The sequence below is a fragment of the Heptranchias perlo genome, chromosome 30 (assembly GCF_035084215.1).
Source record: "Heptranchias perlo isolate sHepPer1 chromosome 30, sHepPer1.hap1, whole genome shotgun sequence".
Classification (NCBI taxonomy): domain Eukaryota; kingdom Metazoa; phylum Chordata; class Chondrichthyes; order Hexanchiformes; family Hexanchidae; genus Heptranchias; species Heptranchias perlo.
In genome coordinates this window covers 14,601,685-14,722,428 of record NC_090354.1, presented here as the reverse complement: position 1 = coordinate 14,722,428, position 120,744 = coordinate 14,601,685, and the positions used below count along the sequence as shown (strand labels likewise).

At 41.0% G+C, this 120,744-nt stretch overlaps 2 protein-coding genes across 7 annotated transcripts; one reads left to right on the top strand and one right to left on the bottom strand.

Moving 5' to 3' along the window:
- Positions 1-5,653: 5,653 nt before the first annotated feature.
- LOC137299942 (abl interactor 1-like) lies at positions 5,654-42,795 on the bottom strand. The gene is made up of 9 exons (XM_067968958.1): positions 42,650-42,795; positions 34,534-34,701; positions 23,507-23,683; positions 21,316-21,416; positions 19,585-19,689; positions 19,349-19,455; positions 17,077-17,217; positions 14,426-14,557; positions 5,654-13,501 (listed from the first exon to the last, which is right to left on the bottom strand). The coding sequence occupies exons 1-9, from the start codon at positions 42,764-42,766 to the stop codon at positions 13,338-13,340; spliced, it is 1,212 nt and encodes a 403-aa protein (XP_067825059.1). The 5' UTR covers positions 42,767-42,795; the 3' UTR covers positions 5,654-13,337.
- A 4,864-nt stretch (positions 42,796-47,659) lies between these two features.
- Positions 47,660-119,300, top strand: LOC137299941 (acyl-CoA-binding domain-containing protein 4-like). Of its 6 annotated transcripts, none has more exons than XM_067968952.1 (13): positions 47,660-47,739; positions 54,712-54,881; positions 66,278-66,398; positions 68,909-68,993; positions 71,533-71,653; positions 73,198-73,341; positions 76,152-76,349; positions 79,525-79,631; positions 81,910-82,192; positions 90,302-90,501; positions 97,037-97,087; positions 108,070-108,228; positions 118,709-119,300. In XM_067968952.1, the coding sequence occupies exons 2-12, from the start codon at positions 54,806-54,808 to the stop codon at positions 108,181-108,183; spliced, it is 1,500 nt and encodes a 499-aa protein (XP_067825053.1). In that variant the 5' UTR covers positions 47,660-47,739; positions 54,712-54,805; the 3' UTR covers positions 108,184-108,228; positions 118,709-119,300. The 6 variants fall into 6 exon arrangements, with proteins under 6 accessions (XP_067825053.1, XP_067825057.1, XP_067825054.1 ...); XM_067968956.1 differs by having other exon boundaries at positions 73,216-73,341; positions 90,305-90,501; positions 108,070-108,193; positions 118,709-119,299; XM_067968953.1 differs by having other exon boundaries at positions 90,305-90,501; positions 108,070-108,193; positions 118,709-119,299.
- The last annotated feature ends 1,444 nt before the right edge of the window (positions 119,301-120,744 follow it).

The window sequence follows — 120,744 nt, the reverse complement described above, 5'->3', positions numbered from 1 at the left end:
AGGCAGTGGCAGTAGCTGCAGCGGATGATATCAAAATCTGCACACCCAGATTCACAGTGTAGAGATTAATACTACACAATGGTGGAAATAAGTACTGGCCCTCCTCTGGCACATGATTATGATGTGGAGATGCCGGTGATGGACTGGGGTTGACAATTGTAAACAATTTTACAACACCAAGTTATAGTCCAGCAATTTTATTTTAAATTCACAAGCTTTCGGAGGCTTCCTCCTTCCTCAGGTAAATGTTCAGGATCTCCTCGAAGCCTACGCATTTATACATATAGAACAATACATGGTGTTTACAGAATGCCCCTGCAACTGCCCGTTGCCAAGGCAATCACCGTGTTCAGACAGAGAGGTGTCACCTGCAGAACCCCCGAATACACATTCAACAAAAAAACAAACAGGAAAAAAAACAGAGAGAGGCAGAAACATCCGGAAGGCAGAGAAAGCCAGCAAATGACCAATTATATTAAAAACAGATAACATTTGTTCGCTGGTGGGGTAACGTGTAGCGTGACATGAACCCAAGATCCCGGTTGAGGCCGTCCTCATGGGTGCGGAACTTGGCTATCAATTTCTGCTCGACGATTTTGCATTGTCGTGTGTCTCGAAGGCCGCCTTGGAGTACGCTTACCCGAAGGTCGGTGGATGAATGTCCATGACTGCTGAAGTGTTCCCCGACTGGGAAGGAACCCTCCTGTTTGGCGATTGTTGCGCGGCGTCCGTTCATCCGTTGTCGCAGCGTCTGCATGGTCTCGCCAATGTACCATGCTCTGGGGCATCCTTTCCTGCAACGTATGAGGTAGACAACGTTGGCCGAGTCACAGGAGTATGAACCATGCACCTGGTGGGTGGTGTCCTCTCGTGTGATGGTGGTATCTGTGTCGATGATCTGGCATGTCTTGCAGAGGTTACCGTGGCAGGGTTGTGTGGTGTCGTGGACGCTGTTCTCTTGAAAGCTAGGTAATTTGCTGCGAACGATGGTCTGTTTGAGGTTGGGTGGCTGTTTAAAGGCGAGTAGTGGAGGTGTGGGGATGGCCATAGCGAGGTGTTTGTCCTCATTGATGACATGTTGAAGGCTGCGGAGAACATGGCGTAGTTTCTCCGCTCCGGGGAAGTACTGGACGACAAAGGGCACTCTGTTGGTTGCGTCCCGTGTTAGTCTCCTGAGGAGGTCTATGCGATTTTTTGCTGTGGCCCGTCGGAACTGTCGATCGATGAGTCGAGCGTCATATCCCGTTCTTACTAGGGCGTCTTTCAGCGTCTGTAGGTGTCCATCGCGTTCCTCCTCGTCTGAGCAGACCCTGTGTATTCGCAGGGCCTGTCCATAGGGGATGGCCTCTTTGACGTGGTTAGGGTGGAAGCTGGAAAAGTGGAGCATCGTGAGGTTGTCCGTGGGCTTGCGGTAGAGTGAGGTGCTGAGGTGCCCGTCTTTGATGGAGATTCGTGTGTCCAAGAAAGAAACTGATTCTGAGGAGTAGTCCATGGTGAGCTTGATGGTGGGATGGAACTTGTTGATGTTATCGTGTAGTCTCTTTAGTGATTCCTTGCCGTGGGTCCATAGAAAGAAAATGTCGTCGATGTATCTGGTGTATAGTGTTGGTTGGAGGTCTTGTGCAGTGAAGAAGTCCTGCTCGAACTTGTGCATGAAAATGTTGGCGTATTGGGGTGCGAATTTGGTCCCCATGGCTGTTCCGTGTGTTTGGGTAAAGAACTGGTTATCGAAGGTGAAGACATTGTGATCCAGGATGAAGCGGATGAGTTGTAGGATGGCGTCCGGAGATTGGCTGTTGTTGGTGTTGAGTATTGATGCTGTCGCAGCGATGCCGTCATCGTGGGGTATACTGGTGTATAGTGCCGAGACGTTCATCGTGGTGAGAAGTGTTCCTGGTTCAACTGGTCCGTGGGTACTGAGTTTTTGTAGGAAGTCTGTAGTGTCGCGACAGAAGCTGGGGGTTCCCTGTACGATGGGTTTCAGGATGCCCTCGATGTATCCAGAGAGGTTCTCACACAGGGTTCCGTTGCCTGATACGATGGGACGTCCGGGTGTGTTGGCTTTGTGTATCTTTGGGAGGCAGTAGAAGTCTCCCACGCGGGGATTACGTGGGATGAGAGTGCGTAGGATGCTCTTTTCAGAATCAGTTTCTTTCTTGGACACACGAATCTCCATCAAAGACGGGCACCTCAGCACCTCACTCTACCGCAAGCCCACGGACAACCTCACGATGCTCCACTTTTCCAGCTTCCACCCTAACCACGTCAAAGAGGCCATCCCCTATGGACAGGCCCTGCGAATACACAGGGTCTGCTCAGACGAGGAGGAACGCGATGGACACCTACAGACGCTGAAAGACGCCCTAGTAAGAACGGGATATGACGCTCGACTCATCGATCGACAGTTCCGACGGGCCACAGCAAAAAATCGCATAGACCTCCTCAGGAGACTAACACGGGACGCAACCAACAGAGTGCCCTTTGTCGTCCAGTACTTCCCCGGAGCGGAGAAACTACGCCATGTTCTCCGCAGCCTTCAACATGTCATCAATGAGGACAAACACCTCGCTATGGCCATCCCCACACCTCCACTACTCGCCTTTAAACAGCCACCCAACCTCAAACAGACCATCGTTCGCAGCAAATTACCTAGCTTTCAAGAGAACAGCGTCCACGACATCACACAACCCTGCCACGGTAACCTCTGCAAGACATGCCAGATCATCGACACAGATACCACCATCACACGAGAGGACACCACCCACCAGGTGCATGGTTCATACTCCTGTGACTCGGCCAACGTTGTCTACCTCATACGTTGCAGGAAAGGATGCCCCAGAGCATGGTACATTGGCGAGACCATGCAGACGCTGCGACAACGGATGAACGGACGCCGCGCAACAATCGCCAAACAGGAGGGTTCCTTCCCAGTCGGGGAACACTTCAGCAGTCATGGACATTCATCCACCGACCTTCGGGTAAGCGTACTCCAAGGCGGCCTTCGAGACACACGACAACGCAAAATCGTCGAGCAGAAATTGATAGCCAAGTTCCGCACCCATGAGGACGGCCTCAACCGGGATCTTGGGTTCATGTCACGCTACACGTTACCCCACCAGCGAACAAATGTTATCTGTTTTTAATATAATGGGTCATTTGCTGGCTTTCTCTGCCTTCCGGATGTTTCTGCTTCTCTCTGTTTTTTTTCCTGTTTGTTTTTTTGTTGAATGTGTATTCGGGGGTTCTGCAGGTGACACCTCTCTGTCTGAACACGGTGATTGCCTTGGCAACGGGCAGTTGCAGGGGCATTCTGTAAACACCATGTATTGTTCTATATGTATAAATGCGTAGGCTTCGAGGAGCTCCTGAACATTTACCTGAGGAAGGAGGAAGCCTCCGAAAGCTTGTGAATTTAAAATAAAATTGCTGGACTATAACTTGGTGTTGTAAAATTGTTTACATGATTATGAAGCATCCTTGTCAGTTATCTATGAGATGAATGGCAAGGCATAAACCTCCTGACCCTAGCATTCGTTAGAAAAGAATAGAATCTTTGGAACATCGGAGAAATTATGAATGTTCGGATACATGTTCCCTTCCTTGGAAAACATCTGCTACTGCATTCTGGATGCCTGGGCTGTAGATTTCTGAAAGACTTATTTGATAAAATCATATCAATCCAAGGCCTGATGAGCCAGAAATGATTCTTTATCATCCTGGTGCCTTCTTTCCTGTTAATGCTGTTGTGCTTTATGTGATAATGGATCTGAATTCCAAGTGGTTTTAATTTTGTCCCTTCAATCTACTCAATTGCACCTTCAGTGTCTGTGTGGTGCTCTGTCTCTCTCTGTGGTAGTCTGTAGTATTCTTATTATCTGTCTGTGCAGTAGTCTCTTTCTCTTTCTCTCTTAGCTTGTGTGGGCATCTCTTGCTATCTCCCTTTGTGGTGGTGTGTTCTCTATTGCTGTATAGCTATGCTGTCCTGTCATAGAATTCCTAAAAATATTTGTGTATTGTCAAAATGGACACCCAGTCTATCAGACCAGATAAATGTTTGGTGTAAAATGTAGGTTCACTGGTTTAGAATGTAAGGCCAAAGTCTCAAAAGTGTATGTGATAATTTTTGTAGAGTTGTAAAAGCAATCGACGGCATAAAATTTACTACTCATTTCATTCATTTTTATCCAATAGATTAATATTAATTTCTTTGTTATACAGTTTTAATCTGAGTTTTATTTTTCAAAATGAGCATTGAGAAATTCCTAGAAAATTTGAATAAAGACTGAATAACTAAGAACTCTTTTTAACATATTTAATTGAAATAAATGTCAACAATTGTTTGTGTACTTGATTTAAAAGATTGACAGTAAATACTGAATCTCATCTTAATTTTGTGATGAGATAAAACAGTGCAGTAGATGCTTATTAGAGTTGTAGTTTCTCTAAGTTCCTGTTGGTGGAGTGCTGCAAAAAGATCATTTCTAATAGGCCAGCATCGCCACTGCCAGGAAGTTATTGGTACTGCAACTTTTTGGAGCCTTAGTAAAATTAAATTGTTAAATTTATATTGAAAGAGTAATTGAGGAGGCAACAAAAAATTCAGATGTACTTGCCATTTTTTTCTGAAAAAATATTCTTACCTAAATTAGATAGTTTGTTCTGTACACTCGTGGTTGCCCTGCGTATCAAAATGTTTCTGTTTCTGGAACACTATGGCACTCTAAAATGACACAGGAGGATGGTATGTTGAATACTGGCCCCAGTGATTGCTTTAATTTAACACAGTGCCAACCACTAACTGATAAATATTGTGATACACGCTCAGCAGACAATCTTTTTACACTTTTCACTACTGACCATTTCATCCTAACTCACTCAGGTCAACTGTCATAAAAAGTTGTTGGGTTGTCTCATTTTTAAAATGTATTTTTTCCTCTCCCATTTTCTTCCCCAGTGCTCCGAAGGTGCTGTCTCGTGTTAGAGTGCTGTTCCACTGATGCCTCGCCCAATTGGCGATTCTTTACGATTCTTTAGGTGCCGGTAAACCATGGGCCATCACAGCTGAGCCCGATCCTGTCCTCACCCAATATTCACACATGTCCACTTTCCAGCATGAGCATTGATCAAGTGCGGGAAATCTGGCTGATATTTTCCCTACCTAGCCAAGAGGTTCTGAGGAGAACTGGTGCTTTGGTGAACTGAGGTCAGCTAACAGCACAGACCAGTGATCAAACCTTTCCAGCTCTGTATGGCTTAGTTACACACAAGTCAAAACATTCAGCAACTGAGGCACCAGCGTGTTTTCATGCTACATCATTTAGGTTAACTTTCATAGGAGCCTTCTAATTCCTTAAGCATTTTTTGTAGTATATATCTTACTAAAATCATCTTCCTAAAATGAGTAAATACTACAGGAAAGCACGTCTAATATATAGAATAATAAATTCTGTTTCATCATTTTTGTTTGGAACTGAAGTAAATATTCAGTCAGGAAATTTCTGATTATGCTCCTGTGAAGCGTCTTGGGACGTTTTACTACATTAAAGATGCTATATAAATGCAAGTTGTTGAAATCATTAGAAGATAAAAGATTCATAATTGATTTTGAAACTGTTGGATAGAATGTTGTGTAATAAAAGGTAAACACTGCAAATTTTATTGACAGAATAACATAGAATTTATTTTATTTACAATCCTAAAAGCTGATTCATTTACACCATTGAAATAGTCCAAGTATCTGTTAGCTAAAAAAAAGGTGATAGACCACAGGAGCTGTGTCCTTTATTTGTTAGAACTCATGCCCCTTTCAGGGTCACTACTGTATTACTGCAGAAGAAATAAAATAGAACATTATTACAACATTTAAAGAACACCATGAAATACAAAATATTCCATCTACCTAATTCTACTTGCATGTACAGAAAATTGATTGTGCAGATATTATATAAAAAGTGCCTATTTTCAAAACCACAAAAATTCTTTCAGTACTCAGTGTGTTAACTGAATATACAAAGAAATAATCATTTTATACAGTAAAGCCTAGAAATTACTATTGGCAATTATCAGTGGGCAAACACTTAACGCGGTCGTATGACATTCCATTATCCACTATTTTATCCACTATTTTGGCCGACACATTTAAGTTAAAATAGTGAATCCCATACAGCAGTGTTAAATGTTCATTCACAAACAATGCCAACACTAATTTCTGGGCTTAAATCTTTTTTAGTCCTGCGCAAAGAACAAAATTCTGTTTACATCTTTCACGAGTAGCACTGTGAGAAAATCAAGAGCACATCTGTAAACTCAAACAGAACATGGAAAGAAAAATGCTTTACATTATAATATGGGAAACTCCACAATGTGCCTGGCTCCCATAAATAAACTATCCTACTGTCACCTGATTCGTAACAGCAGTGCTAAACTTTCTCTATTGATGTTATTTATACTTTAACAAGAGACAGCAGATCGAGCATCAAGTACAAAAGCTGCTGGGACAGTATGGGAAAAATAGCATAATGAGAAGCAATTGCCAGTTGAAAGAAGCAAAATACCTTTCCACTGAAGTTTATAAAGTGTTGGAGATACAACCAAAAAGTTCAAATGGACAATATTATCTCTGTAACATGCAGCCACAACAGTAAAAAGCAATTGACTTCACCAGAACCAGCCTCTTGGGCTCTTCAGAAACCCACTGTGCGAGGCTCAGCCATACTCAGCCATTCACACTGTATCCCACACTGACAATGTATTGTAACTGACAACAATTGCAATAGATTTTTTTTAAAATATAGCTATTTAGTTGTTAAAGGATGTATTTTTAAAAGTTTTAAATTTAGTAAAATATTCACAGTGGATTAAAAGATTAGGTGATAAATTTCGATTATTTTGCACTAGAGATTTTTATGTAATTTGGTGATTTGATTTTTTTTGCTGTTGTTATACGGTATCTTACTGTTCAGTACTCAGAAACAGGAGAGGCTTTGACCTCCTTACAATCAGGATTTCTTAAGCACTTATTTATTTCTGTGGTGAATGTTTGTCCTTATTACAATTAAGGAAGATTTTGTTCTATTTAACGGAAATCAAATGTAAGTAGCTTTCATTTTTCATTTCTACTGTTGAGGTGCAGTAAGCTTTATGTGTCACAAACTGTAGACTTGCTATCATAAGTCTACATCTGTCACCAACTGCTCTTTAAAATGAATGGACACTTTCATTTTGTTAGGTAAGTGTGTATATTATTGAGGATGTTACACTTTGATGGTGTTACAGTAGTTTGCTGGCCTTACAAGATCTAATGGATAATGCTTAAAGAACATAGAACAATAAATACAGGGAGAAAAGGCACAACTGAATCTGCCTTTTATTTCACAAGCTGGATAACTACTCAAACGCTGATGATGCCTCTCGCGGTTTTTACTTTTGTTACACGCGTGAGAGTTTTACATCAAAATAATCGGTCAGCCAACTTTAATTTGTTTTGTAAACAAAGCACGGATATCTGATCCACCATAACACATGCCTAGAAGAATGTTTAAAGACAGCCATACAAGAACAACATTCAAATATATTGAGTGTCAATGGCCCCGATATTAACGGGGAGACGGGATGGCACCGGGGGGGGGGAGGGGGAGCGATTGGGCGCGTGGGTAACCCACCCAATAAAATCTGTCTGTTTCTCACACGAGCGCGTGTCAATTGGAGACACCCAACGTGGCTTCCGGGTTTGCCATCCAAAAGCTGCACAGCGGGCAGACTGCACAACCGCATCATAGGCTGTCAGCTGGATGGGGTGAGGAGGAGGAGGGATGCCTTCTGCCTGGCGGACGGGAGCAAGTGGCCTGCCTCTGCCACCAAGAAGGCCTGGCTCAAGGTAGCAGAAGAGGTCACCAGCAGCAGTAACATCTCCCGCACCTGGATACAGTGCAGGAAGCGCTTCAATGACCTAACTAGGTCAGCCAAAGTGAGTACACTTACTGATTCTCCTACATTCCGTCTTCCACATCACCGCCCCCACCCCCAACTCTTTCTGCATTGCCAACACTACTCTATCACATCACTCCTCACGCCCACTTAAAGCTCACCTTCAACTTACCTGCACTTCCTCAGCACTTCCTCACATCCCCATTACTCACCCCACCACTACCATTCAAACCAATCCTCATACAATGCCACGGCCCTGTTTCATACTCGCCCTCTGACGCATCTCTTTCACGGTCAGCCGCACACAAACCAATGCCTTCATCGGTTGGCCACATCACCATCACTTACTCACGAGTCTGTACTTTCTCCCCTTATAGAAGAAGAGAGCCCAGAATGCACAGGAGAGGGCGAGGACTGGAGGGGGGCCACAACAGATCATCGTCCTTACAGACGCGGAGCAGGAGGCGCTGGAGCTGAGCCGCACCCTCGAGTGCCTGTCCGTCGGGGACACCGAGACTGGCACCCGACAAACGTCTGATGACAGACTTTAACATTCAGCACACACAATATGAATTGATGTTAACATGCCATGCCATCTTCAGCACCTCAGTATGCTCATCGCAACGTGACACGTCTGTGATGATGCTTAATATTGCCTTCTGTTCTTTTACAGGGCCTTCTGTGACCGCTATGACGGCAGAGGGCAATTCCTCAGAGGACCTGCCAGCCTCTGAGGGTGCACCGTCACATCTGAGCCAGCCATCCATCAGCGCAGATACACACACCTCGGTGGGTCCTAGTCCGCAGTTAGTTGGGGTCGCACATGGTGAGTTGCCACACACACGTGAGCACAAGGAGACACTGGTGGCAGGGGCAACTGTGGAGAGTCCACGTCGGTGGGAGCACTCTTCTCCAGGCTCTGCTCAGATGGACACAGATGTTGAACCCTGGGGGCCATCCTTTAAAAGGAGAATGATCGAGGGGCAGCAGCGCATTTGTGAGGTACTGGAACAGTTGCCACGTGCACTCTCCACAATAGTGCAGAGGATGAAGGAGTCCAACTCCTGCATGAGTGGAATGGTGGTCCGGGAGGGAATCTTTGAGATACTGTCACAGGGATGTGAGGGCATCTCTGAGGTAGTGTCACAGAGACGTGAGGGCATCTCTGAGATAGTGTCGCGGGTAAGTGCGGGAATGTCTCTGATGGAGGGAAAGCTAGCCTCCATGGAGCTTTAAGCACGGCTCACAAATGAGTCCATTCAGGCCCTGACAACGGCCGTTCGGACTCAAGGTGAACAACATTCTGCCGCCTTGAACAGACAGACAGATACACTAGCACTGGCCTTACAAGGCTTCACACATATCCTCCAAACCGTCGTCCAGCAGAGTGGTTGGGGTAGTGGACCTGGCCCAATGGAGGGATGATGGCGAAAGGGGACATGGAAGTGGGGACGCCACTCAAAGCGCTCCCACGTCTCACCTGTTGCCCCCCTCTCAACCAGTACCCGCAATGCTGCCTCCGCTCCAGGTGGATGAGACTGCCCCTGTACAGGTGCAGGTGGAGCTGTCTTTGGAGGGGCCCTCACGGGCACCAAAAGCCAGAGGGCATAGGCCCAAAGCATCTAATCGGTCAGGGCATGAACAAGAGCAACCTGCCACTACCTCTGCTGCAGCCACAGGGGATGCATCACGTAGAAGTAGTCGGAAGCGAAAAGTGAAGGTTTTGTGAGCACGTAGGGGATGTGCAAGGGTGCTTGATGGTTGGTCATGTTTTTTATTTATATTAGCTTTTTGTTAAACTCACATTAAATATTATTATCGTCACCACTACTGCCACATCTTGGCCATTCTTGAATGGCTTCTGCAATAGGGCCCTTTCATGAGGTTCACCATGAAGTTCGACACTTGATGCCACCCATTAGGTCACTCTACAGTGGGCGTATGTGGTAGTTGCAGGACTGTTTTGTGCAGGGAGCGGTGGGGGATGCAGGGCTGGTGTGGACGCTGCTCTATCCAGGTGGTGTGAGGGCTGGACTCTTCACACTGTCTGATGTTAGGAGAACCGTTCACATGTCACTGACTCCCTGGCCTCACGAGCAGCCAGATGAGTTGCTGTTCTGCCATGGGTTGCTCCTGCTCCTCCTCCTCCACCTCCACCTCCTCCTCCTCAATGTGGGTGGCAGATATAGATGGGACCTTCTCAAGCTCTAGCCCTCTCTGCTGTGCTGTGTTGTGCAGGGCACAACACACGACTATAATGCGTCCCACTCTGTCTGGTGTGTATTGAAGCGCTCCCCCAGACCGATCAAGGCACCTGAAGCGCATCTTGAGCAGCCCTTTAGCGTGCTTAATTGTAGACCTGGTAGCGATGTGGCTGTCGTTATATCGATGCTGTTGCTTGGTGATGGGGTTCCTCTGAGGTGTCATGAGCCACATGTGCAGGGGGTATCCCTCGTCCCCGAGGAGCCAGCCCTTATGGGTGTTCGGTGCATGGAATAGGGGCGGGATGTTGGATTCCCTCAGAATGAAGGAATCATGGCAGCTGCCAGGATACCACGGTGGTCACAAATGAGCTGAGTGTTGATGGAGTGATACCCCTTCCTGTTGATGAACAGTCCAGGCTTGTGTGGAGGTGCTCGCATTGCTATATAGGTGCAATCGATTACACCCTGCATCCGTGGGAAGCCAGCTACAGCATGGAATCCCACTGCCCTCTCCGCCTGGCTGAGGTCGTCCATGGGGAAGCTGACGTAGTGCGAGGCCCTGCGAAACAAGCCATCGGTGACCTGCCTTATGCATTTGTGTGCAGACGACTGAGAGACCCCGGCGATGTCCCCGGTGGCACCCTTGAATGATCCGGAGGCGAAGAAGTTGAGGGAAGTGGTGACTTTGACAGCAACGGGTAATGAGATGCTGCTCGGCCCAGCAGGGAGCAGCTCGGCATGGAGGAGGCTGCAGATGTCTGCGACTACCTGGTGACTGACTCTGAACCTCTGTATGCACTGCTCCTCAGAGGGGTCCTGGAAGCTGAGCCTCGGTCTGTAGACCTTATTGCGAGGATAGTGCCTCCTGAGACGTCGCTCTCTCTGTTGTTGCCCTCTGTGCTCCTGTGCAGGTGCCTGTGGTGCAGCACTGTGTTGTGGAGCTCCACGTGGCGGAGGTGGATGCCATTCCTGGCGAGGCTGGTGAAGTTGCTCGTCCTCGGATGTAGTGGTGAATGCAACCTTGGCGCCCCCCCCCATCCTGACGGTGTGAGTTTGAGGGGGTCCGCAAAGTAGTTAAATATATTTGAACAGCAGAGTTTTGGGTGGAAAGTGAGAATTTTGAGTGAAAACACAAAGGTCTTGCGGCCAAAACATTGTCTGAAGTGACAGTGCCCTGCTGCAATAAATGACATTTCCTCCCCACCTGTCAAACAAGCATTTTCATCTCCCACTGGCTGCTGGCTGAAACATGTCTGTTGTAACAGGGAGTATTTCCCCCAGCATGGGAAACACCCTGAGAATGCTTCAAAATTGCATTCCTGCCAAAATATCGGGTCAATCAAATAGTTCAAGTACTTCAACTACCGAACAAACTATGCAAATTATCATCCCGCCGGCTTTAATTGCCGGTGGGACTTCTGCATTCGGGAGGCACGCGTGCACATGGACACGTCACTGGGGAACCCGGGAGTCGGAGGGTTGGAGCCGGGCTCCGAACCCGCTGGCGATTTCAGCGATTTTCGGAGACCCCCGCCCCCAATACACCCGCTCTTTCACCCGAAAATCAAACCCAATCTATCAGTTTGTGACCTAATCTGAACCAATTGATCATGCCACAATCCAACAACACACTTCTAGTCATCTCCTACTCCACGTGCAAAAGCAACACATGATAATACGATCAGCAGATGGTGGAAGAAACTCACCCAACTGACGCAACAGTATGCTGATGAATCGCAGCACTGAAACCATTCTCGAATTTTATCATTTCTTTTGATAATAACAATGCGAGATCTGTACTGATTAACAAGATATATAAAAGGTAAGCTCAATGTAGACCAGTAAAGTTATTTTAGTATTGGTTTGATGACATTTTGAGTCCAAATTGGTTCTAGAGTAGGTTGCTTGATATATTTTGTGGCTGTTTTCCTGCAGTGTGATAACACTTGCGTAGACGCCTCCCAGTAAGCAGGTTGATGGTCCTTAACTGCAGTCTGTTGCTATTGAGAAGTTTCTTATGTATCCTGGCCCTACTGAAGAATTTCAGAAGGTTGTAGCTTCAAGTCCCACTCCTGAGACTTGAGTACATAATCTAGACTGACACTTTCAGAGGGAGTGCTGCACTGTCGGAGGTGCTGTCTTTCAGATGAGACATTAAACTGAAACCCCGTCTGCCCTCTCAGGTGGACGTAAAAGATCCCATGGCATTATTTCAAAGAAGAGCAGGGGAGTTCTCCCCGGTGTCCTGGACAATATTTCTCCTTCAACCAGCGTCACTAAAACACATTATCTGGTCATTATCTCATTGCTGTTTGTGGGACCTTGCCGTGAGCAAATTGGCTGCCGGGTTTTCTACTTTACAACAGTGACTACACTTCTAAAAGTACTTAATTGTAAAGCACTTTGGGACATTCTGAAGTCATGAAAGGTGCTATATAAATGGAAGTTCTTTCTTCTTTCTTCAACGTGTGCGGGATTTCAGATTTCCAAAAATTGAGCACTTCAGGAAAAAATTTTAATCTGGATTCATCGCTAATATCACCATGGTGTAGATTTCTAATAAGTTAATCTAGTTCAAGTCAAGAAGAAGAACCAAATTCTGCAGTGTGGTGACTGGTTCCATTATTCTACAGGCTTCCAATTACTATTCTTAAAAGTACCAAAGTTTATTTCTCTAATGTGTTATATTTTTACGTGTGACAGAGCACTTTTTTTTTTACATTTGCAGATCTGAATTCAGAGACATATAATTAACAGGGGAAACAGTCCAGGTTTGCCTTTCACAAGTCCTGTGGAACTCTGTCAGTGGAAGAATAAGGAGCGCTCGGCCCAATATGCTAGTTATTCTGTGGTTGCTGCTGGGGTAGGGTTTGAAATTGCTCTATGCCAGTCATAGGTGATATTGCTCATGTTTAGAATACTAGAGGGATGAGCATGGGAAAGCAGACGGCCAAGCTTCAATGGACCAAATGGCTTTTTCCTGTCCTCAGTAGTTCTTATGATATCAGTTTTATTTTCAGTCAGCTGCAAGATTTAAGAAACGCCAATAGTGCCCACAGAATAAAAAGAACATCAATGCCCCTTTGACTGGTATATATTGCTAAAGCCAAACTGTTTTTAACTGAACAGTTGCACTTTTTACATGACTAATTTACCCGTTGCTTGTGGTTCCATGAACATGTAAGGCTCTTTCTGTATCCTGCTGTCTTAATCCGTGGGCTGAACATAGGTTCCAGGGAAGTAGCCAGTTGCCCCGTTGATGACTCCTTCATACCATCCATCCTCATTCTTGGTGATAACGTAGATGACTTCTCCTTGTTGAAAAGTCAACTCGTCGTCATTGCTTTTATTGTAAGCGTACAGCGCAACAACTGAGAAGGGAAAAAAACACACAGATCCAAATGTTGGTTGGCACAAAGCACAGATACTGCAATACTGAGCAAAGTAATGTGAAGCAGAAGTGTCTTAATAGGAACATCTTCATAGGAACCACGAAGGCAAGTGTGACTATACCTTTCTCACTTCTTGCCTGAAACTGGCTTGCCTTACCTTTCTAAAGGGCTGCTCTCCACCAGAGGTAGGTATGTTATTGGGACATGCTGCATGTCAGCCAGGCATGCAAAACAGTTGGGATATAAGTTTTAAGACCAAATTTAAACTTAGAAAGCAGATTCAGACAAAGAAAGAAATAAGATATGGCATAGCAGATGGGAAAAATACAAGACAAAATGGAAGACATTTTCTGGAAAGAAGCTTGCCTGGTAAATGTCAATGACTACCAATGAAGAATAGAAGGTCAAAGGGAACAGGGAAGTGAAAAGAGGAAGAAAAAATAAATAGAAAAGAAAACAAAAAGCTGAGAGAAAAAGAGTTACAGGTTTGAAGATGAGAGATAGACCAGTGAAGCAGTTTATGACATTACTGGACGTGTTCCAAAATGTATCCTATGGACCTGCTCACAGTAGTAAAACTCCCTTTATCTGATTGTGCCTCTCAAGCCAATACCTTTTAAAATATTTTTACCTGATCCTCATTAGCAGTAACATGAGCTGAAAGTGTTAAACAACTAAAATTGAAGTCGATGGAAATTAAAATGGGAAGAGATGTAAAACGGGCTGCCGACTCGCTATCACCCGTTTTACATTATCGCACAAAGTCAAAATCTACCCCACAAGTCAACAACCAAATCATTTTATTTTTCAACTTCATACAGTTGATACAACTCATGTAAAATAATGTCAACATTTTTAAAAAATGAATTCCATAAAAATTAAAAATAAAATCCCCACCAGTACCTTTTTCAATGTAGTTATCTGGTATCCATGGAGGCTCGTCTAAGTAGTCTATAGGAGGTGGTGGGGGAGGGGACAATTCATCAAGATCAAGCATAAAGTCAGGAGGAGGAGGTGGGGGTGGACAATCAGTGACTGAAAAAGCAGAACAATTGTAAAATCAGAACTGTGGAATAACTGATGGAAAGCAAGAACATCACAGAAGTTCAGTATTACAGCAATCAAACCAAATCATAGAGAAAACATATTACTATGCAAGCTAGTCTATATTTCCATAGGTTCTAAGCTTCAGTTTTAGAACTGTATCCCTACATTCCTGCTTTTAGACACATCAGAGGTAATTTTAACTTGAGGTGATATAGAATTAGCCACCCATATGCACCCAGCGCTTCCACTGGCGAGGTAATTCAATATCGCCCATTTTACACTATTACCCAAAGTAAAAATGGGCGTGAATTTAGCCTAGAGTTGAATAATTCTTCTTTCTCTACTGGCTGAAAGAACCCAGTGTGAATTGAGTTTGAGCAGTCTCAACCCAGTAACTAATGGGTCCAGGAATGGTGACCTTTCAACTAGTTTATTCATACACCAGTAATTAAATGTAAAAGTCTAGCACTGTTAAAGAAATATATAAAAAATATATGACTTTTATGACATTAATAAAATTATTTTTACAATTAAAAAATGAGAATCAAATCAGGCCCAGTATATCCATAAGTACAAGCATGCAAGTGTAGAAGATAGAAACTTACTGCTCTCCTGAAAGCGAGCAACAAAGCCAGTCAGGGGCATCTGTGGAATAAACTGCAACAAAGGGGAAAGGATAGGTGCTGGGGAGCAGACTAAGGAAGCGGTAGAGTTACATAAAAGCCTTTGTAAGTCATTAGGGCAAATTAATCAGATTAAATTGCAGAAAACGGAATTCTAAAATTCACAGAGATGAAAGAATCTTACTTGAGACCGGAGAGGATAGCGACACACCATTTACAAGCGATTGCAGTAAAGTAGGAGAGTTTGTAGAATGCCTGCATCTGAGGCTTGCAGAAGATGCTGCACTATGACCGTACCGAGGGTTCTGCCACATAAAATGGTATTGACAGCCTGAAGCAGAGCTAGCTGCATTATAGATCAAGAAGAACAGAGAATAAATCCATCAGCGTGCCTTATCTGTATACAGAGTAACAATGTTTTCGGCTGGCTTCATAGCACTCTAATATGGTCCTATTCAGTACATGGTTCTCTTTTAACAATCTAACAGATTGTTCATTTACTGGTTTTGTCCCATCAATCTCAATGTCCATTTTTTCAATCAGGTTTTGTATGGGTGGCACAGAATGCCTCAGAGTTGGTACTCTAATGTGTTGTGTCATAAAGTTGCAGGGCAGCAGTCATAGCCCCCACTGCTCTACTTAGTGAGCTCCACTGACACTTTGGTTACTCTATTGGCTACATATAGTGACGCCACTATTCCTCGCCAGAATGGGGATGATTGAGTAATTCCCTTGTTAATCACGCCTGGAGACCACACTGCTGTAAGTGATTGGGATTGATTTTACACACATAATTTGTATTATGTATCTATTCTCTACTCACTGTATTTTGCTGGAGAAGTAATCAATTTGAATTATGTAACTATCCCCCACTTTGCTAGAGAAATCATCCTGCTTTTATCAGGAGACGTTGCTGTAGTTTCGGGCATGAGTTCTGTTTGCTATAGTCCGTAGAGACTCTTTTTAAATAGACTCTGTAGACTGTTTGCTGCAGTGTGCTGTTTAAATAGACTCTGTTGCTGAGTAAATAGACTTTGCTGTTAAATAGGCTGTTTGCTGTGAGTCCTGCTGTAAGTTCCATCCCGCCTCTAACTCATTGGCTGACACAGTGATGTCAATAGATACTATGTACTCTATTATGGGATGCAGCAAGTTGTGGCAGCTACTTCTCCATGGAGAGGGAGGGAAACCAGGACGCCAATCACCATAGTCCCTTTCATATACTACCACCAGCTGGTCACAGAGGTTTAGGAGCTGGTTTCTTGCCTTTTGTCTTTCCTCTCCTTCAGATACTGGTGGTGGCATGAAGAAATCAGAGAAAAGTTCAAACTTACTTACCCTTAAAAAGAATGGCTTTCCGTAAACCACTTTCTGAAGCAACGTGAGAGATCATTTTTGTAAATCAAGGTATAAAATGTTACTCAACTTATTTAATCTACAGACACCATGGGGTGTAAAACTACTGTTGCAGATCAGCACCCATTAGAGAAATCGTATGATTCCATACGAAATGAATGGAAATGAAAATCAGGTGGTTTCTATAATGGCTGGCCGATCCGTAATGCCAGTTTGACATCCAGGCGGCAAGCTGAAAATCTACCCCTATATATAATTGACACAGACGCCACTGTGGAATTCAGTAACATGTTTGATTTTTTCTTTTCAATGCAAATCATTGTGTTTCAAAAAAATCTTGCTGAATTTTCAAAATTATAATTGAATTGCCAAAAATTTCCAACCACGTTTTACTAGAAGGGTAAAAACTTAGAGCTGAATGGAAATTGTTACAAACACAAATTTTTTAACACAACTGTCGCATTAACTTAAATGACTATTTTTGTTTTTAATCCAGTGAGTATAAAAATAAACTAGCTGGTGTCTCACCTGATGAAAGAGGATCAGACATTAACGGAGGAGGAGGAGGGAGACAGACCTCATTGGAAACCTGTGGAGGAGGAGGAGGAGGAGGAGGAAGAGACAGTACCATTGGAGGCGGAGGTGGTGAGTCTGGGAGGTCATTTCCATCTTTAAAGTACACACAATAAATACAGTTAATTTTACTGTGTAACGACTGGATCAATTAATTCTCATGTTAGTTAAAAACAGAAACATTTTCCATTGAGACTTAATTTACTTAAATCACATTCTACTATATCTAGCCTCAAATCTTAAACACAAGAATCCTGAAATTATGCCAAGAGATACCCAGCATTCAAATACAAAACATGTTAGTCTGAAAATACTCTCTGCACTATTTTAGTAGAGACATTAGGGGTCATTTTAACTTTTGGCGATAGTGTAAGTGGGCGATATCAGATTGGCTGCCTGTGATATACCTCTCCCAGTTTTCCTTTCCGTTGCCCATTTTACACTATCATCAAAAGTTAAAATTACCCCCATTACCTCTTTTATTTTTAAACAGATTAACACCTAAATTAGCAGACACAGAAGTTTCAGTCACGCACATAAAGCATGATAAGTATGACAAGTATGATAAATTTCAGGGCACAAGGCTTCTAATTGTATAACCCACATGGGGGCTTTGCTCGATTGTGTTTTGTTTTTCCAGTTAATTTTCCACATAAAAAACATGCTAAATTAAAATAAAGATGATAATTCCAGGAGACATTCCAATAGATAATCATCACACAGGATGAGTTTCACCAACTCACAGGCATGTTAAGCAAAGCACTTTGAAAGAGCAAAATTATTCTCTGAAAAATAACCTTATTCACATCAGCCCAGTTTGAAGCTTTTTGAAAAAATGCTGTTTGTCAAGCTTGTTCTTTTTTCAATGATCTCAACCCCACCTTTCCTGCATTCTCATCATATCCCTCAATCCTTTTTTTTCTCTAGAAACACATTCAGTTATCTTTTGGACTCATTTATGCCATTTGCTTCAATGGCCTTCCTTGCTAACTATTCCATATTACCTATTTGTTGGAATAGTTCTGCTTGAATTCCCTATATATTCCTAGCTTTTAAATGATGTCCCCTAGTTTTTGAATCCTTTTTTAATGTGAACCATTTGTCTGAATCAAGCCCTTCATAATTTTGAAACTTTCTATTAGGTTACCTCAAAGCCTCTGTTTCAACAAGGAACAAGTCCAATTTCCATCCCCATTTGAAATCTTTCAACCAGAAGGTTAAGGATAAGTCAGGGTATATTGAACTACTAGCATTATTCTGTTGAAAGAAACTTTTTGGAACTGAGATTCTTTGGAATTAGGGAATATAATTCAAATTTACCTAAATCTCTGATCGTAGCTAAATCTCCTCATCGTGGGGTTCATCCTGCTGACTTGTTCCTGGACTTTCTCCGAGGCTAGTATATCCCATTTGCAGCCTTTCTTCCACTCATTCACTTAATCTGTCCATATCCTTCTTCTATTTACGCACTTTACCGTTCACTAAATCAACTGGCTTACTATCATCGATAACTTGGATATTCCCCTGACCCACCTCAGGACCCACTTACCCGAGGACCACTTCCACACTAGCAGAGGCCCCATTTGTCTCCAGTCTTTGCCGGTAGGCTGTTTGGCCACACCGGCTCTATTACAATAAGGTCCAAGGCCCAATATCTCGGGAGCCTCGGACTTCACCATCTGGCGCAGGGTATTCACCCTTCCCCCCCCCCCCCCCCGCATGCCCAAAAATGGGCGCTCCCGAATTTCTGGGCCTTGGTTTCAACGCAATGGGGATGGAGGAAGAGCTTGTCAATTTGTCAATCAGCATATTAAAACTTAGGAGGAATGAGAGAGGAAAGTTAGGGAATCCTTGACTGTAGTCGTATTACATAAATAGCGAGAGAGGGACCCACACACAAGATAAGTTGCAATGGAGAGAGAGCGAGAGAGAGGATGGAGGTTAAAGATGTGGGATGAATTGTCTGTTAGATGGAAAGCCTTTACTTGCTTACCCAGGAGTGCAAGTGGGATACTTTCCAGTAGAGCAGTGTTTCCATTATTCTCAGTGGGAGAAAGAAGTTATAGAACATTGATTACTAACGCAGTTTTTAGAACTGAGTCAGATTGTGATTCGGAACCTAAATTCCAAATTGCAGAACAGGTAATATTATTATGGTCCAATGTATGCACCTCCATTGTTTTCATTGGGATACTGTTCAAATGTTCGCACACATACTAACACTGACCTGGTTCAAATGCCATTGGGGGTGGTGGTGGTGGAGGAGGCATCGGCACAGTCACAGGCATCACTATGTTACCAGCTCCACAGCTGTTCCTGTTTCTACCAGTATCACTGCTTCCAAACAGCAATAAAAAGAAAAAGCATAAACGAGAAGTAATTGGTGTTTAGTATAATGCATGAGTAGATCCAATTGTATCTTTAAAAATGTCCACATTTTATTATTTTCTTTGCTAAACTTACCTAAGCGTCTGAGGCCTATCTGCTGCTGGAGAGTTAGTCACAGAGCTGCTATATGCAACTGGCACAACAGGAGGCTGAACAGGTCCTGGTGCCTTAAAGCTCCTTCTAAAAATTGCAAAAACAGAAAAAGTCTTTAATATTGAGCATGAGTCATAATAGAGGTTATGAATGAAGTGGTGCAGTGGGCCAGAGTCTGACCTTTCACCTCAAGAATCAAAGTTTAGATCCGCACTACACTGAGGACATGAAAAATTTTCCGTGTGCTGATAAGATAGATGATTTTTGTTTCCTATTCCCAGTCATTCTGTGACCTCACTCTGATGAAGAATGGGCTTCTTAGGTTTGGGACTGAGACACATTTTTGAAGCACATTAGAGAGAGTTTTACTCTGTATCTAATAGTGCTATACATGACCAAAGAGTTCTTGATGCTGTCTGAAGTGAGAAAATTCCTAGTCCTCAACATATTGTCACTAACCTTGGTGATCGCACAACGTAAAATGTTAAGGATAAATATTGAGATTTGCTAGTTAATAATAGTAATGCTACCATTGGTCAAAAGAGGGGTTTTAAAAAAAAATGTTTTCATCGAATGATGAAATAATACAGCACAGAAGGAGGCTATTCAGCCCATCGTGCCTGTGCCGGCTCTTTAAAAGTCCTATTCAATTCGTCCCAACCAACCTCCCACCCCGCTCTTTCCCCAAATCTCTGCAATTTTTTCCTTTTCAAGTATATGTTCAATTCCCTTTTGAAAGGTGCTATTAAATCTGCTTCCACCACCCTTTCAGGCAGTACATTCCAGATCATAACAACTCTTTGCATTAAAAAAATTCTCCTCTGCTTCTTTTGCCAATTATCTTAAATCTGTGTCCTCTGGTTACCGACCACCCACCAGTGGAAACAGTTTCTCCTCATTTACTTTATCAAAACCCCTCTTCATTTTGAAAATCTCTATCACATTGTCCCTTATTATATATCCCCTTAATACACTCTGCTCTAAGGAGAATAATCCCAGTTTCTCTACTCTCTCCACATAACAGAAGTCCCTCATCCCTGATATCATTCTGATAAATCTCCTCTACACCTTCTCCAAGGTTGTTAGTGCAGCATTTTTGTCATTTTTATTTTGCATTTCCTCAAAATTATTATTTGTCATTATCTGAAACCATTTGCGCTGACTTTTCCTCCAATATACTGCTCGAAATCAGGCAGTATAGCAGCAGCAGAGGAGGGAATATGGGGCAGAAGATCTACTGCCAGATCCTCACCCATGAAACCCGGCGCCTGAAATTTGCCTTCCCCTCCCAACAGAGAATTTAGCCACCTGGCCATTCAATGCCCTGCCACATTTAAATGATGGTTGGGGTAGAGCTAATGAAACCAGCTGATTTCCCTGCCTTCTGACTGCAGTACCACCGACCTCGGGGAACGCTAGAGGAGAGTGGTGGTACGTCCTGGGACAACAGCAGGAAGTCTGCTCATGGCCCTGGTGGAGGAAAAAAGGCCTCTCTCTCTTTTCTGCCTCCATACCTGCTTCAGTGGTCACTGCAGCTCATTGTATGCATATGCAGACCCCCCTCGTGATCTACTGCTGCCCAATTAATAACAGGATTTCATGAAGTGGAGCTAAACATTGAGAAAGCAGGTCCCTCTCTTTCCCACAGTTTAACTCTCCCAAATTTTCTTCTCCAACTACTGGCAAGTATAATTGTCTATAACTTACACTTACCCTAAAGTTCCTTGTGATGGGCCAGTTGGACTTGTTGGTACAGTTGTGTGCCCATGCCTTCGTGATAGAGTTCCAAGTCTTGTAGGTTGATTATTAATTTCCTAAAAAGCAAAAATGAAAATACAATATGTAGCTCAGAGTATGGCTTATCCTGCTCACCAAACCTTTTCAAACATCTTTAATATATTAAAAACCTTATAACTATGTGCACATTATTATAAATTCATATGACCAAAGTTAGAATGGATACTGCCTAAGTAAACTTGTCACGTGATATTTCCCACCAGTGTTGGTACCATTGTACCTCAGTTTTGTGTCTCCCAGCTCCTCAGTCTGTATTGCAGAGAAACTTCTATATCCAACCAATTCTACTTCCCAAATTGATGTAAGTTTTGCTCTTCAACAATAAATAATATAAAAGCAAATTATTATTTAAAATAAGGACAGAATGTATAACTTTGAAACGGGATCTGAATTGCATCTGTGATCCTTGGTCAATCATACCCAGCCCTCCAAACTCACTTCACCCAAAGTCTACACTTGATCTTTACTACCTGTGAGTGAGTGAATGATACGGGAGATTGATTCATTTCACTTATTTATCTCGATCGTATATTAGAAGTTTGATCCTCTAAATTCCACATGAATTCTTTTCATTTATATAAAAACATCATTTTGGTTAAAGATGGGTGTATGGAGGTAACAATATCCTACAGGGCTCGCATAAAACTTACTTTATTAGTTTAATGAACATTTTGTTTTGTCTGATTTAAGGCCGATTTCGCCCAGCTAAAGAACTGATGTGTGCTTTCACTACTAAATCAGTGAAAATTTGAGGTCAAAGACTTTCAAATGAGAAGGTGCCACAGATTCTGATACTTGGAGGTGATGTTGTTTTTTACAAGCAAAAATGATTAAATAATGTTCAATCCTGTCCTTCCTTAACTTGTATGGTTCATTTCTGAATTGTAGTTCGAAAATAATATGGCCCAGGATATCTGTAAGCATGGAATCAATTGCATTTAGATTTCTATGACACACTATCTGGAGAAATGAGAAGGATTGTTGAAATTTGAATTCAGTAGATGATTTGTTCAAAAGAACCAGTTAAGAAGGGTCGGAATTTCCTCAGAGCTTCTCTGCTCCACTGTTGTAAGTTTGCCGTAAGTGTGGCGGAAACCCCTTTTACGCACGTGAACAAAGTTTCTGCTGCACTCCCGACGACGTTACGGCAATGGAGCGGGAGCAACTCGGAGGAAATTCCAGGCCTACATATCATGTATAATACTCATGCTTATGATTATCACTCAGATTCAATCAGAAACTGGCATTTTCACTGTCGCTGAGAGTTTTAATACAACATTTCAGCATTCGGGCTGTACATCTGCTGTCTCTGGAAGATCGAGAAAATTGCAGAATTTGATGAGCACTGTAACAAATCACCTTCCCTAATTATCAATGCTCACAAAACTCAAAATATCCATGCAAATTATAGTTGGTTTGAGGAAGGAGATGTTCTTGACAGACTATTAGTTTGTTGGGGACTTGCAGTTCTTGTATTTTCTGTTATTTATCTTAAAATTTACAGAAGAACTCAGTTTTTGGGCTAACATATCATGCATATCTTTGATTGATGTGATAGCCATAACTATCCAGACCTCACTAAATACAGGCTGTGTATAAGCACCAATGGTAGTAAAGGGAACATTTCCGCTGTTTACTACTTGCTGCAAAATCATAATCATACTCTTCATACACATGTTTATGATGTTGCCATAAACAGCAAAACAAAAAATGAGCTAAGATGTTAAAAACTGTTTAATTTGCTCTATAAATGCTACACATGGTTCTGCCTCATTGACTCTCTACTCTTAATTGAAAGTTGTTTAATTCAAGTAATCTGATCTTTCCATTTTCAAGCACTCAATTCCCTCTTTGTACTATTGTTTATACTGCTTGATTCAAATGATTGAATAATACACATTTTTTAGTGCAAAAAATGACTTTGAATTATTGGGAGTAGACTGTGCTCTAAATAAATACCCATCCTCTTTTTGTTCAGGGATTTAATATATGTCATGTGAATATCTAATATAAATTTTAATGGAGTGCAATAACCCATATAAAAAGAGTTTCAGGCAGATGTTTATTTTTAATGGATATTTATGCTATCCTGAATTACTTTTCTTACCTTTACTCCGTGACCAGTATCATCCAAGATTGTATAAACAATGGGTTTCCTGGTGTACTTTTCCCGCTGCCCAGGGTTTGCTGGAGGTGTAATTTTCTGAATCCTTGGTGTGGTTTTACCAACAGTAAATGCTCCAATCTCTCGCCGAGCCACTTTCTCCTTGTGCATGTCCACTTTCTAAGGAAAATAAAATAGAAAAAAAATTGAGCTAACTAAATGATATAACTAAATATAACTTAATGCTTTATCAGTGCTGGTGAGTGAGAACCATTCTATACGAGTGTTAAAGAGTTACAACTCTATAATTACACAGACAGAAGGTTCTACATCCAGTTTCTGGTCAATGCTGATCTAGCTGATTTCCGATGGAACAAGAGTTGGAGCAACGGAGGGGAAAATTCCTGCTCCTAATTACTATCCAGTGAAGCCCTAATGGAAAGTGTACATGTATGGAAGTCAGATGAAAGCCAATATGACCTTCTGTTATGCCCTTTATGGTCAAAGAGACTGTCCTCAAAGCTTAATGTGAAATGTGATCATGTGGGAAAGGTGCTGGAGATCGCTAGCACCTATGGAACCTTATCCCAACAAGAGTCAGCACCTGCAGGAGCAGAGAAGAGAAGACTGCAAAACAAAATGAACTTGAATGGCAACAAGATACAATGGTTCACCGCATGAAAGCTTACTATCCCTGGGAGATATTTTGTTTATCCTATAGGTAGAAAGCTACAGGCCTTAATAACATAATAGGCATCCTATTATGCACCATAGGCATCAAAATATGAATTAGGTTAACATTGTTTATTTTATTTTTCTCCCCAGTTTGCTCCCATCACCTCTTTTCCTGAAGGCATTAACTCTTTGCTGGCATATGTTCCTTTGGGTGATGGTCGTCTTTTAGAATCCCATCCAAGTGGCCATTACTCATGTAGTTTTTCCTCTGTAACCCAGGGCACTGAGGCCAATTCAAGTTCCTCTACTACCACCATGACAGAGATAACCTAACTCAGTAGAAGTCAGGATCAAACTTGGGACCTTCCTGGTTGGTACAGCTCAGGTACTCACTGGATAAACTCTCTGAAGCATTGAGGATTGGAGGGGGAGGGGAGCTGATACATTTTAACTGTTGAAATTCTAGTCAATTTTATCATTTAGAGATCCTCACTATTAAAATAGATACCTATCCCAATCTTCATATCATACAAGCATGCTAATATATGTCATATCTTTAATATAGAGTGTAAAAATTATTATTATTGATTTTAGAACAAGTGGACTTCTATCCCAAAATACAGTTATGGATTCCACATTTTTGGATCATAAAAGTATGCACTTATCTAAGTAATGGTTTTGTGTGGTGGTAAGCATTGCTTTTTAATATAAGCAGTAAAATACATTTGCCTATAACATTTTCAATATAAATTGCAGCATTTTATTCATTGTGCTGCTTATAAAGCATTTTACTAGGAATCGCCTATAAGGTAGCTATGGCATGAACTGACAATGACCTGCAGGTTTGTTTTAAAGAGATTTTCATAGTATCCGATGTTTGTCACAGGGGTAGATCTTGACTTTGTGTCGGTGTAAAATGGGTGAAGTCAATGGAAATAAAATTCGGGAGAGATGTAAAATGGGCTGCCAACTCGCTATCACCTGTTTTACATATTGCACAAGGTCAAAATCTTCCCCACAGTGTTTACAATTTTGCTGAACACTGCTGATATTGTGTGGGCATTATCATGTCATTTGTGATCATTGCAATAATTCCATTCGAAAAATCTTTGGAAAAAACAGTGGAAATGATGACTGCGTAAATGAATTTATTTAATTGTTCCTTTAAAAGATTGTAAAACGGCATATGGAACATTTCCACTTGACCATTAAGATCACAGTGAAACTCTTTCATGGGAATAAACCTGATACGATTCACATTAAATTCTCTCAGAACAACGCACACCTAGATTTAGGACTAGCCTGATGTTCTTTTAATGACGGTTTTGTATGAGCAGATGAGTTGAGCTCACACAAGTCGATTTATTTTTACTGTTAGAAATGACAAAGAATTGCAAAGAATGTACAGCACAGAAACAGTCCACTTGGCCCAACATGTCCATGCCGGTGTTTATGCTCCATGAGAGCCTCCTCCCACCCTTCTTCACCTAACCCTATCAAAATATCCTTCTATTCCTTTCTCCCTCATGTGTTTATCTAACTTCCCCTTAAATGTATCTACACTAGTCGTCTTAACTACTCCTTGTGGTAGCGAGTTCCACATTCTTACCACTCTCTAGGTGAAGAAGTTTCTCCTGAATTCCCAGTTGGATTTGTTAGTGACTATCTTATATTTATGGCACCTAGTTTTGGAAACATCTTCTCTACGTCTACCCTATAAACCCTTTCATAATCTTAAAGACCTCTATCAGGGCAGCCCTCAGTCTTCTCTTTTCTAGAGAAGAGAGCCCTAGCCTATTCAATCTTTCCTCTCATTTCTGGTATCATCCGAGTAAATCTTTGCACCTTCTCCAGTGCCTCTATATCCTTTTTATAGTGTGGAGACCAGAACTGTTCACAATACTCCAAGTGCGACCTAATTAAGGTCCTGTACAAGTTTAGCATAACTTCTCTGCTTTTCAGTTCTATCCCTCTAGAAATGAACCTCAGTGCTAGGTTTGCTATTTTTATGGTCTTATTAATCTGCGTTGCTACTTTTAGTGATTTGTGTATCTATATCCCTAAATCCCTCTGCTCCTCTACCCTGTTTAGACTCTTATTTTCCAAGGAGTATATGGCCTCCTTATTATTCCTACTAAAATGTACCATCTCACACTTATCTATATTGAAATTCATTTGCCAATTACATGCCCATTCTGCAAGTTTATTAATATCTTCCTGTATTTTGTCGCATTCTTCCTCAGTATTATCTATACCACCCAATTTGGTGCCGTCCACAAATTTTGAAATTGTACTTCCGATTTCTGAGTCCAAATCGTTAATTGTGCTAGCTCGGCAAGTATTTCACTTGTTCAGCTCTTTATGACCGTAATCATTGCATAAAACATGAATGTCCCTGTCAGTAGTAAATAATAGTACAAACTACAAGATTGTAATATAAATAAGCAACTGTATTAGCAGAAACATTGTAATATTTTGTTTTTTCAGCCAATCACTGTTGAATTTTTTTTAATACTTTTGTTTCATTAAAGGCAACTGATGACATTTCTGGAAGAAATGAGTTGAAGCCGATCCTGAGCCTGAACATATAAGGAAGCCAAACTGACATACACGGTTGCCATGGTGCAATTGCTGAAGCATGCTGGGTAAATGACTATGTCAACACTAACATTATTTTGGGCCCTTTATACCCCTGACCGTCTATACTCCTCTAAGCCACCATCCTGGATACCATTGATACCGCAACCTCCCACTCCAATCAATATATTACAAAAACCTAAAGTGGCAGATAATTAAATATTTAAAAAGGAGATATTGATGGTGAATCTTTCATTTCAGAATATCCCCCTTGTATCTACTGTATTAATTGCTCCAGTTTATTTAACTTTATTGCAATACGTTAGTGTCACAGTCCTGTACACCACATAGCATATATCACATTATATGTAAAAGGAAATGGTTGATCTCATTGAGGTGAGGTTTCTCACGCTGTCTTGTGAAAAAGAAATTAAAAAAGCAGATATGATAAGAGTTCACATCCCATTCTCAGTCACAGAAGAGCAATTGCCATTTTAGTATACAGCGTTTACCTTACAGCAATGCCCCCAACTTGAACAGTACCAATGTAAGGTAATTGCATTATGCTTCTAGAGATGGCAAGACCCACCTAACAAAATGGCTTTCACCAGAGGCAGCAACACTGTACCCTATTACCCTAAACAACTATCATTTATTCTGGCCATGAGCTTAACCTTGTTTCTCTCCTTTTTGGCCTGCATGGACCTTCTTGGCCATGAGAAACAGGAAATAAAGCCAAGAATTGCAACCTTATAACGCCTGCACACATTTTCTTTGTTGCTGCCGATGCTGTGAATTCCCCTTTTAATGTAACTGGAGCAGATTTCAAAGCGCTGAGTGCCCAGCATATTGCAGAACCACTTCTACTTGTAGCAGTTCCTGTAATATAAACATGACATCGCTGGTTAAAAAAAACTGCAAATGCTAAGAAACCTGAAATAAAATGAGAAAATGCTCAGCGTCTGAAAGGGGAAAGGCAAATAAAGCTTTGAGTTTATAGAAGGGTCTCCACCCAAAGCATTAACCCTTTCTCATCCAGTCGCTGACGGGCTTGCTCTGTATTTCCAGCATTTTCTGTTTCTATAAAATACAACATTAATGTTACTTACACATTGCTTCAAAAGTGCACTAGGGACAGATATTTGCAAGTGTTTTATTTATTACCATACAAAAAAACTTCAGGCAGAGATTAACAGTTACTTATAAGCTTTTCTCTTGCATATAAATGTAATTTTTCCCTAGACTGAAATGTGTAAGAAGAACAAACAAAATAAACAGTGGAAATCAGGGTGTTTTGCATTTCTCAAGCTGGCACACAAGTGGATTTTTACTCTGCATTCACAGCAGCCAAAGCCAATGTGACAATAACAGCTTTTCACTGAAGACATCGAGCTGGGAAAGAGATTAAATCCTTTATCCTAACTAAACTATGTGTACTTGGAAGGAACCACGAGGGTGGTGTGCCCAAGCTGTTACACTCCAGCAGTGATTCTTGTGCCATGAACTTTATTTACATCAATCCCCTTTGTGATGCCCATGAATGAGTTCTGAATCTTTTGCTTAATTACAGCAGGGCACTTTGTTAACTGTTTGAGGGCTACTGCTGGATTCTTGCACCACATTGTTTTTTGTCTTTCAAAGCATGGCACAAAACCGACTGGCACACATGCCCACTGAAAATGAGTTCAGTTAATCATACTTCTCTCCACAGCACTATTTTTTTGGTCTAAAGTACATTTTCACGCTGCAGATGGACTACCAGCTAAATTAAAATGTTATCATACTAACTTTTCGTGAATTGGGATTTCTTTAATATAAGAAACACTAAAAAGAGGGTTTTTTTAATGATTTCCCATTATTGATATAGTTGCCATAGCAAGGATAGTCAACAGCAACATCTTGCATTTATATAGTAAAAACATCCCAAGGAGCTTCACATAGGTGGAAACAAATGACAAATAAGGAGATGGATGAGAGAGTTAGGAGAGACAAATGAAAGCATAATCAAATAGATAGGTTTGAAGAGGTTTATAAAGGTGGGGAGAAAGATAGCAAGGCTGAGGAGTTTGGGAAGGGAGTTCCAGAGAATAGTGCCAAGACAGTTGAAGACTTTGCAATCGATGGTGGAACAGAGGGAGGAGAAGATGCACAAGAGACCACAGTCAGAGCATGAAATGCTGGCAGAGGTTGCAGAGATAAGGTGGGGTTAGGCACTGGGTGGATTTATAGATGAGGATGAGAATTTTGAATTGGATGTATTGGGCCAGGGGCCAAGGAAGGTCAGCAATGACAGGGCTAATGGGTGACTGGGACTTATTACAGGACAGGATCTGGGCAGTGGAGTTTGGGACAGGTTGAAGTTTATGGAGGGTGGAGCTTAGGAGAACAATAAGGAGGACATTCGAGAAGTTGGGGCTAATTTTGACTTTGGGCAATAGTGGAAAGGGGCGATATTGGATCAGCCGCCCAATACACATTGCTCCCTCAGGAGAGGTGTATAACAGGCAGCTGATCCGATATCGCCCATTTTATACTATCGCCCAAAGTCAAAATTACCCCCACTGAGTTTAGAGGCAATGAAATCATGAGTAAGGGATCTGGCAGCAATGAGAGTGAAATAGAAGCAGAAAGAGGAAGGAGCAGAGGCAGGTGATGTGAAAATAGAAGTAGTCCTAATGATGAATATGATATGGGATTTGAAGCTGTGCTGTGGGTCAAACAAGACACGAAGATTACACACCATCTAATTCAGCGTAAGCAAGCAGCCAAGGAAGGGGATAGAGTCAGTGGCAAGGTTACAGGGATTTAAATGGATTAGCACTGAATAAGATGGATTCAGATCTCCCCGATATTCAATTGAAGGAAATTCTGGCTTCCTTGCCCTAATGTTGGGCAGGGAGTCTGACAACGCAGAAGTGGCCATGGAGTCAAGGAATGTAGTGGAGAGGTAGAGCTAGGTGTTCTCAGCATTTAGGAAAAGGAGGCCAAAGATGTAGTTTGGAATAGACTAGAAGTGACTGTGCAGGGGCAGGTGGAGAAGCCATTGCTGGAAATATGCTAGTTATATTGGGACAGCTGGGAATGGAATCATGTGAGGGCAGTTCCACAGAGGTAGATAATTGAGGAGTGGTGGCGAAGGAGGATGGTAAGATCTACCCTGTCAAAAATGCGAATAGATCAAATGGATAAGGACAAATAACATATCATGGTCAAAGTCACAGAGTACATGATTGGTGTCTGCGACCAGGGCAATCTTGATGCTATGGGAAGACTGGAACCTGGACTAAATAGATTTAAACAGAGAGAGGCAAGCACAGAGCTGGGAGGTGATGACACATTCTAGGATCTTACAGTGGAAGAGAAGGTGAGAAATGGGGAATTGAGAGTGAGCTTTGTAAGGAGGAGGTGATAACTGCAGCTTTGAAGGGGAAGGAATTAACAATGTCAGTAAGCATTGGGGCAAGAAAAGGGTGGGGATTGACAGAGCAAGTCATATACGGGCCAACAATTCTTCTATAGTTTATTCTTTACATTCTGCAAATGAGAAAATTATCCAAAGTTTCTGAAATTTCTCTCATTGCACCAAAATAATGTTCACAGATGGTGAATGATAGAAAACGTGTGCACATTTTAAAAGTGTATATAATCCAAACTTTGGTGTCTGCAGCAATGAACTCCACCATTATTTTTCATAGTGATGATTTTATGAACTCTTTAAAAGGTTCCCCCTGTCAATTATACATCTTCAAAAACTGTACAGGACAAGCAGCACTTAAATAGCCAAAACCCCAAAATGAGTATGTGGATGCATGGCATTGAACAATTGTTGTGTGAGCATGGAAACCCGTGTAAAAATTGTTTGAGAAAACCAAGGAGAAAGCATGATATCAAAGTGTTAAACCTCGAACACAATGCAATAATTTCAGTTCTAATCATGGCCAAGGGTTCAGACATTCAGAACAGTACTTGGATTCTATCCCAGTTCAAGAGGCCTGGGTTACATTTAAAAACTCCATTGACAGCTTCTGTAAATGTTTCCTTTTTCTGTTTGCTGTTTCTAGTTTTCCAACAACATAACCTTCACTTTTATTTGGCTTTTCATTCAGTTTTTTTTTGTATTCTTAAAAATCTCTGGAACAACATATACGAAGTAAGAATTTTTCACCAACTGTTAAAGCAATACACTAGAGAATGTCGAATTAGCCAGTTACAAAAGAAAAGTGCGTCAAATATAATATAGTGGAGCAGTAGCCTTGCAATTTGGGCAAAATGAGTATTGCAGCTTTTGTCACCAAGAACATGACTCTCTGGGGTGGATGGGGGATGTTAACCTTACCCACCCAGCAGAAACTGGGCAGGCGGGCAGTTAAAATGCCTCGAGTTACTTACCTGCTGGAAAGCCGTCCAGATCCTGCTATTTCTGATTTTAACAATACTTCTGGACAGGCAGCTAAACTGCCCGCCCAAAGTGGACGGGGGTCCTAATTCACGTGTGCTAATCGGGGTCTGATGATGTCATCGGGCCCCAATAGCGATTTTAACTTCGGCCCGACATGGGAAACCACGGCCAAGTGAAGGCCAGTGTGAAGAGGCTCATGAAGTGGAAGAGGCCCTCCAGGTAAGTTTTTTACTTTCCTTTTTGTGGCCAGTATGAGCACAGAACACCCCCATATTTACCCGAGTGCTGGTAGACGGCCAAAGGCCACCCGATTTTCCGGAGACCACTAGCTGCTTCAGCCCACTTCCTGCCTGTTCGGGCAGGTAGTGGACTGGCAGCATGTTAATGAAGCCCCAGTGATTAAAATCGCTGTAGCCTCATACCGCCACGGGTGGGCAGGACTGAATCCAGCAATTTCCCACCGGTAACCCACCAGTAGTTAAAATCTCCCTCATCTGACTCTCAAAGGAGCCACATCATCATATTTCTGGTGAAACCCTATCCCTACAAACATCCCATCCCTCCGATTTGTGTGTCCTGTTGATGCTTATGCTCCCTCCCTACCCGTGTCAGTACAAAAGGTTCAATGCTAAATATAATTTGATTCATATACACATCCAATGACACAATGTGGAACTCTAAATTGGTTGTAGCAGTCCATGGCTCTGTGATTTCACACACTGGAGCCGAGCAATTAAGGTTGGTGATATTAACAGACAAATACTTTTAATGTGTTTGCATGGTATTCCTCGATCTACTATTTTAAAATCAATGGGTTGCCTCTCATTAAAATAAAGGATAAATAAATGTCATATGAAATGTGTTACGGATTTGTCTGTTAATATTGCATAAAATAATTTCTTGCTTTAGAGTTCTTTAATATTACATTATTAACACTCAAATACCTTATTTTTGTACAGATTTCTAGTTTATCCACATTTCAGTCACAACTACTGATTTCTAAACATATAAAATGAACAGTCACTTAAATATTTTTTATTTATTTTTTCTCTCATGAATGAAGGGTTCAGTTTGGTGGTTCATTATCAGTCACCTCTCTAATCATCTGCTCACATTCAAAATTAGAGTTCAAACATCATTATCGAACATTAAAAACAATACAGCAGGGTAACAGCTCATGGACAGTAATACCCTAAAACCTGGACAGGTAGCTTGAAATAACTGACAGCACAAGCATGAAGTCGCTTCACAGAGGAGCTGAACTCTCAAAGAAGTAAATATATGTGGCTTTGGTTGCTTTGATTGTTCTATGATATAGACAGGATATCCTGGCAATACACAATATATTTTCTAGTAAAACCCCTTAATACAAATGTGATGGAAAGCTGCACGATTAACCTCGCCAAGCACAATGGTGGCGGTTGGTGGCAATATAAAGGAAATTAGCATTAAAACTCAAAACAGAAAACTCAAAGAACAAAAACAAACAGAAGATAACATATAGAAGATATTTAACATAATATCAGAGGTAGCAACTCACTCCCAGCCACCTATTGTTCTTCAGGTTTATTTTGCATATGTATGATTTTTATTGGCTTATTTATACTCCACGGATCCTTTTCATGTTGCACAGTGATATTTGTCATGACCTTCAGGCATTCTATCTAAAGTTTAACAAAGTTGTCACTGAAATGAAAGAAAAATAGTGACTCTTGAGTCCAATGTACATTTGGCATTGCAACAAATATGAATGAAGCTGCATCAAAAACTGCAGTTTCAGGGAAAAAATCCATGCACTTTCAGTTTTCATTTCGGTGCCAAAAAAAGGACATATTTTTGGGTAGTGGTTAAAGAGAGTTATTTCCCTAGTTTCCAGAAACGCCCATCTGGTAGAAACTGAAACGTACATGTCTTTTTGGGTCATAATAATACAAACTCACGCTGACCCCATAAATTCAGGTTTCACTCACCTTTTTTTCTTTCCAAAACCTTTTTACAGCCTGAGATGATCTTTATATATCACTCAGTACTAATTAGCATATATAAATTGTGATATCTTACCTGTTCCTTCTCCCCACCCGTTTTGATTACTCCTATAAAGGGGCTGGCCTATCTTCCTTTCTCAGTTCTGATGAAGGGTCTCTACCTGAAACGATAATCTTTCTTTCCCCTTTTCAGATACTGATGGTTCTGCTGTGTATTTCCAGCATTTTGTGATTGTATTGCAGATTTCAATTTTTTATTTCTTTTTATCTCTGTTCAGCCCTGTTTCCTGAAGCTGCAGATTTGAAACCCTTTGAGGCCTCACCATCACCAAATGTAATCCATTTGTGGAGGATTCACAGAACAGGAGTTAACACTATACACTGTCAAAATAGGCTTCAAAATCACCCTACATTAGCCACTGTAGAAAACATCAACTGTTATCCCTCCGTAGCCTCAGAATCACGTTGCAAGCTCTTTGAGACCCTGTGGGAAACTCACTTCACTAACATCTCTTCATTGCCATGAAGTACCAGTTGTTTTATTCACTTGAGCTTGAAAAGTAAACAAGACATTCCTCTCTCTTTTGTTGGCTAACAGAGCTTGCTAAAGGTTATTGATACTTAAAATAGGACATGGGATTCTCTACAAGTGACCCTCGGTTCCAGCAAATATCACAATATTTTCGTGGCTAAGAATTAACCCAATAACGTTACTGTGACAATTATCTGAGTTGTTTGGATTCCTTAAATGGCATTAATTCAGTGTATGAAGTTCCCACTGATTTAGAAATGCTTTTACGTTTCGTTTAATCTGTTGAAAGTCTATTCAGGTGCATTGTACAAATCTGTATGTCATAGGCTAAGAATAAATGCTGCTAAAAATAGACCATTGAATACATTTTTCTCATTAAAAACCAATTGGTTAAAATTAGCTTGCCTTACCAAAATCAGTCAATGTTTATTAAAGACTTAGTAAGTTAAAAACAAAAAAACGTATTGCTTTATTGACAGCTTACTGCGATCTCTTTATGAACTGTTGATTAGACTGCAGAAGAACCTCAAAAACTAAGCAGAACATGTTGGCCCCATTCTCTGCTCAGTGCTGCCAAACTTCACAGCGTGGTCATGGGACAGGTGATAGGCCCCTCATTAGCACATGCAAGAGGCAGCGACCAGGGATGCCTAAATATCGCCCGACCCAATATGGACATATTTCCAGTGCCATTTGGGCATGTTTGGGCACTCACGATAAAACAGACGTAATGGGTTCCAGTTTTGCACCCCCCCACCACCCGACTCCCCTCATTACTAGAAGTCTCTGAAATTTGAAATCTTGGGAAATGAAAAAAAAATAACTGAAAAGGAATGGCGATTGAACGAAGATTTATCATCACCTGAGATATATAGTTGATAGAAGACTCCATTTTGGAGAGCTCAGAAGCCTGTTGATCCAGCAGTTTGAGTACTTTCTGAGCCAAAGTGTTGATTTGATAAGCCACACTCGCGAGAGATTGGGTGGTATAGGCCTTGGTCTCCTGAAGAGCTTTTGTCTTGTCTTGAGCCTGTAATAGAAATACATTCTTTTAGGGGATCACCCATAAAGTTGAGTTAGGGACAGCTTTTAAGATTGGAATGGAGTGTTCTCTCCAGACAATGAGAAGTGTTCATGTAGTGTCATATTTTGTAGTCAAATAGTTTTGTAAAAATCCATTTCTACGGGAATCATGGAAAACAAGTATCACTTGTTTATTTGTAAGAATATTTAGAATTAGCATTAATGTTCTTTTCGGAGGAACCTTGTTGCGGTGCACACTAATGGTTTTGTATTGGAGCTAGTAGGGCAGAACATTATGAAAATACAATTTCATTTTCGCACTTAATTACTTCGTATGTGTAGAGGGAGAAGAATATTACTTTTTCACAAGTGGTGAAGCTGTAATAACTCCAATTTGCGGCTCACCATAATGTATTCTATTTATAATGTTTTATAATTATAGGGGTAATTTTCCTATAATTTGTACACTGGGAATGCTTATTCCCTGGGCACAAAGCATAAGAAATAGGAGTAGAGAGCCATGATGAAATGTCTCAGCTCTTTTATGTTGCCCTAGGATTTCAGGAGCTACCTCCAAGGAGAGTAGAGTAATTTAAATGAGGCAGTGCAAGGGATTTCTGTCCCTCCAACCTCATTTTATTCTTTGTTTTTTGATGGGCACCCATTTTGATGGCTTCCCAGAAGAAGTGGACCAACAGTCAGCCCTTCTTCAATTGAAAAGGGACTTTACTTTGGATCATGTCTGGTTCTTGCAAGAACCAGACATGATCCAAAGTAAAGTCCCTTTTCTTCTTACAGGGACACCTGGCCTGCAGCAGTGATGGACTTTCCCTCCCTGCTTCTGGGTGGGCCTGCACTAGGGGAGTACCTGGATCATGCAAATGACCTGAACCCACAAATCCAGACGGCTTAAACTATTGGTTTATTTAGTATTCACAAAAATTGAAAGTTTAGCACTAAATTAATTCTAATCTTCACACATGGTTCAACTGATAAGAACCACTTAATTTGCCAAAGTAAGAAGTTGTTGTTAAAAGGGATTGGAACATATGAAAGATTAAGCTATATTGAAAATATAGTCCTTTCCTTTTCCAACAAACATTATCCTTAATGTTTCTCCAAACTCAATTGCACTATTATCTGACCGGCCTAGCTATCTTCCTCCAAATCATATGAACCACCTAAAAAAAGTTGCCGTTCTCACTCGACAGTTAAATCATCCCATCACTCCAGGACTATCCTGCAGGGAAAGATTTGTCCCAAACTCCTTTTCTTCATTGCTGGCCACCTCCTCTGAACTCCCCACTACCCCCACCATCTGATGCCAGTTGCAAGGAGCTCATGCATATCTTTGTTTTAGAAATTGGGGCTATCCACTCTTCTGTCTCGGCCTCCTCCAGCACCTCTGTCCTTTCCAACCACTCTCAGTTCACTCCCAACTCCAGTTCTGATTATACAACTCTCTATAGCTTCTTCCCTAACTCCACCTCTTCATTGACTAGACTCATCTCTTCCATGAGATCTCCTTTCTACACCTTTGACCCCCTCAACTATTCTTCTGGCTCTCTTCCCACCAAATGTTTACTAACAATGTCAGCTGCTTCCGAGCCTCAGTCATTCTTCCTCCAACTTTCAAAATTATTATAATCACCTCACTCTTTAAACACCCATTCTTAACCCCTCCATCCTCTCCAACTACAGTTTCACCTCCAACCTTCCTTTCCCCTCTAAATTTCCATTGCCACCTAACTCCATCACCTCTCCTTTTCAAATCCCTTCAATCCATTTTCAATCCTGCCCACAGCTCTAAGGCCAGTCTGGTCAAACTTACCAACAACATTAAGTATGACTTTGACTGTGGTGTGTTATTCCTCCTTGCCTCTCTGTAGCCTTCAAAAACATCCTCCTCTACAATCGCTCCTCCTTATTGTCCACCTTAAAGGCACTGCTGTCTCTTGGATCTAGTCCTATTTAACCCAACATAGCCAGCACGTCTCCTACAATTGTTTCTCCTTCTGTGTCCACACTGTGATCACTCATGTGCCCCAGGGTTCCATCTTAGGGCTTCTCCCAGGTAATATTTCCCTACATTAATATCCCTCATCTATATATGTTGTCCCTCAATGATATTTGGAGTAATTCCATGATCCCACATTCCCAGTGGGCAGCTCAGCTTGCAGTGAGCATGGGTTGAAATATACTATAGCTTTATGTCCTCCACAAACTCCGACATATTGGCCAGGGAATCCTTACACTGGATCCAGGTTTTATTGCATTGTTTCCAGTTTTCTAGCATCACTTCCACCAGAAACTGGAAGTATGTGCTCAAATACGACATATCGTATTTTAGGAAATGTAGCAGCATAGATGGAAAGTTGGTTGAAGGATAGGAAACAAAAGATAAGTGTTTGGATTGGAGAAGGGTTGCATATGGTGTACACTAGAGGGAATGCTGGGTGCACTTTTGTTCTCATTGATAGAAAATTTAGACATGCAAATGGAGGGGCACAATATTGAAATTTCCTGGTGAAACAAATTCAGGTGGTTTGGCAAATATCAAGGAGGACTGTAACAGACTTCAGGAGGACACAGACAAGTTAGAAAAATGGGCACAGGCAATAGATGCAATTTAATGTGGAAAAGTGTGAGATAATATATTTTGGGAGGAAAAACAAAGAATTGGAGAGTAAACTCAATAGAAAGACACTGAAGGGTCAACAGAGAGACCAAGGGGTTCAAATATATAATTATTTGAAAGTGCAAGTACTGATAGATAAAGTAATAAGAAAAGACCAGGAGCACTTCATGTTTTGTAAATAAGGACATAAAGTACAAGGGCCAAGAGATAATGATAAATTTATGCAAAATATTGGTTAGGCTAAAGTTTGAGTACTGTGTGGAGTTTTGAGTGCCCAAGTAGAGAAAGGACATTAAAGCCTAGGTGCAGCGTAGATTCACCATTATGAAATCAGGGATGGAAAACTATGGGGGGGAAAAAAAATTTGATAAGGCCAATTATTGGGCGCGGGTAGCACGATCCGCTATTAACCTGCGCTCAATGGCCCCTGCGTAGGCAGGACGAGAACTTTGTCCGGCCTCAGTATTTACCTTCAAGCAGTGTTGAAATCCAGGCCTTGCACGATGATTGAAGTCAATTCACACTTTCCACCAGCAGAGGGAGCCCCAAGCTCTTAAAGGGAGGATGTCTCTTAAAATCACTTACCTGCTATTCGCTAAAAATAACAGTCCACTATCTGCACGGAGTCTGAACGGAAATCAGACATCGTACACGTAAAACACAGATGCAGGTTCTGTCCCTATGTTTACAAGCTGTTGAGTTATGTTAAAACATTGAATAAAATTTGCGCACCACTAAATCCCACATCCTCCAATCTGCACGCCAGACCTCACCAAACTGCCGATCTGAGTCTGTCGATCCAGGCCTGCGAGAGAGTGTGCACTAAAGTTCCCTGATGATGCACAAGAGGCCTTGGTGCAAGAGGTGGACAGAAGGAGGGCCATCCTATATCCGCAGGAGGGCAAGAAGCCCTCCAGTTAAATGCCCAAAAGGCAGTGGGAGGCAGCGAGGGACGAAGTCAATGCCAGGCGCATATCACCACAAACATGGATACAGTGCAGGAAGAAGTTCAATGCTTTGACACAAGTGGTCAAGGTGAGTGAGGTCAACTACCAAGTGGCGTCTCCTACCAACTGCACCACTAGCCACATCCACTGCTCCACACACTACACCCCCATCACCCACATACCAACAAACTCTTTCAATCAATACTCAACTCTGCCAATCAGATGCTTCCTCTCATCCTTACACATTACCACTGTTGCAAGCCGCACACCCACAACTCACAGGCCACACACACTGGCATATTCAACCATGACAGGCACATCACCCAGACACACGTCCCGCTTTCTTGCAGGAGAAGGTGGCGCACAACGGGAGGCAGCAAGTGGCAGTGGCATTTAGCCCCTCGAGTCTGTTCCACCATTCAATGAGATCATGGTTGATCTGTGATCCAACTCCATGTATCCGCCTTAGCCCCATATCCCTTAATACCCTTGGATCACAGAAATCTATCAATCTCAGATTTAGAATTCACAATTGAGCTAGCATCAGCTGCCGTTTGCAGAAAAGAGGTGCAAACTTCTCCCATCCTTTGCGTGTAGAAGCGTTTCCTAACTTCACTCCTGCACGTCCTGGCTCTAAATGTTAGGCTATGTCCCTGCGTCCTAGTATTCAAGTATAGGAGACCTCCAAAAACAGCTACAAATGCATCAGCCGCCAGAAGCAATAATCCTGCCACTAATCTGCAAATCCTGCATGGTCCCTTTAAATAGCACTGGTGGGGGGGGTCCTCCAGGCACTCTAAGACATGTTCAAATGGTCATAGTTAAGACTGTGCATTGAGTTGAGCGTTAAGTCCCAAAATGGTGTCTATCACTTTAAATTAGCGTTGCATGCTGATTGTATCCATTTTCTCGTTACTTTACATGCTGCCGGCATTCAGTATTTGCACATGCGCTAATACCGATATCAAGATAGCGTCCAGCTCACATCACGCTGGAAACATGCGTGCGCAGCCAAGGCGCCATCTTGGCACTTCGGGAGGCCATGTAACGCCGAAACAACAGACGCTGCACAGCCCAATTTCTAGCCCTATAACAATAAGGAGAGACTAGAGATACAGGGGCTATTTCCATTGGAGCAGAGAGGGCTAAGAGGAGATTTAATAGACTTTTAAAAAATGATGAAAAATTTTGATAGGGTGAATAGAAAATTACTATTTTGTCTGGTTGGGGAGTCAGTTAAGAAAAAAAGACTTGCATTTATAGTGACTTCAGGACCTCCCAAAGCACTTTACAATCAATGAAGTACTTTTGAAGTGCAGTCACTGTTGTAATGTAGGAAACACAGCAGATAATTTGTGCACAGCAAGGTCCCACGAACAGCAATGTGATGACCAGATAATCTCTTTTTTAGTGATGTTGGTTGAGGGATAAATGTTGGCCAGGACACCAGGGATAACTCCCCTGCTCTTCTACTAAATAATGCCATGGGATCTTTTACATCCACCTGAGAGGGCAGACGGGGCCTCGGTTTAACACCTCATCCAAAAGTTTTGGACAGAATACCAAATTCGGTGAATGGGTAACTCAACTGGCACTACTCCCCATTAAAAACAAACTTAATGCACTGTAGAAAAAATCCTTTAGTGGAACTTATCAAAATGCTTTTGCTTTCAAACATTAATTTAAATTTCACCAAATATCTTTTATACTTTAAATTAAGCAATGTTCTTCTAATTGTCCATAGATTAACATGTGGTATAATGTTGGAAGTACAGTGGTACACAATATAATAAAATCTCTGCAATGATAAAATGTCACAACATCAAGAATTCCCTGAATCAGCATTACTAATAGTTTGATCAAATGGAGAAAGAAGCAAGTTTAAGTTCAATTATGTCAAAGAGCCTAATTTGAAATTGCTGCATGCTTTACACTGATTTAAAGAGTTATTAATTGACACTGTAACCCATAGATTGGGCTGCATTCTGCACTTTTAAAAAGTGTAATTATAGGGTTTAATCAGTTCTGAAATAGAGATTAAGCACTTTGTGCCTGGAGACATTGGTTCCCATCGATCATTGAGGCACCATTCTGTTGGTTCTTATACACCAAACAATTGGTTCTCTGATTTTCAGTCTGAAATAGGAAACATTGGTTTTGAAACGATGTTGTGTAAAGCTCAGCACACAGACACTTATTGCTTTTATGTGCAATTCCTTTAACAGAGTAGTTAATTTGTGTGTTTGAAATGCCTATCTTCACACAGGCTAATTTCAAGGCCTTTATGAAATAGCCAACAGTTGAATCTAGATCGCTCCTGTTTACTTGGTCCTCATCAACAGGAAATCCGCCATGATGCTGAATTTTATGCAACGTTTTCAAGGTGGACAATAGCAACAGGATAAATATCAGCAGAACCCATGTAGCATGTTAAGTCATAGTGAATTTTTGACAGTGTATAATACCTGATGCCAGTACATAGGTCTAAAAATGAGGACATTACTTATTAATGACACCATTGTTTTCTTATACTGGGTTTGAGTTGCAGAGAGTTTACATTGTGCTCCTACCAAACTCATAACAGCAGGAAACCCTAGATGGTGTGAGAATGGAGTATTTGATTTGTAAAGATTTGATCTGCCAGCGTACAGTCTATCCCAGACTCACTCTGCTCCAAATTTGGCACAATTGTATAATTAACAAATGTCAATCAGAACAATCCAAAGAAATAAGCCACAATCCTCCATCCTCGAAGTCTATTCACAATGTTAATCATTGCAATAAAAAGGTAAGCACACTTGTCAATATGAAATTAGTCATTTCATAGCAATTTCATGGAAATAGCCCCATTGGAAGATTTATATTGATTGTGATACATCAAGGTGGCCAGCACACTATTTTCATAACTTTGCGAGTGGAAACTAATAATAAACCATTGAGAGTACGCTTCACCCAAAAAGAAAAATCCTTATTTATTAGCTGAACAACTTTTCCATATCAGAAATGTAATGCATCAGAAATGTAAGGGGAAATTGTTCTAGATGGATAAAATATGTGCTTTAATGTCATTTGTTCTAAAATAGCACCCCTTGTGACTTGAAAAAGCCAAAAAAAAAGTCAGCTTTTTTATTCTAATTAACATCAAGCAGAAATGTTAATATCTGCATTTCCAACACTCAGCTTAAAGTGAAATTTCCAAATGCTGATAAAGCAATGAGAACAGAAACCTCTGACTTCCACTATCATTCTAGTTTACGAGCAGCCAGTAAGCATTCATCTCTGGGCACTAGTCTTAAACCTTAAAAATGTTTTGTCATGGACAACATTTCAGAATTAACAGTTACAAGTGAGTAAACAAAGTCACAGCAATACTGTAGAACTTGGAAGAACTTTGTTTCCCAGCTCAACTTTGCATTGTGTTACAAATTAGTGCAAAGTTCTCTGGCAGCTTCAGTTTCCTGAAATCATTGTTAGTATTGAGGAAGTTGAATTACTTCTGTTTTTGGCCATGATGTAAATAATTCATGCTCCACTGATTTTTTTAAAAAGTCTATGGAAGAAAATATCATTAAAATATGAACATTAAAAAACCAGTAACCATACCAAACTGTGATGTCTTTTTGAAATAATTTGTACATCGTGCAATCTAACCATAACATTCAATATCATTACTTCAAGATTTATGGCAATAATTATTGTGTCTTTCTTTAGTACATGAAAATTTACTTTGTCCTAATCTAGTGTATAAACTTTTGAAAATCCATGCATTTTTTTCCAATTGTTATAATCCAAAAAGCATTGAGCTAATTTCCATGTGTATCCATTAGCCACAAGTATTGAAATGCAAAGCACACAACTGCATGAAAACCAGAAGCATGTTGCACTGCCAGCCTTTCAATACAGTGCACTGCAGAGCTAAGGAAGGTATATTAGTGCACGAAAGTCTTTGCTTATCTGCATTGTTCAAAATTCTCAAAACAGAGCTTGACAAATATATTTCCGATTTTGTAAGTGAATAAATAATTTCTGATACCTTTTAATAAATATGTTAACTGTCTACTTTCAATTCAGATTCTAACTTTCAAGTATTTGTTTGGAATTTAAATTTTCAGTTTATCTGGTTAGGGTACTTGAGTCTAGACTCTCTCGCAGGTTGAACTAGTAACAGTATAAAATGTTACGACTAGTATATTAATTAGTATTATTCTTCAGAGAATTATATGACCATTGGGCTACAGCAAAGTTAATACAGAAGTACAAGTTATTGAATATGAAAGACAAGATATACAGTCCAAGTGTATAGAGAATGCATTGCAGCTATGGTTAGGATTGTCATAGTTACAAATACATAACTAACTTAATTCACATACCTGTACATAGTTATTCTCACAGTATTCTGCTACTTGTTGGAGGTTTGTGTAGTTTTCCACCAGAGCTTGTCTAGCTACAGGGATGTCTTGTTGAAGTAAGCTCTGCATTTCTGCCATTTTGCATAGAGACTGTTTTCATTTCCTTCTTTCTGTGAACACTAAGGTTTTTAAGTTGAGGTTTCCTCTGCCTCTGCCTATTTATTGTGACCTTTCAATCAGAAGCATTCTGGGCATTTTTGCACAGAACAAAAAAGTGCAGTGTTTTATACAAAAGCATTATTTACTTAAAAAGGTTTTCTTCTAGAGAGATTCTGTTTGATCTACACATTAAGTGTCAAAACACATAACAAATGGAAAGATTCTACATTTAAGAGGTGAATTATCCTTTTTAAAACATAACAGAATCCTTTTAGGTTTATTTTTTGTAAATTCAATTTCCTTTAAAAGTAGATGGTCAAATTTGTTATTTCTAAACAATAACATGTCTTATGAGATTATTTACCCTTTTTAATGGCAACAGAACAAAGTATACAGATCACTGCCAATCTTTGTATTGGTGGGGCCCACCAATTTAGTTAAGTATGGAAAATCACATTCAACACGTGCCCTGAGTTTCATACCACTATGAATATGTTATAATTATGTTTCTGGGAATCATTGCTATTGGAAAACAGTATACTGTAAAGTTTCAATGTAAACTACATCAAAGCTTTTGCATTTGCCAATTATGTGTGTGCTTTAAGTGGTCTCCAGGACAAGACATGGAAACGTTAAGTTGTTGAAGGAGACATGAGATGCTTGAGCAGCACTGAGTCTTGAGGAAGAGGAAATACTCATCTCAGTCAGCAAGATTTAGAGTTCCTCATAGCTGAAGTAATGAGTAACAAAGAGAAATTATTCAACAAGGCACTATCTTTGGATCTAACTCACATGGCCTAGCTATTGGACCGTGTAGCTTCAACACTTATGCCATTACTGCGTTAAAAAGGATTGAGGAAACTCGTGGCTAGTACATTATCTCGCATATGCGCCATTAATGCACTAAACGTGAGTTTCCGCAATCTTTTTGGCAGCTTTGATGATTCACCTGTCCAAGCCCCACGAGTGCTGTGCCTGGGAGTTTCCTGCTTTTACACCACAACTGCACTGTGGGAAAGTTAGACCCATAAAAAACAGGCGCAGCTGCTCCTTCAGTCATTGATTCAGACAGAAATGAGGAGTTTTAGAGCTTTGAAGAGTCCCCAAACTTTGCTTGCTGAATTCTGGCTTCACAGCTGTTTTACCAACTAATTTTTTTTCTCAATTTTGCTCACTGAGACTTTGCACTTGCTCTGTTTCGAAGAGTGCAATTGTCTAAGGCTGCCATAGCGTCTGTGTGATCTTCCTCACGTAGATTTTCAGCCTCATTCCACTACCAGAACATCTCTGTCTTTTGCCTCGTCCTTTATCCCTAGTGGAGATGTGGGTAGGCCAATCTTTTACCACTAATACCACTGTCTGGGACCCGTGAAGATGTTTGAAGATCATTAGCAGTATTTGCTGTTTGTGAATTTGAATATTTGTGAATCCTACAAGAAAATATAAAACTGAGAGGAGTGACTTAATTAATGTTCAAGTGCCATTTTTTACTCTTGTGTACTACATTGACAGGAATGTAGAATCTAGTATCTGTGTGGGAAAGTTTTCTATCATGAAACTTTGAATGTTTGTCATTTCTAACCCCAGTTTGTTTTGTCTTTTACAGAAAAAAATTAACAACCCTGAACTTCCACATCACCAAACTAATTTGAAAATATCAAAACCAGGCAATTTGTACATTTTGGAAAATTTGAATAAAATCAGTTGGTCAGGGCTTGCACTTTTAGTGTAATTGTTTGTTTAGAACATGTACAGCTCCATGCAATTGGGAGCTTTCTCAATTCAAATGCTGAATATTTTATGCAATTTAAATATTCTGAATTTCATTTGTCTTAATACAAACCTGAACCTGAATGAACGCAACTTTGTGAATTGATCTGCCATGTTCGGACAGTGATTAACCAAGCTGGTCCAACTCAGCCTGACATTTGTATGTGAACTTCAGAAAAGTCAAACTGCAGAACTTTCAACATCAGAAATGAGGAGGCTCTAGATTTCCTGGGGCTACCAGTTCTCAAAGAGAAATTACATCATGTGATTAAAGTACAAACCAAATCAGTCACTCTCTGCTCGATGTAGAATTCATTTGGTTTGAAGTGGAATAAGTCCACCTGAAGTTATCCTGTTGTATGCTGAAAGGATTAGTAATCATCGGATTAAGGAGTGTTCAGGAAGGCTCATTTCCGGGAACACTCCACAACAGCCTCTCTGGAAATATTGATGCAGAACTACCATGTTGTTGGTACGATGAGCTTTTCATACACTATATCTGGGCAGGGTGAACTTTTTGAATGAGATTTTCATATTTTAATTTCAGTTGTTAAAAATGAATTTGAAAATAATTTTTGCACTCGCATCCCAACCCCAACAATGAAATGACATCTTAGAAATGTTGGTGGTTTTTGTTGCATTCTCCTCTGAATGTAGACACACCAAACTATTTTGCAAGATCTTTCACACAGAAACACTACTCCACTACAACGGCCAGTCTTACACTCAAATTCGTGATGTAGGTGTTGTTTTGACTGTTTCTAACCTCATTAATTCCTGTCTGGCTTTGCAACCTCTAACCACTATATTGATATTTCCTGCTACATGTAGTTATAACCTAGACTTTTGGCTGACATATGTATTGTAGTCAATTTTATTGTAGATCTCTTCTTTTTACGACAAGGGAGGTTTTGACATGCTGGGTACTTTGCACTTTCTGCTCCAGTGCTGCATAATTCTCTAACCCTTTGCATACAAGAGCTTTTTCAGCTTTCAAAATATCCTTCCTCCTTTCCATATCTGCAAGATGATAAATGTTAGAAAGTGGTCAAAGAAATATCTGGAGTTGATGAATATTAATAATTTTTTTTAAAACCTTTTATCAAGGCAAAATTGAAAGGGCAGTGGCAGCATGGATACAAAATCGGCTAAGAGACAGAAAGCAGAGAATGGTGGTGAACAGTTGTTTTTCAGACTGGAGGGAAGAATACAGCAGTGTCCCCCAGGTGTTGGTATTAGGACCACTGCTCTTTTTGATATATATTAACTGGACTTGGGTATACAGGGCATAATTTCAAAGTGTGCAGATGGCAAGAAACTCAGAAATGTAGTAAACATTGAGGAGGATAGTAACAGACTTCAGAAGGACATAGACAGACTGGTGAAATGGGCAGACACATGACAGATGTAATTTAACGTAGAGAAGTGTGAAGTGATGCATTTTGGTAGGAAGAATGTGGAGAGGCAATATCAACTAAATGGTACAATTTTAAAAGGGGTGCAGGAACAGAATGACCTGGGGGTGTATGGACATAAATCTTTGAGGGTGACAGGGCAAGTTGAGAAGGCAGTTAAAAAAACATGTGGGATTCTTGGCTTTATAAACAGAGGCACAGACTACAAAAGCAAGAAACTTATGCTAAAACTTTATAAAACACTGGTTAGGCCCCAGCTCGAGTATTGTGTCCAATTCTGGTCACCACACTTTAGGAAGGATGTCACAGCCTTAGAGAGGATGCAGAGGTGATTTACTGGAATGGTACCTGGGATGCAGGACTTCAGTTAAGTGGAGAGACTAGAGAAGCTGGGGTTGTTCTCCTTAGAGCAAAGAAAGTTAAGGGGAGATTTGATAGAGGTGTTTAAAATCATGAAAGATTTTGATAGAGTAAATAAGAAGAAACTGTTTCCAGTGGCAGAGGGTCGGTAACCAGAGGACACAGATTTAAGGTAATTGGCAAAAGAACCAGAGGCTAGATGAGGAAATTTTTTTTTTACACATCAAGTTGTTGTGATCTGGAATGCACTGCCTGAAAGGGTGGTGGAAGCAGTTTCAATAATAACTTTCAAAAGGGAATTGGATAAATACTTGAAGGGGAAAAAATTGCAGGGCTATGGGGAAAGAGCAAGGGAGTGGGACTAATTGGTCAGCTCTTTCAAATAGCCGTCACAGGCATGATGGACTGAATGGCCTCCTTCTGTGCTGTATCATTCTACGATTCGATGATTATAAGCCTCAAACGTACAAAAGCCTACAAATTTTAAAGTTCCCAAGACATTTTGCTGCCTATAAGAATGTACCATAAATGGTTATTTTGGTGAATTTTGTGTTTATCAGGTTGTTAAGACTGGAATATGGAACTCCTTTCCATTTCAAGTACCCAATGCGAGCATGAAGCACAGCCAAGTCAAGTATGGTACAATTAGACACAAAGTAAAGTTCCGTCTACTCTGCTACAATAATAGCCTCGGTCCCAGCACCAGAGGTGCACCCTTTGCTGCATCAGTCTGACCTTTACATTTCTGACAACAATCATGTCTGAATGAGCTTGCCATCTAGTGCTAAATTAAGGGCAGATTAGTGCTGCTGGGTTCAGAATGCCCATATTTGCTTCACAATGTGAGAATGTGAAACTCGCTGCCACGTGGAGTGGTTGAGGCGAATAGCATAGGTGCATTTAAGGTGAAGCTAGATAAGTACATGAGGGAGAAAGTAATAGAAGGATATGTCGATAGGGTGAGATGAATTAAATAGAGTGGGAGGAGGCTCCTGTAGAGCATAAACACTAGGCCGAATGGCCTGTTTCTGTGCTGTAAATTCTATGTAATTCTGTGTAATAGGATCATTGCAGTAGCAGACAGAGGAGACTTTCGTACTAGCAGTCGCTATTCACAGTATTGGACCAAACTTCAATTTATAATTCTCCAAAACTTCAATCAACATGGTAAATTCACTTAATTCTTTCTTCAGACATGGTACAGTATTTAATACTGTGTCTTTGTTAATATTTGACCTGACTCAACACTAAAGAGACCGTGCATTGTATGAGACAATTTCCCTTTAAAAGTTGACTGGTGTGAGATGAAGCTCCACCTCCCTGCCTGTACTTCCTGTATACTCATGTAACTGAGGCTGATGATGGTGGTTTGCAGGCCTTTTCCTCTGAGCTGTTCATACTTTTAGGGTATTTGTTTAAATTATGATTGTTATTGTTATAAATGCTAGTTAGATTAAATATCCAGTACATTTTTCTGCTGTTGCTTAAATCCTTTAGCTGTAACCCTTTATTTGAGGAGCTTAGAATGGCAATGCAGTCTTGGTTTTCAGTACAGACCTAATTTTGAATGTGGTAATTGTCCATTAAACAGAATTGCACAAATGCCTTGTTTCCCACTCCCGTGAAGGTGTAGGATTGTGGAGTTAAATGCTCAGTTGATTTTGAGGTGTTGAGGAAATGTTAAAAGTGTTACAATCACAGATTGCAAACCCAACTAAATATGTGACAGTATGTTTATTTCTAACAGGACTATACGTTAAAATAGGTTTCATTTTTAAATCAGACTGAATGACTGTGGCATATAGAGTGACACTTGGCAGCTCTGGTTGATTTCCAAAGCTCAGAAGGCTTTTGAGGTGTTCAAAGGGCTTTTTTAAATTTGACATTCTGAAGTTTGTTGACAATGTCACGTGTTTCTGTTCTGCACTCTGACCAAAGGGCTACTGTGCCGACCTGCATTGTAGGTGCTGCCAACTGTGGGCAGTATCTGGAGACTGAGCAGTGTCACTGTCTCACTGCAATGACAATGGGAAAACAACATCACCTCATTCAGGTCACTGGGCCCAAATGATGTGATTCCTTACTGTTCCATGCAGGATGAATGCCCTTTTTAATTTTTGCGTTAATTTTCGGTGGCAATTCCCCCTCTCCCTCTCCTTCCCCCCCCCACCCTCTCCTTCCCCCCCCCCCACCCTCTCCTTCCCCCCCCCCCCCTCTCCTTCCCCCCCCCCACCCTCTCCTTCCCCCCCCCTCGCTCCCCCATGATGTCCCCTCTCTCTCTTGCCCCCTCACCCCCCCTTATCTTTCCCCCCATCTCTTCTCCCCCACTATAACTTTAAAAATGAAACTCCATGTTATAATTATTATACAATAAGTAGGATAGCAATATTTCTGCAATCTGTTGTTAAAATACTCTGGTAATATTAGGAGTCATGTACTGTGGTCCTGTATCTTCAAGGTCCCAAATCTTACAATTGATAACACTGTGCATCCCAAACTTACATCAGTCAGACTTGCAGACCACACTGCAGTGGTAAGCATTGAGTAAGTTTTCATGTGTATGTCCAGTAATATCCTTGATTCCATGGCTGTCATCATACTGTCTGATTGCCAGTCGAAGAGCATGGTGACAGTCATGGAATGAAGTTATGGATGAGCCAGAACTTCCGGCAACTCAATATTGCTAACAGCAAAGCTAACCTCTGTCAGAAAATCCCCGCCCTAGCCCCTGATCCCAACCCCTTTCCTGAATGCCTGCACAAGCCGAAACGGAAGATTTGCAACATTGGTGTCCTGTTTGACCCAAGAATCTGCCTACTTCCACCTCTGAAACACTGCCCGTCTCTATTTCTACCTCACTCCAGATGCCACAAAAGCCCTCATCTGTGCCTTTGTCACCTCCAGACTCAACTGTTCTGGTGCTTTCCTTGACAGCCACAAAAGCTTCACCCTAATCAACTCCAATTCGTCCACTGTTTGCATTCTATCCCATACAAAATCCCACTAATTCCCCCCTCCCACCCCCACCGATTCTTCTGGCTACTACTGACTTCTATGTCCCCTAGTGCATTGAGTTTGAAATTCCTACTCTCATCTTCAAATCCTCCCAATCTCTGCAGTCTCCTTCAGCCCTACATCCCTGCCCATCTTCCAAGTGTGACCTGCTACATGTCCCCCCTCTCTCCACTCTACCATTGGTGGCAGAGCCTTCAACCATCTTGGCCCCATAATCTGATACTCTCTCCCTAAAACCTCTCCACCTTGCGACATCTCTGCCCACCTTCAAAAGCATTCTTCAATCTACCTCTTGAACAGTGCCTCTGGTAATCTCCCCTGTCTTTTATCCCAGCTCAGGTCTGACCCACAGCAGTGAGCTGCCTTGGGACGTTTTGCTGTGTTAAAGGTGCAAGTTGTTGATAAGAAAAATGGTTTAAAAAGATTTGTCACTTTTTAGAATTGATAACCAATCAGTTGAATTTATTAAAACCAATTGTGCAGTTCGGATGCTTTTTATAAGGAATTTGAATGTCATCCACGTGGGTTAGGGTGTCTTCAAATCGCTCAATGGGATTTCCCCTGTGTAATCTCAACCATGCAGTCAGGGTCAGGGATCCGTTACCCTTAAGCATTGGCCTGTTTGCCATTTCATTTATTTTTTAGCCCAGTGTTTTGAGCCATTCCCTGGCTGGCAGGAATGGCTTCGGTTTCAGGCATCACCAGTTATTTCTTTTGAATTTACCTCTAGGAGGAGTGAGAGAGTGGATAGAGGTGATTTGCATTCTGATTTTTGTTTGTCCATCCCTCCCTTTTAGGAATTGTTTGTCCTCTGTTGGCATCTCCCAGCAGGTAGAGTGAGGGTGAGGAACCCCCAGGAGTGAGGCCATATCTGATTTCTCATCAAGAGAGCGTACAATATTTGGCTTTTGGTTTGGTATCAATAGTTTCCCCAGTTCTTAGCGTTAATCTGTTCCAGGCTAGTTTAAATCTTTAGGAGCCCATCTCGTGCACTGAGTGCCAGGAGTGACATTGTGCTGGGGATGTAAGCTGTTGTGCAATTCATGGGACCCAACAGTTGATCAATATTTACACTGAGAGTTGGAGACACTGAGCTTTGAGAGATGTGCGCCCACATTCTCTTTTTCATTGTTTTTCTGTGACTTTGTGCTCATCAAGGCAGACAGTGTCAGTGCTGGGATGGGGTTGAAACATATCAGCGTGTAGCATTCCCAGTGATATATAGCACGGGATATCTGCCTTAGTGCCAACCTCAGCAATTCTTATACTCTCTACTGTACTTGTTCAAATCTTTCCATTCCCCACAATTTGGGGGCCTGAATGTGGTTGGCGGTTTCCTGCTGTGGACTCACCCACTGAGAACTGGTTGCGATCACCCAAACTCATTTAAAACAGGATCCTTGCAGCTGCTAGGAGGAGGCCATCATCATGAATCCTGGCTGGATTCAAATCCAGGTCCCAAAGGTGGGAGGCAATATGCTAACTTGTTAAACCACCCAGATCCCCTCACTAATGCTTTACAATGGTTTAATACATTATAGCCTGGGAATTAATGTTGGTGATACAGTCCCCACCACTTAAAATGTCCACATTTAAAACGGGCAGTTGCTTATATTGGCCAAAAAGGCCCTAACCATTATCTATTTGCATTAACATCAATTTCAAAGTTGCCGGTTATAGTGTCTTAGGTGCTCCATTTATTTCGGGCAGAAACAGTTGTGCTTACTCACTGGTTAACACCTCATTAAGGGTTCTCTTTCATTAAGTCCACCTCTGTATCCAGCCCTTTCTTCTCGTTTGGCGTACTTTGGAGTGTTGCACATGTTATACTCTGATCTTCGTGCCCGATTGACATTTCCACATGTTTTAAACTGCCAGTCATTGGCACTGAAAAGGGCCATGGCTTTTTTTCTGCGAGAGCCTTTCCAATTTCTGTTCCTCCAACTTTCATTAGCGACAGTGGCTGGACATGTGAAGATAAAAAATGTGGAAATGTCAACTTTGGAAGAAGGACAAACTGTAACAGATGTGGAAAGAACAACCGAAGCAAAGCTAATATCTGTTACAGGTTGTCCCTCTTGCACACTTGACATTTCCACATTTTTTAATCCGGACATACCCAGTCACCGTCGCAGACGCAAAAGCTTTACGCCGACACCTTTTCCGCTTCCATTGGAAGAGGCTGGAAATCGGGGAGCTGTGGGCTGCTCGTTGCAGGGAGAGAGAGCGAGAAAATAAATTTTCTTCAGGAGTTATACCGGCCATTGCGTATAACGGGCAAATCGCGTTCGCATGAACATGCCCGCTATAAGCAGCGGGGACTATCGGCAATGAATGCTTCACTACGCATTCCTTTCTCTGCTACTTTGGCAGAGGTGTTAACCTGTTTAAAATAAATGGTTTAATACCTGCTTTAAAATAGCGGACAAAGGAGTTTTGTACAAATACTTTAAACATCTGTCTGCTGAATCACTGACAGGAATTTCTAGGCTTATACATAGTTACACATTTGTGTGTGGCAACGATCTGAATTCCTTAAGAGCTGCATTAAACTTATGCTGTACAATACAGGGCTGTTCATTTAGCAAACTGAACCAGCAGTTTGTATTTAAAATGTGTTGAGCTCTGTGAATTCTGAGTTATAATTTGATCACTGACTGGTAAGACTACTAAAATGTCTAGTTAGGATTTGGGACAAAGAAACAAATCACACTGCAAATTCCCGCCCTTCCCCTCTCAAAAAATTGTTGGGGAATAAATAATTTTTCGTTGGGATCTCTTGCCACATATCTGTATAAATGTGATAATTCCAGCTTTGTGCCCTGCAGCCATCTCAGTTCAGGTACTTCTGATTGAAAACTTGGCCCAGTGAAAACCTCCTCCCCACATACAATCGGCCTCTTTAAATTGTCATTGTGTTGCACTTTTGCTAATTTTATACAGGGTGCAAATTTCCTTTCTGGAAAGTCTACTGCAGAGCTATTAGGCAACAGGTCCATGGGTGACCTAAGCTTATGTAATGGACTATGAAAATCTCTCTCTCTCTCTGGACATCCCTCAGGGTCAAGGATGACTTGGTGGAAGATGCCTGTGCATGGATTCCTTTAACGTGGGGTGGTCGTTGCACACCAACCACCACACGGTCCCAGCGGAGCAAAGTCTTGGCCCAACGGCAGGGAAATCCTAGACAATTGGAGACCAGGCTCTACTGTAGAACAGGGACAGTGCAGCATGGAGTGTCAGCCTAGATTTTTGTGCTCAAGTATCTGGAGCGGGACTTGAACCCACAACCTTCTGACTTAGAGGCGAGAATGCTACCCACTGAGCCACAGCTGACACTACACGATGAAAATACTAGTAAGGTGGCTGCGTGCATCTAAAGAATCTATAGACCACACTGCTCGTTTCCTGCCTGCCTCCCGTTAACCCATGGCCTTGGCGGCCACCATTTGCTGGATATGCAATGCTGATTGAGTGAGGATTCGGGGCAGGTCCTTCTTGCTCTTTAGCAAACAAAAAGACTAAAGAATTCTATGAGTAAACTGGTTTATCCCTCCTCCCATACAGTAAGTGAAAGGGCATTATTAAAATAGCTCTGCTTTTCGAATCTTTTGCTTCTATAGGGAGTTCCTGGTCTTTACTTGGTAACTGCCCACAGTGCCATGATTGAAATCAGGAGCGGAATGTGTGGGAAATCACAGATGGAGACGTGCATCCCATTACTCCATGGTGCGGCATTGTGAGAGTGCCTAGCACTTGGGATTGTGGCCCTTGTCAAGAATGTTAGTACATAATATTGTTGGTGGATCCTTGCTCATAAGTAACCTGTGCCCTTTGACTGAAAGAGAAAACATGTAGAAGACCTTAATGTATGTGCAGCCAAGCTCTCCTGTGACCGAAGCATGTCAGTCTGGGGCATGTTAGAGGAACAGTATGAAACTGCACAAGTAGCTTCCATAAAATAAATCCGACAGATGCAATTCAGGGGTATCCAACCTAGGGTTAGTTTATTGTAGAGCTATCATTCACAATTATCGGTGTTATGATTTGATGACTGCTGCTATGTTCCAGGTCCCTGAATTAAGGGTATTTGTTTTGTGATATAATGCTACCCCCTTTAATACTTCTTTTATTTGGCTTGTCCGAGAGACAAGCCTTACATCTGCATCACCAAAAAATTAATGGTATAACCAATCCTGTGCCATAACTGATGTGATAATGAAACTAGTCTCTCAGGCTGCCATGATTATGAAGCTTATCTCACTGGCTGTTTGTGTTGTCATACCCGTCCATTTTTCAATATTTTCTGTGATGCTTAATTCTCTGATAGATTAGATTTTTCAAACATGGCCTTTGCTGCTCATCCACTTACTGGGTCAGTAATCTCTGATGTGGGTACCTCATGCACTCCCCATTGAAGAGGTCATGGAGAGAAAGAAAGTGAAAATCAAAGGAGATAAGTTAGAAAAACAACAAATTAGTGGAGCAAGGAGAATGAATCATTGCTTATTTAAAATTCTCATCAACCTTTCATAATACAGTCATATATGCACCTCTAAATCTGGTTACTCAGATCCTCTTGTTGTAAAACACAGACATTCGAATGTGTTTGTTGTGACCTGAATGTACTGTGGTTTTGCACAGTGTGGTGCCTTCAGGTTACCGTGCAGGATAGTGAATGCATTTATACACGAAGTTGTGGCCTTGTTACAAAGATTAGATTCCAGTACTTAACCATTACAACAATTGATAAGATATGCAATTACCCAAATAACTGGGTGAGCTTGTCCTTAAGGACCAGAGAGGCAGAAAATGTGTCTTCCAATTTCAGCTTTTAACATCTCTCTGAACAGGCAGGAAGGATCTTGGTGTGACATCTTCTCTGATTGATGGCACTTCAGACAATTCAGCACAGCATTGGAGTGTCATCTTAGATTATGTTCTCAAATCCTGGTGCAGGGCTTGAATACACTAACTAACCTTTGAACTGACTGAATGGAGTGCTCCTAATTTGGTTAAATTGACTCTGCAGGTTTTATTTTTCCACTGATAATGGACATCATCACCAACTTCATCTGGGATGCTCTATCCAGTTGTTGCATGATAACTTTCTCAGTGAATGATTAACTACTATAATCACTGAACGTTTATCAAGTAATAATATGCAGTTAACTGAGAAATATATATCATAATTTATTATCAATATTTACTACTTTTCTGCAGTTAGTCCAAACTACCCATCAATAGTGAGCTTATCTATATATTATATTTGCTATATCCTTCTTTGGACATCACCATTCTGCAACACACAGCCACGAGAGATCCATTAGTAATTCTATATCTGTTCTGTGTTTATGCTGGCAGCTTCTTAGAACACCAGAGATCCTGAGGCCTGTGTGGTATTTTCCTGAAGCTGGACTGCTGAATAAGGCTTCCCACAGACACCTGCAAAACCACCATGGTAGAGGTTCAGTCCGACTGCCAGAGACAGTTTCAAGTAGCTGTATCTGTCATCCAGGCCCTGCCGAAAAATGGTGAGTGCATTTTTCTTTAAATATTGTAACGTTGGAATTGTTTTAATGGAAAGGATAAAAGATAGAGACCCTTTCATGTTTTCCTTCACATTTTTTTTCTTCCCCTCTCCTTTGCATCACAAACCATTCTTCACCTGAAAGGCCTGGCAGGCAATCTCCTCCCAAGCCTCTGAAAATGCTGATCTATAACTAGGCACTGTAGGGTGACGCATCTAGTTTCGAGGATAGTTACCCAGTAATTTTGAAGAATGAAGTTTGGACAAGCATCCATTTTTCGGCTACTGTATTTATGCTGTGCATATTTGCAAGTGGACCTTGTTCACATTTGCTAATGTGTGATGAGACCTGTTTTGCACATGTGTGCAGCCTTTTTTAGGAATGCCCCATCCCTGCCCTGTTTTGGAGCGGGCACAATGTGGCAGCCCTAAGCTTCTGGGAAGTGTGTGAAAGAACCTGGGGCAAATCACCCTCTAAGTTTTCCACCCTTCCTGCTCAAAAGCAATTAGCCTTTACCTGGTACTTCCCTCTGGTGGCTTGGTTGGGTTAAGGCACTCTACGTGGGAAATTCTAGGCACAAACGTTTGTCCTTTAACTCCATGGTACAGATGTCACCACCAGCATAAAATCTGCTTCCATTGTTGTAACCTTCTTTGTGCCAGTACAAAGGATGCTTTAGTATATTGTGGATTTGGTTATTTTCACCAGCGTTAGTGATGAGTATTATAGCTCGCTCTTCAATTGCAATTGTCTTTGTTGTAAATTTTAAAAGAAAATAACTTTCTGATTATTCTTTTTCTGATCTCCAGTGGCACTGCTCATGAGAAGCCTCCCTATGTGCCCCTCTCTCGCTGGCCCCAATTCTTACTTTCTCGCTGGCCACCAATGATGCATCTCTCGCTGTCCTGTATCTCATGTTTTGTCGTTGACTCCATATAGGCCCTCTCTCGATGGCCTCCGATGTTCCCCTCTCTCGCTATTTGTCATTGCCCCTCTTTTGATGTTGTTCTTTGGTGCCACCTCTGGCAATAGTCTGCAAATGCATCTAGAGTGAAAATAAGAACATAAGAAATAGGAGCAGGAGTAGGCCATACGGCCCCTCAAAACTGTTCCGCCATTCAATAAGATCATGGCTGATCTTCACCTCCCCTCCACTTTCCCGTCCTATCTCCATATCACTTGATTCCCTTAGTGCCCAAAAATCTGTCGATCTTAGTCTTGAATATACTCAACGACTGAGCATCCACAGCCCTCTGGAATAGAGAATTCCAAAGATTCACAACCCTCTGAGTAAAGAAATTTTTCCTCATCTCGGTCCTAAATGGCCGACCCATATCTTGTGATCATGACCCCTATTTCTAGACTCTCCAGTCGTGGGAAACAGCCTCTCAGCATCTATCCTGCCTCTAAGAATTTTATATGTTTCAATGAGATCACCTCTCATTCTTCTGAACTCCAGAGAATATAGGCCCATTCTACTCAATCTCTCCTCATAGGACAACACTCTCATCCCAGGAATCAATCTAGTGAACGTTCGATGTGTCCAGACTTAAAGTCATACAGTATCACAGAGTGTCACATAACACTGAAAAATGCTTTTAGGACAGCTTTATCTACAGGCATCACAGGCAAAAAGGTTGCGTAGGACTTTTTAATGGAATGCCAAATATAATAATTTATATAGATAAGCAGAGATTCAGATAGAATTGTGATATAAAGCAAAACTCAGTAAGGAAATTTGGAATGGTAAGTTTATTCTACTTTGTCAAAGATAAGCTATCAGGTCTGCCTCACGAATTGAACAAATTCAGTATTTCACAGATTCCAGACTAAAACATACAACTCTAGCTTAATATAAAAAAAAAGATACTGTTGAAAATAGATAGTGGGTTTTTCTGCATCCTGATACCTCTAAGGAGATCTAAGGAAAGTGAGTGGCCAACTGGCAGATATCACACACACCCCATAGACATAAAACTCCTAATAGAAGATAGTATCAGTCCCATTTCATAGGCTAACAGTGTCGTAGATGTGAAAATAGTGCACTGGAAGGCTTGAGGCCGAAGAGCAAACTGTAGAAGCATAAAATAAAGCTGAGAATTCTCTTGATATTTAATTTTGCAAAATAACAAGGCTTAGCAAAACACTGTTAATTTTTTTTCAATTTAGAATTAATGGCATTTGATGCGGTGGGGGTGGAGAATGATCTTCTCACACAGGACTCCTGAGGGCTGATTGAAGATTAATAACTGCCTGTTACTTTAGTTCTCTTGAGGAAATTGGGCTTTAATATATAACAAGAATGCTGAAAATAGACCATCTATTCATGTTTAGGAGTATGTTAAGATTTTCTTGGATCTAAGCCAAAACTCAATTTGCTGTCTGCCTGTGATAAGTAGAGCATTTAATTCATTAGGGGTTTAGGATGCTGACGATATCTTGAACGGAATAAATGTGTTTTTTGCTTTTGCAAACAAATGAAGGGAGGTGGTTGGGACCTCTGTACAATGTCTAGGCTTAAAATCTTGTTTTATTTTGTGTACATGTCAACACCCATAAGAATGGGCTGCGGAGTTTAGCATGTTGTTAATTAAGTCAGAGCCCAGTAATGCTGCCAAATAGATATGTGTGAAATTATTTAAATAAGTTTGCGCCATGCTTTCACACCTGCATGCCGGCAATTTTTGCCAGGAGGGAGTGGCCTTTGGTGTGGTGAAGTTTAATAATTTTTTTTTAAAAATAAATGTCGCTTTGTAATCCGGATGTTAGTGCATTTAAAATCACTTGTTTGAGCGCATAGCTTGTGAGTTGTGGGAGGCAGAAAAACTAACATTTAAAAATATTAAAATACTGAGATTATGAGATATCATTTTCCAATCGGCCATGCTCACATATGAATGCATATTGTGCTTGTACTATATTCAGCTGTAAACTATTTTCAGACATCAACCCATTTGAAATAAATGGGCTGAAGCTGCCTAAAAAATATCACATTAAGGAATGCAGTATGAGATGTTAAGCATTTCTACATGAATGTCATCAATTGGAAAATGTACTCCTATCTCTATAAAAGTAGGGACCATGTACCCATGCCCATATACCCCATGCCCTGTATAGTAAACCCTGCCCTTCTTGGCTGTCTTGTGTACATTGTACTATTGCAGTATTATCAGAGACTTCAGGGCTCTTCCCAGACTCCTCCCTCCCAGCCTCCAAACCCTGTGCTTTATTCTAACCTTCACCTCTCTCCACTTGACAACAGCTCTCCCCCATTTCCTGCTGATCTTGAATCTGTCCAGCCTCCTCCACATTTGCTTGTTGAATGTCCACTTTCTCCAACTGAGCAACCTCAGTTTCCACAGTTTGGGAGGGAGAGGAGCGGGGAGGAGAGAAACAAACAGCAAGTGTTCAGGAAGATCACAGGGAGCACTAAGTGCCAGTGGTGATACCATTGTAAACTCAGGAGTGGTTCCTTTCAAGCTGAGGGAGTTTCAACAATAAGTGACTGAAATAGACAGAAATCAAATAGACAGTCTGCAGCTTCTACTCCAATGTTGGAGCATTCCAAACTAGTGTACTTAATGCTGCTGGTCGTATTTTTAAATGTTCCAGCATTAAGAATCACAAAATATGTGAAGCATAGCTTTAAGATCTGCAGTAGGTTTTCCCTTTCTGAAATGCATCCGATATCAGCTGCCGAATTCTGAGGTCACTTCACAAGGTCATGTTTCCAATAAACTTCAAAGGGAAATGGCACGTTCTAGTTTAAAATAATAAATAAAAATAAGCTTTAAAAGAAATAGATATTCCTTAACATCCCTAATCCATGTTTATAATGCAAATTATTTCACCACATTCAATTTCAATTTGCAACCACTTGAACAGTGACATGTCATTGGCTCCACTGTGTGCCCATCAAACTTCCTGTGTGCTGATTGGTCAGAACCCTCGGTGGGCCCACGTTCCTGTCTGATAATTCCACATTATTTTTTGAAAAGTTAATTTATTTTTTATTAGCAGAATACTCCAGGAATGAACATTAAAGTCAAGTGGAACAAAAACTGAATGAGATGCACTGTGCTCAGATTTTCTAATTAAAAAGCAAACGTCTACCAATGCTGGAAATGTGAAACAAAATGTTGGAAATACACAACAGGTCACCTTTCAGAATCTGTAAAGAGAAAGGACAGGTTAATATTTCGGGCAGAAGCCTGCTTCAGAACTGAAAAAAACCAGTCATGAACAAGATGGGAAAGGGATAACAATGAAGGTGAACAGGATGAAAGTGACAGAGAGGAAAAACACAAGCATTTTTGTTTCAGATTCATTTTGTCTCAGTGAAGTCAATCTTTTTTCTAAGTTTTGAAAATTCGGGCAACTAGATTTTACTGATTTTCTATTGGGTTACTGAATGTATCCATCTTAAATTTGAAAGTTGACATCTCTGGGGAGCTGCAGACAGAAGAAAAAAATAACAGTGGCAGTGCCTCAGATGACACCATTCCTTAACAGCGTGATGCTCTTGTGAGTGGGACCGGGAGCTTCATTTTTAAGCTGACAAATACACACAAAACGCAGTTGTACATCAACACGCAGGAGATACTGCATCCATTGTGCACCTTAACATCTTCACACTCCCGTAACTGGAAATGTAGAGGCTGCAAGTCTGACTCTGTCCACATGGTGTCACCAAAATTTGATTTAATGAAAGTAGGAAGGCACAGCTGATTTTGTAGCTTCAGCCTGGGTTGCAATGGACAGAAAATGGGGAGGGCTGTTATTCGGGTGGGTACACAAATTCTTGGTATTCAACGCTGTATACTGGACAGCTTATGACGAGCTCATTGGGAGTAATGAAGATTAAAATTTCCCCCATCTCACTGCAAGCACTAGAGTTTCTGCTGGAAGGAAACTCACGGTGTGACTCTGTGACCGTAGTGGCACAAAATCTTCGACCTTTTAAAGTCTTTATTTACATTGAAACTTTTCTATTTTCTTCCCATTCACATTATCGACATTTTTGCTGACACGATCAGTCGGTCCAGTGAATTGCCGCTATTTGATAATAAACAAAAAAATCAGGCTAAGCTTAACACTTCCTGAGTGCAGTGTAATTTAAGGTCCAAGTACCACAGTTTTGCTTAAAAGTTCCTGGAGGCAGTGAAAATGGGGAAAGAAACACTTGCTTTTACATGGCTCCTTACCACATTGAAATTATTTTGCAAAATGAATTACTTTTACAGTACAATTACTGATATTCTGTAGGCACAGAATATTGTTGTTATGTGAACTGCTGTACATTGAATGTGTCAGATTCTAAATGACACTGAGTGATAGCAAATCATTTGTCCGAACAATAGTGTCATCAATGATAAAATCATTTAAAACCATAATGTTAACATTTGAGTTTTAAAAGATTTACACCTGGCAGAAACATTTTTTATATTAAAAACTTTATTTTGCGAGATCAGATTGGAAATTCAAACAGGAAATCAAGAAAATATTTAACAAATAACATTCAAGGTATATATATATATATTTTTGATAATTCGTTGAAGAGAAAAATTGTGTACTAGTTTACATGTTGGTGCAGTTGTAATAACAATTACAGAAGGGTACATTGATGACGTACATTTACCCAACACTACCAAAATCAGATTAACTGGTCATTTATCTGATTGTTATTTATGGGGCCCTACTGTGTACAAATTAGCTGCAGCATTTGCCTACAAAACAACAATAAACCTATACTTCGAAAAGTATTTAATTGGCTTTGAAGCGCTTTGGGACATCCTGAGGACATGCTATATAAATTCAAGTTCTTTATTTCATTGTTGTGCGTACAGTACTTGTACAGTAGTTTTACACGCTTTAGAGTGCAGGCATCCATGGGCAGGTACTTATGGCTACACAGGGGCTAGCCTATCTTTTCTGTGGGCGTTGTTGGATTGCGTCACAGTTTTTATGTTTTTGGGAGAGGGAGGCAGCCTTCTCCCTGTGCGTGAGGGTGTGTTGTGGGGTTGGTAAGAGGCGACTTGTGGGCCTCCAGGGAAGGGAACTCAGACTGCCTGGCACTTGTTATTTCCAGCAGTAAATTTGTGCTAGTCTGTGTATCTCAGGCAATCCTCACATCTTTGGAGACAGGCCCAGCAGATGAGGAAGTGGGTCTCCGGGGATATCACTGTTGGTTATGGCCGTTGTGGTACCTCAAACCATTGTACATGGTGTTTGATATAAGGAAAGGACCAGAAAATGTAAAGGGGCAGGCCACATCCTCTCTAGCATTCACCCAACAGGGAGTCTTATCCTGGATGTGATGTGGAGATGCCGGTGATGGACTGGGGTGGACAAATGTAAAGAGTCGCACAACACCAGGTTATAGTCCAACAGCTTTATTTGAAATCACAAGCTTTCAGAGCATTGCTCCTTCGTCAGGTGAAGTCAGTGTTGTCCAGCAGAGTGGTAGGAGTAGTGTGGGCCTGGCCCAGGGGAGGGATGATGTAGAAAAGGGACATGGATGTGGGGACACCACTCAAACCGCTCCCACGTCTCACCCGTTACCCCCTCTCAACCAGTATCCGCAACGCTGCCTCCTCTCCAGGTGGCCGAGTCTGCCTCTGCACAGATGCAGTGGAGCAGTCTTTGGAGGGGCCCTCATGGGCTCAAAACCCAGAGGGCATAGGCCCAAAGCATCTCATCGGTCAGGGCATGAAGAAGAGCAACCTGCCACTACCTCTGCTGCAGCCACAGGGGATGCACCACGTAGAAGCAGTCGGAAGAGAAAGGTGAAGGTTTTGTAAGCACGAAGGGGATGCACAAGTATGTTTGACGGTTGGTCATGTTTTTTATTTATATTTGCTTTTTGTTAAACTCATATTAAATATTATTATTGTCACCACCACTGCCATGGCTTGGCTGGCTTCTGTAATAAGGCCCTTTCATGAAGTTCACCATGAATGCTGACACTTGATGCCACCCATTGGGTCACTCTACAATGGATGTATGTGTCGTTGCAGGACTGTTTTGTGCAGGGAGGGGTAGGTGGGGGGGGGGGGGGTGCGGGGCTGGTGTGGGCACTGCTCTATGCGCTGCTCTATCCAGGTGATGTGAGGACTGGACTCTTCACACTTTCTGACGTTAGGAGAACTGTTCACATATCAGTGACTCTCTGGCCTCATGAGAAGCCAGTTGAGCCGCTGCTCTGCCTATGGGCTGCTCGTATTCCTCCTCCTCCTTAATGTGGGTGGCAGATGTGGATGGGGCACCCCTCTCTGTTGTGCCATGTGTGTATTGAAGCGCTCCCCCAGAACGATCAAGACACCCGCAGTGCATCTTGAGCAGCCCTAGGCGTGCTCAATTGTAGACCTGGTAGCGATGTGGCTGTCGTTATATCGACACTGTTGCTCGGTGATGGGGTTCCTCAGAGGTGTCATGAGCCACGTGTGCAGGGGGTATCCCTTGTCTCCGAGGAGCCAGCTCTTAAGGGTGTTCGGTGCGTGGAAGAGGGGCAGGATGTTGGATTCCCGGAGGATGAAGGAATCGTGGCAGCTGCCAGAGTACCTGGTGCACACGTGAAGGAATCTTTTGCGGTGGTCACAAATGAGCTGAGTGTTGATGGAGTGATACCCCTTCCTGTTGATGGACAGTCCTGGCTCATGTGGAGGTGCTCGTATTGCTATATGGGTGCAGTCGATTACACCCTGCACCTGTGGGAAGCCAGCCACAGTGTGGAATCCCACCGCCCTCTCCGTCTGGCTGAGGTCGTCCATGGGGAAGTTGACATACTGCAAGGCCCTGCGAATCAAGCCGTCGGTGACCTGCCTGATGCACTTGTGTGCAGACGACTGAGAGACCCCGGCGATGTCCTCAGTGGCACCCTGGAATGATCCGGAGGCAAAGAAGTTGAGGGCATTGGTGACTTTGACAGTGACTGGTGGTGAGATGCTGCTCGGCCCAGCTGGGAGCAGCTCGGCATGAAGGAGGCTGCAGATGTCTGCGACTACCTGGGACTGGCTCTGAGCCACCGTATGCAGAGCTCCTCAGAGAGGTCCAGGAAGCTGAGCCATGGTCTGTTGACCCTGTGGCGAGGGTAGTGCCTCCTGCGACGTCACTCTCTCTGTTGTTGCCCTCTGTGCTCCTGTGCAGGTGCCTGTGGCGCAGCACTGTGTTATGGAGCTCCACGTGGCTGAGGTGGACGCCATTCCTGGCGAGGCTGTTGATGTTGCTCGTCCTCGGAAGTAGTGGTGAATGCAGCCATAGCGCCCTCCCTCCTGACGGTGTCTGCAAAGTAGTTAAATATGTTTGAACAGCAGAGTTTTGGGTGAAAAGTAAGAATTTTGAGTGAAAACACAAAGAACTTGCAGCCAATACTTTGCCTGAAGTGACAGTGCCCTGCTGCAATAAATGACGTTTTCTCCCCGCCTGTCAAATAAGCATTTGCATCTCCCACTGGCTGCTGGCTGAAACATGTCTGTTGCAAAAGGGAGTATTTCCCCCAGCATGGGAAACACGCTGAGGATGCTTCAAAATCACACCCCTGCCAAAATGTCGAGACAATTAAGTACTTCAAGTACTTCAACTAGCTGACAAACTATGCAAAGTATCACCCTGCCGGCTTTTAATTGCCGATGGGACTTCCGCATTCGGGAGGCGTGCGCGCACCCGGACCCGTCACTGGGGAACCCGGAAGTCGGCGGGTTGGAGCCGGGCTCCGAACCCGCTCGGGATTTCAGCGATTTTCGGAGCCGCCCCCCGCCCCCAATGCACCCGCTCCTTCACCCGAAAATCGAGCCCAATGTGGTTCAGGAAAGTTAGGGAAGGAAGAAAAGGAGGGGGGTTGGCAGTATTCATTAAGGAGAATATTGCAGTGCTGGAGAGAGAGGATGTCCTTCAGGGGTCAAGGACAGAATCTATTTGGTTAGAGTTAAGAAACAATTGAGGTGCCGTTCAACTACTGGGTGTATTCTATAGGCCACCAATTAGTGGGAAGGATGTAGAGGAGCAAATTTGCAGGGAAATTACAGAGAGGTGCAAGAACTATAGAGTAGTGATAATGGAGAACTTCAACTATCCTGATAGCAACTGGGATAGTAATAGTGTAAAGGGCAAAGGGGGAGGGAATTTCTGAAGTTTGTTCAGGAGAACTTTCTTGATCAGGATAAACCCGGCAACTACAGGCCAGTCAGTTTAACCTCGGTGGTGGGAAGCTTTTAGAAACGATAATCCGGGACAAAATTAAGAGTCACTTGGACAAGTGTGGATTAATAAAGGAAAGCCAACATGGATTTGTTAAAGGCAAATCGTGTTTAACTAACTTGATTGAGTTTTTTGATGAGTTAACAGAGAGGGTTGATATTGTGTATATGGACTTTCAAAAGGTGTTTGATAAAGTGGCACATAATAGGCTTGTCAGCAAAATTGAAACGCATGGAATAAAAGGGGCAGTGGCAGCATGGATACATAATTGGCTGTGACAGGAAACCCAAGAGTAGTGGTGAAGGGTTGTTTTTCCGACTGGAGGGAGGTGTACAGTGGTGTTCCCCAGGGGTCGGTACAAGGACCACTGCTTTTTTTGATATATATTAATGACTTGGACTTGGGTGTAGAGGGCACAATTTCAAAATTTGCAGATGACACAAAACTTGGAGGTATAGTAAACAGTGAGGAGGATAGTAATAGACTTCAAGAGGACATATACGAGCTGGTGACATGGATGGGCACATGGCAGACAAAATTTAATGCAGAGAAGTGTGAAGTGATACATTTTGGCAGGAAGAACGAGGAGAGACCATATAAACTAAGTGGTACAGTTCTAAAGGAGGTGCAGGAACAGAGAGACCTGGAGGTATATGTGCACAAGTCTTTGAAGGTGGCAGGACAGGTTAAGATAGTGGTTAAAAAAGCATATGAGATCCTGGGCTTTGTAAATAGAGGCAAAGAGTACAAAAGCAAGGAAGTTTTGTTGAACCTTTATAAAACACTGGTTTGGCCACAACTGGAGTATTGTGTCCAATTCTGGGCACTGCACTTTAGGAAGGATGTGAAGGCCTTGGAGATGGTGCAGAAAAGACTTACTAAAATGGTTCCAGGGATGAGGGACTTCAGTTACATGGATAGACTGGAGAAGCTGGGGTGGTTGTTCTTAGAGCAGAGCAGATTGAGAGGAGATTTGATAGAAGTGTTCAAAATCATAAAGGGTTTAGATAAAGTAAATAAAGAGAAACTGTTCCCATTGGCGGAAGGGTTGTAAATGCAGAGGACACAGATTTAAGGTGATTAGCAAAAGAACCAAAGGCCACATGAGGAAAAACTTTTTTATGCAGAGAGTAGTTATATATTATATGCGCTGCCTGAAAGAGTGGTGGAAGCAGATTCAATCTTGGCTTTCAAAAATTGGATAAGTACTTGAAGGAAAAAATTTGCTGGGCCAAGGGGAAAGAGCAGGGGAATGGGACTAACTGGATTGCTCTTACAAAGAGCTGGCACAGGCTGAATCCATTCTGTGATTCAATGGAAGTTAAATACCTTGATAACAAACTAAAATAAGAATGTCAGTTTCATTCTTCTGCAGTTGAAAGCTGAACAAGGAGAGTTCAGGTCCGTGTTCACAGGTAAAGTTACACACTAATTCCCATTCAGAGATGGACAGTTCAAAAGACTGATAATCAATGATGAGCCTTAGTAGAACATTACCATGAACAGGAAGGTGGAGTTGGCGGTGAGGTGGTGTTACTGAGTCCTGCAGCTCCGTGTCCCCACCTTCTTAAGTCATTTAGTTTCTAATTTTTGTATTGTAACCTCTTTGTGTTTTGCTTTTGTGTGTAACAGCTTCTCATTTTTGCACAATTGTGTAATCAAGCATCCCAGCCATTCACCCACTGATTACCATGACAACAGAAAATAAGAGTGCGCAGATTGCTATGCTACTCACTTGAATGTGTGCCACTTTTTTTTTCTCTGTCCTGGTCTTTCCCAGTATACCTAAAATTTGCATCGCTATGGTTACAAATCTGGTTCATTCTCGCCCACATTGTCGAGTATTGTGAATTGAGAGTTTGCCTGGAACTTAAGTGGCCAAGTATTTGACTTCCAGCTGGAAGATACTCAACTCGAGTTCTGTATTTCCTGTAACAGGAATTCTCTTGCCTTAGTTAGCTGAACTGCTGAATGGAACACTTCACAGCCGCAGTAAGTATATCCGAATCCACATGACAAGTCTCGAATTATACCTCTTATTCAGCAAACATGGATCAGAGATGTCGGCAATTATGGAAACTTTGGGCCTGAATTGTCTACCTTTCTGGCTGAAAGGTACCAACAAGTGGCCCAGTGAGTCACATAATGGAGGATAAAAATAAAGTTCAAAATGCACTGTTTTTAGTTTGTCTTTCTCTCACCAGGTTCTTACCGTCCGTCCCATGAGAAGATGCTGAAGTTTTACAGTTACTACAAGCAGGCAACTGTGGGCCCTTGTAGTATTAGCAGGCCTGGCTTCTGGGATCCCATAGGACGTATAAAATGGTAACCTTTAAGTTTTATTTTGTTTGAAACGAGGGTGAAGGGACTAAGGTGATTTATGTAACCAGAGATGTCAACTTGCCGTATTTAATATAAAGATTCTGAGCTCTTCAGTAAAATTCAGCTGTCTGCATTTTCTTGCACTTTCTCTGAGCTTTGGAAACTCAAAGGAACTGAAAAAAATGAGACGGGTGGATTTTACTGATAAATTGGAAGTCTTCATATTACATATGGAGAATTGGCATATCTGTGTAACATTAACATTGCTAACTTTTTTAAATAAATGACAAAAAAGTTCATAAATATGCTAAATAATATTCACTGATACCATGAAGAGACCTGACCTACAGGATATCCTTAGGCCACTTTAATTAACTGTGTTTTTGGGTTGGCTGGATGTCTAATGTGCCTGGAAACCCATCAACATATTTAAGACTCTCTGGCACAAGCCACTGAGAAATCTCCACCTGTAGAATTTTCCTAATACAAAGTGCACACACATAGTGACACATTGCACTTACCTAAATCCAGACAGTTTAGGTGCTGGTTGGCAGGGCCAAGGCTTAGATAACTGGTTACATTTCATTATTCATGCACAGTTCTATAATCATGGATTCCATCCTCATCACTTTTTACATACTTGTAACGTTGTAAAAGTGCACCAAACAAGAAAAGGCCATTCAACCCATCAGGTCTGTTCCTTCGAAGGACGACTTGTAATCTGTGCTGATAGGGACTCTACCCAATCCATTTAATCTCCTGAGGAAAAGGCCAAAAAATGTTCCTCCTGTGCCAGGCCCCGAAATCAAATCAAGCGAAACTCTAGAATACTTGTCTATATTATTCATGATTGACCGGTCGCTTTCCTCAATATGACAACCTAATTGTCTCAGCACCCGAGGTACCATTTATCACCTGGCAGTGTAGACTGTTCTTAAGTAAATGAATCTTCACACTATAGTGGTTTAACCTCCAGCACAAAAGAGTAAATTATGACAGTTGAGTTCTCACATACCAGCACTGTACAGTTAAGAAAAATACGGTGACCTAACCCACTAGTAGTAGGCCAATCAGTTGTATGACCTGGGTTGTCTTGTATTGAGAACTGAGGGTAGTCTTCCACCTAGTCAGGAGAAGTTTGTGTCTGTACTGAGATGGACTGCACTCTCAAGACATTTCACTCACCTGGTGAAAAAAAGGGGAGGGTTGAAAGTGGAATTATTTTTGTTATTTTCTTCTTCTGTATCTCATGAAACATGAAAAAGATACAGCTATAAATCTTTTTGGGACACGCTGTTATCAGCTCGTACTTGCAGTGTAAAAATGTTTCCAGTTGAAGAGTGAAGGGAAAAAATCTAACTAACGGGGCATTTGGCGAGATGTCCCGTTCCAGCAAATTCTGGGCCAATGTGTTTTAGCTGTTTGATTTTAAAGAAGTCTGCTGAAGTTCCCAGAGGTCCCAAACTTGCTGCAACCAAATACCTGCCGCACCCCACTCTGTCGTCCATCACCACCTTTGCCTGTTGCTGGGTTGGTCCCAGGAGGTAGGGCTGCTTGCACCACCTCCTGCTCATCTCCCTTGTGATTGGGGAGCTTGATGACTCTTGTTTACAGACAAATGGTCATAAATGTGGATTGAAACATCCGACTTCAAATAATCCATTCTGTAAACCCCATTCTGTTTTCAAGTAAATTTCAAAAATGATATTGTTCCCTGTATTTAGGCTTCAGGATACTGGCCACTAAATATGTGCTTATACACCAGATTTTACAATAATTGTTTCTGCAATCATCAATCTGGATCCACAGTCAAACGCATGTAATTAGAGTAGCTCATATCACTGAAAATTATTTTTAATTTTTTTTTTCATGAATTATGTTGCAAATAAATGTCCTGGGAGTAGTAGCTCCAACAACAAATTCTAAAATGGTCTATACTCTGTAATCCTCCGTGTTGTGATTTGAGTTGAAAAAATGATGAACACTAACTTTGATGAGCAGGAATCCTGTAGAGAATTGTAAAGTACGTCTACAGAGCACAGTGATATCATCCTACCAGAATGCACTGCAGGAAAAGAAGTAAAAATATCCTTAATAATTGTAAACAACAGCAGTATATTTCTCCACAATACTGTAGCTCATGGTGTAGGATTTCTGATGTTTTTTGAAACCAAAACTGTCCTCTAGTTGAATTCAGTAACATTTTGCAGCATGTTAAATATGGCGATACACAGCACAAAGAGGATTGAAAATAAAAATTTAAAGTAGGTTAGAGATCCCCTTTTGAAAGCTATATTACACAAAATGGAACTGGGCTATGTTGCAATGAGAATGGCAATTTTATACTGAGCCGCTTTAGCTACAGTTGAATGTGTGTTTGGAACAGATGATATCATCGCCAGCTATTTATTCACTCCACTCGTTGGGGATCACTGTTAATATGATTTGATATGCACTGGGTAGAATAAGCACTAGCTGCAAATGAACAGATGTGTGCTTGTTGCCTCCTACAGGGATGCATGGAAAACTCTGGGGAATATGTCAAAAAAAGAAGCCATGACGACTTATGTTGAAGAGATAAAGAAAGCAGCACAGGAGGTAGATTCTTGTGAATTCATATCCACAACCCCTGAGTGCGATAAAGCATGATTGTTTGATTTAAAAGAAAAGAAAAAAAGACTTGCATTTATATAGCACCTTTCACAGTCTCAGGATGTCCCAAAGCGCTTCACAGCCAACTGAAGTACTTTTGAACTGTAGTCACTGATATAATGTAGGGAAACGCGGCAGCCAATTTGCGCACAGCAAGGTCCCGCAAACAGCAATGAGATAATGACCTCATAGTCTGTTTTATCGGCCCTCCATTATATTCCACTTCCAACAAAGAATATTAATTCATATTTTATTTGTAACTCCACTTTACTGGCCTATTCACGTAGCCTTTGATGAAGGAATTTAAATACTGAACATTGTTTAAACTGGCTTAGAGGTACAGCAGATTGGTACCCTGAAGTGCTGTGGAAGGATGTGAGTTTGCATTCACAGTTTTGCCACATGATCTTATCTGTGCCAGTGGGGAGGTGCCAAGCAGTGCCCAGATTCTTCAGAGAGAAGGAGCTTTGGAGGAAGTCACCCAGGGTTCTGGACTGCCCCCTGTTGGCTGACTGAAGTGTAATTATAAATCCTGTCAATTGAGGATGAGAGAGATTGAAATAGCAGAGAAGACAAAAAGAATCTTAAAAACAGAACAGATTTTAGTTGTAAGAAATTTTTAATCCCCTCACGTTTTAAGGGCTCAAACATTTTACATTCAGAATTCTTGTTTAAGTTGAAGGCACTTAAATGCCTGTGAAGCTAGATAATGACATAAATTGCATAAAAGAGGGAAATTTTCAGTGTCATTAAACTGTAATGTGAAGCTGAAGCTCATGCAGACAAGGGTGAATAACAAAGAGATGAGTTAATATGTGAAAATGATGAACTTGTTTCATGTGTAACTCTTTTGTGGAAAGGCCCGGGGCTAAACGTGGCAGCTGAACACTCCATCTTGGTGGGGATAAGGAACGTTTGTCATTATCTGACCCACTCTGAAGAAGCGCACTTCATGTAGCCCCACAGTAAGCAGTATTGACAGGGCCATACAGCATTATAATCATCTGCATCATCTTACGTGAAATCAGTTATGCTCGGAGAGAGATTTTGTGACCTAGAAGTAATGCTAATGACATGACACTATGATAGATGGAGACACTTTAACTATAAACACAGTGTTTGTTGAGGAGGAAAGGAGACTGAAGCAGCAGACCAGGAGTTGGAGCACTGACCTGGAGCAGCCAGCCCACAGCCTTCCACCACCAGCTGTTGTGCACCAGAAGCTGCCCACCTATCACCAGTTAACCAGCAGCAGAAAGGAGGTCTTGGGTCATCTGGATGATGTAGAACAGGAGCAGCAGCAGAGTGGAAGAGACGCAAAACTAGGGAGAGACATAAGAATCGGGAGTGGGCGAGCTGACGGGATGAGAAGTGAGAATCGGGAGCAGGAGAGAAGTGAGAATCAGGAGAGGGAGAGATGTGAGAGATACAGCTGGCTTTTACAGTAAACTTGTTAGTGAATGTGAGTTTTGCAGGCACATGGGGTGGGTGGAGGCTGATGAAGGCAGTATACACCCATAATAAAACTCGGTTTGCTTCTAGTAGTCAAGTCAGAGCTCTGGACTTGGTGTCTAGTGTACCAACATTTTCAGAGTCTGTAATCCTTGTAGAACCCTTCTAGAAACTTGCAATTGTCCCTCTGTTGGACAACCATTTGGGGAATTTTAAAAGAAACAGTGTGATGCAGATATATTTAACTTTACAGTTAAAAATTAGAAACTGGCAAATATCATCTCACAGATATAATGCTTGGAGTTGCATTGAGTTACATCAAGTCTACAGCACAGAAACAAGCCTTTCGACCCAACTGGTCTATACTGGCATTTATGCTCCTAATGAGCCTCCTCCCTCCCTACTTCATCTGACCTTATCAACATACCCTGGAGTTCATTTCTCCCTCGTGTGCTTATCCAGCTTCCCTTTAAATGCATCTATGTTATTTGCCTCAACTACTCCTTGCGGTAGCGAGTTCCACATTCTTATCACTGTTTGGGTAAAGAAGTTTCTCCTGAATGCCCTATTCGATTTAATTGTGACTATCTTATATTTATGACCTCTAGTTTTGGATTCCCCCATTTGTGGAAACATTTTCTCTACATCTACCCTATCAAACTCTTTCATCATCTTAAAGACCTCTATCGGATCACCTCTCAGCCTTCTCTTTCCTTTAATTCACAGCGGGGTACAGGTGGTAAGAGTCTCTAACATTTTGTGGACAAAATGTCCTCCATAGTATCCAAAATCTACACTGGTTCATACTACAAATTAGATTTTGTAACTGTCTAATGCTGCGTAATACAAAGCAGAGTTTGAAAGTAGTTTGGAAATATAGAAAACCTTCAGTATTTACATTTATTTCAGAAGAAACCAAAGAATGTCAGTCTTCCTCTTATGTTTGCGTAGCAGCTGAGGAACAATTGCTGAGTGATTGTTGGGTAATATTCTGCTGGTTTTCAAATATTAATGTTCTCCTCCATTTACCCAGGTTATCGATAAGATGTCAGGGACTGAAAACGCAGACCAGGACTTCAATCTGTTTGAGCCGCTCTATGAAGTTGTCGAGGATATGCCCAGACCTCCAGGCTTCTCTCTGAAGAAGGTATCAGGTATGAGGAAAGATAAGGGGAGGGGGATATTTTCCTCTGTTTGCTAAAGGTGAAAAAGTTGGGATGAGTATAAAGCAGGGAAATCAATTTGTATTCACAATTTGTTTGGCTAACTTTAGTGAATAAGGGAAATTCTACCCCAATGTACTTTCAGCAGAAGACTGAGAGAGACCCTTAAACCCTAGTTTCTGGTTCTCATAATTAAGCAGTTAGCCGTTCATAGTTAATTGACTGCTAAACAACCTGTTCACATTGGAAACATTGTACAAATTCACTATCACTTTACAGGGTTCCTGTTTCAGCCTTCAATGTTAAACTAAACTCATCGTTCCCGAAGAAAAACTCCCAATTAAAATGTTCTTTGCACAAGCACCCACCTCCGGAACTGTCAGTCCTTATCAGCCCTCTCTCAGCAGATGGCAGTTCCCTAACTGGCGAGCAGTGCACTGTACACGGTCAGGAAGGCTGTTTCTTTATCATGTAAATTAATTGTGAATAGTCTCTCACTGTGGAACAAAATAGCACCAAAAATACAATGTTTCCGTGCTCTTTAAAGTTGTGTTTATTTTTTGATGGTGGTCACGGCAAGTACACAGAAAGATGTTTAAAGCAACAAAAAATCTACATCAATTAGCAGATGGGAAGCCTGAATGCTGAAAGAAAATAATATTTAAATACCTAGTCCCAGGTTTGCTTCTATTTGTTTTTGTAGCTTAATTAAAGTGAGGGACGTCAATAATCGAGAAACAAACATGTAACATCACTTGGGCTACTCATTGTCAGCATTAAGCACTCCCAATTGCACAGTGTACCTGAAACTCCAGCCTCCACTCTCCATACCAGCCATTCTTGTAACCTGTCTAATATCTCTGTTACACTTAGGCCATTTGAGCAAATGAGACACACATGCTCTCTCACTCATACCAGTGCATTTGTATTGCCTGCACTTAGTTTCTTTTGAAGCCTGTATGCACAAACTTACAAACTCCATCATGCATACGCCAATGGCCAGTGGCACTTGTGAGTTTTGGAAGAAACGAAAGCACCCAGTGTTTATGGCCCATTTCATCTGGTTACATTCCGTTCCCGTGTAGCCACTGACACGAGTTGATTGACAAAAGGACTCACCTGGCGAGTAGGCAGGATGGTTTCATTGGATGTCATAAAAGTTGTAATCTCGTGGTGTACATTGCTGTCTGGGGTGCTCTTGGTTTCAGGTATTATATCAGCTGAGAGGTGTGGAATTCAGATTAATTACTAACCATGAAGGATGTTGTATTGTTTGAAATAGTATAGAATTCTTCCAGTATAGCGCACACTGCATAGTCAGCAGCTCACGATGGGCCAGGATCCAATAAGCACAACTGTGTACTGTAATTAAATGCAGAAAACAAACACTTTTGGATATTTTTCATTGTACATTCTTCTCATTGAATCACTCAATTGGTGAGTTTATGTTACAATAGATTTTTTTAATATATTGAATAATAATCTGCAGCCTCTTATTTTCCTCAAATTCCATTGACAACATTTTGTGACGAAAGAATGCCCTGGATTTTTAGGTGAAATTCATGATGGTCCCCTGACATCGACTCCATATATTATAAGGAATGGAACATTGAAAAACCATGATAGTGGCATGGCCTCAGAGGAACAGAGTGAAGAGGAGCAAGATGTAGCAGCAAACAGTAAGAACATCTTCTTAATCTTTTGCATTTCTATGAACTAGGCAACCTCACAGAATCAGCATGAAGCTATCGGGAAAGGACGCTGAGTGAGTGTTAAGGTGGACTGAATTATGGCTACAGTGTACACAACTAATTTAGCCAGACCCCTCCATCTCGCCATCCCCCTTCCTGCTTTCAAAATCCTCCCCCCAAAAAAATCTCATTGACCATGCTTTTAGCCCCACTCTCGAACTCCTTAACAAAAGCAAAATACCATGGATGCTGGAAATCTGAAATAAAAACAGAAAATGCTGGAAATACTTAGGTCAGGCAGCATCTGTGGGGAGAGAAACAGAGTTAACGTTTCAGGTCGATGACCTTTGTCAGGTATTTCCAGCATTTTCTGTTTTTATCCCAAACTCTTTTCCCAGTGCTGTTATTTTGACCTGTCGCTCTTTGCTCTGTAAAGAAATTTTGAGATGTCTTTCTGTGCAGGAGGAGCACGTTCAAAATGTGAACTATTGTAAATCCATTTTTTGGACATTTTTTGCTTTCTCCATCCTTTTCTAGTCTTTTATTCTCTTTTTCCTCTTTATCAGTGGGGCTAGCAGTTAAAGTTCAAATAGCTTTTGAAAAGCATTTTTCAGAAGATTTCAAATCAGCATCCGTTCCCCTGCCCTTCCCTACACAATCTCTCAGATTTGACAGCTAATTTTTGAATTGTTTGGCCCATATATCATGTTGTGTTAGAACTCCAGGTACCTAGAATACTACATTTTAAATATGTTGAGTCATATTTTTCTCTCTTTATTAATTTTAATGAAAAAGTAGCCATGAGTAAAAAGTGGTGTAATGTTGGTAGAAAATGCTAATCGATAATTAATTCCTGGATTCCAATTCCTCCAAAAATGGATTAGTGAACGTTAGTTTAAAAAAAACAGATTTTTTACTATTTTACTATGCTACTATTTTCCTTTATGTCCACATATGTCCTTTGCTGCTACTTTGAAGTAATATTCATACCTTACCATTGCACTCTTCTTTAGGGCGTACAACTTTTTCTGAATCTCCTGCAAGTCCATCAGGGTACCTGACATGGACACTACTCTTTCAGTGACAAATTGCTATGCTTATTATCTCCTTAACATATCTGGATTCTGCCTCCCACCAAAAATCTGATTGTGATGCTGCATTGCCACTACATACAGGACCTGGCCATGAACTTTTGCTAATTGTTGATCCATTCTCTACAAATATTTCATAATGCATAGCTGCATTGATGAACATTGACGTTTACTTGAGAAGTGTTAAAGGATCATTATCTCAGATACGTTGAGATTGGCTGCTATTTAACAAAATCATACATTTCAAATCCACACTGTTTCTGTGATTTCATGAGTGAGACTTAAATTATGATGAAGATCAGGTATTTCACCTATTTCCCATGAAATAGGAAAGTATGGCTGGTTATTCCTCTGTAAAGCAGTGTTATTGGTGGTCATGTCTTCAGCTGTCTAGGCCTCAAGTACTGGAATTCCCCCCAAACCTCTCCGTCTCTCCACCTCTCTCTCCTCCTTTAAGACGCTCCTTAAAACCTACCTTTTTGACCAAGCTTGAGGTCACCTGTCTTAACATCTCCTTATTAAATATGTGATTTTGGTGCTGACCTTAATATTTTTATGAACACAGTCCGTCTACTACCTTTTCCCAATTCTTTCCTTTTTTTCTCTCCCACCAAATCGCTCTCCCTCTACGTGTTTAGAATTCCTTATAAAGGACATACAACCCCCACAAGAATTGTCATTTAATGCCATACCACCCTAAAGAAAATTGTGTTCCTTGCTGTCTTATACCTAAAGACTAAATTTTTTGAGAGATATTGTTGGAAAGCCAAAAGTGTTTACTTGATTTGGAGTTTGAGATATCAGCATTTCAGTTGGTCAAACCATTGCCGGTGACGTGCGATTTAGATGGAAAATAAATCCGGTGCAGATTGCAAAATGATCGAAGTGAATAGACTGCCAGTTTTTGGAGGGTAAATGTGCCAGGCTGAAAGACATCGAAGAACATCCAATATTTCGAGAATATTGGATGAGCAACCAGCGATCCAAGTCCATGTTGAAACAACCAATGTTGACGGGACTGAAAAAGGGATCTTGCTCGGGGAATAGGAAGAGCTAGAAAGAAAGTTACAAAGCGAGATGTTAAGGGTTGCATTCGTGGGAATACTACTTTATGCCATGCATTAAACCAGCTGGAAGAAGATTAAAAGAGTGGTGTAGGGGGGAGGGTTTCAAGTTTGTGGGGCATTAGGACCAGCTTTGGAACAGAAGGTAGCTGTACAGAAGGGACAGATTCTACCTGAACCTAACTGGCACCAAGAATAGACAAAGTTGTGACCTATGAGTTTAAACCTGGGGATGGGATGGAGAGACTTACCTGAGAACATGGCGTGGGGGGGAGGAGTTATGATTAAATATAGTGAAGGGGTAAAGTAGTCTAAAATTATAAACCCAAGTAGTGAGGTATGGAAAGATATACCTAGGACAGATAGGAGACCAGTTAAGAAAGATCTGAAGGAAATTATAACAAAAACAGAAGGGAAAATGGTACTATAAATGGGTCACAGCTGTAGTATTAACATACAAAAGCACAAAGCATGAGAACTAGAGGAAGTAATTAGAATAGAGGGATGTGATGTTATAGCCTTAGAAAAGTGGATTTACCCAGGAACTAAACATTCCGAAGAAAGAATATATGATTTAATTGGATAGCGAATATTGAAAAACTTTAGTACAATAAAATTTTAAAATCTGAATTTATTTTTGTAGGAAAAACAGATCGATTTCATGAGAATGAGGTCACGCAAAATGGCAACAGTGATAAGGACCCATGTCAAACCAATGGCATTGTTCCAGAGGATGGAGATCTTGATCCAGAGGTTGAGATCTCTCAGCCGGATGCAACAGTGGAAATCATGAGGACAAATCAGCCTCTAGAGAATCCCTCATCGTTTCATGACATCACAGGTATATGATTTTAAGATAATGGGCAAATGTACCAGAGGAGAGATGAGGACAATTTTTTTACGCAGCGAGTTGTTATGATCTGGAATGCACTGCCTGAAAGCATGGTGGAAGCAGATTCGGTAGTAACTTTCAAAAGGGAATTGGATAAATACTTGAAAAGGAAAAAATTGTAGGGCAATGGGGAAAGAGCAGGAGAGTGGAACTAATTGGATAACTCTTTCAAAGAGCCAGCACAGGCATGATGGGCTGATTGGCCGCCTTCTGTGCTGTAAGAGTCTATGATTTTAAAATGTTAGTCCTGTCGTTTCAGCACATTTTATAACACGTCAATTCTATCTTCCCAGATCTCTAAATTAATTTTTCCCTCTTCGCTCCATTCATCCTATGTTCCCATTTAGTATCATTTCCATATACTTAGACCTTTTACTTTAAGTGGTACAAGACTTATCCCAATCAGTTATACATTTCATTAATAGCAGAGTCCCTGGAATATTCATAAATTAATTTACCCACTCAATACATAATAATGAAAATGTCTCTGATTCAAGTAACATGTTTCACTATAAAATGTCATAAAGATACATTGTGGAAGGAACAAATAGATTCTCTATTCTATTTTTTCACTACATTTATTCAAATTATTATATGCATCATGTATTTTGTGAGGAAAAAATAGCAAATGATTTTATATAACTTTAAATTCAGAGCTTTTGTGGGAAAGTGAAAATAAGTTAGTGCCTTCCACACTTTTCCATTCAGTACATTTAATTCATTAAAATATTATTAAAACAATTAATGAAAAACAGGATAGATTACAGTGAGCAAGAGCATCTCCAAACTGCATAATTATCAATCAGGCTCCAAGGACAGATGAATGATAGTGAAATCTGCTTCCAACATCAGGCCAATTCCCACTGTCCCTCTTTTTATGAAAAAAGGAGTCACGTGCTACAGCTCTGTGGATAGGCAAAGTCGCTGAACACTATATTTGTTGAAAAATCATCTAAAATACAGGGTCAATATACCTCATCAGCTGAATAAAGACCAGACGCAAGAAATGGAAACATCTTCTTCAAAAGTATAAATAATTGGTTCTCAAAAGTCGTATCAAGAGGTTTGTTTCAACTGCTCCAATCAGTGAGTGTTATGCCACAAGTAACAATGGCCCAGATTTTCCTGTCAAAATAACAGTCGGGCAAATGGCGCTCGCCATTATTTATGTGCAAATGGTACAGCAACTTCAGGCGAGAGGCAGATGCGCGGTTAAACTCAAATATCCAAAAGTTGTTGTCCGAGTGGCGCTGCCCCGCCGTTAGCTTTGTGAAAACGGCACCCTGCCGTCTGCCTCACCATTGAAATGCATTAAATGGTGTGAAGTTGCTGTATTTACATAGTAGATATGAACTAAACTCGCCAGAGAAAGTTAAGTCTTGTCCATTCCAGGCTAAGTACCCTTTTAATGGTGTGATGATAAGGGTCAATTACTGCCAAACAACCTCTCTGGCACTGAAAATTAACTGTTACAAGTTTTATTCCTTCAGGTTTTCAGATAATTTCAGCAGAGTTTCATTCCTTCAGGTTTTAATTGTTGTTGGTGATTTTAATAATGTTAAATTTTAATTTTTTTTTACTTTTCTTTTCTATCTTTTTTTTTTTCTTTCTCTCTTAATCCAAACTTTCTTTCCCTCTCAATTATTTCTCTTTCTGTACCTGATTTGACATTGAATTCATCCACTCTAACTTACACTTCCTCCTCCATCCTCGCACTGTTAATTTCACAATCCTTCAATCTCATTGGTTAAATTGATACACAGTTGCTTGCCCTGTTCACGCAGGTCCCAGATGCCCGGTTTCCCTCACTGCGATGTTATCAGCAACTTGCCACGTAAAAAAACGTTAAAATCTAAACGTGTAAGGGCAAGTCTAACTAACGGCAGACACCGTTAGATGCCCTGTCACAGCAAAATCTGGCCAAAATGTTACTTCTGTCTGCGTGAGTCATCGCCTGAATCTCTGTCTCTGAAATGGAGAAATTCAGATATAAAACTAACCACCACGTGATGAACTGAGATTGGCAAAGAAAGTATTAGACTACAAGAAATCTATAACTTGCCGAGTTGACAATTTAGCACAATTCCTTCAAGTCTTTCAGTGGTCTCACCAACTACTGAGCTCAAATTCATAAAATACCCAGGCTTGTTACAGCTGTCTGCATCCTGTTAGTGTGGCACTAAATATACCAAAACAGCCTTGTTTGTTGTATGGTAAAATATGCATTAAACTTACAAATCTTCGTTTCAATTCCAAAAAGTCCTAAAAATGGCACAGTGGATGGAGTTGGAATAGATTGTCATTATTGATATTGTTGATTGAACTTACTGATCTAGAAAGAAACGAGGTCCATTACTTGTGTTCATCTCCACTTTTGCTGCTATGGAACCTCATTATCCCAGGGAGAACAGTTTAAATGACTTTTTTTTGTTTACTTCAAGACCATTAATACAAGCTCAGCTGTGAAAGTCCTGAAATGGATGCCCGTGTATTTGTTTTAATTCTCTTACATTTTTACGAATAATTGTAAATCCTAACATGTACACAGTACCAGTAATACGTGAAACTTTTGAAAGACTTAGGTGTCATTTAAAGCAATTCTCCGTTCTGCAAGAAAACTGGATTTACCTGTGTTCTGGATGAGGCTCACAAATTCCCCACAGTGACAGTCCGTTTGGTCAGAAAATCTGACTTTGTGAGGTACCCTGCGTGAAGGTTCCATGTACAAAGGGTACATTCCTTTCTTGCAAAATGGCTGTCACCGTATTCGTGCCTTGTTTCCTCACGAATTGAGAGACACGGGAAATCCGTTGCAAGTACTGGAAAACTGTTTTTTTCACATTTAAAATCATAGCTTGTTCTTTGAAGCATTGGATTCAATCTTCCTTTGACTTATGTAGAACTCAGTACCAGTCCTAACTTGGTACTTAGTCTTTAAAATGTGTATTATTCAGAAACCCAGGTGAAGGGTCATGATCCATGAGTGCAGAAGATGAAATAAATCTAGTACAGGTTAGGTGACACCAAGCATGTCATTTAAAAACCTGTAGATCGTTGGGTAAGAGATTTATTTTTGCTTCTTGTCAATTTTGATTTTTGGCAAATTTCGACTTTTGATTTTCAGACAGTGGCAAGAATTACCCGGTGGAAGTAGCTGAACCTAATCATTTCACAAGTGACTCAGAAAGTGAGGTGTTCTGCGATTCTATGGAAGAACTAGACCATGAGAAGGTAAGCTGTATTGATGGTAGATAAATTTCATTAAAATGAGGAATAAAACACGTATTTTGTTCTTTATAATTAGTTACAATTGAAAATTATTTTCAAATAAAAAAGGAAAATTGGTGGTTGTGATATAGTTCATTGCAGTACTGATTTGCTGAACCTGGGATCATCCCTGTAATCCCATAATTTCCCACAGATGGGAATTATTTCCTTTGAGCTGTGTGTCGCATAATCAGTTTATAACGAGTGGGAAGATGGCAGAGGGAACGTGCTTGGAGTGGAGAGAGACCTTGTTGAAAGTGGGTGAGAACATCCATTGCATACAACGCAGAGAAGAAATATTCTCCTGTAGTATGTTTCCTATTTCAGCCAGGTTCCCTAAGGGAGGTAAGTTTGCTTCCTTGAAGAGAGAGGACATAAGAGAGTGTGTCAGTTCATGCTGATCTTGCATGTGTCTAAGCGATTTAGAGCAGCATTTGAAGGGGCCTAGGAAGAGCTGCTCATTACATTACATAAAGTTCCTATCTATTCAGTAGGGTATGAGTTAACAAGCTAACGAATTGTGAACTAGATAAGGTTGTGGACATCTACATTCAAAATGTTGTCCAGGAGAATAGTAACAATGGCTTTTCTGAAGAACTATCTGACAACTGCAGCAGCAGAAGATTGGATTTCTGTTTCAAAGGCCTGGATACAATCACTCTCCAAGTTGTCGTTTCAGTTCAATTTACCTTCTGAATGAATATCTCCACAGTAGCCACGAGAGGGAGCAATTTGCTGTGGCAGCGCACTGAATCTTAAGAACTTCAGACATTCATCCCAACGAGCCCATTTCTTCCCTTTGCTATACACAGGCTGCCCTATAATGGGGACTGTTCATCCCACTCAGCTTCCTAAGAGAGGCAACCAACCACAAATAAATCTCCAGCATAAAGCTCTGAATTTTCTTTCCAAATCGCCAGAAGTAATTGATCAAACCTCCAGTATATTAAACCAACTTTACGACCTCATTTACACATATAAGCCGAGACTCGTGTTTGCATATTGAACTCACAGGCATTTTATATATGATTGAAAGATAAAGGGAGCCTGCTTGGAGCGGGGGGAAGAGAGATCTGTTGTGGGGGAACGACTGTTGCATGGAAGAAAAATAAACTATAGGGCTGATTTTAACATTCGGCATAGGGGAAAATGGGCAATACGGGCCGACCGCCCATTATACCCTTCCATTGATTTTTCTTCCACCTGATTTTCCCTTCCATTGAATCCGAAGTTTCAACCCCTATGATACTAATGACCAGCTCTTTTTTGTTTAAGATAGAAAAGCAGGGAGTGGGGGCCTGGGACAGAATATAAAAAGAACGAGGTAACAATGAGCCTACATTAAAACTTAATAAGATCTCAGTTAGAGCACTGTGCGCAGTATGGGCTCCGTACCATCGGAAGGATATTGAGACTTTAGAGAGAGGACAACACAGATTCACTAGGATGCTGCCTGGTCTGAAGAATTATAAATACAAAGAAAGACTCAAAGAAATGTGTCTTTTCTCATTAGAACAATGCAGATTATGGGACGGTATGATCGAAGTGTTAAAAATTATGAAAGGATTGGACAAGGTAGAGAGAAGCAAACTGTTTCCAGTAGTTGAGAGGTCAAGAACGAGGGGTCACAGATACAGGATTAAATTGTAGAGATTTAGAACAGAGGGCAGGAGAAACTTCTTCACACAGAGAGCTGTACGGTTGTGGAATTCACTTCCAGGGTTAGTGGTTGAGACAGAAACTATGTCAACATTGAAGATTAGATTGGATAGGTGGATGAAGGTAAAGGGGTTGATGGGATATGGAAATAGGGGGTGGATAAAAGTGATAAACGCTGACACGGGCTGGTTGGTGGTGTAACTTCTGTATATTTCTATGTGACATTGGGGAAGGCGAGTCATCGCAGGCCATTCTTGTCCTACCAATCAACTACTTTAGAATAGCCCAGTCCAGGAACAAATTATCCTCCTAGCCATAGGTGGGTCAAGGCCCAGGGGAAACATTTAGAGGGCTTATAAACATGAAAGAAAAAGGAGCGATCAAAAGGCTATTCAGACTACCAACCCCTCTGCTTCCAGTAGGCCAAGTACAATTTGCACAGTGATGGCATCTCTCCTGAGGAAGCTAAATAAGCACAGCTAAAACTTCAAAGAAGAGAGATTGCTGTGAAGTTCCTCCCTGATCCCAGAAGTTAATCACAAAAACTGGTCTGATGATAATCTTCCATGCTTTGTGTCTTCAGATTTCAGAAATTCAAAGCAGCAAAGGTATCTTGGAGAGTTCCCAAGATTCTTTCCATTTACAAGACGTTGAGTGCACACCATTATTCTGCAGTGTCGATGTTTCCACTTGTAAGCCAGATGGTTACCAGTTCACAACTGATGATTTACTTCAGAAGCAACTTGCGCAACCATGGGCAGCTGATGGTAGTGGAGGGACTACACTAGGTGGGGATAGTCGTAAGAAGAAAAAGACAACATTTGCAAGTCCGTTACCTGGATCTGATGGGTTAATCGAGGAAAAAGGTACGTGTGTGGCCACCACATACAGGGTTTGTACAATCAGCGGTATATAGAAGGGGTTAAAATGGGACTTGTTAACATTTGTGTAATAAAGGGATTTGTAATATGAACTAATGGGATTGTTATGAATTCGGGTCTGCCGCAGGTATCTACTCGGGTTCAGTGGGATCAGTCACTCCCTTCAGTGGTCCAGTTGACTGCTTTTTTACTGAAGTTGACTCCCACAGTCCTGTATCTGCTAGCATGGTAGCAAGACTTGGGAATGTAACGATGAAACTCCCTTGTGACCTGGACCAGATATCCATGTCTAAGCACACGTACTCCTTTAATCTATCCGAAAGCAGACTGAGTTAGCGTTAGGCGAGGCATCGTTTGATTCGATTACTAAACTGCTTCATTCCACTTGCAAAACACAGAGTATGATAAAAGTCATTTGGTACAATCAGTTCAACTTCTGTTCAAGTACCATCACAAAAATAAAGAACACACATATACCAGCCCACTTGGGGGTGGAGGGATTGGATTCTTACTGAACATATAAAGATGGATTTGTTCTGCTATCCCTCATGCCAACTGTGCAGAAGTTATAAGAAAGAAAGAGAGAACTTGCATTTATATAGTGCCTTTCATGACTTCAGGGCATCCCAAAGCACTTTACAGCCAAAGAAGTATTTTTGAAGTGTAGTCACATTGTAATGTAGGAAACGCGGCAGCCAATTTGCGCATAGCAAGGTCCCACAAACAGCAACATGATAATGACCAGATGATCTGGGGTTTTTTAGTGATGTTGGATGAGGGATAAATATTGGCCAGGACACTGGGAAGAGCTCCTCTTTTCTTCTTGTAAAACATCCCATGGCACTATTTCTGTCGCTGTTGTAATGTAGGAATGTAATCTATGAGTTATTTCTCCCTTGCAGCCTTTCTGCTGCTTTGGCTGACTTCTGATGTCTGTGTGGATTCTTAAAAACACCTCCCTTCAAAGACCTACAAAGACATTTGTCAACACCAAGTACTGGATGTCTCCTGAATAACCAGACATTGCCAGTGAATGGGCATTGCTTGGAAACTCTTCAAAACAATGGTCCAGCCCCAGTTAAAACACATCTCAACCCACTGTAGCAGAGCATGGGACTGTATCGAGCAACTAATCACTTTTAGGCAAGCTTCTGCTCAAAATGCACTTTAAGACAGCTCATGTCCTTTTTTATGGGGGATAAAATGGCCATAGAATCCTGAACCGTGACAAGGATGTTAAAAGCATTTGACTGCGGCTAGCCTGTGTAGCACAATGCAAAACTGCAACTTTCTCCAACCCAGTTATTGCTCTATTGACAATTATCTTCACTTCAGTGGTAGATTTTATTAATGTCTTGGTTGAAAGCATTTTTTTTAAGGTAGTTAAGCAATAGCATCCTATTGTTTAAGCTGTACACAGAAATAAACCAGCTTCTGTGCTGATTAATAGGTGAGAATTACTGGTGGCATAATTTAGATGCTATAAATATCCTGAACTGTTACCAATAGAGGGTATTTGTCAAATATGATGAAACTGGACTCTGTAAAAACCTATAGAAGAAGGAAAGAAAAACTTGCATTTATATAACTCCTTTCATGACCTCAGGACGTCCCAAAGCACTTTACAGTCAATGAAATATTTTTGAAATGTAGTCACTGTTGTAATGTAGGAAACACTGAAGCCAATGTGCACACAGCAAGCTCCCTCAAACAGCAATGTGATAATGACCAGATAATCTGTTTTAGTGATGTTGGTTGAGGGGTAAATATTTGCCAGGACACAGGGGAGAACTCCCCACTCTTTGAAATAGTGCCAACTGATCTTTTACGTCCACCTGAGAGGGCAGACGGAGTCTCGGTTTAACATCTCATCCGAATGACGGCACCTCTGACAGTGCAGCACTCCCTCAGTACTGTACTGGAGTGTCAGCCTGGATTTTGTGCTCAAGTCTCTGGAGTAAGCTGCTTTTACATTCCTTGCTTCCGAAGTGCAAGTCTCACACAGCTGACCGCAACCTGAAAGTAAACTTGCCGGGATTCGCGGCGGCTGGTGGCTGGAGAGACTGGGTGAAAATGGGCCTCCCAGTTGCAGGCCTTTGCAAATAACAAGAAGCTTCAGGCTGCAGTTAGCTGCATGTGGCCCATGTGTTGGGAACTGACACCCTAGCACAGGTCTTAGTGCACCTTAAAAGCAGCTTTAGCCACACCTAAGAGCAGTTGGAAGGGATGTAATGTTACATTGAAAGTAGGTTCCATATCATCACTTCAGTCTTCATTGACATTCTTTGGCATTTGGTGAAATCTGACTCGCTTGTTTTTAATTTGCACCTTATCTGTGAAACTTTATTCTGAGGAGAACAATCCATTGAACAGTATCACAATTACTTGAGTGTGCTGTGACTTGTGACATCCCAATAGCAGATGGGACAAATGTGCTATCCCCAATTTAGAGACACAGGACTCGTACCTTGTGTGCCTGTTTTATTGTTTTTGTTTCCTGCTTGTATTGTGATGGCAAAGGTCACAGAACGATCGAGTAATTGTGAAATGGTTCATTAAACAAGGCTTGGCCTATTCTTATTCAAACTTCCATTATGACAGCAGCAAACTCCTTGGTGGATGAAAGGTTCGTTCTCATCTGGTAAATTGTCCTGGGAGCAGAGCTCAACAATGTGTCTAGTGACAACAATGTTGTTTCTACGTCATTAATTGCGTGGTATTACAATATTTTTTTTATTGAACATAAAGGTTATGCATGCAAAATAAATTGAAAAGCATACACTCAGCAGTAACTGCTATAGCACGCATTTAACCCATGAGGGTTAAAAAGGTTTGCTTTGCAGCAGTTTATGAAGTAGTCTGAGCCTACAACAAAACACATTGAGACAATAACAGCTCCTTTAAATGTAATTTTAAACCAGAACAGATGAGCCTCCTGTGTGTTATTATACTATTACTACACTGAAATTAAAGATAAAGTTTACTGATGTGCCAAAGAAATACCTACAAACTTGCTGGTACCACTCAATCACGCCTTGTTACCCTGATTTGGAACTGTTGATCAGAGGGAGCCTGGCAGAAGACAATTTATGTAGAACACCCCTTCAGGCGACTTTATGGAATTCTGCTCCAGTGCCAGCAAAAAGGGAGTGCAGCTCAGAGTGCTGTTCCCATTCCTGAGGCCACAGGAGCAGACAGGACGGGAGGAGCCCTACACAAAATGGCTGCCTCTAATCAGGAGTAACTGAGATACAACTCAATGGATAACACTTCTCATTTAATTTTAAAAGCGAGTAAGAAATATAAGTGCAAATAGGACTGAGTTGCCTGAGCTTTGTGGACCAAATTGCCAGGGCTCAAGGCCATTGAAATAGGCCGTGGGTTGCAGTTTGGACACCCTAACTGTAGGCAGTTTGTCTCTGACCTTCATTGTTTATTTTGGTGAGGAAAGGCAGCTTCCATTTTAACTCCAGCTATTTCATAACGGTATGAGATAAAACACAGAAACCTCCCCATGGCACTTGTAAAATGGTTGAGTTCCCTCTCACAGTTCATATCATTGGATTTCCTCTAGTGTATCGACCATTAATATTCATTCTCCATGTGAATTTATGATAAATTGTAACATTTAAATTTGACTGTTTTTGAAATCAGAATTTTTTGGAAATTGCTTCAGATCTTGGTTTCTATTCAGCTAACACTTCACTGAGTTTCAGTGATGTAGAAGAGATATTGCAGCTGCTTCTGATTACTGTTACAGATGGGCACGATAGTTTAGCAATGAGCCCTTAGTAAAAAATCAAACTGCTTCATTTGTTAACCAATTCAGCATAATATTTTTAAAAACACAACATTTTAGTTTCATTGAACAACATTGTGAATTGAGAATATTTCTATGTCTATAAATTTCTCTAATTCTGCATTATAATTAAGAATTTTTTTCGAGAAGCCTAGGTGAAGGCCAATGCTGCAATTCTTTTCAGAAATATTCACTGAAAAGAGGTACCTTTGTGCAAAATAAAAAGGGCTTGGGTTAAATATACTACACTGTGCATTAGAAATGCATATTTGGCTTCAATGAAGGCACAGCAAGTTTACTCAGGGAGTAGCTGATCCTTAGCCCCACGTTCAGCCCTCAGTTTGTGAAGAGTTATCTGATCTCAATTAGGGAAGTGGTTAGGGACTCTACAGTTAAACTAAACATCGGGAGGGGAAAATCAACCAGGGCTCCTGCTCCTAATGACTAATGGTCTCTCCTGGAAAGTGTGCACGTATATATATCGTGCAAGAAAACAATCTTCTTGATTGAGATGTTTAAATAGCCTGCTGACACTTAAGGCCCCAAATTCCTGGGCCTTTGGGGAGAAAAGGATGCAATTGTGGAGCAGTGATGACGTGCCAGCTGAAATTTGGGTCGGGACGCTGTTCTGCCCCTTATTTTGTGCTCTTCGACTGGAAGTGGGGTATTGTCAGAAGAGGAGCACTGGTGGGATGGTGTCATCTACTTGAAATCCTGCTACTTCCGTAACTATAGGCCCACATGCTGCAGGCATGTGTAGCATGTCAGAATCAGATCCTGAAGGAAATGTCACCCACAAGTGTTTAAAATGCCAATTATCCAACAGCAAGTTTGAATTTACTGAAAAACTTGTTTCGGGGTATCTTCGGCTGGTATACGTAGACATCTCAATCTCGTGACAAGGTGCTCTTCCCTCCACTGAAGTGGGTGTCCCAGTAGCAGCAGAAATGGTTCAGGTGCCCACACCCATAATGCAACTACACCTGACACTGGGATTTGGGATGGAATTAGGGGCACTCCAGACTGGTGGCCCGAAGTTACACCCTGCCAAGGATCTGCCACCATTGCACCTTGGCAGGAACTTCTAGCCTTTATTGTCTATGCTTACAAATGAAGAATGGCTACTTGGATGAGGTACCAGAGGGCACCTGGTGCCCAAGGAACTGTTGCCCGTCATGAATCAGTGCCTTCAGAAGAGGAGAAGAAAAAATTGTAGTGAGAAAATTAATTTTTAAAATGCACTTTTTTTTAAACCAAGGCCTGAAAGTTTCACTCCTTAAGTTGAGGATATTAATGGTGAGAAATAGAAGTTTTTCATACAGTGTTGATGTCAAACTCTCCTAAGTCAAGTATAGCATGAGTGAGCTAATAGATAAAGCTTCCTTTATCTGATTTACAAATCGGAATATTTTCTTAATGGTGTGAGACCAGGAGCTGTGGAGGAGCAAAGGGATTTTGATGTCCATGTACATAAATCAGTAAAATCTAGCACACAGGTGCAAAAAGTAATCAAAAAGGCTAATGGAATGTTGGCCTTTATCTCAAGGGGGCTAGAATACAAAGGGGAGGAAGTCAGGCTTCAGTTGCAGTTCAAGAGCCTTGGTCAGACCCAATTGGGAGTACTGCGTTCAGTTTTGCACACTGCACCTCAGGAAGGATATATTGACCTTGGAGGGGGTGCAGCGTAGATTCACCAGAATGATACCAAGGCTTAAAGGGTTAAATTATGAGGACAGGTTGCATCAATTTGGGTTGTATTCTCTTGAGTTTAGACAGTTGAGAGGTGATTTAATCAAAGTATTTTAAATGATTAAGGGATTCTATAGGGTAGATACAGAGAAACTATTTCCTCTGGTGGAGAATTCAGAACAAGAGGGCATAATCTTAAAATTAGAGCTAGAACATTTAGTAGTAAAATCAGCAAACACATTTTCACATAAAGGGTAGTGGAACTTTGGAACTCGTTCCCCCAAAAGGCTGTTTCTGTTTTCCATACCGACCATTGTTAAGGCTTCTCCAAGTTAGAATGCTATTTTAGTAGTTTGGATCAGTCCTTAAAAGAAACTAGTTGGACACTCCTCGTACTTGTTCCACTTTGGAGTCTGTGGGCTTAATTGTGAAATGGTGGCGGGTTGGCAATGGGGGGGGGGGTGAAGATACGCGTGGCAAACCCGAACAAAAAAAACTTACCTTTTCTGACGCGATTGCGATGTAACTGATGGTGATTAAAGTAGTTTCCAGGTTTAGCGCCTGGCAGCCAGCCTGATTGACAAGCTGGCTGCCGACAGGAGCTGCAATGCCGAGGCAGGGGGGAGGGAGAGAAAGAAAGAGAGAGAGAGAGAGAGAGAGAGACGTCATCCGGCGCTGTAACAGAGAGTGGAGGGTGCTGAAGATCGGGGGGGGGGGGCGGGGGGGAGGGGAAGATCGGAGAGAGAGACATCGGAGGCTTAGAGGGACATTGGAGAGCGAGACATCGGGGGGAGAGAGGGAGACATCGGACATCGGAGCAGAGTGGAAAGGTAGGTTTATTTTGTTTTTTAACTTTGTGCAATGGTTTTTTATTTAATTTATTTTGTTTATTTTTGCCTGATCCGGTACACCTGGCTTCACCAGGCATGAATTGGAAGCCATGGGAAAGCCGCCCAAGTGAGTTTAAAATCGTTTTAACTATCTACTCTGTCAGAAATAAAGTACCTTAAGAACCTCAATGAGGTACATTTGGTTCTTTAACTATCATCCCGCCGGCTTTAATTGCATTCGGGAAGCGCGCACGCACACAGGCACATCTGTGGGATACCCGGAAGTTGGGGCCGACTTCCTCACCCGCTCGGGATTTCCCCGATTTTCGCAGCCCCCAACGCACCCACAATTTCCTTTGAAAATCGGGGTCTGTGATTCTCCGCACCTGTAACCCGACTCTGTTTTACAGGCTACCGATGAGACAGCCAATGCAATGCTTTGTCTGTCACTCCAGCTGATCTGTCAGAAGCAGAGACCAGCTGGTGAGAGCAACGCTAGGAAGATTGATTTTATATTTTTGTGGGCACAAGGAACCTATGTTCAAAATTATGATAAAGAAGTTTTAATTTCTTTAAAACTGTACTAAGTTTAAAAAAAGAGTTGAGATTTAATTCTTTGCAGAATAGTACTCTTCTAGGGATGGGAGCAGAAGCACCAGTTAATGGGGGATTTCCTGTTTGGTGTTCATAGCAAAATCATAAACAGGAGTGTGTGGATGAGCTGCTAGTCCATGTATCAAAGGGCAACAGTGAAGAGCTCAACTGAAGGAGATGAGAATATGGAATTGCAGAGGCATCGAATTACAGAGGGAGTTGTAAGTGAGAGATTGAGAGTACAAGTTGACCTAACAAACTCAGACCTCACTGTGGATGCGCTATTTTTTAAAAATTCAGGATGTGTACTTTCAGTTCAGTATTGCCCAACCCTGTGCAACTGAATAGACTGTTGGGCTACTTCAGAGGGTGTCAACAAGCAACCACATAATATGGAACTGAAGCCTTATATAAGCCAGACCGAGTAGGGGTGGCAGGTTCCCTTCCTTAAAGGACATTAGTGAACCAGTTGAGTTTTCATGACGGCTTTATGGTGCCAGCCCACAAATTACCAAATCTATTGCATTCACTTTCATAGTTTGCCATGGTGGAATTTGAACTCATGACCACTGGATTGTTAGTTCAATATCATAACCACTACACTGCCGCAGCCACCTTGCTACAGTTATAAGAATATAAGAAAGCGCAGAACATGAGAGAGTTTTTTGGTTGCCCCAAATCTGCTCCTTCTGCCAATCATTTGCAATCAGTTTTATGTTTCTACCCACATGTTTACTGACCCAAAGGAAATCTGCAAAATTTCCCTTTGACTGCCAAAGATAGTAAGGAAAGCTCCACTATATTTATCTACATTTACAGCTCTGTTATATAACCCTGGCAACAACTTTCCACTGATGACATTTCCATGATGGCAGCAGTAACACAGGAGCTATTGTTGGGACCAGGCAGTATCTGATCATCTGTATCCAGAACCCTTAATCGCATTGCTCACCAGATACTTGTGTGGCTCCTTTTTTTGAAGGAGTTTAGCTTTTTGGACCTTTTTGCTAGGACTTTGATCCACAGATCCACTACTGTTGGGTAGTGAAGAGAGATGGAAATTCTCTGATCTCATTTGAGACTTGTTAGCTTTATACTTGCGTCCTCTAGTCCTGCGTTTCATTCGTATTTTGTTTTGACGGCTGCCGTACAAACTGTGTTGAAAGGTGTTTTTTGTTACAGCAGGCCTGCAGCAGGTCGAAGGTGGAAGCTCACAGAGTCCAAGAAACAGCCCTGGCAGCAGTACAGGGGACAGAGAACACAGTGAAAAGAGTACAATCAATCTCAATGACAAGATTGCGATGGTTCTTCTTCACCTACAGGAGGACATGCAGAATGTGTTACAGCGACTCAGTAGGCTGGAGGCCCTGACAACATCTCAGGTATGCAAAGAATTTTGATGGGACTTCGTACGTAAGGACCTTTTAAAGTCAGTTTGTATTGCCACTTTAACAACCCAGTTTTTTTGGGACGATTTTCTGGGTTAAATTTTTTGTGTAAAAAAAAGTGGGGTGGGGGGGAAATGGACCCCCAAAACCCAGATAAATTCAGAGAAAATTAGTTTTTAAAACAGTTTTTGTTTTGAATATGGTTAAAAATTAAGAAAACAAGCAAAAGAATTTTTAAAAAGGTACAGTCAAGCTATATGATAATTCATAATTATTTACGCAGTTCATGCACACCATGTTAAAGGAGCTCACCATCAGACTCTCTTTAACCCCGAGTTTGTTCTTTTTAAATTAAAAGTAAAAATGAAGAACCTATGTTTATTGTTGTCACTTACCTGCCTCTATGATGGTGAGATAATAAAAATTGTTGGAGTTATGCCTGGGAGTTAAAACCTGCTACCGTACTGACAGTATGTGGAGATGCCGGTGATGGACTGGACCTGCTTCTGTACTGACAGTAGACAGTGGTACCTATAACTGATCAATAATGAGTGCCGGCCAGCGGTGAAGTAACCTGGCCACTCCAGAAAGTACCAACTTTAGGCTTTGGGCAGATGAGCAACTGGAGGAGGGGAGTGAGACCCTCAGTAGAGGAAATGCCATCAAAAGGCGGATGAGCTAATCCTTGAATTAGCTAACGATCTGCAAGTACATAACAATGAAAGAGCAATCCGAAACACAACACCAGGGCTCATGTCACCGACTTAAGAAGAAATATCATCATGCATGATAAATAAAGAGATATGGAGGACAGTCATAGGAGTTCCGACGATTGTCAGCCGATGATGATGATACGCAGGGGAACAGTTGCAATTTTGCTTTTAGTAAACAATGCCTTAATGTGTGACCTGAGTCAACCTTTGATTGATTGCCTCAGTCTTTAGGGGACTATCAGTGCAGTAGCTGTGTCAGTGCACTGCAGTCCTTACTCCACAGCTAACTAGGAATGTAAGACTGACATTTCCTCTAGCATAAATAATATATACCTCACAGCAGTATCTAAAGATGATCCAGGTCCTCTTAAAAAAAAATCCAAATTTCACAGGCTATGTTTCTGTTCCTCTCTCGGGTCCAGAGATGCAGGTGTCACATCAGTGACCTTAGCAGTGAGTATAGCACCCAATGTGGTGCTGACATCATAGATGTAATGCGTGCATCTCCAGACCCGATTTTTGGTAAGAAAACAGTGGGAAATGTTGGGGTTTCTTTCTCAAATTCAAGAGGGAATCAGTTTTCACTGATTCACAACCCAAAAATGAAATTGGACATTTATCAGTGAAAATTGGTAAAAACCGAGTTAAAGGTCTCTATTTATGTAATAGCAGTTTATCAGTAAAATATTAAATGAGATGTTTCTTTACTACAAACTTAGTGCAGCAGTTTGCCCCATTCTTGAGATGTGAGACTATCTAATGGAACTCGTTTTGACCCTCTTGCCTAAGTTTGCTTCACATTATATTATGGCCAAAGTCCACTAGCCTAAGCTACTTTTATATTCGCACTTGCCTTGAGCTGGAGCCAGGGGTCTGTGAGCAGTCTCTCAGTGTTTACACTACTAAATCCAGCTCAGTCCTGTTGCCAGGATAATGGAGCTAGATTTAGTAGTGTAAAGACTGAGAGCAGGCTCACAGATGCCATTATCCTAGAATCCAACCTATAAAAACAGCTCCAGTTTGTTGCAACACCAAAGCTGCTTTGAAATGACCCAAACTGTGTTTGTGATTGGCCTATAGCTGATTTTAGCCTCTAAATAAGGATGTTTTTGCTCAGATTCAGGTGAGAGCAGGCTTGAATGAAATTATACAAATATCTTTTGTTTCACACTAAAAGTTCACTGAAATTATTAACTATAATTTAGGTGAAAGACTTGAATTAGAAGCAATTGGCAGATATTTGTTTAACTAATCCTAGATAGCTTCATAAATATCCCTCAATGCCTCACCTCCACCATCCAGCTTTGCAGGATTACCTTCGCCTGGTTCCATTATAACTTGGTGTTGTAAAATTGTTTACAATAACTCTCCGTAGCCAGCGCATCTCCAGCAGTGTCTTCTCTTCACTCCCCTGCACCATTCACCTCTGGCGTTTCCCAAGGATCGGTCCTTAGCCCTGTTTTCTACCTCCTCTACATGATGTCCCTTGGCAACATCGTCTGGAAGCACAGGGACAGTATCCACATGTAAGCTGTTGACCCCCAGCTCTATCTCTCCACCGCTGTTCTTGATCTCTCGACTGTCTCTGTGTACTGTCCGACTGCTTGTCCGACAAAGTAGGATAAGTAAGACCTTCCCCACCGCAAACTCTGTTCCTTTACCACTGAGACCACATATCCTCTCCATCACAAAGACTGCTTACTTCCACTTCCATAACATTAGGCCCTTCACCACTGAAACCCTGAAACATGCCTTTGTCACCTCTAGACACGACAAAATTGTAGACATGCTTTTAGATGAATATGCTGATGATTTCACCAGCTTAGTGACAGAGTTTAGCACCTGTATTTGATGGCCAGTTTCCAATTCTTAAACCATTCCTATAGTTGTCTTTTATTTAGGTATCGATTATGTGTGGAAAATATGAATGAGTTATGGAACAAAGCTCTTCTTTTAAATTTCAGGGTTAATCCCACACAGCCAGATTCCAGTGGTTCATTTTACACCCTGTGTGTAATTAATGCACCAAACAAGAGCACACGGTGCTTCTTTTAAGTTCTGTTTATACACTTGAATTTTGGACGTGTGTTAGCATAAGCAATTTGCTTCTCTGCATTCTGGCCCTCTTAACTCTGGAAAAAAAAAAGAATCCACTGTTATTGCAGTAAAAACCGTTGCTGGGAGCCGAGCATTTTAGTGCCTGGTTTAGTAAATATCGCAGGCAATAAGGGGCAGAAGCAGCCACGGGCAGATAGCTGTATAACTGATAGCCTTCTACTGAATGTGAATTACATTTAAACATTCAAGAAGGAAAATCTGAGGGAGAGCCCACTCTGAACTTCTCTCATGCAATTGCTGATGGCTGACACAAGCCATCAGCAATTGCAGAGGCCTGGGAACAAGCCAGACGCCATTACTTTGTGACCTACAAGGCCAGAGAGAAACTGAGGACATAATTGAGGGAGTTTAGCCTTCAATCATTTTTTTAAGAAATGGATTCCAAATTGTAATATAAATAAATAAAAATATAAACATTCTTAAAAAAAAATACATTCATAAGGAAAGATGAATATTTGAAGCAGGTTTGAAAATTGACTATCAGACTACTACGTGCATTTGCCAAAATGTGGATTTATGATGTACTTGTAAAACATTTCACTTGTAATCAAGCATGTCTTAATAAGTCCACTATTTAGCCCAGCACACCAGTTATACAGCAGGACTTGACTTCTTTTTTGTGTGTGTGGTACATTTAAGAACATAAGAAATAGGAGCAGGAGTAGGCCGTACGGCCTGTCGAGACTCCTCCCCCAATCAATCAGATCAGACCATCATCTTCAACCTCAACTCCACTTTCTGCCCGATTTACCAAGTATTGTGTTAAAATAATCTTTTGGTAGCATTTCAAAAATCCCTGTACTTTCTCCTTTTGTCCAGCTGGTGGCTGGTATCAGATAAAACAACTGATTACACCTCCAGCTGAAAGCTGACTGTTCATTCTCGCAGACATTTTATTTCATTCATTTTCGGAGGGTGCAAATTCTCCTTTTACAAGTCTTGCTATGTCCTGCAACCAAGAATACAGTGGGTGCTGTGCTTCCAGGCCTCAGTCAATGCCACTCTGAGCTGCCAGCTGAAAAGCAAATGAGGGACACTGGCAAGGACATTTGCTGAGTGCTTTCCCATAGTAGCACAACTATGATCAGGGACTCTGTAACATGGGAGCCCTGTTGGCATAGATACAGTGCGATGGTTCTCCAACGTACCTCCCTGTTAGCAGGTTGTAATTTTTCCTACCTGTTGGTTGGTAGTTGTGACTGATTCACTAGATGTACCTATTGAAGAACCCTACTACTTTAGAATATGTTTGTTAACCATTGTGTCATCAAATCACAGATTTTGCTATTGTCCATATAGAGTCAGATTGGTGACATTTGTCTTTGCCTAAAACAGCAATACACTCTGGGAAGCATAAATGTTTTTATCCTTTTCTATTTAAACACCTCCCTGGCTCTTTGGACCTCACTCTATGTTAATTAACACAGTAAAGTGTCAGTGCATAAATATCAATCATCTCAACTATTACTGCTTTTATGCTGTGATCGCTGAAAATGACTGATGATTCTTTCAATTCAGAATTTATTTAATTCAGGTTGAAAGAGTGGAAGGGTACTGAGCTTTTCAATTCCGGATAGTTTTTTTAAAAAATTCTTTTTGGATGTTACTTTAGTCAAGTAATTTAATTTCAGTATTTAGTGGCAACAATTTATGTATGGGGAGGTTTAATAAATCAACATATTTATGAAATACTGACACACACGACTGCTTTTAACTCAGACTGAATTACTTTTATTGTGCAATAAAACATATGGGATAAGATTGGAAAAAAAATACAGCATTACTAATATTAAATTGAGTGTCATAGCAAGGACTTCAGTATTTACATGTTCCAGTCATTATTAATTATGTAAGTATTACATGTAGAATAAATTTTGAATTATTTCTCATGTAATCGGCCCTGTAAAAATTCATACATAGTTTTCCCACCTCAGCTTTTTTTCCCCTTACTCTTTTCCAGAAGGCAGCGACTTATGCTGGGCTATAGTTCCACATTAGCAAGCAACTTTCCAGTATCTCACTCAAATGGTTAACAGGCTATCCGACCAAGGAGGGTCATCATAGTCGAGCCAGATCATATTCTCACCTGACATCTACATATGACACTTCCAGCATAGGCCACTAGATGGGGATCTGGAGCAGAAACATAAGCTAATACCGAGATGCCTTTAAAATCATTCTTTAGCTGATTTCCACCAATAAATCTCCCTATTTTTCAGTGTACTGTTAAAAAAAAATTATTTTTCCGGATTTTTACCTTTCAAAAGTCTGAATTCTCCTGCCCTTTGTGGGTCCTGAGATTCGTACCCATTGCACTGGTGAAGTCATGATGTATGCAAGCAACGCGTGCAATGACGTCCTTAACACATTGCAGGTGCATCCCAGGACTGACTTCCAGCGCCAAATTCTGGAGGTGAAGTCAGCTTGGGTAAATTCACTTGTTGATAGTGCTGGTCACATTGCTTAAAGCCTGTTTAATAAGTTTCCCCCTTGCTGCTTATGCTGAGTAAAGCAGCTAAAAACAGATGCAACATACATCCTTGAGGTCACCATCAGCTGAAACGTGACCAGTGAGAAAGTTGATCAGCGCATGAGGGGTATGGAATAACAGGGGATCTCGCACCAAGTCCTGTTCTCCCATCACCCCTGTGCTCGCTGACCTACATTGGCTCCCGGTCCGGGAACGCCTGAATTTTAATCACTCCACCATTGGCGGCCATGCCTTCTGCTGCTTAGGCCCTAAGCTCTGGAATCCCCTCCCTAAACCTCTCCGCCTCTCTATCTCTCTCTCCTCCTTTAAGACTCCTCCTGAAACTTTTGGTCACCTGTCCTAATGCCGCCTTCTGTGACTTGGTGTCAAATTTTGTTTGATAACGCTCCTGTGAAGCGTCTTGGGACGTTTTACTAGGTTAAAGGCGCTATATAAATGCAAGTTGTTGTTGTTGTTGGAGGCACAAGTACCTTTAAAAAAAGGACTTATGGAACTGCTAAAGAAGTCCATAAAAGTGTGTCTGTGAACTGTGTAAATAATTGTGAGTTGTAATTTAACTTAACAGTGCCTTGTTAGTCACTTGCATATTTTCTTGAGGTTTAGTGATATTCAAAATTAAAATTGATTTTCCCTGATTTCTTCTGAATTTACCATTGTTTTTGCAATCTGTTTTTTCCCCTGATTTCACAGCATTTCTGACTAATTCCTCAATGAAGTGAAACAAATTCTTATAAAATAAACTGGACAGATGCAGTCCAGTTCTTCATTTTAAACCTATGCATCTAAAAAAATCAGTCAAAATTATTGAGCAACGGGTAGGAAAATTTAACATGTGCTTGCAATAAAATGTAGCCTTTCACTATCACAGAAAATCTGTTTTTCAGGAAAGTTTCAACAATGCACTATAAATTCTCATAAAATAGTAATGAGATGGGGCCAGAAACTCAGAAACTAACCATTGGAATAGATATGCAGCTGTTCATTGATAATCTCATTCTCACAAACACACTTATTTTCAGCATTATCCTCTCATGGGTATATTATTGAGTTCTACGTCAACAAGCCAAGTAACACAAATTTGTTGTAGCCTGAGTAGTCTGATTGCATTCTGTTGAATGCTCTATTCTCACTTAGGTGGTAATAGAAGCTCTATGAGGTATGAGATCAGCATGTAAGGTTAATATATATTTTTATTTTCTTATTACAGGTGGAGACAGCTGGCCTACAGCCTCCATGTTTGAAAACATCTGGTCATAAGGTAAAAAGTCTCTAACATTTATGAAAGCAGTTTTTATTTAACAATTTCTTACCTCATTGCATAGCTTTTTATCCTCTTAGGTGATGCAATGTCACTTATTTGGCATTACAGTTACACTGAGCGAAAGGCACTGCAGTAAACACTTTTAAGAATATTTTCTTCCTCATTAAGTGCTCTCCACATACTGCAGTAGTAAGGACAGGTTGCCAATTATAGTGGATGTAGTCCTCTGTCATGGTTCAGGCTTTTGCCTTACATTATTAACTGTGCTTACAACAGTCCAAGTCTCCTATGAACTGAAATTTGTGTCTTTGTCCGTGACATGGAACTAAATATTACTCCTTAGCTATGGCATTGTGCAGTAAATGTTGCACTGTCAGAACAATGCATTCAGGCTAAGCCACTAGTCTAATTTAGTTACAAGTAAGATAAGATGCAGAAACAGCAAGACATAGCAAGAAATGAAAATGCAATACTTAAAAGTAAGAAAAATAGGACTAGTCCACAAATAGTTAAAAATATCTTTTGCTGGAATACATTTCTTACACAGTAAAGTTTTTGAATGAGCCCACAATCTTTAATGGACTTGAATGGTATGATGCCATATGCGGTGACACAATGCCTATGCCAATCCATGAGTCCAAAAGCTAATACCGATGCTTCTCTTTCATGCTGTAGGGTCCACAGGCACAAAATCAGCACAGCAAGCCATTCATCCCATTGTGTCTGTGCTGGTTCTTTTTTTAGAGCAACCCAAAACTAATCCCATTGCTCTGTGCTCTCTCCCCCTGTCCCTGTATCTTCCTCTGCTTTAAGTGTTCATCTGCTCTTTTTTTTAAAAGATGCAGTGGTCTCTGCCTCAACTACTCCCTGTGCTAAAGCATTCCATGGTCTAACAACTCCAAGTAAAGACATTTCTCAACTTCTTTGCTTACTCTTACTGACAATTTTAAATTGATGACTCATTGTCGCTGACTCCATAACTAGTTAAAATAGCCTTTCCCTACTCACCCTATCTAAACCCTTCTTAACTTTACAAACCACAATTAATACACCTCTTAGTCTTGTCTGCTCCAGTGGAAATAGTCCCAGTATCTCAAGTCTCTCCTCATAACTATAGTTCCCATCCCTCACATTATCATGGTGAATCTACGCTGTACGCTCTCTATGGCTTTAATGTCCTTTCTATAGCGGGGGGGCCAAAACTACACACAGTACTCTACCTATGGCCTATCCTTTGGCTTATATATATTATTACCTCTTTACTCTTGTACTCTATGCTCCTATTTATATAACCCAAAATGTTAGTCACTTTTTTTGTGACTTTATCTACCTGCACACACACTTCCAGGAAATTATATGTTTGAATCCCTAGGCCTCTTTATTCCTCCACACCCTTCAGCATCTGTTCACTGAATATATACTCCCATTCCTTTTCTTCCTCACGAAATGTACTACCTCAGACTTATCCACATTATATTGGATCTACCACCTATGCCCATTCCACTAACTTGTCTATGAGCTCCTGAAGTTTTATACAGTCTTCCTTGCTGTTTGTGAAACCCCCACTTTGTGTCATCAGTAAATTTTGATAACATGTTCCTTATTCTCAAGTCCAATCATCTATATATATCAAAGGCAAAACTGAACCCAATACTAACACATGGGAAATGCCACTTCCAATCCAAGCAACATCTATTAACCCTAACTCTTTGTTTCCTGTTCATCAGATAACTTTCTATCCATGCTACTTAAACTATATGACTTGAATTTTTATAACAAGCCTCCAGTGAGACATCTTATCAAATGCCTTCTTTAAATCCATACATATTATATACTACATTCTCTTTATCTCTGTATTAGGTCACTTCTTCAAAAAAGGTCCGTTGAAATTGTAAAACATGACTTGCCTTTAACAATTTCATGTTGCCTGACCTTGATTAACGCATTTCTAAATTTCCCCAAAATTATCTTGAATTATGGTTCTAAGAGTTTGCCCATAACTGATTTTAGACTAACAGGTCTATAGTTACTTGGCTTATCCTTCTATCCCTTCTTGAGCAGAGGTATTACATTCATTACCCTCCATTCCCCAGGAAAAATTTGCATATTTGAGGATTGAAAAATTATGGCCAGGCCCTTTGCTGTCACCTCTCTGACTTCCTTCAACAGCACAGGGTGCAATGCTATAAGAGCCCAGTGACTTATCCACCTTGAATTCGGCGAATTGTTTTGTTACAATTCCTTTTCTGCACTTACCTCTAACAATTGTTCCACATCCTCTTCTAATGCACATACATTCTCACTTTCACCATCCCATATGTACATCCCTTCTTATCTAACTGACTTTGCCTTTTTCAGTCTAACATTGTTATCATTAAATCTTCATCATCCTTTTCTGTTTCTACATTGAACCTAACTATAATGTAGTTGCTATTTTCCAATTGTTCTTCTACTCTTACATCAGCTATTTGGCCCACTTTATTTTCCTGAACTAAATCAAGCAATGCCTCTTTCTGATCTAGGAAGCAGTCTTGGATGCATTCTAAAAAACTTTCCCCACTTTAACCAAGTGCATTACCTTTATCCCAGGTGAGTTAAAATCACCCAATATTGTTCGGAACAGGAACGAGTTAGCATGAGTTTTTGTTGATCTGTTATTTATTTGGGAGCATCAATTCCTGCATACATTTTCTCTGAATTCCAGAGTTCTTCAAAAAGTTAAAGAAGGCAGATGAAACAGAAATCTAGATAATGCCCTACTAGACTAGAAGTTCCTGGCTTTCGGGCCTTCTTGCATCAATCAGTGCAAACCAATCTCATTTGCCCACAAGAGGGATCTGTTGCACCAGCTGAAGAGTCAAGTATTTAATCTGGACCGAGCAGTTTTGATTCCTGAAAGAGAAGTAGCCAAAGGGTTGTTACCTTCTGCAGTGGAAACTTTAATGGCTTTCGAGAATTTTCCACAAATAAAGCTTACAACATTAAAGAATGTTGTCAGCCAATACAGATGCAGTTCCTTTTGACTTGAGTGTCTTCAACACTTACTGAACTTTGATTTGAGAAAGAAAGACTTGTATTTATATAGTGCCTTATCGTGCCTCTCAGATATGTCTCAAAACACTTCACATACACTGAATTACTTTTCAAATGCAGTGACTGTTGTAAGTCTGTCCTGTTAATATGCATGTTTACAGCAACTGCAGTTTCATATATCTCTCAAAAGATGTTTTCTTGGAGAACACGCCCCTCGGATCTTGTTTTATGAAGGCAGTCTAATAATCTAATCCTGTTCACTTTCAGCCTACTCCCCTATGAGATTTGAATTTGCTACTCATAAAATCATGTATCCTGCTTTTGAAAGCTAAAGTTATTACATGGAAAACAGAACTTCAGTCAAACTGATTTCAGCTGGAGGAGTTAGTGAACTCCGGGCACTAGGAGTCAACCAGTCAAATTTAACTCGGGCAACCTGATAGCTCACCCTAGGCTCCTATAATGGTTTTAAAATTTGATCTACAACACATTACCATTCCATTTTTTTCTTGCTTTATTGAATTTTCAATAATTTACATTCACATCCATATTTCATAAAGTAATTGTAGCTCAAATTGGTTTTAATCCACCTATTTGTAAATCTGAAGCAGATTTCACATTTTAGATGCTAAAAGAGTTTTGTCTTATTACACTGATAAAACCAGGCACTTCCTCGCCATGATGGGAGAATTTTTTTTTTAAACATCAGTAAAAAATAGAATATAAGATATACTTACTGTAACGGGCTCCCTGCTCTGTAGCGATGTTATGCTACAGACTGTCAATCAGCCCTGAATGTGATCTGTACATGATTCACAGGACACACCATTTCCCATCCCTAAATGTGGCTGGCCCCCAAGGTCGCAGACATAGGAAGTGGCTCCCTCTCCCCTTGCCATCATAGAATCATAGAAAGTTACGGCACTGAAGGAGGCGATTCGGCCCATCGTGTCCGCGCCGGCTGAAAAAGAGCTATCCAGCTTAATCCCACTTTCCAGCACTTGGTCCGTAACCCTGTAGATTACAACACTTCAAGTGCACATCCAAGTACTTTTTAAATGAGTTGAAGGTTTCTGCCTCTACCACCCTTTCAAGCAGTGAGTTCCAGACTCCCGCCACCCTCTGGGTGAAAAAGATTCTCCTCAGCTCCCGTCTAATCTTTCTGCCAATTACTTTAAATCAATGCCCCCTGGTTACTGACCCCTCTGCTAAGGGAAATAGGTCCTCCCTATCCACTCTATCTAGTCCCATCATAATTTTATACACCTCAATTAAATCCCCCCTCAGCCTCCTTTGTTGCAAAGAAAACCCCAGCCTTTCCAATCTTTTCTCATAGCTAAAATTCTCCAGCCCTGGCAACATCCTCGTAAATCTCCTCTGTACCCTCTCTGGTGCAATCACATCTTCCCTGTAATGTGGTGACCAGAACTGTATGCAGTACTCAAGCTGTGGCCTAACCAATGTTTTATACAGTTCTAGCATAACCTCCCTGCTCTTATATTCTATGCCTCAGCTAATTTGCCTTTTTAATCATCTCATCTACCTGCCCTGCTACCTTCAGGGATCTGTGGACATGCACTCCAAGGTCCCTTTGTTCCTCTACACCTCTCAGTATCCTCCCATTTGTTGTGTACACCCTTGCCTTGTTTGCCCTCCCCAATTGCATTACCTCACACTTCTCTGGATTGAATTCGATTTGCCACATTTCTGCCCACCTGACTAGTCCATTGATATATTCCTGCAGTCTACAGCTTTCCTCCTCACTATCAACCACGTGGCCAATTTTTGTATCATCTGCAAACTTCTTGATCAAGCCCCCTCACATTCAAGTCCAAATCATTAATATATACCACAGGGACCTAGTACTGAACCTTGCGGGACCCCACTGGAAATGGCCTTCCAGTTGCAAAAACGCCCGTTAACCATTACCCTTTGCTTCCTGCCACTGAGCCAATGTTGTATGCAACTAGCCACTTTCCCTCGGATCCCATGAGCTTTTACTTTTTTGACCAGCCTGCCATGTGGGACCTTGTCAAAAGCCTTGCTAAAATCCATGTACACTACATCAAATGCGTTACCCTCATCGACCCTCCTTGTTACCTGCTCAAAAAATTCAATCAAATTAGTCAGACACAACCTTCCTTTAACAAATCTATGCTGACTGTCCTTGATTAACCCGTGCCTTTCTAAATGAGGATTTATGCTGTCCCTCAGAATTGATTCCAATAATTTGCCCACCACCGAGGTTAGATTGACTGGCCTATAATTACTCAGTCTATCTCTTTCTCCCTTTTTAAACAACGGTACAACGTTAGCAGTCCTCCAATCCTCCAGCACCATGCCTGTAGCCAGGAAAATGATGGCCTCCGCTATTTCCTCCCTTGCTTCTCTTAGCAGCCTGAGATACATTTCATCTGGGCCTGGTGATTTATCTACTTTCAAAAATGCTAAACCCCTTAATGCTTCCTCTCTCACTATGTTTATCCCATTCAATATTTCACACTCCTCCTTCTTATCTACAATCTCTGCATCGTCCCCCTCATCTGCCCTCCTCAAATAACTCATTCTCGACCTATCTGCTTTTTTCAACCACAGCCCCATTTCCAAACTGCCGTTCCTTTCTAAGGCTCTCAAATCTGTTGTCACCTCCCAGCTCACTCAAAACTCCCTGATGAAATCCTTCTTCTTACAGCACTGAAACATCCCCAGCCAAAGTTATGAACAACATCTTTTGTGACTGTGCCCGTGGTGCACTATCCCTCCCCAATCTTTCTACAATATCTTTGGCGGCTTCTTCTGTAGCTACAGGCTGCCCATTGCCAATCTCATCCACAGGTATGGGATCAATTTTCACATTTATGTTGATGACACCCACTTCTACCTGTCCCTCACCTCTCTCGACTTCCTGATTACTTTTGTGCTGTCAGACTGCTTGTCTGTCATCAAGTTTTGGATGAGTTATAACTTCCTCCAGCTCACCATCTGGAAAGCTGAAGACATTATCTTCAATTCTTGCCACGAACACCACTGCCTTGCTATTGACTATATTCCCCTCTCTGGCCTGGACCAGTTAGTTTCGACCTTGATGTCCCGTTTGACCCTCAGCTGAACTTTAAAACCCACATCCTATCCATCACTAAGATTACTTACACAACAGATTACCTCCACAACATTGCCATGTTCACCTGTACTTCAAGCCCTTAGCCACTAAAACCCTTATGACTGCCTTCATCACCTCCAGACTCAATGGCCCTGATTTTCATCTCTCTACCTCCTCATTTTTCAACATGAATGCGGTGGTAGCAAGACAAAAATATCAGAAGTGAATTTACTGCCAACCTCCAACCTGAGGACGCCTGCCCGCTGCATTTTTCGAGCAGGTCTCAATTTAGCCGGCCAGCGCTCCCGTCCAAAACAGGCAGGAGTCTCATTAGTGCATACAAATTGGGGTCCTATGACGTAGTTAGATCCCCGATGCCATTTGGTTGTTACCAGCGTGGCACCCACTCAGGGCAGGAAGCAGCCAGAACCAGCATCAGTTAAAGGGATTGCTAGAAGCAGGTGATTTTATTAATTGATGATTTTGGAAGTCTTCAGCTTTCATCATCACCGAAATTGCTCTCCCTCTACCTTCTCCGAAGTCCTCAGCTCCTTTATTAGTGCCTTCTGTTGCCCATACCCCCACCTCCCCCCCGATAAATTTAAAATTATCTTCTTTGTCTGTAATCCCACAATGGCCTTGCCCCACCTTATCTCTGCAATCTCCTCTAGCAGTATATCTCTTCCTGAACATTTCATTCTTTCAACTCTGCCCTTTTATGCATTCTCCTTCACTTTGCCCCACCTTTGGTGGCAGAGCTTCTGTCACCTCAGTCCCATTCTCTGGAACTATCTCCCTAAACCTCTCTGCCTCTCCGCCTTTACAAATCTTTTAAAAACTCGCCTTTTTGACCAACTTACAGTCACCCTCTTAATTTCTCCATCCCTGGCTCAACGTTTGTTTTCCTCACATCCATTCATGAAGCATCTTGGGTTGTTTCTTTACACTTTAAAAGCACTTTATGAATCTAAATGGTTGTTGAATATGGCTCTGTACGCTATTCACAGGACACACAACTTCTCAATACTCTATATAGCTCTGCATAGCATACACCTGGCAAACAGATTCCCAACCCTGAATGTGACTCTATACACCAGACACACAGTATCCCAACCCTTTCATGTTGCTGTATACACCAGACACACAGATTCCCAACACTTATATGTTGCTGTATACACCAGACATATGGGGAAATTGCGGTTGTCTTGGGGCGGGGGTGGTGGGGGGGGCTCCAAAAATCGGGGAAATCCCGTTCGGGTTCGGAAGCCGGCTCCAACCCGATGACTTCTGAGTTCCCCACGGATGCACCTGTGTGCGCGCGGGCGTCCCGAATCCAGAAGTCCCGCTGGCAATTAAAGCTGGCGGGATGATAATTAAAGAGCCAAATATACCTCATTGAGGTACTTAAGGCACTTTACTTGTGACATATTAGGTAGTTGGAACGATTTTTAACTTACCTGGGCGGCTTTCCCATGGCTTCTGATTCACGCCTGGTGAAACCAGGCATGAAGGGCTGCATCAGGCAAAAAGAAACAAAATAAATTACATCAAAAACCATAGAAGGAAGTTAAAACACAAAACGAACCTACCTTTGCACCCTGCTCCGATGTCTCCCTCTCCGATCTCCCCCTCTTCACCGCCCCCCCCCCCGATGTCCCCCTCTTCACCCCCCCCCCCCCCAACCCGATCTTCCCCTCTCCCCTGATCTTCCCCTCCCCCCCCAAACCATGGGAATTGGCAACATTCTGATAATTGCCCAAGTGGCTACTCCAAGTGGCTTCTACAAATACATAAAGGGCAAAAGAGTAACTAGGGAGAGAGTAGGGCCTCTTAAGGATCAACAAGGTCATCTATGTGCGGAACCACAAGAGATGGGTGAGATCCTGAATGAATATTTCACATCGGTATTTACGGTTGAGAAAGGCATGGATGTTAGGGAACTTGGGGAAATAAATAGTGATGTCTTGAGGAGTGCACATATTACAGAGAGGGAGGTGCTGGAAGTCTTAACGCGCATCAAGGTAGATAAATCTCCGGGACCTGATGAAATGTATCCCAGGACGTTATGGGAGGTTAGGGAGGAAATTGCGGGTCCCCTAGCAGAGATATTTGAATCATCCACCGCTACAGGTGAGGTGCCTGAAGATTGGAGGGTAGCAAATGTTGTGCCTTTGTTTAAGAAGGGCGGCAGGGAAAAGCCTGGGAACTACAGACCGGTGAGCCTGACATCTGTAGTGGGTAAGTTGTTAGATGGTATTCTGAGGGACAGGATCTACAGGCATTTGGAGAGGCAGGGACTAATTAGGAACAGTCAGCATGGTTTTGTGAGAGGAAAATCATGTCTCACGAATTTGATTGAGTTTTTTGAAGGGGTAACCAAGAAGATAGATGAGGGCTGTGCAGTAGACGAGGTCTACATGGACTTCAGCAAAGCCTTTGACAAGGTACCGCATGGTAGGTTGTTACATAAGGTTAAATCTCATGGGATCCAAGGTGAGGTAGCCAATTGTATACAAAATTGGCTTGACGACAGAAGACAGAGGGTGGTTGTAGAGGGTTGTTTTTCAAACTGGATGCCTGTGTCCAGCGGTGTGCCTCAGGGATCGGTGCTGGGTCTGCTGTTATTTGTTATTTATATTAATGATTTGGATGAGAATTTAGGAGGCATGGTTAGTAAGTTTGCAGATGACACCAAGATTGGTGGCATTGTGGACAGTGAAGAAGGTTATCTAGGATTGCAACGGGATCTTGATAAATTGGGCCAGTGGGCCGATGAATGGCAGATGGAGTTTAATTTAGATAAATGTGAGGTGATGCATTTTGGTAGATCGAATCGGGCCAGGACCTACTCCGTTAATGGTAGGGCGTTGGGGAGAGTTATAGAACAAAGAGATCTAGGAGTACAGGTTCATAGCTCCTTGAAAGTGGAGTCACAGGTGGATAGGGTGGTGAAGAAGGCATTCGGCATGCTTGGTTTCATTGGTCAGAACATTGAATGCAGGAGTTGGGATGTCTTGTTGAAGTTGTACAGGGCATTGGTGAGGCCACACTTGGAATACTGTGTACAGTTCTGGTCACCCTATTATAGAAAGGATATTATTAAACTAGAAAGAGTGCAGAAAAGATTTACTAGGATGCTACCGGGACTTGATGGTTTGACTTATAGGGAGAGGTTGGATAGACTGAGACTTTTTTCCCTGGAGAGTAGGAGGTTAAGGGGTGATCTTATAGAAGTCTATAAAATAATGAGGGGCATAGATAAGGTAGATAGTCAAAATCTTTTCCCAAAGGTAGGGGAGTCTATAACGAGGGGGCATAGATTTAAGGTGAGAGGGGAGAGATACAAAAGGGTCCAGAGGGGCAATTTTTTCACTCAAAGGGTGGTGAGTGTCTGGAACGAGCTGCCAGAGGCAGTAGTAGAGGCGGGTATAATTTTGTCTTTTAAAAAGCATTTGGACAGTTACATGGGTAAGATGGGTATAGAGGGATATGGGCCAAGTGCAGGCAATTGGGACTAGCTTAGTGGTATAAACTGGGCGACATGGACATGTTGGGCCGAAGGGCCTGTTTCCATGTTGTAACTTCTATGATTCTATGATTCTATAAGTGTGAGCCTGGACAGTGATCATCAACTGGACATTCAATAATGGAGTGGCATCATCACAGTTGAACCCAATCCTGTTATTTCCTGATGCTCACGCGTGTGCCCTTTTCATCAGGTATTAGTGGACAGTGATCAGCAGCAAGAACTCTGGCTGATTATTCTCCCCAAAAGGCAGTAGTTTGTTGCCACCCTGGTTGAGATTAGCTAACTCAGCACTGACCTGGGTTTAATCTGGAAACTTTCCTGTACTGTACTGCTCAGTGCCACAGCACTTGGTGCATTTACCCACTGAGGTATCAGGAAGCCTATCGCAATGCCTTTTGTACCAATCTGACTGTTAAAACTGTGCTGCGCTCAGTTGTTAGATTACCAAAAAGAGCACAAGGGGCTGATACAGCAGTATGTCAGAAAGTACAGCAGAGAGAGAGAAATTACTTCAGCTTTTTCTTGCTGTTATTGATGACAGACGTATTTCTTACATGAGATCCTCGCATTACAGCACATTCAAAAAATTGCTGATATGTAACATGTCCATACTCTTCTTTACCTCACATAGCTTCTACGCATAGAACCACAGTGTGAAATAGTATGATTATGTAATTGAACGGCAAACAAAATTTCCAGCGTATATTGCAAATGATGAAGATGGGTAGTGTTTTACAAGACTGCATTCAGATCAAGGCATTCAAATGATGCCCAATAACTGTTCAAGCTTCACTGTCATAGATTAGCATTACAAACTCCATTTAGTTTGTATACCTTATTTCCATGGCAAATAGTTAATCCCAATCAAGCTCCCGATGGCAGTGTAAACTTTATGACTGGCTTAGTAGTTGGCATCTAAACTCCATACACAATGTCAAGTGACGACAAAGCAGTGGTCTAAATAGCTATATGGCAGAGCCTCAATTTTCTCTCTTATGTTGCATTATCTACTGTACTTTTTCCTAGTCATTTGATCACTGGGTTTGTTTCTATTTTATACTAAATTATCATGGTAAATTGATAGTCTACTCCACTTAATTGCAAGCTATCTAATCCAAGTTTCTAGTCAATTGGTGGTGTATGTTTGGGACTGTTTTCTTTTCCACTGCTTTCTATTGTATTTTATGCTGCTTACTTGCAAATTCGCTTGAATGCAATTTTATGATCATTGTAATCATTTCGAAAAATCAACCGGTGTGGAAATTGTCAGAGCTGGCCCGTTCTTTGAATGAGAATGAACTCTGTTATGTCTTTTAGAGAACTTCCAGGTGGCTGTTTGGCCCATCGGGACGGACGTTGCTGTTTCTAGTTGTGTGGCCTTTTGTTGCTCAGTGGATAGTTCATGTTTTTCTTCGCAAGAGGAGGAGCTGAAAAAACGACGGTAAGCGTTTGTGCCCTGAAGGTCTCCTTTTCCAGGTCAGCTTCTTTAAATTCATTTTATCCATGTAGGTCGCTTAATGCCGACATACTGTATTACATTATTGCATCACGTCTTTAGGAAGTTTCAATTCATACAAAATGCAGGACCCACCCAGAAATGCCTGAAATCTCCATTATTTGCCATGGGAATTCACAACCGTAGGAGGGAAAGCATAAAGACATAAGTGCTACACAATGGTTTTATTTAAATCCTGAGGTCTTTCCCAAAATAACCCTAACTTGCAGAAGAAAACTTGGCTGCCAGTCCTCTTTAATAATTGAGATACAGTACTGTAAAGTTGGAGGGTGATTGTTTACTTTATAGCTGTCAGTCTCCCTTGTGCGTGTTATGAGGACTTCAGGCTGTTGTTGCCAGACTCCAGCCTGTGGCCTTAGCCACACCCACATGGTTCTAAAATGGAAATAAATGCAATAAACTCTGAATTACCAAGCAATTATAGGGATTCAGAGACTGTTTGTTAAGTGAATATTACTTTGCTGTGGGAATGGATTCTCTCATATGTTTTGGAGAACATCCAGATACTTATTTGGCCTATTGAATTGGACATTAAGCCTAAGCAGCTGAGATTTATGAACTCCCCACCCTCATTCCATCATGTGTTTTGAAAAGCTCTTATTACAACTACAAATTCTGGCTCCTATAAAGTTACAAATGTTAGTTTTTGTGAAACTACATCTGTTTTGTGTTTATGTCTGTCTATTATTTACTTTGGTGCTAGTTGTGAATGCTGTGGCATCCTTTCAGTGCTTAATAATTGTGAATGTAGCTGAAGCATAATAAATATAATGAGCTATAGGTGGCATTGTGCTTTTTTTTTGTAAGAATTTTGAGTTCTTCCCCAGTCGCTTAGTGGAGATGTCAGTGAAATAAGGATCTTCTTGCCGTAACTTGTGCACAACTTCTCATAGAGTGTTGTTGTACTATTAGTAATGCATCACTGAAAATTGGTTCCAATTCACAACGACAAGAAAACGATCATATAATTCCAGAGTCCAGTCCTAATCTGGCCTTAGAATGCAGCTGTATGAGATCACTTCAGAGAAGCTGTCTCACATCCCTTGAGCTTGACAGCATTTGGAATATAACTCCCCTGTGACAAGGGAGTCCTTTGGGCCTCCCAGGCACTTTCACAACGTAAGCTGAGAAATTTTTTAATGTTTTGAGAAAGTGGAAGCCCAGGCTCTGAAAACATTCCAAAATGAACGGCTGGGAGCAGAGTTCTGCACGTGCTTACATTGGAGTTGCCATCTCTGGTTGGTCATATTCCTGGAGGTGTCATTACATGACCTCCTGTCTCTAACTGCCCCGCCCCTGCACTGCTGCCATTGGTCGCCCAACGTGTCCATACAAAATTTTCGGACTTTGCATTCCCAATGGGAAGCCTGTACTTTTACGCGCTGACGTTAAACCCGGAAATAAAGTCGGGTTGCGGTCACGACCCAAAAAAACAACTATTTTCAACTCCCACCTGCCCCCAACCCACCCGTTCTTGGGGTTTAAAATCGCCCCCATACTCGAGAGTCTCACTTCATTGCAGTACTGAGGGAGTACCGCATTGGCAGAGGTGCCATCATTTAAATAAGGTATTAAACTAAGGCCCCTAAATAACAGTGAATGTACTTCAAAGTACTTCATTGTATGTGAAGTTCTCTGGAACATTTCTGAGAGACATGATAGGTACTATATAAATTCTAGTTTGTTCTTCTTTCTTGCTGCTAGATAACACACTAACCAATTCAATGGATTTTCTTTGTGATACCTTATTGTGTTGGTCTTGTACCTAAAACTGCCAAATCACTGAACAACCAATGAATAGAATTGTGTGGTTAATGATTAATAGTTTAGCACAGGCAACATTATTACTAGGGAGTTTACTGACTAGTCTCTGCTGCACTGATCATAAAGTGAGGATCTTCCTTGGCTGATATACGTCTGCTATGCATACAGCCCTTGAACCCATTTCTGTGTTCATTGTTGGCTATCGCATGGTGCATGCAGAAATTTACTCTGCTGGATGTTATGATGAAAAGTGCCACTGTGTATATTTATTTTTAATGACACATTTTGCACACGTGCTTCAACACTGCGACATTTGGTTTCGATGGACAAAAATGGGCTGCTTTTTTCTCTCCCTCCCTCCAGACAGACACACGTGCAAGCACATCTACGCACACATCTATGCACATACTCACACACATACACACGCACATCCACACACATTGACACACACATTGACACACACATCTGCACACGCACACATGCGTGTTGACACACAGCTAAATCAGCTGTATTGATGTTCCTACTAATAGTGAATAGAAGTGAAATCACTATTGATGTTTTCTTAGAACTAGCAATGAAGATATAATTGGTCATATCATTTTCTATTCGCCCTTCATCTTACCATTTATCAACACAATACACTGCCTATTGGTGTCTGTGCTTGCACGCAAAATAGGGGGAAAAAAACGAGTGAAGTTCACTATATGCATGTTTTAAAAACATTGTTATCATAACATCGGTGGATCATCAGCCTATTTATGCAGCCTAAACGGGGTTTCCGCTGATGATCTGCCAAAGTTATAGCAGCCAATCGGGAAAATCCCATCTGTCTTTTTTGCTTCTCTCTTTCTTCTTATCCTTTTGATTTGGATGGGAAGTGGTGGGTGCCATTATGTGGCAGGGAAGGGAGCCACCATCGGCTGCAGGCCATATTTTCTGGTGGCGGGTATAGGGGAAATGTGGCATGCAACCCTCGCTGGCTCCCTTTCCATCCCATAACCCCTTACCTCATTCCTCTTGCTCCTGCCCATCCTCTTGCTCCCATTATATCTGCTACCCCCTTCCCCTGCATGGACCCCTCACTAACATCACCGCCCCTCCATTTTTATATTTTGTAATGTATTCGAAACGCTTTCACTAACTGAATTTCCTTTGTTTTTGTTTATTAACTCAGATTTCAAAAAATTATTCATATTAAACAATGGCAAGTTCTGGAAGGACTATATCATTATTCAGGTTTGGAGGGAGGTTCTGAATAAAAGTTTGGATTGCAGACATGTACATTTAGGCAGAGCCTTTTGGTAACACTAAGTACAGACATTTGGTAAAGAAGGAAAGATGTAAATTAGTTTAATCTTTTCTTGCGTTTTATACATTTTTTGGCCTTTGCTGTAAAAATCCACAAAAATAATAATGGTAAAAAGCTGCAACACTACATTATATGCAGAGATTTATTTGTCTAAATATGTTATTGTTTGTTTCCTAGCAGGTAGAGAAATAATCAGAAATCACTTACTTCACTGTCTTTGTGTAAGAGATTTCTTACAAAGTTCTTTCCAATTTCTTTTGAAGGCGATGTGCAACCTTCTCCCACTTTGACATGCCAGCACACTCCTTGTAACAGAATACTCTTACCCATTCTGAGCAATACCACCGTGAGATTTGCGAGTATATATAACAGTTTTGAGACATGTCCATCGCACTTTGCCATGCATGAAAATTTCTGTATCACACTTTAAAATGTTATTTTTAAAAAAAAGAAAAAAAAAGCCGGTCATTTCCATTCTACCAAAAAACGTCTGTAGCAACAGACTTCTAATTAACCTCAGGACTCAGGATATCCCTGCATCCTCTAATTAACCTCAGGACATTACAACAATCAAATCTTTGTCCTTAAAGATAAGGCGAGGTTACATACAGCTGTTCCTTTACAGCACAATACTGCATTGTGTGGTATAATGGTCCTGCTTATAAAACAGCATTTCACCCATCTTACTGTAAACAATGTTACAGGAGATCCGCTAATATACATTAAAAAAGCAAACATCTCAAGACTAACCCATTTCGCATCTAGGACTACCCCCTGTTTCCTGTTTTAAGGCAATTTTCTATCAAATTACATAGTTTACCTCTGACCTGCTCTTTAACTTAGTCGTTATTTGCAAATGTGGAAACTTGTCAAAAGCTTTCTTAAAATCCCAACTGTATATGAACTGCATTTCCCCCTGTCCATCATGCAAATGATTTCTTCACGACCTCCCTTTCCTGAATCTACACTGACTGTCCTTTAACAAGTTTTACTTTTTGTCCACCCATTTGATCTCCAGATTCATTTCAAAGATTTTCCCTGCAACAGATATTAAATTTACTGGTGTACAGTTTCCTGATATGTCTTTTGACCCTTTTTAAATAATGGTGGAATCTCCCAAATCTAACAAACTTAGAAAAATGTCCGTTGAAGCCTCACTAATTACAGTCACTTATTTCCATTAAGACTTGAGTGTAGGTTGTCTGCATCGGGTAGTTTGTCTATTTTTAGAACATTTTGAGATGCTTTTAAAATAACAAACTACCAATGTTATTTGCAAACTGTCAAAAAATTATAGAAAGCTACCTGATGACAGACTGTCACTATTTAAAATACATTAGTAGCTCTCCTGATGGCCTAGTGGTTAAAAGTGTTGCCCAGTGTATTAGAAAGCCAGGTTTGGCAAATCTTTCAAAGTTCACGAATCAGAAAAATAAATTACATACTGACAAAGAGCCACAGGCTTTAAATCTAATGAGTTAGCAGTATGCTCATGATTAATTTTGCAGTACAGTCTACTCCTCTTAATTTAAAGTAGTTTGATTCATATTATCTGATAATTCAATTTTTAGCACTAAATTGCCACTTTGTTCAATTCAAATTATTGAATACTTCAAAATTTTTTGTGCAAAAATGACTTTGAATTATCAGTAGTAGATTGTGTATATTTTATGTGTATAAAAATCTTCCAAGCATTCATTTTGGTAGTAATCTATTTTTAATATTTTGAGATTTATAAAATCACCAAGAAGTTAGTTTCACTTTCATAGTAATCAGTCTGTATGCCTGAAAATTCATAACAATGTATTACCAATCTAAACCATTGTTTTTTAACATGATTAATCTGTTAACTACAGCTTTTGAATCAGGATTGAGTAAAATGAGTACGAGACATCAAACCCCAATTGTAATGCACTGTGTGAAGCACCCTGACACATTCTGATGTGATAAGGCACTATATTAATGCAAATATTATTTATACATGTCCATTTAATATGAAAGTCAATTAACACTTCTTACCTGACAGGCTGGCTTGACTGCATAATCATTCTGATGAATGCTACCATTGAATAGCCACTTAACAATGTTTTAAGATTTGTAACAACATCAAAATTAAATTAATACCAATTTTAGTAATAACTATAATTAGAGGGTATAAACGTATATATTTTTCATTTGTACCTTTTACCCAGACATTGGGTTGCACACCTCAGATGCTTTCATTGCCTCCAGGATGAGCCACTCCTGAAAGCACTGCACCCAATATTGCTGTAGCAGATAGTACAAGCCTGCTTCTTGACCAAACCCAACCAGGGAAAAACCATGACACCCAGGCACCATCCAACAAAATACCCTGGTGAGGCGGGGTGCCAGCGCACTCTGATCTACTGCCTCACATTCACATTTGCACCTCAGAAAAACAAACTATATAAAACTAAACAGCAAATAAATAGCACTCAACCCCTGGCCACCATTGTTTTTGGTGCCTCTGTCTTATGTAGCGACCTTCGAAGTGCTGCACTTCAGCTACTGAAGAGTACCGTGCAACTCACAAAATGCTGGTTGTCCATCCCTGTTATAAGCCATATAGATCAGAAGTTCCCAGGTTCAATATCCAGTGTGGCCAATGCTAGAATGTTTATTTGTGTGGACCTCAGGAGAGGATATGATTAGGCTTGGCTGTGGTGAACCACACAATCAAATAGCCTGCTGACACTGATGTCTAGACTGAAACTTGAAGAATGGTGACTTGGAACAAGAAGGCTGCTGGTATCCGTGGAAGAGAATCCCAGCAAAATTTTACACCTTTGGTCAGGGGCAGGGGGCAATTGGGAATTAAAATTTTAAAAATAGGTGAGTTATTTAAACCAAATTCAGAGATCAGGGCCTAAATTTTAATCCCATGAGCAGATGGGTTGGGGGCAGGTGGGAAGATAAAAAATTATAAAAACATAAAACCCGACCCCAACTCACCTCCAATCCGCCCACTTGCGGTTTTAACGGAGGCGGGACGAGGGGTGGGTGACCAACCCGCTCTTAGGAGGTGGGTCGGTCAGTGAAAGCTTTCAAGGAGGCTGCAGGCTTCCATTTTTACAGCTTTTTTATTTTTAACTCTGGGGGCTGATAACTGACCCCCGTCACCCTGATGACCGACCCCCAATCCCCCCAATGACTCCCGACCTCTGATGACCTCCGACAACCTCCCCACCCCCAATCTAAGACTTACCTGCTCATATCCACTCCCTGGTTCTTCTCTTGTCTGACTGACGGCCAGCCTGTCAATCTGGCTGGCCTGTCGGGCGGGAAACCGACAAAAAAAATAAAAGGCGTCCATACGTCAAAATTGTAAGGACGTCTGGGTTTTCCATCAGGAATTCCCCCCACCCCCAGTCTCCCCGGCTCCAGGTTAAAATTTACCCCCAAGAGTCCAAAGAAATTACATAGCGCACATAGACTTTTATAGCTGCAAAGTTCAATGGATAAATTTGCAAGTCACTAACCTTTTAAGGAAGTAAAGACACAAACCATCCAGTTTCTCAATGTAGACACTTTACCTGATTTTCAGCAAAGGGAACAGACTGGAAATATTTATCTAATTTAATGTTTGCAGCAACTGTGTTTATTAACCAATAAAATTTAAATTGGTAACTAGCAAACCTTTGGAGGCCCTGGTGGTGAGTTTCGATGTAGAGATTTGTTGGTTTAAAATATCAACGTGCAATTGAATGTAAATGAATATGTATTTGATCAGAAATATTTACTAGAATCGGGACTATAGATGAATCAAGATTTCTAGAGTTGTGTTGGGCCACACTGCTGAAGCTGCGTTCGCTATGGCACAAACGTTTGAAATATGTTTTTTGAATTTTTACCTTAGCTTTTTATTTAAACTACAATTAAAAATTGTAGCACCAGACACTATGAATGACATGATTGCATCATTACATCATTGTCTACTTTAGTGTATAATCATGATAAACATGGCATCATAGCAACACAACATTTTGAACAAAAACATATATTATACACAGATATGATTAAACTTCTGCAATGGGCTGCTGTCTTCAGGTGAAACTTGCCAATATATTGACTACAGTTACTGTGCTGAACTCGAAACAAAAAAAAAATTAGGCAACATTTTATGCTTGGCTCATGGTTTTGTAGTTTAATACTAGACTTGCGTCAAGTATTCTGTCTAATAGTGAATGGGAAGTGGTTCAGAATGTTGGACTTCTACCTATGAAACAGAAATAGTTTTGCATCAAGAATCATTTTCTCTGGAGCTGACTGCCGTAGAAACAATTCTACCCCAGCTTGTACAAGAGTAGTGGGCTGGCATCTAACATGGTAACATTAACTGCAATTCAGTAGTTGCTTCATTGTTAACAGCTCTGTAGCAGAGATGCCAATATTGGATTTTCAAAAATTGGAATTTCATGACTTTGGTTAGAGGGAATGATGGGAATATTCCCCTTTCAAGTGTCTTGCATTAGTATAGTCTGAGACACTTGGATTCAGAGTGCAAGCAGTGTATTAAAATGTATGAATGAAGGTTGAATACATATGTGTAGTTTAAAAAAAATCATTGAAGGGGAGTGATGGAATGTAACACAGAAAATGGGGAATTTTTCAACAATAGTCAGTATAAAAGGTGGTGAAAAGTTGTTGTTGCTCTGAAAATACGACAGTGTTAACCTCTGTGACCCTGCTGTACTGTTTTTGTTGCATTCAGTGTCTATTTTTCTTGATCTCACTGGAGTGAGCAATGTTTGTACTCATTGGTGTAAAGACGTACAAAGAAATGAAAATAAAAATTACCCACACCTATGAATTATTGTCCAATGAGGGGCAGCTCCCATACAGCCATCTAGACTGAAAGCTGCAGTTTCTAAAGATTTGAATGATTATTTACACTAGTGAAATAAACAAAATATTTTAGGATGGTGATGAATTCCAATCATGTGCTCACTCCTGAGAAACTCTTATAACACAGGTTTGCTTGCAACCCTTGGGGGTTCTTGATCTTTTACAACTCACAAAAATTGGTGCACTTTTAGTAGTCCAGTGTCATGTAAGGCCTATATCAAAAAGGCTAGTTAATGTGATTTTCAAATATTATGCAAGTGAAAACATTAATTCCTTAACCACGCAAAATGTTTTTCCCCTTTCAGATATTTAGTTTCACAGAATAAAACACATGTAAAGAATATTGTTATACACTGTGACAGCCTGAGTATGGGCTTCAAGAGCTGCTATTTCATCTCAGTAAAAATATTACTAAGGGCTTTCATCCTATCAAAGTTAGCATGTATAAGAATTGCGGAGGTTCTCATCCAAAAATGTCTGACTGCTGTATGAAGTTTATACAGTGATTTCATCAAAACTGAAGAGCATTAGTGCGTCAGCAGGCATAGGAGCAAAGGTAGGCCATTCAGCCCATCGAGATTGCTCTATCATTCTATTTGCCATGGCAGCTCTAACTTTTTAATCCCAGTTTTCTGCCTTTCACAACACATAGGATTTGTTGTGTCTGTCTATTCTGTCACCCATGTCACTGTCAGTATATCATTGTCAATTTTCTTTTCCTAATTGGTTAAGTGTATTTTTTTTTCTTCATTTCGCCAATCACATTGGCCAAAACCTTTCTGCCCAATTTCAATTCCTTCCCCAAAATTCATTCCACCAAAAAACAAGTTCTACCCAAACACATTACAACAACAGGGATAAATATTGGTTAGGATACTGGGAGAACTCTCCTGTTCTTTTTGGAGCGGTGCCATGGAATCCTTTATGTCCACCCGAGAGGGCAGACGGGGTTTTGGTTTAACATCTCATCCAAAAGACGGCACCTACGACAGTACAGCACTACCTCAGTACTGCACTCAAGTATCAGCCAAAACCATGGGGTAAATTTTAATAAGGAGCTGGGAAGAGGGCGGAGGGGAGGGGGGAATTCCTGATGGGAAACCTGGAAGTATGGGTTTTCCAGACGTCCTTAAGATTTTGACGTGAGGACGTCTTTCAACTTTTTTCTGTGGCGAGTTTAGTTTGTACCTACCGCTCAAATACAACAACTTTATGCCGTTCAGTGGTGAGCAAGGCAGCGAGATGCCATTTTTGCGAAGCTAATGGCGGAGCGTCACATCTCAGATAGCAACTTTTATTATTATCCTTTGAATACTTTTCCTGGATTTAAACTTGATGGATCTGCTTCTACACCCAAACATTTTTTTTCAGCCTTACCATTGTGGTAACACTCAGACCCACACATTCCTGGGTCTGGGAGGACAGGACAGTGGTATACCCCAAGCAGGGGGGCAGTAGTTTGGGTCAGAAGCCAGTTCTGCCAGATGTCCAACTCTTTCTCCATTGCAAAGATTCCAAAGGGAAGAGGGGTGTCGAGTGGACGTTTTTGTTTTTGTTTTTGTAACTGACTCCTCCCTCCTCTGCTCTGACATCATTGAAAGAGGTGGGAATGACAGGATGATATCTCCCACCAGAAATCTCACTAGATCTGCATCCTTCCCTTCATAGAAAGTACATCTGCATGATACAGGTGTACTTGACAGAAACCTGCTCAAGTCCAGTGTCATTTTCATAATTCCTCTGGAAAGCAGCAAGTTCAAAACTGACAGCAACTTGAAAAAAGTGGAATGTATTGATACCACCCTAAATTTCCTGGCCCTCCCCATTGTGGAGTGAACACCCAAGAAGTGCTGTAAATAATGCATACTTTTTAAATCATGCTGGTGACTGGAATTCCCATCCCAGTGCATTTCCAGCACTGGATTGGGGCTCAAGGAATTTCATTCTCATGTTGTTTGATCAACTAATACAACCAAATCTTTTTCCTTCTGTATCTTAATTAACAATATACCTCAATATGTAATAATTTTTATCACCCATTTAAGCATGCCTTGTATTTTTCATTATTAAATGCCATTTGCTGTTTATCAACCCAATTGTGTATTTGTAAATTTATTCAAAGCTGTCTCGCTCCTCAAATTAGCCTGCTTTTCCACACAACTTGACTGCAGACTTAAGATATTTTTGCTGCAGTGCTTTAGTTGAGATAATTAATAAATTTGAACTGATTGTTGAAATGAGGCAATCGAGGATTGCCAGTGATGCTAATCTCTGCAGACCGAAACATTATGTTTTCCCAACTAAATAGCCCAGATATGTGGGATGAGTTACAGAAACAAAAAAAAACACCAATTCATCACAAGTGGTGTACCACTCCTTTTATTTCGTGAGTGCGAAAGACGAAACAAGTATCATATTTCACTCCATTAAATTATTGATCATATGTTTGCACATTTTTTTTAATATTGCAATGCTAAGGACTGATCTTTGTTTTTTTTCAGAAGATAATTAGTAAGTTTCTGCCATGGAATGACATCACTGCACAGCTAAAGACTGCCATAAATTAGTATATATTATTATCCTTGAGTGAACACAATCAACACACTTTGTTCAAATGGCTGTTGTGCCTCAGAACTACAATAATGGAAAGGTCACAAAATGAACAACAGAATCTACTCAAAAATCAGTGCTAAAGTTAAATACTTTTTGAAGCAACCAAATACGTTAATATATTGATGCAAATCTGTATAAATATGAAACATTTGGAATTCTGTGCTCGTATTAAGATAGCTCTGCAATTCAATCAACATAAATACTGAACTATGTATGAGTAATGGCTGCTTCATAGAATAGGTATTTTATAAGTGCTAATATAAAGATGAAATTTTAAATACTGTGAATTGTACTATGAATGAAAAGTATCTTGTTTCAGATAAATGTGTCTGATCTAAAAATGTATATCTTCTGTTAGTCCTGAAGTAACATAATACTTGCAAAATGAATGATGTTGCTAAAAAAATTCTGAAATTAATTTATTTTAAAAAGTGTAAATAACAAAATGGGATATTAAAAAGTACAGTACTTCTATTAACAAATATTTAATTGTTCATATTTTCATTGCAATTGTCTGGTTTCTTGGTTCTTATTTAGAGGTGGGACTAGATTTGACCAGTGTTAAGAAAATATAGGACTCAGTACTGAATGGCATAGTGGGTTAACACGTTGACCTTTCATCCCTGGTCATGGGTTGAATCCAGTCCAGTTGATAGGATAACAGTAGCCCCAATCTGTTAGCTGTAAGGGTTACTGTGTGAAATGAGTTTGGGGAATCAAACAAGTTGCGAGGAAGCATATGGCCACAGCACATAATTTGGCACTAAATTGTCAAGAAAGGCTAGAAGGCTCATTGGTGCAGTAGGGGTGGGTTTCTCAATTTGGGCATAGTAGAGGGACCTTTTACTTTGCATCTGGCCATGCTTAAGAATGCCTGATGCTGATACTGGGTGCCCACTTTTTAAAAAATTTCAAATGTTCCATTCCCAAGTTCATCTCTCATAAGCTTAAGTAGTTGAACCACAATTTCGGTGACTGACATTTTTAATCTTATTCTGTACTTTCATTTAAATTCAGCTTTTCTGTACATATAAAATAAAAATGTTCTTCTCAAATATTGCAACAGGATATTGCTTTCAAATAATTTGACAGCATATTCCCATGCAATTTACTTTGAACCAGATATGCACATATCAGCATTGTACAAACTATTCTTCTTTTAAGACTTCACCATGGATGCTACACACCCTTGTTCCCTTCTACCATTTACATCCCAAACTCATCGTACCTCATTACTAACAAATGTACAGTGTGACTGGCTGTATTATTAGTGTACAGACATACAGTCCTTGTTTCTGCTATTTCTGCATTTCATTTGGTCACTCATTTTCATCTCATTGCCTTTGTTTCTCTCCCTCAATCTTCAACAAGCAACTAACCAGCCAGGCCCGCATCTTCCACACTGCACCACGGTGGTCCTCTGTATGCTTTGTGTTACATTGTGCAGAGCATGTGATTTATTTACTGCCTGCCACCATTTTAATAAGAACAAAAAGCAAAATACTGTGGATGCTAGAAACAAGAACAGAAAAAGGTTGGAAATATTCAGCAGGTCAGGCAGCGTGTGTGGAGAGAACAGGCAAGCTGTTTCGGGTATGAACGCTTCCTCGGAACAACCAAAACGTCTTGTCTGTTCTCTCCACGGATGCTGCCCGATCTGCTGAGTATTCCCAGCGTTTACCATTTTATTAGGATTGTGGATTCAGGGAATTCATGTTTATATTTAGTGTGGAGATCCTGTAACACAAGAGAATCCCTGTATAGATAACAACACTGCTGATTGCATCCTGACCTGTGGTATCAGTTCATTCTTAAGTACAACAGGTCATTTTTTCTTATGAAAACCAGGGTGGAAAGTATAAATAACAGACAGGTATAGAAGAATTAGAGATAAAAATGGCTCCCGCTTTGGTTTGGCATATAT

What these genes read in the sequence shown, in the direction of transcription:
- LOC137299942 (XM_067968958.1), bottom strand. Translation starts at nt 42,766, where the DNA reads ATGGCAGAAATGCAGAGCTTACTTCAACAAGACATCCCTGTAGCTAGA. An exon ending in CTATCAACTATATATCTCAG is followed by an intron (nt 23,684 to 34,533) that starts GTGATGATAAAT and finishes TATTTTCCTTAG; the next exon opens with AAAGTGGACATGCACAAGGA. An exon ending in CCCAATGGCATTTGAACCAG is followed by an intron (nt 17,218 to 19,348) that starts GTCAGTGTTAGT and finishes TGTACTTTAAAG; the next exon opens with ATGGAAATGACCTCCCAGAC.
- LOC137299941 (XM_067968952.1), top strand. Translation starts at nt 54,806, where the DNA reads ATGGTAGAGGTTCAGTCCGACTGCCAGAGACAGTTTCAAGTAGCTGTA. An exon ending in CCAGGCCCTGCCGAAAAATG is followed by an intron (nt 54,882 to 66,277) that starts GTGAGTGCATTT and finishes TTCTCTCACCAG; the next exon opens with GTTCTTACCGTCCGTCCCAT. An exon ending in TGAAAACATCTGGTCATAAG is followed by an intron (nt 97,088 to 108,069) that starts GTAAAAAGTCTC and finishes TATGTCTTTTAG; the next exon opens with AGAACTTCCAGGTGGCTGTT.